At 48.2% G+C, this 144,179-nt stretch overlaps 5 protein-coding genes across 8 annotated transcripts; 2 read left to right on the top strand and 3 right to left on the bottom strand.

Annotated features, from left to right (window-relative positions):
- Positions 1-31,422: 31,422 nt before the first annotated feature.
- LOC140119700 (uncharacterized) lies at positions 31,423-89,986 on the top strand. Its single transcript, XM_072139011.1, has 4 exons — positions 31,423-31,777; positions 32,871-33,134; positions 83,839-83,918; positions 89,087-89,986. The coding sequence occupies exons 1-4, from the start codon at positions 31,528-31,530 to the stop codon at positions 89,153-89,155; spliced, it is 663 nt and encodes a 220-aa protein (XP_071995112.1). The 5' UTR covers positions 31,423-31,527; the 3' UTR covers positions 89,156-89,986.
- On the bottom strand, positions 58,649-61,112 carry LOC140119699 (protein kinase C theta type-like). The gene is made up of 4 exons (XM_072139010.1): positions 60,852-61,112; positions 60,637-60,750; positions 60,463-60,535; positions 58,649-60,271 (listed from the first exon to the last, which is right to left on the bottom strand). The coding sequence occupies exons 1-4, from the start codon at positions 61,093-61,095 to the stop codon at positions 59,215-59,217; spliced, it is 1,488 nt and encodes a 495-aa protein (XP_071995111.1). The 5' UTR covers positions 61,096-61,112; the 3' UTR covers positions 58,649-59,214.
- A 1,664-nt stretch (positions 89,987-91,650) lies between the features above and the next one.
- Positions 91,651-99,846, bottom strand: FBXO40 (F-box protein 40). The gene is made up of 4 exons (XM_072139008.1): positions 99,781-99,846; positions 97,143-97,183; positions 94,338-96,254; positions 91,651-92,012 (listed from the first exon to the last, which is right to left on the bottom strand). Exons 2-4 carry the CDS (start codon positions 97,143-97,145, stop codon positions 91,812-91,814), a joined length of 2,121 nt encoding a protein of 706 aa, XP_071995109.1. The 5' UTR covers positions 97,146-97,183; positions 99,781-99,846; the 3' UTR covers positions 91,651-91,811.
- Positions 99,847-101,434: 1,588 nt separating this feature from the next.
- On the bottom strand, positions 101,435-108,207 carry LOC140119702 (kinetochore protein NDC80 homolog). Its single transcript, XM_072139016.1, has 12 exons — positions 108,182-108,207; positions 105,842-105,920; positions 105,553-105,652; positions 105,347-105,483; positions 105,157-105,259; positions 104,683-104,763; positions 104,519-104,600; positions 103,953-104,029; positions 103,731-103,875; positions 103,529-103,662; positions 101,925-102,014; positions 101,435-101,813 (listed from the first exon to the last, which is right to left on the bottom strand). Exons 2-12 carry the CDS (start codon positions 105,910-105,912, stop codon positions 101,727-101,729), a joined length of 1,107 nt encoding a protein of 368 aa, XP_071995117.1. The 5' UTR covers positions 105,913-105,920; positions 108,182-108,207; the 3' UTR covers positions 101,435-101,726.
- Positions 108,208-108,476: 269 nt separating this feature from the next.
- Positions 108,477-127,649, top strand: POLQ (DNA polymerase theta). Of its 4 annotated transcripts, none has more exons than XM_072139015.1 (31): positions 108,477-108,577; positions 108,832-109,438; positions 109,508-109,690; positions 109,763-109,893; positions 110,303-110,459; positions 111,991-112,099; positions 112,227-112,443; positions 113,266-113,425; positions 114,902-115,048; positions 115,135-115,347; positions 115,484-115,626; positions 115,996-116,191; positions 116,284-116,426; positions 116,498-116,691; positions 118,197-118,321; positions 118,415-118,658; positions 118,734-121,081; positions 121,159-121,302; positions 121,385-121,575; positions 122,185-122,422; positions 122,495-122,688; positions 123,292-123,429; positions 124,181-124,355; positions 125,376-125,490; positions 125,809-125,906; positions 125,982-126,166; positions 126,378-126,489; positions 126,559-126,683; positions 126,813-126,960; positions 127,103-127,206; positions 127,339-127,649. In XM_072139015.1, the coding sequence occupies exons 2-31, from the start codon at positions 108,967-108,969 to the stop codon at positions 127,450-127,452; spliced, it is 7,263 nt and encodes a 2,420-aa protein (XP_071995116.1). In that variant the 5' UTR covers positions 108,477-108,577; positions 108,832-108,966; the 3' UTR covers positions 127,453-127,649. The 4 variants fall into 4 exon arrangements, with proteins under 4 accessions (XP_071995116.1, XP_071995113.1, XP_071995115.1 ...); XM_072139012.1 differs by having other exon boundaries at positions 108,486-108,740; XM_072139014.1 differs by having other exon boundaries at positions 108,486-108,654.
- Positions 127,650-144,179: the final 16,530 nt, after the last annotated feature.

Below are 144,179 nucleotides of genomic sequence, written 5' to 3' on the forward strand. Positions count from 1 at the left end.
GAGATGGATGATATATATAGACAGGAGATGGAGGATATATATAGACAGGAGATGGAGGATATATATAGACAGGAGATGGAGGATATATATAGACAGGAGATGGAGGATATATATAGACAGGAGATGGAGGATATATATAGACAGGAGATGGAGGATATATATAGACAGGAGATGGATGATATATATATAGACAGGAGATGGAGGATATATATAGACAGGAGATGGAGGATATATATAGACAGGAGATGGAGGATATGTATAGACAGGAGATGGAGGATATATATAGACAGGAGATGGAGGATATATATATAGACAGGAGATGGATGATATATATAGACAGGAGATGGATGATATATAGACAGGAGATGGATGATATATATAGACAGGAGATGGATGATATATATAGACAGGAGATGGATGATATATATAGACAGGAGATGGAGGATATATATAGACAGGAGATGGAGGATATATATAGACAGGAGATGGATGATATATATAGACAGGAGATGGATGATATATATCGACAGGAGATGGAGGATATATATAGACAGGAGATGGAGGATATATAGACAGGAGATGGAGGATATATATAGACAGGAGATGGAGGATATATATAGACAGGAGATGGATGATATATATAGACAGGAGATGGATGATATATATAGACAGGAGATGGAGGATATATATAGACAGGAGATGGATGATATATATAGACAGGAGATGGAGGATATATATAGACAGGAGATGGAGGATATATATAGACAGGAGATGGAGGATATATATAGACAGGAGATGGAGGATATGTATAGACAGGAGATGGAGGATATATATAGACAGGAGATGGAGGATATATATATAGACAGGAGATGGATGATATATATAGACAGGAGATGGAGGATATATATAGACAGGAGATGGAGGATATATATAGACAGGAGATGGAGGATATATATAGACAGGAGATGGAGGATATATATAGGCAGGAGATGGAGGATATATATAGACAGGGGGTGGATGATATATAGACAGGAGATGGAGGATATATATAGACAGGAGATGGAGGATATATATAGACAGGAGATGGAGGATATATATAGACAGGAGATGGAGGATATATATAGGCAGGAGATGGAGGATATACATAGACAGGAGATGGATGATATACATAGACAGGAGATGGATGATATATATAGACAGGAGATGGATGATATATATAGACAGGAGATGGATGATATATATAGACAGGAGATGGAGGATATATATAGACAGGAGATGGATGATATATATAGACAGGAGATGGATGATATATATAGACAGGAGATGGAGGATATATATATACAGGAGATGGATGATATATATAGACAGGAGATGGAGGATATATATAGACAGGAGATGGATGATATATATAGACAGGAGATGGAGGATATATATAGACAGGAGATGGAGGATATATATAGACAGGAGATGGAGGATATATATAGACAGGAGATGGATGGATATATATAGACAGGAGATGGAGGATATATATAGACAGGAGATGGAGGATATATATAGACAGGAGATGGAGGATATATATAGACAGGAGATGGAGGATATATATAGACAGGAGATGGAGGATATATATAGACAGGAGATGGATGATATATATAGACAGGAGATGGAGGATATATATAGACAGGAGATGGATGATATATATATAGACAGGAGATGGATGATATATATATAGACAGGAGATGGATGATATATATAGACAGGAGATGGAGGATATATATAGACAGGAGATGGAGGATATATATAGACAGGAGATGGATGATATATATAGACAGGAGATGGATGATATATATAGACAGGAGATGGAGGATATATAGACAGGAGATGGATGATATATATAGACAGGAGATGGATGATATATATAGACAGGAGATGGATGATATATAGACAGGAGATGGAGGATATATATAGACAGGAGATGGAGGATATATATAGACAGGAGATGGAGGATATATATATAGACAGGAGATGGATGATATATATAGACAGGAGATGGAGGATATATATAGACAGGAGATGGAGGATATATATAGACAGGAGATGGAGGATATATATAGACAGGAGATGGATGATATATATAGACAGGAGATGGATGATATATATAGACAGGAGATGGATGATATATATAGACAGGAGATGGATGATATATATAGACAGGAGATGGATGATATATATAGACAGGAGATGGAGGATATATATAGACAGGAGATGGATGATATATATAGACAGGAGATGGATGATATATATAGACAGGAGATGGAGGATATATATAGACAGGATGGAGGATATATATAGACAGGAGATGGATGATATATATAGACAGGAGATGGATGATATATATAGATAGGAGATGGATGATATATATAGACAGGAGATGGAGGATATATATAGACAGGAGATGGATGATATATATAGACAGGAGATGGATGATATATATAGACAGGAGATGGATGATATATATAGATAGGAGATGGATGATATATATATATATAGACAGGAGATGGATGATATATATAGACAGGAGATGGATGATATATATAGACAGGAGATGGATGATATATATAGATAGGAGATGGATGATATATATATAGACAGGAGATGGATGATATATATAGACAGGAGATGGATGATATATATAGACAGGAGATGGATGATATATATAGACAGGAGATGGATGATATATATAGATAGGAGATGGATGATATATATATAGACAGGAGATGGATGATATATATAGACAGGAGATGGATGATATATATAGACAGGAGATGGAGGATATATAGACAGGAGATGGAGGATATATATAGATAGGAGATGGATGATATATATAGACAGGAGATGGATGATATATATAGACAGGAGATGGATGATATATATAGACAGGAGATGGATGATATATATAGATAGGAGATGGATGATATATATATAGACAGGAGATGGATGATATATATAGACAGGAGATGGATGATATATATAGACAGGAGATGGATGATATATATATAGACAGGAGATGGATGATATATATAGACAGGAGATGGATGATATATATAGACAGGAGATGGAGGATATATATAGACAGGAGATGGAGGATATATAGACAAGAGATGGATGATATATATAGACAGGAGATGGAGGATATATATAGACAGGAGATGGAGGATATATATAGACAGGAGATGGAGGATATATATAGACAGGAGATGGAGGATATATATAGACAGGAGATGGATGATATATATAGACAGGAGATGGATGATATATATAGACAGGAGATGGATGATATATAGACAGGAGATGGATGATATATATAGACAGGAGATGGAGGATATATATAGACAGGAGATGGATGATATATATAGACAGGAGATGGAGGATATATATAGACAGGAGATGGAGGATATATATAGACAGGAGATGGAGGATATATATAGACAGGAGATGGAGGATATATATAGACAGGAGATGGATGATATATATAGACAGGAGATGGAGGATATATATAGACAGGAGATGGAGGATATATATAGACAGGAGATGGAGGATATATATAGACAGGAGATGGAGGATATATATAGACAGGAGATGGATGATATATATAGACAGGAGATGGAGGATATATATATACAGGAGATGGAGGATATATAGACAGGAGATGGATGATGTATATAGACAGGAGATGGATGATATATATAGACAGGAGATGGAGGATATATATATAGACAGGAGATGGATGATATATAGACAGGAGATGGATGATATATATAGACAGGAGATGGAGGATATATATAGACAGGAGATGGAGGATATATATATAGACAGGAGATGGATGATATATATATAGACAGGAGATGGATGATATATATAGACAGGAGATGGAGGATATATACAGGGCCGGATTAAGGGTGGTGGGGGCCCCTGGGCGCAAAATCTGGTGGAGGCCCCCACTGAGTGCAGCATGCATACTCGTCCTCCTGCTCACTATCCACTATCCCCGCAGTAACACCGCTACATACAGCCGCCTCATCCCTAGTAACACAGCTACATACAGCCACCTCGCCCCCAGTAACACAGCTACATACAGCCGCCTCATCCCCAGTAACACTGCTACACACAGCCGCCTCGTCCCCAGTAACACAGCTACATACAGCCGCCTCACCCCCAGTAACACAGCTACATACAGCCGCCTCACCCCCAGTAACACCGCTACATACAGCCGCCTCATCCCCTGTAACACAGCTACATACAGCCGACTCGTCCCCAGTAACACAGCTACATACAGCCGCCTCATCCCCTGTAACACAGCTACATACAGCCGCCTCACCCCCAGTAACACCGGTACATACAGCTGCCTCACCCCCAGTAACACAGCTACATACAGCCGCCTCACCCCCCGTAACCCAGCTACATACAGTCACCTCATCCCCAGTAACACAGCTACATACAGCCGCCTCATCCCCGGTAACACAGCTACATACAGCCGCCTCGTCCCCAGTAACACAGCTACATACAGCTGCCTTGCCCCCAGTAACACAGCTACATACAGCCGCCTCATCCCCAGTAACACAGCTACATACATCCGCCTCATCCCCAGTAACACAGCTACATACAGCCGCCTCACCCCAGTAACACAGCTACATACAGCCGCCTCATCCCCAGTAACACAGCTACATACAGACGCCTCACCCCCAGTAACACAGCTACATACAGCCGCCTCGCCCCCAGTAATACCGCTACATACAGCCGCCTCATCCCCTGTAACACAGCTACATACAGCTGCCTCGCCCCCAGTAACACAGCTACATACAGACGCCTCACCCCCAGTAACACAGCTACATACATCCGCCTCATCCCCAGTAACCCAGCTACATACAGCCGCCTCATCCCCAGTAACACAGCTACATACAGCCGCCTCACCCCAGTAACACAGCTACATACAGCCGCCTCATCCCGAGTAACACAGCTACATACAGCCGCCTCACCCCAGTAACACAGCTACATACAGCCGCCTCATCCCCAGTAACACAGCTACATACAGCCGCCTCATCCCCAGTAACACAGCTACATACAGCCGCCTCACCCCCCGTAACACCGCTACATACAGCCGCTTCATCCCCAGTAACACCGCTACATACAGCCGCCTCATCCCCAGTAACACCGCTACATACAGCCGCCTCATCCCCAGTAACACAGCTACACACAGCCGCCTCATCCCATGTAACACAGCTACATACAGCCGCTTCATCCCCTGTAACACAGCTATACACAGCCGCCTCACCCCCAGTAACACAGCTACATACAGCCGCCTCATCCCCTGTAACACAGCTACATACAGTCACCTCGCCCCCAGTAACACCACTACATACAACCGCCTTGGCCCCAGTAACAGAGCTACATACAGCCGCCTCATCCTCAGTAACACAGCCGCCTCACCCCCAGTAACACAGCTACACACAGCCGCCTCGCCCCCAGTAACACAGCTACACACAGCCGCCTCACCCCCAGTAACACAGCTACATACAGCCGCCTCGACCCCAGTAACACAGCTACATACAGCCGCCTCATCCCCAGTAACACAGCTACATACAGCCGCCTCACCCCCAGTAACACAGCTACATACAGCCGCCTCGCCCCCAGTAACACAGCTACATACAGCCGCCTCACCCCCAGTAACACAGCTACACACAGCCGCCTCGACCCCAGTAACACAGCTACATACAGCCGCCTCATCCCCAGTAACACAGCTACATACAGCCGCCTCACCCCCAGTAACACAGCTACATACAGCCGCCTCGCCCCCAGTAACACAGCTACATACAGCCGCCTCACCCCCAGTAACACAGCTATACACAGCCGCCTCACCCCCAGTAACACAGCTACACACAGCCGCCTCGACCCCAGTAACACATCTTTATATAAACCTTCACCCCCAGTAACACAGCTACATACATCCGCCTCATCCCCAGTAACACATCTTTATATAAACCTTCACCCCTACCAGATATGCAGTCCCATTTAACATACACCTCAGCCCGCACCAGACACCCAGTCCTGCAGTTTATACAATTACACACATTTATACACTGATATATACACACCTTTATATACACACATAAAGTTCTACACTCGTATGCTTGCACCCATATATATACAAGTATACACACACATTTATGTATCCATATACATTTATACACTAATACACAGAGTATACACAAACTCATAAAGTATATACACACATACGGTATATATACATCACACACATATACACTGACCATATATACACATGCATGCAGTATAAAAACAGCAAATACACACACATTCAGTATATACAGCATTTTCACACACATTCAGTACACAGAGCGTATACATACATACCACATACACAGCATATAAACATAATCATATATATTTAAATGTGCACATATATATGCTTATACAAATATATGCGTGTATAAATACAGTATATACACATTATATACACAGTAGATGCATGTATACACATATACACAGTATATATACAGTAGATACATGTATACACATATACACAGTATATACACATTATATACACAGTAGATGCATATATACACATGTACACAGTATATACACATTATATATACAGTAGATGCATGTATACACATATACACAGTATATACACATTATATACACAGTAGATGCATATATACACATGTACACAGTATATACACAGTATATATACAGTAGATGCATGTATACACATATACACAGTATATACACATTATACAGCGGAGGACGGCTGCTTCTTCGTGCGGCGAGGGGGATGGAGCGGAGCGCAGCTTCTTGTTCGGGCGTGGGGGGGGGGGAGGACGGCTGCTTGTTCGGGCGGGGGAGGAGGGAGCGCGAACGGGGTTGGAGTGGGTGGGGAGGCCGGGCCATGCAGCAGGATGGGCGGGCGGGGAGGCGGGTACCTGTGCCAGGGGGCGGACGGCTCGGCCATGCAGCTGAAGGGCGGGCGGGGAGGCGGTAACTTGTGCCGGGGTCGGGCGGACGGCTCGGGCAGTTGGCAGCTAAGGAGGAAGGGCCCGGGGGGCGCGATCTGGTGGGGGCCCCCTGGGGGGGCAAGATGGTGGGGGCCCCGGGGCTCGAGCCCCGGGAGCCCCGCCTATAATCCGGCCCTGGATATATATAGACAGGAGATGGATGATATATATAGACAGGAGATGGATGATATATAGAGACAGGAGATGGATGATATATAGACAGGAGATGGATGATGTATATAGACAGGAGATGGATGATATATATAGACAGGAGATGGATGATATATATAGACAGGAGATGGATGATATATATAGACAGGAGATGGATGATGTATATAGACAGGAGATGGATGATATATATAGACAGGAGATGGAGGATATATATATAGACAGGAGATGGATGATATATATATAGACAGGAGATGGAGGATATATAGACAGGAGATGGATGATATATATAGACAGGAGATGGAGGATATATAGACAGGAGATGGATGATATATATAGACAGGAGATGGAGGATATATATAGACAGGAGATGGAAGATATATATAGACAGGAGATGGAGGATATATATAGACAGGAGATGGATGATATATATAGACAGGAGATGGATGATATATAGACAGGAGATGGAGGATATATATAGACAGGAGATGGATGATATATAGACAGGAGATGGAGGATATATATAGACAGGAGATGGATGATATATAGACAGGAGATGGAGGATATATAGACAGGAGATGGATGATATATATAGACAGGAGATGGAGGATATATAGACAGGAGATGGATGATATATATAGACAGGAGATGGAGGATATATATAGACAGGAGATGGAAGATATATATAGACAGGAGATGGAGGATATATATAGACAGGAGATGGATGATATATATAGACAGGAGATGGATGATATATAGACAGGAGATGGAGGATATATATAGACAGGAGATGGATGATATATATAGACAGGAGATGGATGATATATATAGACAGGAGATGGAGGATATATATAGACAGGAGATGGAGGATATATAGACAGGAGATGGATGATGTACATAGACAGGAGATGGATGATATATATAGACAGGAGATGGAGGATATATATAGACAGGAGATGGAGGATATATATAGACAGGAGATGGATGATATATATAGACAGGATATGGAGGATATATATAGACAGGAGATGGAGGATATATATAGACAGGAGATGGATGATATATAGACAGGAGATGGATGATATATATAGACAGGAGATGGATGATATATATAGACAGGAGATGGAGGATATATATAGACAGGAGATGGATGATATATATAGACAGGAGATGGAGGATATATATAGACAGGAGATGGAAGATATATATAGACAGGAGATGGAGGATATATATAGACAGGAGATGGAGGATATATATAGACAGGAGATGGAGGATATATATAGACAGGAGATGGAGGATATATATAGACAGGAGATGGAGGATATATATAGACAGGAGATGGATGATATATAGACAGGAGATGGAGGATATATATAGACAGGAGATGGAGGATATATATAGACAGGAGATGGAGGATATATAGACAGGAGATGGAGGATGTATATAGACAGGAGATGGATGATATATATAGACAGGAGATGGATGATATATATAGACAGGAGATGGAGGATATATATAGACAGGAGATGGATGATATATATAGACAGGAGATGGAGGATATATATAGACAGGAGATGGAGGATATATATAGACAGGAGATGGATGATATATATAGACAGGATATGGAGGATATATATAGACAGGAGATGGAGGATATATATAGACAGGAGATGGATGATATATAGACAGGAGATGGATGATATATATAGACAGGAGATGGATGATATATATAGACAGGAGATGGATGATATATATAGACAGGAGATGGAGGATATATATATAGACAGGAGATGGATGATATATATAGACAGGAGATGGAGGATATATATAGACAGGAGATGGAAGATATATATAGACAGGAGATGGAGGATATATATAGACAGGAGATGGATGATATATATAGACAGGAGATGGATGATATATATAGACAGGAGATGGAGGATATATATAGACAGGAGATGGATGATATATATAGACAGGAGATGGATGATATATATAGACAGGAGATGGATGATATATATAGACAGGAGATGGAGGATATATATATAGACAGGAGATGGAGGATATATATAGACAGGAGATGGATGATATATATAGACAGGAGATGGAGGATATATATATAGACAGGAGATGGAGGATATATATAGACAGGAGATGGAGGATATATATAGACAGGAGATGGATGATATATATAGACAGGAGATGGATGATATATATAGACAGGAGATGGAGGATATATATAGACAGGAGATGGATGATATATATAGACAGGAGATGGAGGATATATATAGACAGGAGATGGAGGATATATAGACAGGAGATGGAGGATATATAGACAGGAGATGGATGATATATATAGACAGGAGATGGAGGATATATATAGACAGGAGATGGAGGATATATAGACAGGAGATGGAGGATATATATAGACAGGAGATGGATGATATATATAGACAGGAGATGGAGGATATATATAGACAGGAGATGGATGATATATATAGACAGGAGATGGATGATATATATAGACAGGAGATGGATGATATATATAGACAGGAGATGGATGATGTATATAGACAGGAGATGGATGATATATATAGACAGGAGATGGATGATATATATAGACAGGAGATGGAGGATATATATAGACAGGAGATGGATGATGTATATAGACAGGAGATGGATGATATATATAGACAGGAGATGGAGGATATATATAGACAGGAGATGGATGATGTATATAGACAGGAGATGGATGATATATATAGACAGGAGATGGATGATATATATAGACAGGAGATGGAGGATATATATAGACAGGAGATGGAGGATATATAGACAGGAGATGGATGATGTACATAGACAGGAGATGGATGATATATATAGACAGGAGATGGAGGATATATATAGACAGGAGATGGAAGATATATATAGACAGGAGATGGAGGATATATATAGACAGGAGATGGATGATATATATAGACAGGAGATGGATGATATATATAGACAGGAGATGGAGGATATATATAGACAGGAGATGGATGATATATATAGACAGGAGATGGATGATATATATAGACAGGAGATGGATGATATATATAGACAGGAGATGGAGGATATATATAGACAGGAGATGGAGGATATATATAGACAGGAGATGGATGATATATATAGACAGGAGATGGAGGATATATATATAGACAGGAGATGGAGGATATATATAGACAGGAGATGGATGATATATATAGACAGGAGATGGATGATATATATAGACAGGAGATGGATGATATATATAGACAGGAGATGGAGGATATATATAGACAGGAGATGGATGATATATATAGACAGGAGATGGATGATGTATATAGACAGGAGATGGATGATATATATAGACAGGAGATGGAGGATATATATATAGACAGGAGATGGAGGATATATATAGACAGGAGATGGATGATATATATAGACAGGAGATGGAGGATATATATAGACAGGAGATGGAGGATATATATAGACAGGAGATGGAGGATATATATATAGACTGGAGATGGATGATATATAGACAGGAGATGGAGGATATATATAGAGAGGAGATGGATGATATATAGACAGGAGATGGATGATATATATAGACAGGAGATGGAGGATATATATAGACAGGGGGTGGAGGATATATAGACAGGAGATGGAGGATATATATAGACAGGAGATGGATGATATATATAGACAGGAGATGGAGGATATATATAGACAGGAGATGGAGGATATATATATAGACAGGAGATGGAGGATATATATAGACAGGAGATGGATGATATATATAGACAGGAGATGGAGGATATATATAGACAGGAGATGGAGGATATATATATAGACAGGAGATGGAGGATATATATAGACAGGAGATGGATGATATATATAGACAGGAGATGGAGGATATATATAGACAGGAGATGGAGGATATATATATAGACAGGAGATGGAGGATATATATAGACAGGAGATGGATGATATATATAGACAGGAGATGGAGGATATATATAGACAGGAGATGGATGATATATATAGACAGGAGATGGAGGATATATATAGACAGGAGATGGATGATATATATAGACAGGAGATGGAGGATATATATAGACAGGAGATGGAGGATATATATAGACAGGAGATGGATGATATATATAGACAGGAGATGGAGGATATATATAGACAGGAGATGGATGATATATATAGACAGGAGATGGAGGATATATATAGACAGGAGATGGAGGATATATATAGACAGGAGATGGATGATATATATAGACAGGAGATGGAGGATATATATAGACAGGAGATGGATGATATATATAGACAGCAGATGGATGATATATATAGACAGGAGATGGAGGATATATATAGACAGGAGATGGATGATATATATAGACAGGAGATGGAGGATATATATATAGACAGGAGATGGAGGATATATATAGACAGGAGATGGATGATATATATAGACAGGAGATGGAGGATATATATAGACAGGAGATGGAGGATATATATAGACAGGAGATGGAGGATATATATAGACTGGAGATGGATGATATATATAGACAGGAGATGGAGGATATATATAGACAGGAGATGGATGATATATAGACAGGAGATGGATGATATATATAGACAGGAGATGGAGGATATATATAGACAGGGGGTGGAGGATATATAGACAGGAGATGGAGGATATATATAGACAGGAGATGGATGATATATATAGACAGGAGATGGATGATATATATAGACAGGAGATGGAGGATATATATAGACAGGAGATGGAGGATATATAGACAGGAGATGGATGATATATAGAGACAGGAGATGGATGATATATATAGACAGGAGATGGAGGATATATATAGACAGGAGATGGAGGATATATATAGACAGGAGATGGATGAGAAATATAGAGAGGAGATGGAGGATATATAGACAGGAGATGGATGATATAGAGACAGGAGATGGAGGATATATATAGACAGGAGATGGAGGATATATATAGACAGGAGATGGATGATATATATAGACAGGAGATGGAGGATATATATAGACAGGAGATGGAGGATATATATAGACTGGAGATGGAGGATATATATAGACAGGAGATGGATGATATATATATAGACAGGAGATGGAGGATATATATAGACAGGAGATGGAGGATATATATAGACAGGAGATGGAGGATATATATAGACAGGAGATGGAGGATATATATAGACAGGAGATGGATGATATATATAGACAGGAGATGGAGGATATATATAGACAGGAGATGGAGGATATATATAGACAGGAGATGGAGGATATATATAGACAGGAGATGGATGTTATATATAGACAGGAGATGGAGGATATATATATAGACAGGAGATGGAGGATATATATAGACAGGAGATGGATGATATATATAGACAGGAGATGGATGATATATATAGACAGGAGATGGAGGATATATATAGACAGGAGATGGAGGATATATATAGACAGGAGATGGAGGATATATATAGACAGGAGATGGATGATATATATAGACAGGAGATGGAGGATATATATAGACAGGAGATGGATGATATATATAGACAGGAGATGGAGGATATATATATAGACAGGAGATGGAGGATATATATAGACAGGAGATGGAGGATATATATAGACAGGAGATGGAGGATATATATAGACAGGAGATGGAGGATATATATAGACAGGAGATGGATGATATATATAGACAGGAGATGGAGGATATATATAGACAGGAGATGGAGGATATATATAGACAGGAGATGGAGGATATATATAGGCAGGAGATGGAGGATATATATAGGCAGGAGATGGAGGATATATATAGACAGGAGATGGAGGATATATATAGACAGGAGATGGATGATATATATAGACAGGAGATGGAGGATATATATAGACAGGAGATGGATGATATATATAGACAGGAGATGGATGATATATATAGACAGGAGATGGATGATATATATAGACAGGAGATGGATGATATATATAGATAGGAGATGGATGATATATATAGACAGGAGATGGATGATATATATAGACAGGAGATGGATGATGTATATAGACAGGAGATGGAGGATATATATAGACAGGAGATGGAGGATATATATAGACAGGAGATGGATGATATATATATAGACAGGAGATGGAGGATATATATAGACAGGAGATGGAGGATATATATAGACAGGAGATGGAGGATATATAGACAGGAGATGGAGGATATATAGACAGGAGATGGGTGATATATATAGACAGGAGATGGAGGATATATATAGACAGGAGATGGAGGATATATAGACAGGAGATGGGTGATATATATAGACAGGAGATGGAGGATATATATAGACAGGAGATGGAGGATATATATAGACAGGAGATGGAGGATATATAGACAGGAGATGGAGGATATATATAGACAGGAGATGGAGGATATATATAGACAGGAGATGGATGATATATATAGACAGGAGATGGAGGAAATATATATACAGGAGATGGATGATAGATATAGACAGGAGATGGATGATATATATAGACAGGAGATGGATGATATATATAGACAGGAGATGGAGGATATATATAGACAGGAGATGGATGATATATATAGACAGGAGATGGAGGATATATATAGACAGGAGATGGAGGATATATATAGACAGGAGATGGAGGATATATATAGACAGGAGATGGAGGAAATATATATACAGGAGATGGATGATATATAGACAGGAGATGGAGGATATATATATACAGGAGATGGAGGATATATATAGACAGGAGATGGATGATATATATAGACAGGAGATGTAGGATATATATAGACAGGAGATGGAGGATATATATAGACAGGAGATGGAGGATATATATAGACAGGAGATGGAGGATATATAGACAGGAGATGGGTGATATATATAGACAGGAGATGGAGGATATATATAGACTGGAGATGGAGGATATATATAGACAGGAGATGGATGATATATATAGACAGGAGATGGATGATATATATATAGACAGGAGATGGAGGATATATATAGACAGGAGATGGAGGATATATATAGACAGGAGATGGAGGATATATATAGACAGGAGAGGGATGATATATATAGACAGGAGATGGATGATATATATAGACAGGAGATGGAGGATATATATAGACAGGAGATGGATGATATATATAGACAGGAGATGGATGATATATATATAGACAGGAGATGGAGGATATATATAGACAGGAGATGGATGATATATATATAGACAGGAGATGGAGGATATATATAGACAGGAGATGGAGGATATATATAGACAGGAGATGGATGATATATATATAGACAGGAGATGGAGGATATATAGACAGGAGATGGATGATATATATAGACAGGAGATGGAGGATATATATAGACAGGAGAGGGATGATATATATAGACAGGAGATGGAGGATATATATAGACAGGAGATGGAGGATATATATAGACAGGAGATGGATGATATATATAGACAGGAGATGGAGGATATATATAGACAGGAGATGGATGATATATATAGACGGGAGATGGAGGATATATATAGACAGGAGATGGATGATATATATATAGACAGGAGATGGAGGATATATAGACAGGAGATGGATGATATATATAGACAGGAGATGGAGGATATATATAGACAGGAGAGGGATGATATATATAGACAGGAGATGGAGGATATATATAGACAGGAGATGGAGGATATATATAGACAGGAGATGGAGGATATATATAGACAGGAGATGGAGGATATATATAGACAGGAGAGGGATGATATATATAGACAGGAGATGGAGGATATATATAGACAGGAGATGGAGGATATATATAGACAGGAGATGGATGATATATATAGACAGGAGATGGATGATATATATATAGACAGGAGATGGAGGATATATATAGACAGGAGATGGATGATATATATATAGACAGGAGATGGAGGATATATATAGACAGGAGATGGAGGATATATATAGACAGGAGATGGAGGATATATATAGACAGGAGATGGAGGATATATATAGACAGGAGATGGATGATATATATATAGACAGGAGATGGAGGATATATATAGACAGGAGATGGAGGATATATATATAGACAGGAGATGGAGGATATATATAGACAGGAGATGGAGGATATATATATAGACAGGAGATGGAGGATATATATAGACAGGAGATGGATGATATATATAGACAGGAGATGGAGGATATATATATAGACAGGAGATGGAGGATATATATAGACAGGAGATGGATGATGTACATAGACAGGAGATGGATGATGTACATAGACAGGAGATGGATGATATATATAGACAGGAGATGGAGGATATATAGACAGGAGATGGATGATATATATAGAGAGGAGATGGAGGATATATATAGACAGGAGATGGATGATATATATAGACAGGAGATGGATGATATATATAGACAGGAGATGGAGGATATATATAGACAGGAGATGGAGGATATATATAGACAGGAGATGGAGGATATATATAGACAGGAGATGGATGATATATATATAGACAGGAGATGGATGATATATAGACAGGAGATGGAGGATATATATAGACAGGAGATGGAGGATATATAGACAGGAGATGGATGATGTACATAGACAGGAGATGGAGGATATATATAGACAGGAGATGGATGATATATATAGACAGGAGATGGATGATATATATAGACAGGAGATGGATGATGTATATAGACAGGAGATGGAGGATATATATAGACAGGAGATGGAGGATATATATAGACAGGAGATGGATGATATATAAACAGGAGATGGATGATGTATATAGACAGGAGATGGATGATATATATAGACAGGAGATGGAGGATATATATAGACAGGAGATGGAGGATATATATAGACAGGAGATGGAGGATATATATAGACAGGAGATGGAGGATATATATAGACAGGAGATGGAGGATATATATAGACAGGAGATGGAGGATATATATAGACAGGAGATGGATGATATATATAGACAGGAGATGGATGATATATAGACAGGAGATGGATGATATATATAGACAGGAGATGGAGGATATCTATAGACAGGAGATGGATGATATATATATAGACAGGAGATGGATGATATATAGACAGGAGATGGATGATATATATAGACAGGAGATGGAGGATATATATAGACAGGAGATGGAGGATATATATAGACAGGAGATGGAGGATATATATAGACAGGAGATGGATGATATATATAGACAGGAGATGGATGATATATATAGACAGGAGATGGATGATATATATAGACAGGAGATGGAGGATATATATAGACAGGAGATGGAGGATATATATAGACAGGAGATGGAGGATATATATAGACAGGAGATGGAGGATATATATAGACAGGAGATGGATGATATATATAGACAGGAGATGGATGATATATATAGACAGGAGATGGAGGATATATATAGACAGGAGATGGATGATATATATAGACAGGAGATGGATGATATATATAGACAGGAGATGGAGGATATATATATAGACAGGAGATGGATGATATATATAGACAGGAGATGGATGATATATATAGACAGGAGATGGATGATATATATAGACAGGAGATGGATGATATATAGACAGGAGATGGAGGATATATATAGACAGGAGATGGATGATATATAGACAGGAGATGGAGGATATATATAGACAGGAGATGGATGATATATATAGACAGGAGATGGAGGATATATATAGACAGGAGATGGATGATGTATATAGACAGGAGATGGATGATATATAGACAGGAGATGGAGGATATATATAGACAGGAGATGGAGGATATATATAGACAGGAGATGGAGGATATATATAGACAGGAGATGGATGATATATATAGACAGGAGATGGATGATATATATAGACAGGAGATGGAGGATATATATAGACAGGAGATGGATGATATATATAGACAGGAGATGGATGATATATATAGACAGGAGATGGATGATATATATAGACAGGAGATGGATGATATATATAGACAGGAGATGGAGGATATATATAGACAGGAGATGGATGATATATATAGACAGGAGATGGATGATATATATAGACAGGAGATGGAGGATATATAGACAGGAGATGGATGATATATATAGACAGGAGATGGATGATATATAGACAGGAGATGGAGGATATATATATATACAGGAGATGGATGATATATATAGACAGGAGATGGAGGATATATATAGACAGGAGATGGATGATATATATAGACAGGAGATGGATGATATATATAGACAGGAGATGGAGGATATATATAGACAGGAGATGGAGGATATATAGACAGGAGATGGATGATATATAGACAGGAGATGGAGGATATATATAGACAGGAGATGGAGGATATATATAGACAGGAGATGGAGGATATATATAGACAGGAGATGGATGATATATATAGACAGGAGATGGATGATATATATAGACAGGAGATGGATGATATATATAGACAGGAGATGGATGATATATATAGACAGGAGATGGATGATATATATAGACAGGAGATGGATGATATATATAGACAGGAGATGGATGATATATATAGACAGGAGATGGATGATATATATAGACAGGAGATGGATGATATATATAGACAGGAGATGGATGATATATATAGACAGGAGATGGATGATATATATAGACAGGAGATGGATGATATATATAGACAGGAGATGGATGATATATATAGACAGGAGATGGATGATATATAGACAGGAGATGGATGATATATATAGACAGGAGATGGATGATATATATAGACAGGAGATGGAGGATATATATAGACAGGAGATGGAGGATATATATAGACAGGAGATGGATGATATATATAGACAGGAGATGGAGGATATATATAGACAGGAGATGGAGGATATATATAGACAGGAGATGGATGATATATATAGACAGGGGGTGGAGGATATATAGACAGGAGATGGGTGATATATATAGACAGGAGATGGAGGATATATATAGACAGGAGATGGAGGATATATATAGACAGGAGATGGATGATATATATAGACAGGAGATGGATGATATATATCGACAGGAGATGGAGGATATATATAGACAGGAGATGGAGGATATATATAGACAGGAGATGGAGGATATATATATAGACAGGAGATGGATGATATATATAGACAGGAGATGGATGATATATATAGACAGGAGATGGATGATATATATAGACAGGAGATGGAGGATATCTATAGACAGGAGATGGATGATATATATAGACAGGAGATGGATGATATATATAGACAGGAGATGGATGATATATATAGACAGGAGATGGATGATATATATAGACAGGAGATGGAGGATATCTATAGACAGGAGATGGATGATATATATAGACAGGAGATGGATGATATATATAGACAGGAGATGGATGATATATATAGACAGGAGATGGAGGATATATATAGACAGGAGATGGATGATATATATAGACAGGAGATGGAGGATATATATAGACAGGAGATGGATGATATATATAGACAGGAGATGGATGATATATATAGACAGGAGATGGAGGATATATATAGACAGGAGATGGATGATATATATAGACAGGAGATGGAGGATATATACAGACAGGAGATGGATGATATATATAGACAGGAGATGGAGGATATATAGACAGGAGATGGAGGATGTATATAGACAGGAGATGGAGGATATATATAGACAGGAGATGGAGGATATATATAGACAGGAGATGGAGGATATATATAGACAGGAGATGGAGGATATATATAGACAGGAGATGGAGGATATATATAGACAGGAGATGGAGGATGTATATAGACAGGAGATGGATGATATATATAGACAGGAGATGGAGGATATATATAGACAGGAGATGGAGGATATATATAGACAGGAGATGGAGGATATATATAGACAGGAGATGGAGGATATATATAGACAGGAGATGGAGGATATATATAGACAGGAGATGGAGGATATATAGACAGGAGATGGAGGATGTATATAGACAGGAGATGGAGGATATATATAGACAGGAGATGGAGGATATATATAGACAGGAGATGGAGGATATATATAGACAGGAGATGGAGGATATATATAGACAGGAGATGGAGGATATATATAGACAGGAGATGGAGGATGTATATAGACAGGAGATGGATGATATATATAGACAGGAGATGGAGGATATATATAGACAGGAGATGGATGATATATATAGACAGGAGATGGAGGATATATATAGACAGGAGATGGAGGATATATATAGACAGGAGATGGATGATATATATAGACAGGAGATGGATGATATATATAGACAGGAGATGGATGATATATATAGACAGGAGATGGATGATGTATATAGACAGGAGATGGATGATATATATAGACAGGAGATGGATGATATATATAGACAGGAGATGGATGATATATAGACAGGAGATGGATGATATATAAAGACAGGAGATGGAGGATATATATAGACAGGAGATGGAGGATATATATAGACAGGAGATGGATGATATATATAGACAGGAGATGGATGATATATATAGACAGGAGATGGATGATATAGAGACAGGAGATGGATGATATATATAGACAGGAGATGGAGGATATATATAGACAGGAGATGGAGGATATATATAGACAGGAGATGGATGATGTATATAGACAGGAGATGGATGATATATATAGACAGGAGATGGATGATATATATAGACAGGAGATGGATGATGTATATAGACAGGAGATGGATGATATATATAGACAGGGGGTGGAGGATATATATAGACAGGATATGGAGGATATATATAGACAGGAGATGGATGATATATATAGACAGGAGATGGATGATATATATAGACAGGAGATGGATGATATAGAGACAGGAGATGGAGGATATATATAGACAGGAGATGGATGATATATATAGACAGGAGATGGATGATATATATAGACAGGAGATGGATGATATATATAGACAGGAGATGGATGATATATATAGACAGGAGATGGAGGATATATATACACAGGAGATGGATGATATATATAGACAGGAGATGGAGGATATATATAGACAGGAGATGGATGATATATATAGACAGGAGATGGATGATATATATAGACAGGAGATGGAGGATATATATAGACAGGAGATGGAGGATATATATAGACAGGAGATGGATGATATATATAGACAGGAGATGGATGATATATATAGACAGGAGATGGAGGATATATATAGACAGGAGATGGATGATATATATAGACAGGAGATGGAGGATATATATAGACAGGAGATGGATGATATATATAGACAGGAGATGGATGATATATATAGACAGGAGATGGAGGATATATATAGACAGGAGATGGAGGATATATATAGACAGGAGATGGATGATATATATAGACAGGAGATGGATGATATATATAGACAGGAGATGGAGGATATATATAGACAGGAGATGGAGGATATATATAGACAGGAGATGGATGATATATATAGACAGGAGATGGATGATATATATAGACAGGAGATGGATGATATATATAGACAGGAGATGGAGGATATATATAGACAGGAGATGGAGGATATATATAGACAGGAGATGGAGGATATATAGACAGGAGATGGAGGATATATATAGACAGGAGATGGAGGATATATATAGACAGGAGATGGAGGATATATATAGACAGGAGATGGATGATATATATAGACAGGAGATGGATGATATATATAGACAGGAGATGGAGGATATATATAGACAGGAGATGGAGCATATATATAGACAGGAGATGGAGGATATATATAGACAGGAGATGGAGGATATATATAGACAGGAGATGGATGATATATATAGACAGGAGATGGATGATATATATAGACAGGAGATGGAGGATATATATAGACAGGAGATGGAGCATATATATAGACAGGAGATGGAGGATATATATAGACAGGAGATGGAGGATATATATAGACAGGAGATGGAGGATATATATAGACAGGAGATGGATGATATATATAGACAGGAGATGGAGGATATATATAGACAGGAGATGGAGGATATATATAGACAAATTGGAGGATATATATAGACAGGAGATGGAGGATATATATAGACAGGAGATGGAGGATATATATAGACAGGAGATGGATGATATATATAGACAGGAGATGGATGATATATATAGACAGGAGATGGAGGATATATATAGACAGGAGATGGAGGATATATATAGACAGGAGATGGAGGATATATATAGACAGGAGATGGATGATATATATAGACAGGAGATGGATGATATATATAGACAGGAGATGGAGGATATATATAGACAGGAGATGGAGGATATATATAGACAGGAGATGGAGGATATATATAGACAGGAGATGGAGGATATATATAGACAGGAGATGGAGGATATATATATACAGGAGATGGATGATATATATAGAGAGGAGATGGAGGATATATATAGACAGGAGATGGATGATATATATAGACAGGAGATGGAGGATATATATAGACAGGAGATGGATGATATATATAGACAGGAGATGGATGATATATATAGACAGGAGATGGAGGATATATATAGACAGGAGATGGAGGATATATATAGACAGGAGATGGAGGATATATATAGACAGGAGATGGAGGATATATATAGACAGGAGATGGAGGATATATATAGACAGGAGATGGAGGATATATATAGACAGGAGATGGATGATATATATAGACAGGAGATGGAGGATATATATAGACAGGAGATGGATGATATATATAGACAGGAGATGGAGGATATATATAGACAGGAGATGGAGGATATATATATACAGGAGATGGAGGATATATATATACAGGAGATGGAGGTTATATAGACCCAAGTCTTATGTCTCTATGATGGTGGAGGAGGGACAGATGGACGGTTAGTAACACTGCGGGAGGCTTGTGGTTTGATCAGTTTTTCCTGTTACTCAGATCTATCTATTATTAGACACGCAGGTAGTTATCACCCACCATCAGTCATAGGAAGTATATGACACACGGATGTGCTGCACGTCTCTCATCCCCATTATTCTATAGAATCACATAAAATACAACAATACAATTGTCACCCCAGTAATAATGGCCTAATCAGGTAGATCCCCCTGAAGGGGTTAATAGAGGACTACAGCACATGAGGCCACGTGTCGCCATTACTTCCTACGAGGAGTCCGTGGAAGCTCTGATAAATGTCGTAGTTACTTTGGACCATTTTCACTGTTCGCCCCTGTCAGACTTGCGTTTTTCACGCCTTTGTTCTGCGCATGTTCTTCTGAGGCGCAGAACTCGTGTTACACTCAGAGCTATTGTATTCAATGGTTTGTCACGCACACAGCTGCAGGGTTTTTATTGTACTTTAAAATGTAAGCGTGGTTTTATTTGAAGTCGCGCACGGCTTTCATGTCCCATTCAAGATATTGGGAACGCATCAATATCGCATTGCACCTGTGAGCATTGCACCCGTGAGCATTGCACCTGTGAGCACTGCACCTGTGAGCACTGCACCTGTGAGCATTGCACCTGTGAGCACTGCACCCGTGAGCATTGCACCTGTGAGCATTGCACCTGTGAGCACTGCACCTGTGAGCACTGCACCTGTGAGCACTGCACCTGTGAGCACTGCACCTGTGAGCATTGCACCTGTGAGCACTGCACCCGTGAGCATTGCACCTGTGAGCATTGCACCTGTGAGCACTGCACCTGTGAGCACTGCACCTGTGAGCACTGCACCCGTGAGCATTGCACCTGTGAGCATTGCACCAGTGAGCATTGCACCTGTGAGCATTGCACCTGTGAGCACTGCACCCGTGAGCATTGCACCTGTGAGCATTGCACCAGTGAGCATTGCACCTGTGAGCATTGCACCTGTGAGCACTGCACCCGTGAGCATTGCACCTGTGAGTATTGCACCTGTGAGCACTGCACCTGTGAGCATTGCACCCGTGAGCATTGCACCTGTGAGTATTGCACCTGTGAGCATTGCACCAGCTCACGTTCTTAGGTTTGCACAGTCATCAGTCTTTTCACACGCGTTGTCTGCATGTGAACAAGGCCAATGGATTAATTTGACTTACAATGCAAGTCTATGGGAGTTTAGGGTTTAAAAAAGGGTCCTATTCAAGGGGTCAGGGGTGGAGCTTTACCTTGCACACACTACACATACATTTTTGTATTTTGGGAACTTTATTTTATTTTGCTTGTGAATTTCTTATTGTCTCTTATTTTATTTCTTTAAATACTTTGTAATATTTTTCCTTTTGGTGCTAATTAGAGATGAGCGAACATGCTCGTCCGAGCTTGATGCTGGTTGGAGCATTAGCGTACTCGAAACTGCTCGTTGCTCGGACGAATACTTCGCCCGCTCGAGAAAATGGCAGCTCCCGCCGTTTTGCTTTTTGGCGGCCAGAAACAGAGCCAATCACAAGCCAGGAGACTCTGCACTCCACCCAGCATGACGTGGTACCCTTACACGTGGATAGCAGTGGTTGGCTGGCCAGATCAGGTGACCCTGGGATAGACTAGCCCCTGCCCGCGCTGCTCGGATCATTCTGTGTCTGGATGCCGCTAGGGAGAGAGCTGCTGCTGGTCAGGGAAAGCGTTAGGGTGTTCTATTAGCTTACTGTTAGGCAGGAGTGATTCTACAAGAACCCAACAGCCCTTCTTAGGGCTACAATAACGTTCTACTTTTTTTTTTTTTATTTGCATCTAGTACCATTTTGTGAGGAATTAGCAGGGGGACTTGCTACCGTTGTGTTTAGCTCTTAGTGACACACATATCCACCTCAAACACCAAAGTGGGAAAATTTAGTAGGGGTTGGATTTCAATTAGGCACAGTCTGCCATTTGTCCTTTTTTATTTTACGTTTATTTTGTTTAATAACTCAGTGTCATCTCATCTGGCATAGTAGTGTGCTTTCATACTTGGCTAGAAAATAGCCATAGGAGAATCCAAACGGCTTACTTACGCCTACAGTAGCGTTATATATATTTGATTTCTGGTTGATCTGCTGGTGGCTGTACTTGCTGCAGTGCATCTACTAGCCAATTGTGAGCAATTTGTAGTGAGACTTGCGACCGCTGTGTTTTGCGCTTAGTGACGCACATATCCATTGCAAAGACCGAAGTGGGAAAATTTTGTAGGGGTTGGATTTCAATTCGGCACAGTCTGCCATTTTTCCTTTTTTATTTTACGTTTATTTTGTTTAATAACTCAGTGTCATCTCATCTGGCATAGTAGTGTGCTTTCATACTTGGCTAGAAAATAGCCATAGCAATAGGATAGCATTGTTTGGTTTTAAAAACCCAAAAACACAAAAAAAAACAAAAAACACAAAAAAAAGTTTAAAAAAAATTAAAGTTATAACTCTCATTTTAAAAATGTTTAACCCGAGGGCTAGGGGTAGAGGACGAGGGCGGGGACGTGGGCGTCCAACTACTGCAGGGGTCAGAGGCCGTGGTCCTGGGCGGGGTGAGACACCACCTGCTTATGAGGGAGCAGGGGAACGCCGCAGAGCTACACTCCCTAGGTTCATGTCTGAAGTTACTGGGACTCGTGGTAGAGCACTGTTGAGGCCAGAACAGTGCGAACAGGTGATGTCGTGGATTGCTGACAATGCTTCGAGCAATTTGTCCACCAGTCAGTCTTCCACGCAGTCCACCCATGTCACCGAAATCGCCACTCCTCCAGCTCCTGCACCTCAGCCTCCTCCCCCCCAGTCTGCCCCCTCCCAGGAAAATTTGGCATTTGAACCGGCATACTCTGAGGAACTGTTTTCTGGACCCTTCCCACAGTCACAAACCACTTGTCCGGTTGCTGCTGAGCAATTTTCCGATGCCCAGGTTTTCCACCAGTCACAGTCTGTGGGTGATGATGACCTTCTTGACGTAGTGGAAGTGTGTAAAGAGGTGTCCGACGATGAGGAGACACGGTTGTCAGACAGTGGGGAAGTTGTTGTCAGGGCAGGAAGTCCGAGGGGGGAGCAGACTGAGGGATCGGAGGATGATGAGGTGACAGACCCAAGCTGGGTTGAGAGGCCGGGTGAACACAGTGCTTCTGAGACGGAGGAGAGTCCTCGACCAGAACAGGTTGGAAGAGGCAGTGGTGGGGCCAGACGGAGAGGCAGGGCCAGAGCTGGTGCATCAGCGCCAAATGTGTCAACTAGTGAAGCTCCCGTGGCGAGGGCTCTTGCGGCGAGGGCTAGATCTTCAGAAGTCTGGAGGTTCTTTAAGGAAACACCGGATGACCGACGGACTGTGGTGTGCAACATTTGCCAAACCAGGATCAGCAGGGGTTCCACCACTACTAGCTTAACTACCACCAGTATGCGCAGGCATATGAATGCTAAACACCCCACTCAGTGGCAACAAGCCCGTTCACCTCTGGCCGTGCACACCACTGCTCCTTCCCCTGTGTCAGCTGATAGTCAGCCCCCTGCCCAGGACCCTGCCACAAAAACCCCATCGTCGCCTCCACGATCCTCCACAGCATCCACCAGCGTTCAGCTCTCCATACCCCAGACGCTGGAGCGGAAACGCAAATATAGTGCAACCCACCCGCACGCCCAAGCCCTTAATGTGCACATCTCCAGATTGCTTAGCCTGGAGATGCTGCCCTATAGGCTAGTAGAGACCGAGGCCTTTCGCAACCTCATGGCGGCGGCCGCCCCTCGGTATTCGGTCCCCAGCCGCCACTACTTTTCCCGATGTGCCGTCCCAGCCCTGCACCAGCACGCGTGTCAGACAACATCATCCGTGCCCTGACCAACGCCGTTTCTGACAAGGTCCACCTGACCACGGACACGTGGACGAGTGCTGCCGGGCAGGGCCACTATATATCGCTGACGGCACATTGGGTTAACTTGGTGGAGGCTGGGAGCGAGTCTGACCCTGCGGCTGGTCATATACTGCCGACGCCGAGGATTGCGGGGCCTACCTCGGTCCAGGTGTTTCAGGCCTACTATGCCTCCTCCTCCTCCCACCCCTCCTCCACCTCCTCCTCCGAACTACCATCCGTGGGCACGGCGCCATCAGTCGGTAGCTCTAGGCACAGCAGCAGTGCCGTCGCTAAGCGACAGCAGGCGGTGCTCAAACTGCTGAGCCTAGGCGATAAAAGGCACACCGCCCAAGAGCTATTACAGGGCATCACGGCGCAGACTGATCTGTGGCTGGCACCGCTGAACCTGAAGCCAGGCATGGTTGTGTGTGACAACGGCCGTAACCTGGTGGCGGCTCTGCAACTCGGCAGACTGACACATGTGCCATGCCTGGCCCATGTGTTAAATCTGATAGTTCAGCGTTTCCTCAAGACATACCCCAATCTGTCTGATTTGCTCACGAAGGTGCGCCGCATCTGTGCGCATTTCAGGAAGTCCAGCACAGATGCTGCCACTCTCAGGGCAGCGCAGCGCCGCCTCCAACTGCCCGCTCACCGACTGTTGTGCGACGTGCCCACGAGGTGGAATTCAACACTGACCATGTTATCCAGAGTTTACCAGCGGCGCCGAGCGATTGTAGACTGCCAGATGTCAACTTCCACCAGAACTGGTAGTCAGGTCAGTCAGCTTCCTCAAGTCTACAATGAGGAGTGGACGTGGATGTCTGATATCTGTCAGGTGCTGAGTAACTTTGAGGAGTCAACACAGATGGTCAGTGGCGATGCCGCCATCATCAGCCTCACCATCCCGCTGCTTGACCTGTTGAAAAACTCTCTGATCAGCATGAAGTCGGAAGCTTTGCGCTCGTCACAAGAGACGGGGGAAGAAGATTCCCTTGTTGATAGCCAAAGCACCCTCAGGTCTGTTTCTCAGCGCATATCGGAGGAGGTGGAGGTGGAGGAGGATGAGGAGGAAGAGGAGGAGAATGTTGGCGAGACACAAGAGGGGACCATTGTTGAGTCCTTCACTGTTCAGCGTGTATGGGCAGAAGAAGAGGAGTTGGAGGAGTTGGAGGAGGAGGAAATGGACAGTCAGGCCAGTGAGGGGAGTGAATTCTTACGCGTTGGTACTCTGGCGCATATGGCAGATTTCATGCTAGGCTGCCTATCCCGTGACCCTCGCGTTCAAAGAATTTATTCCAGCACCGATTACTGGGTATTCACTCTCCTGGACCCACGGTACAAGCAAAATCTTTCCACTCTCATCCCTGCAGAGGAAAGGAGTGTGAGAATGCATGAATACCAGCAGGCCCTGGTGCACAAGCTGAAACAGTATTTCCCTTCTGACAGCGCTAGCGGCAGAGTGCGTAGTTCTGCGGGACAAGTAGCGAGGGAGAGTAGGCGAGCAGGCAGCTTGTCCAGCACTGGCAAGGGTACGCTTTACAAGGCTTTTGCCAGCTTTATGTCACCCCAGCAAGACACTGTCACCTGTCCCCAGTCTCGGCAGAGTAGGGCTGATCTTTACAGAAAGATGGTGAGGGAGTACGTAGCTGACCATACCATCGTCCTAAATGATCACACAGCTCCCTACAACTACTGGGTTTCAAAGCTGGACATGTGGCACGAACTGGCGCTGTACGCCTTGGAGGTTCTTGCCTGCCCTGCCGCTAGCGTCTTGTCCGAGCGGGTTTTCAGTGCAGCTGGTGGCATCATCACCGATAAGCGTACACGCCTGTCGACTGACAGCGCTGACAGGCTGACGCTTATTAAGATGAATAAAGCCTGGATTTCTCATAATTTCCAATCTCCACCAGGTGAAGGAAGCTCAACCTGAATAATTGATCCACTCCTCCTCCTCCTCATTTTCCTCCTTCTCCTCCTCTTTGTACAGTAAAGCAGAGGAAACTGGCTATTTTTTGACAGGGCCCACTGGCTCTTGCTATAGTACTTTATGCATTTAATTTTTCTGGAGGGCCACCTACCCGGTCCTCTGTTTTAAACAATTTTTGGGAGTGCCACATACAGGCACTCAATCTATTCAATTTTTCTGGAGGGCCACCTACCTGCTCCTCTGGTTTGAAAATTTTTTTGGACTGCCACATACAGGCACTCAATCTATTCCATTTTACTGGAGGGCCACCTACCTGCTCCTCTGGTTTGAAAAATTTTTGGGACTGCCACATACAGGCACTATCCAAATTAAATTGTCTCCATAGCAGCCTCCACACGTTGTCTCCATTGCTACCTCCAAAAGTCGTCCATATAGCTGCCTCCATACATCGTCCCTTTATCAAACGAGGTGTGTCAGGCAGAAATTTGGGTTGTTTTCATGGATTCCACATCAAACTTGTTAACTTTGTCGCCACCCTGCTGTGTTATCCACAAAATATACTGGCAAACTTTTATCATTTACCAATATTATTTCAGCGCTTCTTGCGCATCTGTTTACATTCCCCTCACCCGGCATATCCTAAACTTATAAGAACGCTACTACACTTGATCTTATACAAAAGTGCTGTTTGGGGAGTAGCCTAGAGACAGGGGCTTGGATTGGCGAAAGCTCGCCTGGCAGCGGAGCGCCAGCTCCATGCGCATCATGCGCTTCTTGCGCATCTGTTTACATTCCCCTCACCCGCCATATCCCAAACTTATAAGAACACTACTACACTTAACTTGGTGCAGGCTGGGACCGAGTCTGACCCTGGGGCTGGTCATATACTGCCGACGCAGAGAATTGCGGGGCCTACCTCGGTCCAGGTCTCAAAGGCCTACTATGCCTCCTCCCAACCCTCCTCCACCTCCTCCTCCTCCGAATTACCATCCGTGGGCATGGCGCCATCAGTCGGTAGCTCTAGGCACAGCAGCAGTGCCGTCGCTAAGCGACAGCAGGCGGTGCTCAAACTGCTGAGCCTAGGCGATAAAAGGCACACCGCCCAAGAGCTATTACAGGGCATTCCACATCAAACTTGTTAACTTTGTCGCCACCCTGCTGTGTAATCCACAAAATATACTGGCAAACTTTTATCATGTAGCGATATTATTTGAGCGCTTCTTGCTCACCTCCTTTGGTTCCTCTCTGCCACCCATTGGTTTGAAGCCTGAGTCCATTTAGGGTATGTCGCCATGACACTCTCTAGCCTGCTGCCGCTGCCTCTGCATGCCGTCCCCTATAGTGTCAGGGTCAATTATTGGATGTTTTACATGCTATCTAGCTTCATTCTGTCACTCTGTCATGGCCATGCTGTTGCCCATAATTTTGGCATAATGGTGCGATTATGCAGCCTCAGAGGCATCCATGCATGCTGCCCCTGCTGTTTCCTGTCCATTTCCGTGGTGTTTCCATCCTTTTCTGAGGTTTCCAGGTGTTTGGCCAAGCTTCCCTGTGCAGAGCCTTGGTCCCCTTGAAAAATGCTCGAGTCTCCCATTGACTTCAATGGGGCTCGTTATTCGAGACGAGCACTCGAGCATCGGGAAAAGTTCGTCTCGAATAACGAGTACCCGAGCATTTTAGTGTTCGCTCATCTCTAGTGCTAATTAAACCATTTTTATTCAACTAAAACTCTTATATTTTATCTGAGCTCACTCTCTGCATTTCTTATCAAATCAAGAAGTGCTAAGGACATGTAACAGTATTTTAAGCTGGATGTGCTGCTCTGCTCACCTAGACATGTGGGGCACATTTACTTACCTGGTCGTGTCGCGAACCCACGGCGCGTTGTCCGACGAGGCATCGGGTCCGGCGCGATTCACTAATATTGTGCGCACAATATCCAACATGTGTCGCTGCAGCGCCGAGGTCCACCAGAGTTCACCATCTTCTTCCTTGCATCACAATAAGTTTTTTAAATTCCGCGGTTTCTCCGCATCCATTGGGTTGTCTGACGGCCACGCCCTCCAATTTCGCATGGAAGCCGGCGCCGAAGCGCCACAAGCCGGTCATGTGCGCCAAATACCCGGGGCAATTCGCCGCATACATCTGCAATGTGTTCTTCACACATATTTGGGGCAGATTTACTTACCCGGTCCATTCGCGATCCAGCGGCGCATTCTCTGCGGTGGATTCGGGTCTTTCGGCGATTCACTAAGGCAGTTCCTCCGACGTCCACCAGGTGCTGCTGCGCTGAAGTCCGCCGAAGTCCGCTAGAGTTCACGATCCATTGCCAGGTGAAGGTAAGCGCGTGTCCAGCGACACTTTTTTTTTTTTTTAAATGTGGCGTTTTCTCCTAATCCGGTTTTCGTTCAGCCACGCCCCCGATTTCCGCCACATGCACGCCGGCGTCACAATCCGATCACATGCGCCAAAAACCCGGGTCAATTCAGGTAAAATCGACGCAAATCAGAAATATTCGGGTAACACGTCAGGAAACCGCAAATCGGACCCTTAGTAAATGACCCCCATTGTTCTTCACATACTGTTGTGAAGAACACCGTTCAGCACGCCTGTCGTCAGATAAGTTAGCAGATGTACCGAACATCTGCAATGCGTGATTCTCCCATTGACTTCAATGGGGTTCGTTATTCCATACGAGCACTCGAGCATTTTAGTGCTCGCTCATCTCTAGTGACGACCCCAGCGGCACCTGACTTTGAAGCTACCAGTCCATACCCTTGGCCTGAAGCTTGTCTCACTTGGCCTGTCTCTGGCTTAGTCCTCTGCCTGATCCCCTGGTGCTTCGTGAATACTGGACTTTTACAGCTCTGGGACGGCCGTATTCCTGGACGACTCCAAGTGATGAAGGCCTAGTGGTCCCTTCACAGTTCCCTGTCTCATAGTAATAGGATAAATCCCAATAGGGACAATTATATTTACTTTGGGGAAGCCAAAAGTCAAAGCATTTAGGTGGCACAGCATCTCGTACAGCCAGCGTCTCGTACAGCCAGCGTCTCGTACAGCCAGCGTTTCGTACAGCCAGCGTCTCGTACAGCCAGCGTCTCGTACAGCCAGCGTCTCGTACAGCCAGCGTCTCGCACAGCCAGCGCCTCGCACAGCCAGCGTCTCGTACAGCCAGCGTCTCGTACAGCCAGCGTCTCGTAAACAAACATCATAACTTCATGTTCCCATAGTACTGCTAGAAGATTTGTTACTGAGACAGGTACTGTTCTCCTCCGTTGTCTACACAGCTATCCTCATTATCTTGACTGAACTACCACTCTCATCAGGAAGAGTCTATGTGCAGAGAGGTTCAGACATCTCTGACTGCAGCATGAAATGTCCTCAAGCAGATGGCATCCTGACGCTCTCCAAAGAGTGTGAACATCAAGAGGTGGATCTGATATCTCTATGGTGTCATCGTCTCCATATCCAGAATAAATATGAGCCCAGACTCCACCTGGACACAAGCAGCGGGTGCTGGACCCTAACAGATGCCAGGAAGGACGACTCCTGTGTGTATAACGTCACATTTCACAGGAAGCAAGAGACTTCCCTACACTCCATAGACATCATTGTACTAGGTAAGAGATTTCCCTACACTCCATATACATCACTGTACTAGGTTAGAGACTTCCCTGCCCTCCATAGACATCACTGTACTAGGTAAGAAACTTCCCTACACTCCATAGACATCACTGTACTAGGTAAGAGACTTCCCTACACTCCATAGACATCACTGTACTAGGTAAGAAACTTCCCTACACTCCATAGACATCACTGTACTAGGTAAGAAACTTCCCTACACTCCATAGACATCACTGTACTAGGTAAGAAACTTCCCTACACTCCATAGACAGCACTGTACTAGGTAAGAAACTTCCCTACACTCCATAGACATCACTGTACTAGGTAATAAACTTCCCTACACTCCATAAACATCACTGTACTAGGTAATAAACTTCCCTACACTCCATAGACATCACTGTACTAGGTAAGAAACTTCCCTACACTCCATAGACAGCACTGTACTAGGTAAGAAACTTCCCTACACTCCATAGACATCACTGTACTAGGTAAGAGACTTCCCTACACTCCATAGACATCATTGTACTAGGTAAGAAACTTCCCTACACTCCATATACATCACTGTACTAGGTAAGAGACTTCCCTACACTCCATAGACATCACTGTACTAGGTAAGAAACTTCCCTACACTCCATAGACATCACTGTACTAGGTAAGAAACTTCCCTACACTCCATAGACAGCACTGTACTAGGTAAGAAACTTCCCTACACTCCATAGACATCACTGTACTAGGTAATAAACTTACCTACACTCCATAAACATCACTGTACTAGGTAATAAACTTCCCTACACTCCATAGACGTCACTGTACTAGGTAAGAAACTTCCCTACACTCCATAGACATCACTATACTAGGTAAGAGACTTCCCTACACTCCATAGACATCACTGTACTAGGTAAGAAACTTCCCTACACTCCATAGACAGCACTGTACTAGGTAAGAAACTTCCCTACACTCCATAGACAGCACTGTACTAGGTAAGAGACTGACCCGGACTGCAGAGCTAGCGCTCTATACCCGTGACCTAGACTAGACAAGGTGATGTCACATGACTGATAGCGACCAAACTTCTTCTTATACTTCCAGATCCGATTCTATTCTACAACATAACCAGAACCCCAATCCTTCTGGGTCAGGACATTGCTGTGAGTGTCCAGTTCTCTGGAGAGGAGGCGGCTGTGACTTGGGATGTGGTCGGGGGTCGTCTCCCGGACCGGTACCGGCTGATAGATGACAATAGGACAATGATTATCCCGAGCGCCGAGAGAGACGATGCCGGGAGGAGACTCCGTGTCCGGATCACAAACCCAATCAGTGAGGAGACCCGGGAATACCGGCTGGAGATTACAGGTAAGAGGGGTATTACTGGGTATTATACCCCATGTACTGGAGATTACAGGTAAGAGGGGTATTACTGGGTATTATACCCCATGTAGTGGATATTACAGGTAAGAGGGGTATTACTGGGTGTTATACCCCATGTACTGGATATTACAGGTAAGAGGGGTATTACTGGGTGTTATACCCCATGTAGTGGAGATTAAAGATAAGAGGGGTATTACTGGGTGTTATACCCCATGTAGTGGAGATTACAGGTAAGAGGGGTATTACTGGGTATTATACCCCATGTAGTGGAGATTACAGGTAAGAGGGGTATTACTGGGTGTTATACCCCATGTAGTGGAGATTACAGTTAAGAGGGGTATTACTGGGTATTATACCCCATGTACTGGATATTACAGGTAAAAGGGTATTACTGGGTATTATACCCCATGTAGTGGAGATTACAGGTAGGAGGGGTATTACTGGGTGTTATACCCCATGTAGTGAAGAATACAGGTAAGAGGGGGATTACTGGGTATTATACCCCATGTACTGGAGATTACAGGTAAGAGGGGTATTACTGGGTGTTATACCCCATGTAGTGGAGATTACAGGTAAGAGGGGGATTACTGGGTATTATACCCCATGTAATGGAGATTACAGGTAAGAGGGATATTACTGGGTATTATACCCCATATAGTGGAGATTACAGGTAAGAGGGGTATTACTGGGTATTATACCCCATGTAGTGGAGATTACAGGTAAGAGGGGTATTACTGGGTATTATACCCCGTGTAGTGGAGATTACAGGTAAGAGGGGTATTACTGGGTGTTATACCCCATGTAGTGGAGATTACAGGTAAGAGGGGTATTACTGGGTGATATACCCCATGTAGTGGAGATTACAGGTAAGAGGGGTATTACTGGGTGATATACCCCATGTAGTGGAGATTACAGGTAAGAGGGGTATTACTGGGTGATATACCCCATGTACTGGAGATTACAGGTAAGAGGGGTATTACTGGGTGTTATATCCCATGTAGTGGAGATTACAGGTAAGAGGGGTATTACTGGGTATTATACCCCATGTACTGGAGATTACAGGTAAGAGGGGTATTACTGGGTGTTATACCCCATGTAGTGGAGATTACAGGTAGGAGGGGTATTACTGGGTATTATACCCCATGTAGTGGAGATTACAGGTAAGAGGGGTATTACTGGGTATTATACCCCATGTAGTGGAGATTACAGGTAAGAGGGGTATTACTGGGTGTTATACCCCATGTAGTGGAGATTACAGGTAAGAGGGGTATTACTGGGTGTTATACCCCATGTAGTGAAGATTACAGGTAAGAGGGGTATTACTGGGTATTATACCCCATGTAGTGGAGATTACAGGTAAGAGGGGTATTTCTGGGTGTTATACCCCATGTAGTGGAGATTACTGGTAAGAGGGGTATTACTGGGTATTATACCCCATGTAGTGGAGATTACAGGTAAGAGGGGTATTACTGGGTATTATACCCCATGTACTGGAGATTACAGGTAAGAGGGGTATTACTGGGTATTATACCCCATGTAGTGGATATTACAGGTAAGAGGGGTATTACTGGGTGTTATACCCCATGTACTGGATATTACAGGTAAGAGGGGTATTACTGGGTGTTATACCCCATGTAGTGGAGATTAAAGATAAGAGGGGTATTACTGGGTGTTATACCCCATGTAGTGGAGATTACAGGTAAGAGGGGTATTACTGGGTATTATACCCCATGTAGTGGAGATTACAGGTAAGAGGGGTATTACTGGGTGTTATACCCCATGTAGTGGAGATTACAGTTAAGAGGGGTATTACTGGGTATTATACCCCATGTACTGGATATTACAGGTAAGAGGGGTATTACTGGGTATTATACCCCATGTAGTGGAGATTACAGGTAGGAGGGGTATTACTGGGTGTTATACCCCATGTAGTGAAGAATACAGGTAAGAGGGGGATTACTGGGTATTATACCCCATGTACTGGAGATTACAGGTAAGAGGGGTATTACTGGGTGTTATACCCCATGTAGTGGAGATTACAGGTAAGAGGGGGATTACTGGGTATTATACCCCATGTACTGGAGATTACAGGTAAGAGGGATATTACTGGGTATTATACCCCATATAGTGGAGATTACAGGTAAGAGGGGTATTACCTGGTATTATACCCCATGTAGTGGAGATTACAGGTAAGAGGGGTATTACTGGGTATTATACCCCGTGTAGTGGAGATTACAGGTAAGAGGGGTATTACTGGGTGTTATACCCCATGTAGTGGAGATTACAGGTAAGAGGGGTATTACTGGGTGATATACCCCATGTAGTGGAGATTACAGGTAAGAGGGGTATTACTGGGTGATATACCCCATGTAGTGGAGATTACAGGTAAGAGGGGTATTACTGGGTGATATACCCCATGTACTGGAGATTACAGGTAAGAGGGGTATTACTGGGTGTTATATCCCATGTAGTGGAGATTACAGGTAAGAGGGGTATTACTGGGTATTATACCCCATGTACTGGAGATTACAGGTAAGAGGGGTATTACTGGGTGTTATACCCCATGTAGTGGAGATTACAGGTAGGAGGGGTATTACTGGGTATTATACCCCATGTAGTGGAGATTACAGGTAAGAGGGGTATTACTGGGTATTATACCCCATGTAGTGGAGATTACAGGTAAGAGGGGTATTACTGGGTGTTATACCCCATGTAGTGGAGATTACAGGTAAGAGGGGTATTACTGGGTGTTATACCCCATGTAGTGAAGATTACAGGTAAGAGGGGTATTACTGGGTATTATACCCCATGTAGTGGAGATTACAGGTAAGAGGGGTATTTCTGGGTGTTATACCCCATGTAGTGGAGATTACTGGTAAGAGGGGTATTACTGGGTATTATACCCCATGTAGTGGAGATTACAGGTAAGAGGGGTATTACTGGGTATTATACCCCATCTACTGGAGATTACAGGTAAGAGTGGTATTACTGGGTATTATACCCCATGTAGTGGATATTACAGGTAAGAGGGGTATTACTGGGTATTATACCCCATGTACTGGAGATTACAGGTAAGAGGGGTATTACTGGGTATTATACCCCATGTACTGGAGATTACAGGTAAGAAGGGTATTACTGGGTGTTATACCCCATGTAGTGGAGATTACAGGTAAGAGGGGTATTCCTGGGTGTTATACCCCACGTACTGGAGATTACAGGTAAGAGGGGTATTACTGGGTATTATACCCCATGTACTGGAGATTACAGGTAAGAGGGGAATTACTGGGTGTTATACACCATGTACTGGAGATTACAGGTAAGAGGGGTATTACTGGGTATTATACCCCATGTAGTGGAGATTACAGGTAAGAGGGGTATTACTGGCTGTTATACAACATGTACTAAAGATTACAAGTAAGAGGGGTATTACTGTGTATTATACCCCATGTACTGTAGATTACAGGTAAGAGGGGTAATACTGGGTATTATACCCCATGTAGTGGTATTACAGGTAAGAGGGGTATTACTGGGTATTATACCCCGTGTAGTGGAGATTACAGGTAAGAGGGGTATTACTGGGTGTTATACCCCATGTAGTGGAGATTACAGGTAAGAGGGGTATTACTGGGTATTATACCCAATGTAGTGGAGATTACAGGTAAGAGGGGTATTACTGGTATTATACCCCATGTAGTGGAGATTACAGGTAAGAGGGGTATTACTGGGTGTTATACCCCATGTAGTGGAGATTACAGGTAAGAGGGGTATTACTGGGTGATATACCCCATGTAGTGGATATTACAGGTAAGAGGGGTATTACTGGGTATTATACCCCGTGTAGTGGAGATTACAGGTAAGAGGGGTATTACTGGGTGTTATACCCCATGTAGTGGAGATTACAGGTAAGAGGGGTATTACTGGGTATTATACCCCATGTAGTGGAGATTACAGGTAAGAGGGGTATTACTGGTATTATAGCCCATGTAGTGGAGATTACAGGAAAGAGGGGTATTACTGGGTGTTATACCCCATGTAGTGGAGATTACAGGTAAGAGGGGTATTACTGGGTGATATACTCCATGTAGTGGAGATTACAGGTAAGAGGGGTATTACTGGGTGTTATACACCATGTAGTGGAGATTACAGGTAAGAGGGGTATTACTGGGTATTATACCCCATGTAGTGGAGATAACAGGTAAGAGGGGTATTACTGGGTATTATACCCCATGTAGTGGTATTACAGGTAAGAGGGGTATTACTGGGTATTATACCCCGTGTAGTGGAGATTACAGGTAAGAGGGGTATTACTGGGTGTTATACCCCATGTAGTGGAGATTACAGGTAAGAGGGGTATTACTGGGTATTATACCCCATGTAGTGGAGATTACAGGTAAGAGGGGTATTACTGGTATTATACCCCATGCAGTGGAGATTACAGGTAAGAGGGGTATTACTGGGTGTTATACCCCATGTAGTGGAGATTACAGGTAAGAGGGGTATTACTGGGTGATATACCCCATGTAGTGGAGATTACAGGTAAGAGGGGTATTACTGGGTATTATACCCCGTGTAGTGGAGATTACAGGTAAGAGGGGTATTACTGGGTGTTATACCCCATGTAGTGGAGATTACAGGTAAGAGGGGTATTACTGGGTATTATACCCCATGTAGTGGAGATTACAGGTAAGAGGGGTATTACTGGTATTATACCCCATGTAGTGGAGATTACAGGAAAGAGGGGTATTACTGGGTGTTATACCCCATGTAATGGAGATTACAGGTAAGAGGGGTATTACTGGGTGATATACTCCATGTAGTGGAGATTACAGGTAAGAGGGGTATTACTGGGTATTATACCCCATGTAGTGGAGATTACAGGTAAGAGGGGTATTACTGGGTATTATACCCCATGGAGTGGAGATAACAGGTAAGAGGGGTATTACTGGGTATTATACCCCATGTAGTGGAGATTACAGGTAAGAGGGGTATTGCTGGGTGTTATAACCCATGTACTGGAGATTACAGGTAAGAGGGGTATTACTGGGTATTATACCCCATGTACTGGAGATTACAGGTAAGAGGGGTATTACTGGGGATTATACCCCATGTACTGGAGATTACAGGTAAGAGGGGTATTACTGGGTGTTATACCCCATGTAGTGGAGATTACAGGTAAGAGGGGTATTACTGGGTGTTATACACCATGTAGTGGAGATTACAGGTAAGAGGGGTATTACTGGGTATTATACCCCATGTAGTGGAGATTACAAGTAAGAGGGTTATTACTGGGTATTATACTGCATGTAGTGGAGATTACAGGTAAGAGGGTATTACTGGGTGTTATACTCCATGTAGTGGAGATTACAGGCAAGAGGGGTATTACTGGGTATTATACCCCATGCAGTGGAGATTACAGGTAAGAGGGGTATTACTGTGTGTTATACCCCATGTACCGGAGATTACAGGTAAGAGGGGTATTAAAGGGTATTATACCCCATGTAGTGGAGATTACAGGTAAGACGGGTATTACTGGGTGTTATACCCCATGTAGTGGAGATTACTGGTAAGAGGGGTATTACTGGGTATTATACCCCATGTACTGGAGATTACAGGTAAGAGGGGTATTACTGGGTATTATACCCTATGTAGTGGAGAATACAGGTAAGAGGGGTATTACTGGGTGTTATACCCCATGTAGTGGAGATTACAGGTAAGAGGGGTATTACTGGGTGTTATACCCCATGTAGTGGAGATTACAGGTTAGAGGGGTATTACTGGGTATTATACCCCATGTAGTGGAGATTACAGGTAAGAGGGGTATTTCTGGGTGTTATACCCCATGTAGTGGAGATTACTGGTAAGAGGGGTATTACTGGGTATTATACCCCATGTACTGGAGATTACAGGTAAGAGGGGTATTACTGGGTATTATACCCCATGTACTGGAGATTACAGGTAAGAGGGGTATTACTGGGTATTATACCCCATGTAGTGGAGATTACAGGTAAGAGGGGTATTACTGGGTATTATACCCCATGTAGTGGAGATTACAGGTAAGATTGGTATTACTGGGTATTATACCCCATGTAGTGGAGATTACAGGTAAGAGTGGTATTACTGGGTATTATACCCCATGTACTGGAGATTACAGGTAAGAGGGGTATTACTGGGTGTTATACCCCATGTAGTGGAGATTACAGGTAAGAGGGGTATTACTGGGTATTATACACCATGTACTGGAGATTACAGGTAAGAGGGGTATTACTGGGTATTATACCCCATGTATTGGAGATTACAGGTAAGAGGGGTATTACTGGGTGTTATACACCATGTACTGGAGATTACAGGTAAGAGGGGTATTACTGGGTATTATACCCCATGTACTGTAGATTACAGGTAAGAGGGGTATTACTGGGTATTATACCCCATGTAGTGGTATTACAGGTAAGAGGGGTATTACTGGGTATTATACCCCGTGTAGTGGAGATTACAGGTAAGAGGGGTATTACTGGGTGTTATACCCCATGTAGTGGAGATTACAGGTAAGAGGGGTATTACTGGGTATTATACCCCATGTAGTGGAGATTACAGGTAAGAGGGGTATTACTGGGTGTTATATTCCATGTAGTGGAGATTACAGGTAAGAGGGGTATTACTGGGTATTATACCCCATGTAGTGGAGATTACAGGTAAGAGGGGTATTACTGGGTATTATACCCCATGTACTGTAGATTACAGGTAAGAGGGGTATTACTGGGTATTATACCCCATGTAGTGGTATTACAGGTAAGAGGGGTATTACTGGGTATTATACCCCGTGTAGTGGAGATTACAGGTAAGAGGGGTATTACTGGTATTATACCCCATGTAGTGGAGATTACAGGTAAGAGGGGTATTACTGGGTGTTATACCCCATGTAGTGGAGATTACAGGTAAGAGGGGTATTACTGGGTGATATACCCCATGTAGTGGAGATTACAGGTAAGAGGGGTATTACTGGGGATTATATCCCATGTAGTGGAGATAACAGGTAAGAGGGGTATTACTGGGTATTATACCCCATGTACTGGAGATTACAGGTAAGAGGGGTATTACTGGGTATTATACCCCATGTACTGTAGATTACAGGTAAGAGGGGTATTACTGGGTATTATACCCCATGTAGTGGTATTACAGGTAAGAGGGGTATTACTGGGTATTATACCCCGTGTAGTGGAGATTACAGGTAAGAGGGGTATTACTGGGTATTATACCCCATGTACTGTAGATTACAGGTAAGAGGGGTATTACTGGGTATTATACCCCATGTAGTGGAGATTACAGGTAAGAGGGGTATTACTGGGTATTATACCCCATGTAGTGGAGATTACAGGTAAGAGGGGTATTACTGGTATTATACCCCATGTAGTGGAGATTACAGGTAAAAGGGGTATTACTGGGTGATATACCCCATGTAGTGGAGATTACAGGTAAGAGGGGTATTACTGGGGATTATATCCCATGTAGTGGAGATAACAGGTTAGAGGGGTATTACTGGGTATTATACCCCATGTACTGGAGATTACAGGTAAGAGGGGTATTACTGGGTATTATACCCCATGTACTGTAGATTACAGGTAAGAGGGGTATTACTGGGTATTATACCCCATGTAGTGGTATTACAGGTAAGAGGGGTATTACTGGGTATTATACCCCGTGTAGTGGAGATTACAGGTAAGAGGGGTATTACTGGGTGTTATACCCCATGTAGTGGAGATTACAGGTAAGAGGGGTATTACTGGGTATTATACCCCATGTAGTGGAGATTACAGGTAAGAGGGGTATTACTGGGTGTTATATTCCATGTAGTGGAGATTACAGGTAAGAGGGGTATTACTGGGTATTATACCCCATGTACTGGAGATTACAGGTAAGAGGGGTATTACTGGGTATTATACCCCATGTACTGTAGATTACAGGTAAGAGGGGTATTACTGGGTATTATACCCCATGTAGTGGTATTACAGGTAAGAGGGGTATTACTGGGTATTATACCCGTGTAGTGGAGATTACAGGTAAGAGGGGTATTACTGGGTATTATACCCCATGTACTGTAGATTACAGGTAAGAGGGGTATTATTGGGTATTATACCCCATGTAGTGGTATTACAGGTAAGAGGGGTATTACTGGGTGTTATACCCCATGTACTGGAGATTACAGGTAAGAGGGGTATTACTGGTATTATACCCCATGTAGTGGAGATTACAGGTAAGAGGGGTATTACTGGGTGTTATACCCCATGTAGTGGAGATTACAGGTAAGAGGGGTATTACTGGGTGATATACCCCATGTAGTGGAGATTACAGGTAAGAGGGGTATTACTGGGGATTATATCCCATGTAGTGGAGATAACAGGTAAGAGGGGTATTACTGGGTATTATACCCCATGTACTGGAGATTACAGGTAAGAGGGGTATTACTGGGTATTATACCCCATGTACTGTAGATTACAGGTAAGAGGGGTATTACTGGGTATTATACCCCATGTAGTGGTATTACAGGTAAGAGGGGTATTACTGGGTATTATACCCCGTGTAGTGGAGATTACAGGTAAGAGGGGTATTACTGGGTATTATACCCCATGTACTGTAGATTACAGGTAAGAGGGGTATTACTGGGTATTATACCCCATGTAGTGGTATTACAGGTAAGAGGGGTATTACTGGGGATTATACCCCATGTACTGGAGATTACAGGTAAGAGGGGTATTACTGGTATTATACCCCATGTAGTGGAGATTACAGGTAAGAGGGGTATTACTGGGTGATATACCCCATGTAGTGGAGATTACAGGTAAGAGGGGTATTACTGGGGATTATATCCCATGTAGTGGAGATAACAGGTTAGAGGGGTATTACTGGGTATTATACCCCATGTACTGGAGATTACAGGTAAGAGGGGTATTACTGGGGATTATACCCCATGTACTGGAGATTACAGGTAAGAGGGGTATTACTGGGGATTATACCCCATGTACTGGAGATTACAGGTAAGAGGGGTATTACTGGGTGTTATACCCCATGTAGTGGAGATTACAGGTAAGAGGGGTATTACTGGGTATTATACCCCATGTACTGGAGATTACAGGTAAGAGGGGTATTACTGGGTATTATACCCCATCTACTGGAGATTACAGGTAAGAGTGGTATTACTGGGTATTATACCCCATGTAGTGGATATTACAGGTAAGAGGGGTATTACTGGGTATTATACCCCATGTACTGGAGATTACAGGTAAGAGGGGTATTACTGGGTATTATACCCCATGTACTGGAGATTACAGGTAAGAAGGGTATTACTGGGTGTTATACCCCATGTAGTGGAGATTACAGGTAAGAGGGGTATTCCTGGGTGTTATACCCCACGTACTGGAGATTACAGGTAAGAGGGGTATTACTGGGTATTATACCCCATGTACTGAAGATTACAGGTAAGAGGGGAATTACTGGGTGTTATACACCATGTACTGGAGATTACAGGTAAGAGGGGTATTACTGGGTATTATACCCCATGTAGTGGAGATTACAGGTAAGAGGGGTATTACTGGCTGTTATACAACATGTACTAAAGATTACAAGTAAGAGGGGTATTACTGTGTATTATACCCCATGTACTGTAGATTACAGGTAAGAGGGGTAATACTGGGTATTATACCCCATGTAGTGGTATTACAGGTAAGAGGGGTATTACTGGGTATTATACCCCGTGTAGTGGAGATTACAGGTAAGAGGGGTATTACTGGGTGTTATACCCCATGTAGTGGAGATTACAGGTAAGAGGGGTATTACTGGGTATTATACCCCATGTAGTGGAGATTACAGGTAAGAGGGGTATTACTGGTATTATACCCCATGTAGTGGAGATTACAGGTAAGAGGGGTATTACTGGGTGTTATACCCCATGTAGTGGAGATTACAGGTAAGAGGGGTATTACTGGGTGATATACCCCATGTAGTGGATATTACAGGTAAGAGGGGTATTACTGGGTATTATACCCCGTGTAGTGGAGATTACAGGTAAGAGGGGTATTACTGGGTGTTATACCCCATGTAGTGGAGATTACAGGTAAGAGGGGTATTACTGGGTATTATACCCCATGTAGTGGAGATTACAGGTAAGAGGGGTATTACTGGTATTATAGCCCATGTAGTGGAGATTACAGGAAAGAGGGGTATTACTGGGTGTTATACCCCATGTAGTGGAGATTACAGGTAAGAGGGGTATTACTGGGTGATATACTCCATGTAGTGGAGATTACAGGTAAGAGGGGTATTACTGGGTGTTATACACCATGTAGTGGAGATTACAGGTAAGAGGGGTATTACTGGGTATTATACCCCATGTAGTGGAGATAACAGGTAAGAGGGGTATTACTGGGTATTATACCCCATGTAGTGGTATTACAGGTAAGAGGGGTATTACTGGGTATTATACCCCGTGTAGTGGAGATTACAGGTAAGAGGGGTATTACTGGGTGTTATACCCCATGTAGTGGAGATTACAGGTAAGAGGGGTATTACTGGGTATTATACCCCATGTAGTGGAGATTACAGGTAAGAGGGGTATTACTGGTATTATACCCCATGCAGTGGAGATTACAGGTAAGAGGGGTATTACTGGGTGTTATACCCCATGTAGTGGAGATTACAGGTAAGAGGGGTATTACTGGGTGATATACCCCATGTAGTGGAGATTACAGGTAAGAGGGGTATTACTGGGTATTATACCCCGTGTAGTGGAGATTACAGGTAAGAGGGGTATTACTGGGTGTTATACCCCATGTAGTGGAGATTACAGGTAAGAGGGGTATTACTGGGTATTATACCCCATGTAGTGGAGATTACAGGTAAGAGGGGTATTACTGGTATTATACCCCATGTAGTGGAGATTACAGGAAAGAGGGGTATTACTGGGTGTTATACCCCATGTAATGGAGATTACAGGTAAGAGGGGTATTACTGGGTGATATACTCCATGTAGTGGAGATTACAGGTAAGAGGGGTATTACTGGGTATTATACCCCATGTAGTGGAGATTACAGGTAAGAGGGGTATTACTGGGTATTATACCCCATGGAGTGGAGATAACAGGTAAGAGGGGTATTACTGGGTATTATACCCCATGTAGTGGAGATTACAGGTAAGAGGGGTATTGCTGGGTGTTATACCCCATGTACTGGAGATTACAGGTAAGAGGGGTATTACTGGGTATTATACCCCATGTACTGGAGATTACAGGTAAGAGGGGTATTACTGGGGATTATACCCCATGTACTGGAGATTACAGGTAAGAGGGGTATTACTGGGTGTTATACCCCATGTAGTGGAGATTACAGGTAAGAGGGGTATTACTGGGTGTTATACACCATGTAGTGGAGATTACAGGTAAGAGGGGTATTACTGGGTATTATACCCCATGTAGTGGAGATTACAAGTAAGAGGGGTATTACTGGGTATTATACTGCATGTAGTGGAGATTACAGGTAAGAGGGTATTACTGGGTGTTATACTCCATGTAGTGGAGATTACAGGCAAGAGGGGTATTACTGGGTATTATACCCCATGCAGTGGAGATTACAGGTAAGAGGGGTATTACTGGGTGTTATACCCCATGTACCGGAGATTACAGGTAAGAGGGGTATTAAAGGGTATTATACCCCATGTAGTGGAGATTACAGGTAAGACGGGTATTACTGGGTGTTATACCCCATGTAGTGGAGATTACTGGTAAGAGGGGTATTACTGGGTATTATACCCCATGTACTGGAGATTACAGGTAAGAGGGGTATTACTGGGTATTATACCCTATGTAGTGGAGAATACAGGTAAGAGGGGTATTACTGGGTGTTATACCCCATGTAGTGGAGATTACAGGTAAGAGGGGTATTACTGGGTGTTATACCCCATGTAGTGGAGATTACAGGTTAGAGGGGTATTACTGGGTATTATACCCCATGTAGTGGAGATTACAGGTAAGAGGGGTATTTCTGGGTGTTATACCCCATGTAGTGGAGATTACTGGTAAGAGGGGTATTACTGGGTATTATACCCCATGTACTGGAGATTACAGGTAAGAGGGGTATTACTGGGTATTATACCCCATGTACTGGAGATTACAGGTAAGAGGGGTATTACTGGGTATTATACCCCATGTAGTGGAGATTACAGGTAAGAGGGGTATTACTGGGTATTATACCCCATGTAGTGGAGATTACAGGTAAGATTGGTATTACTGGGTATTATACCCCATGTAGTGGAGATTACAGGTAAGAGTGGTATTACTGGGTATTATACCCCATGTACTGGAGATTACAGGTAAGAGGGGTATTACTGGGTGTTATACCCCATGTAGTGGAGATTACAGGTAAGAGGGGTATTACTGGGTATTATACACCATGTACTGGAGATTACAGGTAAGAGGGGTATTACTGGGTATTATACCCCATGTAGTGGAGATTACAGGTAAGAGGGGTATTACTGGGTGTTATACACCATGTACTGGAGATTACAGGTAAGAGGGGTATTACTGGGTATTATACCCCATGTACTGTAGATTACAGGTAAGAGGGGTATTACTGGGTATTATACCCCATGTAGTGGTATTACAGGTAAGAGGGGTATTACTGGGTATTATACCCCGTGTAGTGGAGATTACAGGTAAGAGGGGTATTACTGGGTGTTATACCCCATGTAGTGGAGATTACAGGTAAGAGGGGTATTACTGGGTATTATACCCCATGTAGTGGAGATTACAGGTAAGAGGGGTATTACTGGGTGTTATATTCCATGTAGTGGAGATTACAGGTAAGAGGGGTATTACTGGGTATTATACCCCATGTACTGGAGATTACAGGTAAGAGGGGTATTACTGGGTATTATACCCCATGTACTGTAGATTACAGGTAAGAGGGGTATTACTGGGTATTATACCCCATGTAGTGGTATTACAGGTAAGAGGGGTATTACTGGGTATTATACCCCGTGTAGTGGAGATTACAGGTAAGAGGGGTATTACTGGTATTATACCCCATGTAGTGGAGATTACAGGTAAGAGGGGTATTACTGGGTGTTATACCCCATGTAGTGGAGATTACAGGTAAGAGGGGTATTACTGGGTGATATACCCCATGTAGTGGAGATTACAGGTAAGAGGGGTATTACTGGGGATTATATCCCATGTAGTGGAGATAACAGGTAAGAGGGGTATTACTGGGTATTATACCCCATGTACTGGAGATTACAGGTAAGAGGGGTATTACTGGGTATTATACCCCATGTACTGTAGATTACAGGTAAGAGGGGTATTACTGGGTATTATACCCCATGTAGTGGTATTACAGGTAAGAGGGGTATTACTGGGTATTATACCCCGTGTAGTGGAGATTACAGGTAAGAGGGGTATTACTGGGTATTATACCCCATGTACTGTAGATTACAGGTAAGAGGGGTATTACTGGGTATTATACCCCATGTAGTGGTATTACAGGTAAGAGGGGTATTACTGGGTATTATACCCCATGTAGTGGAGATTACAGGTAAGAGGGGTATTACTGGTATTATACCCCATGTAGTGGAGATTACAGGTAAAAGGGGTATTACTGGGTGATATACCCCATGTAGTGGAGATTACAGGTAAGAGGGGTATTACTGGGGATTATATCCCATGTAGTGGAGATAACAGGTTAGAGGGGTATTACTGGGTATTATACCCCATGTACTGGAGATTACAGGTAAGAGGGGTATTACTGGGTATTATACCCCATGTACTGTAGATTACAGGTAAGAGGGGTATTACTGGGTATTATACCCCATGTAGTGGTATTACAGGTAAGAGGGGTATTACTGGGTATTATACCCCGTGTAGTGGAGATTACAGGTAAGAGGGGTATTACTGGGTGTTATACCCCATGTAGTGGAGATTACAGGTAAGAGGGGTATTACTGGGTATTATACCCCATGTAGTGGAGATTACAGGTAAGAGGGGTATTACTGGGTGTTATATTCCATGTAGTGGAGATTACAGGTAAGAGGGGTATTACTGGGTATTATACCCCATGTACTGGAGATTACAGGTAAGAGGGGTATTACTGGGTATTATACCCCATGTACTGTAGATTACAGGTAAGAGGGGTATTACTGGGTATTATACCCCATGTAGTGGTATTACAGGTAAGAGGGGTATTACTGGGTATTATACCCGTGTAGTGGAGATTACAGGTAAGAGGGGTATTACTGGGTATTATACCCCATGTACTGTAGATTACAGGTAAGAGGGGTATTATTGGGTATTATACCCCATGTAGTGGTATTACAGGTAAGAGGGGTATTACTGGGTGTTATACCCCATGTACTGGAGATTACAGGTAAGAGGGGTATTACTGGTATTATACCCCATGTAGTGGAGATTACAGGTAAGAGGGGTATTACTGGGTGTTATACCCCATGTAGTGGAGATTACAGGTAAGAGGGGTATTACTGGGTGATATACCCCATGTAGTGGAGATTACAGGTAAGAGGGGTATTACTGGGGATTATATCCCATGTAGTGGAGATAACAGGTAAGAGGGGTATTACTGGGTATTATACCCCATGTACTGGAGATTACAGGTAAGAGGGGTATTACTGGGTATTATACCCCATGTACTGTAGATTACAGGTAAGAGGGGTATTACTGGGTATTATACCCCATGTAGTGGTATTACAGGTAAGAGGGGTATTACTGGGTATTATACCCCGTGTAGTGGAGATTACAGGTAAGAGGGGTATTACTGGGTATTATACCCCATGTACTGTAGATTACAGGTAAGAGGGGTATTACTGGGTATTATACCCCATGTAGTGGTATTACAGGTAAGAGGGGTATTACTGGGGATTATACCCCATGTACTGGAGATTACAGGTAAGAGGGGTATTACTGGTATTATACCCCATGTAGTGGAGATTACAGGTAAGAGGGGTATTACTGGGTGATATACCCCATGTAGTGGAGATTACAGGTAAGAGGGGTATTACTGGGGATTATATCCCATGTAGTGGAGATAACAGGTTAGAGGGGTATTACTGGGTATTATACCCCATGTACTGGAGATTACAGGTAAGAGGGGTATTACTGGGGATTATACCCCATGTACTGGAGATTACAGGTAAGAGGGGTATTACTGGGGATTATACCCCATGTACTGGAGATTACAGGTAAGAGGGGTATTACTGGGTGTTATACCCCATGTAGTGGAGATTACAGGTAAGAGGGGTATTACTGGGTATTATACCCCATGTACTGGAGATTACAGGTAAGAGGGGTATTACTGGGTATTATACCCCATCTACTGGAGATTACAGGTAAGAGTGGTATTACTGGGTATTATACCCCATGTAGTGGATATTACAGGTAAGAGGGGTATTACTGGGTATTATACCCCATGTACTGGAGATTACAGGTAAGAGGGGTATTACTGGGTATTATACCCCATGTACTGGAGATTACAGGTAAGAAGGGTATTACTGGGTGTTATACCCCATGTAGTGGAGATTACAGGTAAGAGGGGTATTCCTGGGTGTTATACCCCACGTACTGGAGATTACAGGTAAGAGGGGTATTACTGGGTATTATACCCCATGTACTGAAGATTACAGGTAAGAGGGGAATTACTGGGTGTTATACACCATGTACTGGAGATTACAGGTAAGAGGGGTATTACTGGGTATTATACCCCATGTAGTGGAGATTACAGGTAAGAGGGGTATTACTGGCTGTTATACAACATGTACTAAAGATTACAAGTAAGAGGGGTATTACTGTGTATTATACCCCATGTACTGTAGATTACAGGTAAGAGGGGTAATACTGGGTATTATACCCCATGTAGTGGTATTACAGGTAAGAGGGGTATTACTGGGTATTATACCCCGTGTAGTGGAGATTACAGGTAAGAGGGGTATTACTGGGTGTTATACCCCATGTAGTGGAGATTACAGGTAAGAGGGGTATTACTGGGTATTATACCCCATGTAGTGGAGATTACAGGTAAGAGGGGTATTACTGGTATTATACCCCATGTAGTGGAGATTACAGGTAAGAGGGGTATTACTGGGTGTTATACCCCATGTAGTGGAGATTACAGGTAAGAGGGGTATTACTGGGTGATATACCCCATGTAGTGGATATTACAGGTAAGAGGGGTATTACTGGGTATTATACCCCGTGTAGTGGAGATTACAGGTAAGAGGGGTATTACTGGGTGTTATACCCCATGTAGTGGAGATTACAGGTAAGAGGGGTATTACTGGGTATTATACCCCATGTAGTGGAGATTACAGGTAAGAGGGGTATTACTGGTATTATAGCCCATGTAGTGGAGATTACAGGAAAGAGGGGTATTACTGGGTGTTATACCCCATGTAGTGGAGATTACAGGTAAGAGGGGTATTACTGGGTGATATACTCCATGTAGTGGAGATTACAGGTAAGAGGGGTATTACTGGGTGTTATACACCATGTAGTGGAGATTACAGGTAAGAGGGGTATTACTGGGTATTATACCCCATGTAGTGGAGATAACAGGTAAGAGGGGTATTACTGGGTATTATACCCCATGTAGTGGTATTACAGGTAAGAGGGGTATTACTGGGTATTATACCCCGTGTAGTGGAGATTACAGGTAAGAGGGGTATTACTGGGTGTTATACCCCATGTAGTGGAGATTACAGGTAAGAGGGGTATTACTGGGTATTATACCCCATGTAGTGGAGATTACAGGTAAGAGGGGTATTACTGGTATTATACCCCATGCAGTGGAGATTACAGGTAAGAGGGGTATTACTGGGTGTTATACCCCATGTAGTGGAGATTACAGGTAAGAGGGGTATTACTGGGTGATATACCCCATGTAGTGGAGATTACAGGTAAGAGGGGTATTACTGGGTATTATACCCCGTGTAGTGGAGATTACAGGTAAGAGGGGTATTACTGGGTGTTATACCCCATGTAGTGGAGATTACAGGTAAGAGGGGTATTACTGGGTATTATACCCCATGTAGTGGAGATTACAGGTAAGAGGGGTATTACTGGTATTATACCCCATGTAGTGGAGATTACAGGAAAGAGGGGTATTACTGGGTGTTATACCCCATGTAATGGAGATTACAGGTAAGAGGGGTATTACTGGGTGATATACTCCATGTAGTGGAGATTACAGGTAAGAGGGGTATTACTGGGTATTATACCCCATGTAGTGGAGATTACAGGTAAGAGGGGTATTGCTGGGTGTTATACCCCATGTACTGGAGATTACAGGTAAGAGGGGTATTACTGGGTATTATACCCCATGTACTGGAGATTACAGGTAAGAGGGGTATTACTGGGGATTATACCCCATGTACTGGAGATTACAGGTAAGAGGGGTATTACTGGGTATTATACCCCATGTACTGGAGATTACAGGTAAGAGGGGTATTACTGGGGATTATACCCCATGTAGTGGAGATTACAAGTAAGAGGGGTATTACTGGGTATTATACTGCATGTAGTGGAGATTACAGGTAAGAGGGTATTACTGGGTGTTATACTCCATGTAGTGGAGATTACAGGCAAGAGGGGTATTACTGGGTATTATACCCCATGCAGTGGAGATTACAGGTAAGAGGGGTATTACTGGGTGTTATACCCCATGTACCGGAGATTACAGGTAAGAGGGGTATTAAAGGGTATTATACCCCATGTAGTGGAGATTACAGGTAAGACGGGTATTACTGGGTGTTATACCCCATGTAGTGGAGATTACTGGTAAGAGGGGTATTACTGGGTATTATACCCCATGTACTGGAGATTACAGGTAAGAGGGGTATTACTGGGTATTATACCCTATGTAGTGGAGAATACAGGTAAGAGGGGTATTACTGGGTGTTATACCCCATGTAGTGGAGATTACAGGTAAGAGGGGTATTACTGGGTGTTATACCCCATATAGTGGAGATTACAGGTAAGAGGGGTATTACTGGGTATTATACCCCATGTAGTGGAGATTACAGGTAAGAGGGGTATTTCTGGGTGTTATACCCCATGTAGTGGAGATTACTGGTAAGAGGGGTATTACTGGGTATTATACCCCATGTACTGGAGATTACAGGTAAGAGGGGTATTACTGGGTATTATACCCCATGTACTGGAGATTACAGGTAAGAGGGGTATTACTGGGTATTATACCCCATGTAGTGGAGATTACAGGTAAGAGGGGTATTACTGGGTATTATACCCCATGTAGTGGAGATTACAGGTAAGATTGGTATTACTGGGTATTATACCCCATGTAGTGGAGATTACAGGTAAGAGTGGTATTACTGGGTATTATACCCCATGTACTGGAGATTACAGGTAAGAGGGGTATTACTGGGTGTTATACCCCATGTAGTGGAGATTACAGGTAAGAGGGGTATTACTGGGTATTATACACCATGTACTGGAGATTACAGGTAAGAGGGGTATTACTGGGTATTATACCCCATGTAGTGGAGATTACAGGTAAGAGGGGTATTACTGGGTGTTATACACCATGTACTGGAGATTACAGGTAAGAGGGGTATTACTGGGTATTATACCCCATGTACTGTAGATTACAGGTAAGAGGGGTATTACTGGGTATTATACCCCATGTAGTGGTATTACAGGTAAGAGGGGTATTACTGGGTATTATACCCCGTGTAGTGGAGATTACAGGTAAGAGGGGTATTACTGGGTGTTATACCCCATGTAGTGGAGATTACAGGTAAGAGGGGTATTACTGGGTATTATACCCCATGTAGTGGAGATTACAGGTAAGAGGGGTATTACTGGGTGTTATATTCCATGTAGTGGAGATTACAGGTAAGAGGGGTATTAATGGGTATTATACCCCATGTACTGGAGATTACAGGTAAGAGGGGTATTACTGGGTATTATACCCCATGTACTGTAGATTACAGGTAAGAGGGGTATTACTGGGTATTATACCCCATGTAGTGGTATTACAGGTAAGAGGGGTATTACTGGGTATTATACCCCGTGTAGTGGAGATTACAGGTAAGAGGGGTATTACTGGGTATTATACCCCATGTACTGTAGATTACAGGTAAGAGGGGTATTATTGGGTATTATACCCCATGTCGTGGTATTACAGGTAAGAGGGGTATTACTGGGTGTTATACCCCATGTACTGGAGATTACAGGTAAGAGGGGTATTACTGGTATTATACCCCATGTAGTGGAGATTACAGGTAAGAGGGGTATTACTGGGTGTTATACCCCATGTAGTGGAGATTACAGGTAAGAGGGGTATTACTGGGTGATATACCCCATGTAGTGGAGATTACAGGTAAGAGGGGTATTACTGGGGATTATATCCCATGTAGTGGAGATAACAGGTAAGAGGGGTATTACTGGGTATTATACCCCATGTACTGGAGATTACAGGTAAGAGGGGTATTATTGGGTGTTACACCCCATGTAGTGGTATTACAGGTAAGAGGGGTATTACTGGGTGTTATACCCCATGTAGTGGAGATTACAGGTAAGAGGGGTATTACTGGGTATTATACCCCATGTACTGGAGATTACAGGTAAGAGGGGTATTACTGGGTGTTATACCCCATGTAGTGGAGATTACAGGTAAGAGGGGTATTACTGGGTATTATACCCCGTGTAGTGGAGATTACAGGTAAGAGGGGTATTACTGGGTGTTATACCCCATGTAGTGGAGATTACACGTTAGAGGGGTATTACTGGGTGTTATACACCATGTACTGGAGATTACAGGTAAGAGGGGTATTACTGGGTATTATACCCCATGTACTGGAGATTACAGGTAAGAGGGGTATTACTGGGTATTATACCCCATGTAGTGGAGATTACAGGTAAGAGGGTTATTACTGGGTATTATACCCCATGTAGTGGAGATTACAGGTAAGAGGGGTATTACTGGGTATTATACCCCATGTAGTGGAGATTACAGGTAAGAGGGGTATTACTGGGTGTTATACCCCATGTAGTGGAGATTACAGGTAAAAGGGGTATTACTGGGTGTTATACCCCATGTAGTGGAGATTACAGGTAAGAGGGGTATTACTGGGTATTATACCCCATGTAGTGGAGATTACAGGTAAGAGGGGTATTACTGGGTATTATACCCCATGTACTGGAGATTACAGGTAAGAGGGGTATTACTGGGTATTATACCCCATGTAGTGGAGATTACATGTAAGAGGGGTATTACTGGGTATTATACCCCATGTACTGGAGATTACAGGTAAGAGGGGTATTACTGGGTATTATACCCCATGTACTGGAGATTACAGGTAAGAGGGGTATTACTGGGTATTATACCCCATGTACTGGAGATTACAGGTAAGAGGGGTATTACTGGGTGTTATACCCCATGTAGTGGAGATTACAGGTAAGAGGGGTATTACTGGGTGTTATACCCCATGTAGTGGAGATTACAGGTAAGAGGGGTATTACTGGGTGTTATACCCCATGTAGTGGAGATTACACGTTAGAGGGGTATTACTGGGTGTTATACACCATGTACTGGAGATTACAGGTAAGAGGGGTATTACTGGGTATTATACCCCATGTACTGGAGATTACAGGTAAGAGGGGTATTACTGGGTATTATACCCCATGTAGTGGAGATTACAGGTAAGAGGGTTATTACTGGGTATTATACCCCATGTAGTGGAGATTACAGGTAAGAGGGGTATTACTGGGTATTATACCCCATGTAGTGGAGATTACAGGTAAGAGGGGTATTACTGGGTGTTATACCCCATGTAGTGGAGATTACAGGTAAGAGGGGTATTACTGGGTGTTATACCCCATGTAGTGGAGATTACAGGTAAGAGGGGTATTACTGGGTATTATACCCCATGTAGTGGAGATTACAGGTAAGAGGGGTATTACTGGGTATTATACCCCATGTACTGGAGATTACAGGTAAGAGGGGTATTACTGGGTATTATACCCCATGTAGTGGAGATTACATGTAAGAGGGGTATTACTGGGTATTATACCCCATGTACTGGAGATTACAGGTAAGAGGGGTATTACTGGGTATTATACCCCATGTACTGGAGATTACAGGTAAGAGGGGTATTACTGGGTATTATACCCCATGTACTGGAGATTACAGGTAAGAGGGGTATTACTGGGTATTATACCCCATGTAGTGGAGATTACAGGTAAGAGGGGTATTAATGGGTATTATACCCCATGTACTGGAGATTACAGGTAAGAGGGGTATTACTGGGTGTTATACCCCATGTACTGGAGATTACAGGTAAGAGGGGTATTACTGGGTGTTATACCCCATGTACAGGAGATTATATGTAAGAGGGCTATTACTGGGTATTATACCCCATGTAGTGGAGATTACAGGTAAGAGGGGTATTACTGGGTATTATACCCCATGTACTGGAGATTACAGGTAAGAGGGGTATTACTGGGTGTTATACCCCATGTATTGGAGATTACAGGTAAGAGGGGTATTACTGGGCATTATACCCCATGTACAGGAGATTATAGGTAAGAGGGGTATTACTGGGTATTATACCCCATGTACTGGAGATACAGTAGATGGTATATAAAGCCACTACCCCGCAGTATATGGTATATACAGCCACTACCCCACAGTAGATGGTATATACAGCCACTACCCCACAGTAGATGGTATATACAGCCACTACCCCACAGTAGATGGTATATACAGCCACTACCCCGCAGTAGATGGTATATACAGCCACCACCCTGCAGTTGATGGTATATACAGCCACTACCCCGCTGTAGATGGTATATACAGCCACTACCCCGCAGTAGATGGTATATACAGTCACTTCCCCGAAGTAGATGGTATATACAGATACTACCCCGCAGTTGATGGTATATACAGCCACTACCCCGCAGTAGATACTATATACAGTTACTACCCCACAGTAGATCCTATGTATAGCTACTACCCCGAAGTAGATGGTATACACAGCCACTTCCCAGCAGTAGATGGTATATACAGCCACTACTCTGCAGTAGATGTTATATACAGCCACTACCCTGCCTTACATGGTATATACAGGCACTACCCCGCCTTACATGGTATATACAGCCACTACCCCGCCTTACATGGTATATACAGTCACTACCCCGCCTTACATGGTATATACAGCCACTACCCTGCCTTACATGGTATATACAGCCACTACCCCGCCTTACATGGTATATACAGTCACTACCCCGCCTTACATGGTATATACAGCCACTACCCTGCCTTACATGGTACATACAGCCACTACCCCACCATAGATGGTATATACAGCCACTACCCCACCATAAATGGTATATACAGCCACTACCCCGCCGTAGATGGTATATACAGTCACTACTCTGCAGTAGATGGTATATACAGCCACTACCCCGCAGTAGATGGTATATACAGCCACTGCCCCGCAGTATATGGTATATACAGCCTCTACCCTGCATTAGATACTATATACAGCCACTACCCCGCAGTAGATACTATATACAGCCACTACCCCGCAGTAGATGGAATATTCAGCCACTACCCCGCAGAAGATGGTATATACAGCCACTACCCCACAGTAGATGGTATATAATGCCACCACCCCGCAGTAGATGGTATATACAGCCACTACCCCGCTGTAGATGATATATACAGCGACTACCCCACAGTAGACGGTATATACAGCCACTACCCCACAGTAGATGGTATATACAGCCACTACACGCCATAGATGGTATATACAACCACTACCCCGCCTTACATGGTATATACAGCCACTACCCCGCAGTAGATGGTATATACAGCCACTACTCTGCAGTAGATGGTATATACAGCCACTACCCTGCCTTACATGGTATATACAGGCACTACCCCGCCTTACATGGTATATACAGCCACTACCCCGCCTTACATGGTATATACAGTCACTACCCCGCCTTACATGGTATATACAGCCACTACCCTGCCTTACATGGTATATACAGCCACTACCCCGCCTTACATGGTATATACAGTCACTACCCCGCCTTACATGGTATATACAGCCACTACCCTGCCTTACATGGTATATACAGCCACTACCCTGCCTTACATGGTATATACAGCCACTACCCCACCATAGATGGTATATACAGCCACTACCCCACCATAGATGGTATATACAGCCACTACCCCACCATAAATGGTATATACAGCCACTACCCCGCCGTAGATGGTATATACAGTCACTACTCTGCAGTAGATGGTATATACAGCCACTACCCCGCAGTAGATGGTATATATAGCCACTAAGCCACCGTAGATGGTATATACAGCCACTACCCCGCCTTACATGGTATATACAGCCACTACCCCGCCTTACATGGTATATACAGCCACTACCCCACCATAGATGGTATATACAGCCACTACCCCACCATAAATGGTATATACAGCCACTACCCTGCCTTAGATGGTATATACAGCCACTACCCCACAGTAGATAATATATACAGCCACTACCCCGCAGTACATACTATATATAGCCACTACCCCACAGTAGATAATATATACAGCCACTACCCCGCAGTACATACTATATATAGCCACTACCCTACAGTAGATGGTATATACAGCCACTACTCCGCAGTAGATGCTGTATACAGCCACTACCCCGCAGTACATACTATATATAGCCACACTACCCTACAGTAGATGGTATATACAGCCACTACTCCGCAGTAGATACTATATACAGCCAGACACCCAGGCTTGTGGATAACGTCATTAGAAGAGAAGCTTCCGGCACAGGCTGCGGCAAGTGACTTGGTTTAATCCGTGGTTAAAATCCCAAAAATCTTTATTAGAATATCAAAAAGTTAAAATATCTAAATCATAGGATTGTAATTCATCATGAGGAAATACAAGCAATCTCATGAATTTGAAATTTTAACTTTTTGATATCCTAATAAATTCTAATCACGTTATCCCTAGTAGATAATATATATATATACACTTTATATACTGCCAGGCCAACCTAACAATGTAGAAGCAAGTAAGCAGTGAAGTCCCAGCGTTGTAAGGGTTAACAAAAGCAGAGGGGCTATGTCTGCCCCACTGAAGGGGCCTGCTTTGTTAACCTTTAGAGTACCAGGGCTTCATTGCTCACTTTTTGGTGTACTGTGTCTGATACTTGCCTGAGGGCCTGGGGACCTGAGACAAGTATATTGGGGTGCAGATAGGTGGACTGGAAGGACGTACCTGATCCCACTGATGACTCGCTCTGCTCCTCTCCTGTCCTCTCTGCTCGGCTCCTCTCTGCACAGGTCGTCTCCGCACGGCTCTTCTTTGCTCCTCTCTACACCACTCCTCTCTGGTCTGCTCCTCTCTTTTTGCCGCTCCCTTAGGGCTCCGACATCTGCTGCCTGAGGCAAGATTCCCCTCTCGCCTCATGGAAGATGTGACTCTGTTAACCAGAGCACTTAACCGCAATCCCATTGCCTGGATCTATGAGTATCTTCTAATATTTGATATCCTTGATACCAAAATCAACCTTTATAATTATGCTAATGAGCCTGAGGTACTGGGGTTGTTCCCAGAATCCCTCTGTGTCCCCCTTCCCTCTGCTGTGGTCTCAGGTGACTGTAACTCTTATAAGGGGTTTGTCCAGGATAAGGAGATATGTACACTTTACTCTAGAAACAGCGCCCCCCCCCTGCCCATGGGTTGTGTGTGGTATTACAGACCAGCCTTGTCTCCTGGTATTACCTTCCTATGTGGTGTAGGGTAATCCAGGAACCTCTGCAAAACAATGTTCCCCAAATGTGCAGCTCTGCCCAGGACTCACCCCCATTACCTGATATTATATGGGGAACTGACGCCCCCTTTACCTTAGATGTGTGTTACCTGATATTATATGGGGAACTGACGCCCCCTTTACCTTAGATGTGCGTTACCTGATATTATATGGGGAACTGACGCCCCCTTTACCTTAGATGTGCGTTACCTGATATTATATGGGGAACTGACGCCCCCTTTACCTTAGATGTGCGTTACCTGATATTATATGGGGAACTGACGCCCCCTTTACCTTAGATGTGTGAGACCTGATATTATATGGGGAACTGACGCCCCCTTTACCTTAGATGTGTGTTACCTGATATTATATGGGGAACTGACGCCCCCTTTACCTTAGATGTGTGTTACCTGATATTATATGGGGAACTGACGCCCCCTTTACCTTAGATGTGTGTTACCTGATATTATATGGGGAACTGACGCCCCCTTTACCTTAGATGTGTGTTACCTGATATTATATGGGGAACTGACGCCCCCTTTACCTTAGATGTGTGAGACCTTTACCCCTTCCCACCAATTATATCCACTTACATAATAACAAAACACATAAAGACTTTCATCAGTTTTAAATTAGTTTTTTTTTTTATTGAATTTTTTTTGTCATGTCCGGTAAAAAGTCTATGACTGCGGTGTGTAGGCAACAGCCAGCAAGTCATTTTCGGAAGGGTGAAGGTGCGGGCGCAGCCTTCATGTCATATTCGGAAGGTTGAAGGTGCGGGCGCAGCCTTCATGTCATATTCGGAAGGTTGAAGGTGCGGGCGCAGCCTTCATGTCATATTCGGAAAGTTGAAGGTGCGGGCGCAGCCTTCATGTCATATTCGGAAGGTTGAAGGTGCGGGCGCAGCCTTCATGTCATATTCGGGAAGTTGAAGGTGCGGGCGCAGCCTTCATGTCATATTCGGGAAGTTGAAGGTGCGGGCGCAGCCTTCATGTCATATTCGGAAGGGTGAAGGTGCGGGTGCAGCCTTCTAAAATCAACGCTAATCACAGAAGGCGCCAGACGCACCTGTCTGTGACCATGACTTCTGCCTAAAGGCGCAAGTCGCTACTCTTTAGGTGAGCCATACGCGATGATTAACTCTTTGGCCATTTACTGAAGCCGCAAGACGCAAGTCTACAGTTTAGCCAACGGTGGAGGGTGAAGAGGCCTCTTACTTGTGGGGGGACCATCTGCTGACGGTCCTGCTCACCCAGTTTTTTCTCTTGCAGACGTTGTTGGACCTGTGGAGTTCTACATAATAATCATGGGACCAAGCTGGTGAGACAAAGCTGATGTTAGTAAACATATCCTGCTGAGCATACTTAATGTGCAGAGATGGGTTCTCGGTATATTCCAGTGTCTCCCTCACTTCCATGTGTACCGCAGTGCTGGTCAGGACGGCCGGTGGGGTGACTTTCCTTGCCTCAATGGCTCTCCAGTTCAGCTGATAGAAGAACGGGTGCATCCTTACAGTGTTTCTTACAAGGCGCCTCAATGGATTTTTGTGGAGAAGTCCTTGGAGGAGGCAGACGGTCTCTGTAGTGAGGTAGTCTGGGTACACAGGAGTGAGATAAAGGACGGAATTATCAAATTCTACTGGATTTCTTCCAGGAAATGGCCTTTTGTGTAGCAGGAGATTATATAGAATTACTCCGATAGCAAAGTAATCTACAGCACGGCCATGGGGCATACCCAAAATCATCTCTGGTGGAGCGTAACCGGATGTTCCTCTGCAAGGATCTTTGGTGAAATCTGAAACGCCACCTACTGCAAGCCCAAAATCAGATATTTTTATATGTCCATCACCTGTGAGGAGAATGTTCTCAGGTTTTAAATCCCTATGGAGAATGCCATGGAGATGTAGAAAGTCGGTTCCTAAGAAGATCTCTGCGGTAAGGAACTTAATTGCTGCAATATCCAAAGGAAGGTCCTGCACCATGAGGTCAAAAAGATCCCCCCGGGTTGCCAGCTCCAGGACATAATAGATGTTATTAAGGCTGTGAAAGGCAGCCAGGCCCTGGATCAAAAAAGGGCTCTGGTGTGAGATTCTCAGCACATTGTTTTCAATGAAGCTCAGTCCGTGATCTGTGTGGTCTCTTTTATCTACCACTTTGACAGCCACTCGTTCCTTCCGCTTGTAGTCAGTAGCCAAGTATACTTTAGCGAAACTTCCGGCACCCAGGAGTTGGTGGAAGTCGAAGGAGTCCAGACTAAGCAGCTCTGTAGAGGTGGAGGCTCCTGGAGCAGGGGGTCCTGGCATCGGCTCTGCAGCATCGCCTATGGAGAAGCCAATACATATAATGTCAGTGACCGGACATGGCATATTATAGCGCTAAATAACACAATTTGGCACCTCACAATGGTGAAGGTTCTCTTACCGCTGGGTGCTGGGGTCTCAGTGTCCTCAGGGTCTGTAGAGGAGGAGGCTCCTGGAGCAGGGGGTCCTGGCATCGGGCTGGTGCTTGGCAGTGGGCACTGCTCTGCAGCATCGCCTATGGAGAAGCCAATACATATAATGTCAGTGACCGGACATGGCATATTATAGCGCTAAATAACACAATTTGGCACCTCACAATGGTGAAGGTTCTCTTACCGCTGGGTGCTGGGGTCTCAGTGTCCTCTGGGTCTGTAGAGGAGGAGGCTCCTGGAGCAGGGGGTCCTGGCATCGGACTGGTGCTTGGCAGTGGGCACTGCTCTGCAGCATCGCCTATGGAGAAGCAAATACATATAATGTCAGTGACCGGACATGGCATATTATAGCGCTAAATAACACAATTTGGCACCTCACAATGGTGAAGGTTCTCTTACCGCTGGGTGCTGGGGTCTCAGTGTCCTCAGGGTCCTCGTTGAGGTAGTAGGTCCCTCTGTGGTGGATACTAGATATCCATTTAAATGGCTTGCGCAGCCGCGCAAACAATAATCGAAGTCTTCGCATAGGGGTCTTCCCTCTGGAGTGTCCATGGCTGTCCGGGGGCAGCAGGGGAGCTGAGCTGTCAACAGTCTCCCACGGATCTTCATCCAGGTCAGGGATGGCCATAGCAGCACACGTCATACTACTCGCTATCTCCATACTGACGCATGTGCCGCACGGGCACCGGGTGCCCACATTCATAGCCAAGCGGATGGGTGTGGTCGCCTCTATCTGGCTTCTGATTGGCCGGCTGCACACTGTGATGTCATGTCATCCATCATAGTGGAGGGCGTATTAGTGGAGGCTCTATTAGTCATCAGCCCCTGTGACATCATAAAACAGAACTGTTCTAGAACCCCACGGCAGCCAATCAGAGCTCAGCTTTCATTTTCCCACAGCTGTAAAAGTTAAAGCTGAGCTCTGATTGGTTGCCGTGGGATTCTAGAACAGTTCTGTTCAGAGTATCTGTCATGTTTTATGATGTCACAGGGACTGATGACTAATGGAACCTCCACTAATACGCCCTCCACTATGATGGATGACATGACATCACAGTGTGCAGCCGGCCAGACGTATAATGTATCATAAATTATATGTACAGTTATAATATTCCACAATCTGCTGCTTAATAATCTGTGATAACAGTCAGAACATTACATACATGTCCAAAATGTGCAACACCCCGGCCAATGCACAGGCACGGTGAATAGCGCCCCCTCCATGTCAGGAGCTGCTAGGGAGACTGATCCCCTCTCTAGGAAGTCTCAAAGTCTTGGGGCGCGTTCACACGTTATGTTTTGCTTGCGTTTTTATTGCGTTTGAAACAGCTGAGGAGAGCTTGTTTACGCTTGTTAACGCAATGTTAACATGCACGTTAACAAAACGCATGCGTTAAAGCATTGTTTAAACATTGCGTTTACAATGCGTTTTGTAAACGGAAATGTTAACTGTAAAGTAATTAGGCAAATCACTTCTCCTCAGCTGTTGTAATGCGTATCCAACTCAACGAAAACGCAGGCCCGCCCCGGTGGGTGTGGTTTGGTCTGCGTTTGCAAACGCAAATAAAGCCAAAATGCCCCGTGTAACCGCGACCTGACTCTTGCCCTTACCAGGCAGTGGCTACAGCTGCAGTGACTAAGTTCTCTAAGGGCGCATTCATATGATGCGTTGCGTCACGTTTTTTGTTGCGTTTTTGACGCATTACATAGGCTTCAGACCTGATCACATGATAAGGTTACATTACGTTTCCACAGCATCAGCTAAAACGTAATGTAACCTCAGCGCGTGATCCAGGCTGAAGCGAAATGCAAATAAAAAAAACGTGACGCAACCCATCATAGGAATGCGCCATTAGAGACCTTAGTACATGGGGTATAACACCCAGTAATACCCCTCTTACCTGTAATCTCCACTACATGGGGTATAATACCCAGTAATACCCCTCTTACCTGTAATCTCCAGTACATGGGGTATATAATACCCAGTAATACCCCTCTTACCTGTAATCTCCAGTACATGGGGTATAACACCCAGTAATACCCCTCTTACCTGTAATCTCCACTACATGGGGTATAATACCCAGTAATACCCCTCTTACCTGTAATCTCCAGTACATGGGGTATATAATACCCAGTAATACCCCTCTTACCTGTAATCTCCAGTACATGGGGTATAACACCCAGTAATACCCCTCTTACCTGTAATCTCCAGTACATGGGGTATAATACCCAGTAATACCCCTCTTACCTGTAATCTCCACTACATGGGGTATAACACCCAGTAATACCCCTCTTACCTGTAATCTCCACTACATGGGGTATAATACCCAGTAATACCCCTCTTACCTGTAATCTCCAGTACATGGGGTATAACACCTAGTAATACCCCTCTTACCTGTAATCTCCACTACATGGGGTATAATACCCAGTAATACCCCTCTTACCTGTAATCTCCACTACATGGGGTGTAATACCCAGTAATACCCCTCTTACCTGTAATCTCCACTACATGGGGTATAATACCCAGTAATACCCCTCTTACCTGTAATACCACTACATGGGGTATAATACCCAGTAATACCCCTCTTACCTGTAATCTCCACTACATGGGGTATAATACCCAGTAATACCCCTCTTACCTGTAATACCACTACATGGGGTATAATACCCAGTAATACCCCTCTTACCTGTAATCTCCACTACATGGGGTATAACACCTAGTAATACCCCTCTTACCTGTAATCTCCACTACATGGGGTATAATACCCAGTAATACCCCTCTTACCTGTAATCTCCACTACATGGGGTGTAATACCCAGTAATACCCCTCTTACCTGTAATCTCCACTACATGGGGTATAATACCCAGTAATACCCCTCTTACCTGTAATACCACTACATGGGGTATAATACCCAGTAATACCCCTCTTACCTGTAATCTCCACTACATGGGGTATAATACCCAGTAATACCCCTCTTACCTGTAATCTCCACTACATGGGGTATAATACCCAGTAATACCCCTCTTACCTGTAATACCACTACATGGGGTATAATACCCAGTAATACCCCTCTTACCTGTAATCTCCACTACATGGGGTATAATACCCAGTAATACCCCTCTTACCTGTAATACCACTACATGGGGTATAATACCCAGTAATACCCCTCTTACCTGTAATCTCCACTACATGGGGTATAACACCCAGTAATACCCCTCTTACCTGTAATCTCCACTACATGGGGTATAATACCCAGTAATACCCCTCTTACCTGTAATCTCCACTACATGGGGTGTAATACCCAGTAATACCCCTCTTACCTGTAATCTCCACTACATGGGGTATAATACCCAGTAATACCCCTCTTACCTGTAATCTCCACTACATGGGGTATAATACCCAGTAATACCAATCTTACCTGTAATCTCCACTACATGGGGTATAATACCCAGTAATACCCCTCTTACATGTAATCTCCACTACATGGGGTATAACACCTACTATTACCCCTCTTACATGTAATCTCCACTACATGGGGTATAATACCCAGTAATACCCCTCTTACCTGTAATCTCCACTACATGGGGTATAATACCCAGTAATACCCCTCTTACCTGTAATCTCCACTACATGGGGTATAACACTCAGTAATACCCCTCTTACCTGTAATCTCCAGTACATGGGGTATAACACCCAGTAATACCCCTCTTACCTGTAATCACCACTACATGGGGTATAATAACCCGTAATACCCCTCTTACCTGTAATCACCACTACATGGGGTATAATACCCAGTAATACCCCTCTTACCTGTTATCTCCAGTACATGGGGTATAATACCCAGTAATACCCCTCTTACCTGTAATCTCCAGTACATGGGGTATAATACCCAGTAATACCCTCTTACCTGTAATTTCCACTACATGGGGTATAATACCCAGTAATACCCCTCTTATCTGTTATCTCCAGTACATGGGGTATAATACCCAGTAATACCCCTCTTACCTGTAATCTCCTCTACATGGTGTATAATACCCAGTAATACCCCTCTTACCTGTAATCCCCAGTACATGGGGTATAATACCAAGTAATACCCCTCTTACATGTAATCTCCAGTACGTGGGGTATAATACCCAGTAATACCCCTCTTACCTGTTATCTCCACTACATGGGGTATAATACCCAGTAATACCCCTCTTACCTGTAATCTCCAGTACATGGGGTATAATACCCAGTAATACCCCTCTTACCTGTAATCTCCACTACATGGGGTATAATACCCAGTAATACCCCTCTTACCTGTAATCTCCAGTACATGGGGTATAACACCCAGTAATACCCCTCTTACCTGTAATCTCCAGTATATGGGGTATAATGCCCAGTAATACCCCTCTTACCTGTAATCTCCAGTACATGGGGTATAACACCCAGTAATACCCCTCTTACCTGTAATCTCCAGTACATGTAGTATAATACCCAGTAATACCCCCCTTACCTGTAATCTCCACTACATGGTGTATAATACCCAGTAATACCCCTCTTACCTGTAATCTCCACTACATGGTGTATAATACCCAGTAATACCCCTCTTACCTGTAATCTCCAGTACATGGGGTATAATACCCAGTAATACCCCTCTTACCTGTAATCTCCAGTACATGGGGTTTAATACCCAGTAATACCCTTCTTTCCTGTAATCTCCACTACATGGGGTATAATACCCAGTAATACCCCTCTTACCTGTAATATTCACTACATGGGGTATAATACCCAGTAATACCCCTCTTACCTGTAATATTCACTACATGGAGTATAATACCCAGGAATACCCCTCTTACCTGTAATCTCCAATACATGGGGTATAATACCCAGTAATACCCCTCTTACCTGTATACCACTACAGGGGTATAATACCCAGTAATAGCCCTCTTACCTGTAATCTTCACTATAAGGGGTATAACAGCCAGTAATACCCCTCTTACCTGTAACCTCCAGTTGATTGATATAATACCCAGTAATACCCCTCTTACCTGTAATATCCGCTACATGGGGTATAATACCCAGTAATAGCCCTCTTACCTGTAATCTTCACTATAAGGGGTATAACAGCCAGTAATACCCCTCTTACCTGTAACCTCCAGTTGATTGATATAATACCCAGTAATACCCCTCTTACCTGTAATCTCCACTACATGGGGTATAATACCTAGTAATACCCCTCTTACCTGTAATCTCCACTACATGGGGTATAATACCCAGTAATACCCCTCTTACCTGTAACCTCCAGTACATGGGGTATAATACCCAGTAATACCCCTCTTACCTGTAATCTCCAGTACATGGGGTATAATACCCAGTAATACCCCTCTTACCTGTAATCTCCAGTACATGGGGTATAATACCAAGTAATACCCCTCTTACATGTAATCTCCAGTACGTGGGGTATAATACCCAGTAATACCCCTCTTACCTGTTATCTCCACTACATGGGGTATAATACCCAGTAATACCCCTCTTACCTGTAATACCACTACATGGGGTATAATACCCCAGTAATACCCCTCTTACCTGTAATCTCCAGTACATGGGGTATAATACCCAGTAATACCCCTCTTACCTGTAATCTCCACTACATGGTGTATAATACCCAGTAATACCCCTCTTACCTGTAATCTCCAGTACATGGGGTATAATACCCAGTAATACCCCTCTTACCTGTAATCTCCAGTACATGGGGTTTAATACCCAGTAATACCCTTATTTCCTGTAATCTCCACTACATGGGGTATAATACCCAGTAATACCCCTATTACCTGTAATCTCCACTACATGGGGTATAATACCCAGTAATACCCCTCTTACCTGTAATATTCACTACATGGAGTATAATACCCAGGAATACCCCTCTTACCTGTAATCTCCAATACATGGGGTATAATACCCAGTAATACCCCTCTTACCTGTATACCACTAGAGGGGTATAATACCCAGTAATAGCCCTCTTACCTGTAATCTTCACTATAAGGGGTATAACACCCAGTAATACCCCTCTTACCTGTAACCTCCAGTTGATTGATATAATACCCAGTAATACCCCTCTTACCTGTAATATCCGCTACATGGGGTATAATACACAGTAATACCCCTCTTACCTGTAATCTCCACTACATGGGGTATAATACCTAGTAATACCCCTCTTACCTGTAATCTCCACTACATGGGGTATAATACCCAGTAATACCCCTCTTACCTGTAATCTCCAGTACATGGGGTATAATACCCAGTAATACCCCTCTTACCTGTAATCTCCACTACATGGGGTATAATACCCAGTAATACCCCTCTTACCTGTAATCTCCAGTACATGGGGTATAATACCCAGTAATACCCCTCTTACCTGTAATCTCCACTACATGGGGTATAATATCCAGTAATACCCCTCTTACCTGTAATCTCCAGTACATGGGGTATACTACCCAGTAATACCCCTCTTATCTGTTATCTCCAGTACATGGGGTATAACACCCAGTAATACCCCTCTTACCTGTAATCTCCATTACATGGGGTATAACACCCAGTAATACCCCTCTTACCTGTAATCTCCACTACATGGGGTATAACACCCAGTAATACCCCTCTTACCTGTAATCTCCACTACATGGGGTATAATACCCAGTAATACCCCTCTTACCTGTAATCTCCAGTGCATGGGGTATAACACCCAGTAATACCCCTCTTACCTGTAATCACCAGTACATGGGGTATATAATACCCAGTAATACCCCTCTTACCTGTAATCTCCTCTACATGGGGTATAATACCCAGTAATACCCCTCTTACCTGTAATCCCCAGTACATGTGGTATAATACCCAGTAATACCCCTCTTACCTGTAATCTCCAGTACATGTGGTAGAATACCCAGTAATACCCCTCTTACCTGTAATCTCCAATACATGGGGTATAATACCCAGTAATACCCCTCTTACCTGTAATCTCCACTACATGGGGTATAACACCCAGTAATACCCCTCTTACCTGTAATCTCCACTACATGGGGTATAATGCCCAGAAATACCCCTCTTACCTGTAATCTCCAGTACATGGGGTATAATACCCAGTAATACCCCTCTTACCTGTAATCTCCAATACATGGGGTATAATACCCAGTAATACCCCTCTTACCTGTAATCTCCATTACATGGGGTATAATACCCAGTAATACCCCTCTTACCTGTAATCTCCACTACATGGGGTATGATACCCAGTAATACCCCTCTTACCTGTAATCTCCAATACATGGGGTATAATACCCAGTAATACCCCTCTTACCTGTAATCTCCACTACATGGGGTACATCATATCCAGTAACACCCCTCTTACCTGTAATCTCCACTACATGGGGTATAATACCCAGTAATAACCCTCTTACCTGTAATCTCCACTACATGGGGTATAATACCCAGTAATACCCCTCTTACCTGTAATCTCCAGTACATGGGGTATAATACCCAGTAATACCCCTCTTACCTGTAATCTCCACTACATGGGGTATAATACCCAGTAATACCCCTCTTACCTGTAATCTCCACTACATGGGGTATAATGCCCAGTAATACCCCTCTTACCTGTAATCTCCAGTACATGGGGTATAATACCCAGTAATACCCTCTTACCTGTAATCTCCACTACATGGGGTATAATACCCAGTAATACCCCTCTTATCTGTTATCTCCAGTACATGGGGTATAATACCCAGTAATACCCCTCTTACCTGTAATCTCCTCTACATGGTGTATAATACCCAGTAATACCCCTCTTACCTGTAATCCCCAGTACATGGGGTATAATACCAAGTAATACCCCTCTTACATGTAATCTCCAGTACGTGGGGTATAATACCCAGTAATACCCCTCTTACCTGTTATCTCCACTACATGGGGTATAATACCCAGTAGTACCCCTCTTACCTGTAATCTCCAGTACATGGGGTATAACACCCAGTAATACCCCTCTTTCCTGTAATCTCCAGTATATGGGGTATAATGCCCAGTAATACCCCTCTTACCTGTAATCTCCAGTACATGGGGTATAACACCCAGTAATACCCCTCTTACCTGTAATCTCCAGTACATGTAGTATAATACCCAGTAATACCCCCCTTACCTGTAATCTCCACTACATGGTGTATAATACCCAGTAATACCCCTCTTACCTGTAATCTCCAGTACATGGGGTATAATACCCAGTAATACCCCTCTTACCTGTAATCTCCAGTACATGGGGTTTAATACCCAGTAATACCCTTCTTTCCTGTAATCTCCACTACATGGGGTATAATACCCAGTAATACCCCTATTACCTGTAATCTCCACTACATGGGGTATAATACCCAGTAATACCCCTCTTACCTGTAATATTCACTACATGGAGTATAATACCCAGGAATACCCCTCTTACCTGTAATCTCCAATACATGGGGTATAATACCCAGTAATACCCCTCTTACCTGTATACCACTACAGGGGTATAATACCCAGTAATAGCCCTCTTACCTGTAATCTTCACTATAAGGGGTATAACACCCAGTAATACCCCTCTTACCTGTAACCTCCAGTTGATTGATATAATACCCAGTAATACCCCTCTTACCTGTAATATCCGCTACATGGGGTATAATACACAGTAATACCCCTCTTACCTGTAATCTCCACTACATGGGGTATAATACCTAGTAATACCCCTCTTACCTGTAATCTCCAGTACATGGGGTATAATACTCAGTAATACCCCTCTTACCTGTAATCTCCACTACATGGGGTATAATACCCAGTAATACCCCTCTTACCTGTAATCTCCACTACATGGGGTATAATACCCAGTAATACCCCTCTTACCTGTAATCTCCAGTACATGGGGTATAATACCCAGTAATACCCCTCTTACCTGTAATCTCCACTACATGGGGTATAATACCCAGTAATAGCCCTCTTACCTGTAATCTCCACTACATGGGGTATAATACCCAGTAATACCCCTCTTACCTGTAATCTCCAGTACATGGGGTATAATACCCAGTAATACCCCTCTTACCTGAAATCTCCACTACATGGGGTATAATACCCAGTAATACCCCTCTTACCTGTAATCTCCATTACATGGGGTATAACACCCAGTAATACCCCTCTTACCTGTAATCTCCACTACATGGGGTATAACACCCAGTAATACCCCTCTTACCTGTAATCTCCACTACATGGGGTATAATACCCAGTAATACCCCTCTTACCTGTAATCTCCAGTGCATGGGGTATAACACCCAGTAATACCCCTCTTACCTGTAATCTCCAGTACATGGGGTATAATACCCAGTAATACCCCTCTTACCTGTAATCTCCACTCCATGGGGTATAATACCCAGTAATACCCCTCTTACCTGTAATCTCCAGTACATGGGGTATAATACCCAGTAATACCCCTCTTACCTGTAATCTCCACTACATGGGGTATGATACCCAGTAATACCCCTCTTACCTGTAATCTCCAGTACATGGGGTATAATACCCAGTAATACCCCTCTTACCTGTAATCTCCACTACATGGGGTATAATACCCAGTAATACCCCTCTTACCTGTAATCTCCAGTACATGGGGTATAATACCAAGTAATACCTCTCTTACCTGTAGTCTCCTGTACATGGGGTATAACACCCAGTAATTCCCCTCTTACCTGTAATCTCCAGTACATGGGGTATAATACCCAGTAATACCCCTCTTACCTGTAATCTCCACTACATGGGGTATAACACCCAGTAATACCCCTCTTACCTGTAATCTCCAGTACATGGGGTATAACACCCAGTAATAACCCTCTTACCTGTAATCTCCATTACATGGGGTATAATACCCAGTAATACCCCTCTTACCTGTAATCTCCAGTACATGGAGTATATCACCCAGTAATACCCCTCTTACCTGTAATCTCCAGTACACGGGGTATAATACCCAGTAATACCCCTCTTACCTTTAATCTCCACTACATGGGGTATAACACCCAGTAATACCCCTTTTACCTGTAATCTCCAGTACATGGGGTATAATACCCAGTAATACCCCTCTTACCTGTAATCTCCACTACATGGGGTATAATACCCAGTAATACCCCTCTTACCTGTAATCTCCAATAAATGGGGTATAATACCCAGTAATACCCCTCTCACCTGTAATCTCCACTACATGGGGTATAATGCCCAGTAATACCCCTCTTTCCTGTAATCTCCACTACATGGGGTATAATACCCAGTAATACCCCTCTTACCTGTAATCTCCACTACATGGGGTATAATACCCAGTAATACCCCTCTTGCCTGTAATCTCCAGTACATGGGGTATAATACCCAGTAATACCCCTCTTACCTGTAATCTCCAGTACATGGGGTATAACACCCAGTAATACCCCTTTTTTCTGTAACTACCACTACATGGGGTATAATACCCAGTAGTACCCCACTTACCTGAAATCTCCAGTACATGGGGTATAATACCCAGTAGTACCCCACTTACCTGAAATCTCCAGTACATGGGGTATAATACCCAGTAATACCCCTCTTACCTGTAATATCCAGTACATGAGGTATAATACCCAGTAATCCCCCTCTTACCTGTTATCTCCACTACATGGGGTATAATACCCAGTAATCCCCCTCTTACCTGAAATCTCCAGTACATGGGGTATAATACCCAGTAATACCCCTCTTACCTGTAATCTCTAGTACATGGGGTATAATACCCAGTAATACCCTCTTACCTGTAATCTCCACTACATGGGGTATAATACCCAGTAATACCCCTCTTACCTGTAATCTCCACCAAATGGTGTATAATACCCATTAATACCCCTCTTACCTGTAATCTCCACTACATGGGGTATAACACCCATTAATACCCCTCTTACCTGTAATCTCCCCTACATGGGGTATAACACCCATTAATACCCCTCTTACCTGTAATCTCCAGTACATGGGGTATAACACCCAGTAATACCCCTCTTACCTGTAATCTCCAGTACATGGGGTATAATACCCAGTAATACCCCTCTTACCTGTAATCTCCCCTACATGGGGTATAACACCCAGTAATACCCCTCTTACCTGTAATCTCCAGTACATGGGATATAACACCCAGTAATACCCCTCTTACCTGCAACTACCACTACATGGGGTATAATACCCAATAATACCCCTCTTACCTGTAAGCTCCACTACATGGGGTATAATACCCGGTAATACCCCTCTTACCTGAAATCTCCAGTACATGGGGTATAATACCCAGTAATACCCCTCTTAACTGAAATCTCCAGTACATGGGGTATAATATCCAGTAATACCCTCTTACCTGTAATCTCCACTACATGGGGTATAACACCCAGTAATACCCCTCTTACCTGTAATCTCCAGTACATGGGATATAACACCCAGTAATACCCCTCTTACCTGTAATCTCCAGTACATGGCGTATAACACCCAATAATACCCCTCTTACCTGTAATCTCCACTACATGGGGTATAATACACAGTAATACCCCTCTTACCTGTAATCTCCAGTACATGGAGTATAATACCCAGTAATACCACTCTTACCTGTAATCTCCAGTACATGGGGTATAACACCCAGTAATACCCCTCTTACCTGTAATCTCCAGTACATGGGGTATAACACCCAGTAATCCCCCTCTTTCCTGTAATCTCCAGTACATGGGTTATAATACCCAGTAATACCCCTCTTACCTGTAATCTCCACTACATGGGGTATAATACCCAGTAATACCCCTCTTACCTGTAATACCACTACATAGGGTATAATACCCAGTAATCCCCCTCTTACCTGTAATCTCCACTACATGGGGTATAACACCCAGTAATACCCCTCTTACCTGTAATCTCCAGTACATGGGGTATAATACCCAGTAATACCCCTCTTACCTGTAATACCACTACATGGGGTATAATACCCAGTAATACCCCTCTTACCTGTAATCTCCACTACATGGGGTATAACACCCAGTAATACCCCTCTTACCTGTAATCTCCAGTACATGGGGTATAATACCGAGTAATACCCCTCTTACCTGTAATCTCCAGTACATGGGGTATAACACCCAGTAATACCCCTCTTACCTATAACTACCACTACATGGGGTATAATACCCAGTAATACCCCTCTTACCTGTAATCTCCACTACATGGGGTATAATACCCAGTAATACCCCTCTTACCTGAAATCTCCAGTACATGGGGTATAACACCCAGTAATACCCCTCTTACCTGAAATCTCCAGTACATGGGGTATAATACCCAGTAATACCCCTCTTACCTGAAATCTCCAGTACATGGGGTATAATACCCAGTAATACCCTCTTACCTGTAATCTCCAGTACATGGAGTATAATACCCAATAATACCACTCTTACCTGTAATCTCCAGTACATGGGGTATAACACCCAGTAATACCCCTCTTACCTGTAATCTCCACTACATGGGGTATAACACCCAGTAATACCCCTCTTACCTGTAATCTCCACTACATGGGGTATAATACCCAGTAATACCCCTCTTACCTGAAATCTCCAGTACATGGGGTATAACACCCAGTAATCCCCCTCTTACCTGTAATCTCCACTACATGGGGTATAATACCCAGTAATACCCCTCTTACCTGTAATCTCCACTACATAGGGTATAATACCCAGTAATACCCCTCTTACCTGTAATCTCCATTACATGGGGTATAATACCCAGTAATACCCCTCTTACCTGTAATCTCCACCAAATGGTGTATAATACCCAGTAATACCCCTCTTACCTGTAATCTCCACTACATAGGGTATAATACCCAGTAATACCCCTCTTGCCTGTAATCTCCAGTACATGGGGTATAATACCCAGTAATACCCCTCTTACCTGTAATCTCCAGTACATGGGGTATAATACCCAGTAATACCCCTCTTACCTGTAATCTCCACCAAATGAGGTATAATACCCAGTAATACCCCTCTTACCTGTAATCTCCACTACATGGGGTATAATACCCAGTAATACCCCTCTTACCTGTAATAGCACTACATGGGGTATAATACCCAGTAATACCCCTCTTACCTATAATCTCCACTACATGGGGTATAACACCCAGTAATACCCCTCTTACCTGTAATCTCCACTACATGGGGTATAATACCCAGTAATACCCCTCTTACCTGTAATCTCCACTACATGGGGTATAATACCCAGTAATACCCCTCTTACCTGTAATCTCCACTACATTATGTATAACAACCAGTAATACCCCTCTTACCTGTATTCTCCAGTACATGGGGTATATTACCCAGTAATTCTCCTCTTACCTGTAATCTCTATTTCATGGGGTATAAAACCCAGTAATACCCCTCTTACCTGGTATCTCCAGTACATGGGGTATAATACCCAGTAATACCCCTATTACCTGTAATCTCCACTACATGGGGTATATTGCCCAGTAATACCCCTCTTACCTGTAATCTCCACTACATGGGGTATAACACCCAGTAATACCCCAATTACAAGTAAGAGGGGTATTACTGGGTGTTGTACCCCATGTAATGGAGATTACAGGTAAGAGGGGTATTACTGGGTGTTATTACCCAATTTAGTGGAGATTACAGGTAAGAGGGGTATTACTGGTTATTATACCCCATGTAGTGGAGATTACAGGTAAGAGTGGTATTACTGTGTACTATACCCCATATAGTGAAGATTACAGGTAAAAGGGGTATTACTGGGTATTATACCCCATGTATTGGAGATTACAGGTAAGAGGGGTATTACTGGGTATTATACCCCATGTACTGGAGATTACAGGTAAGAGGGGTATTACTGGGTGTTATACCCCAGGTAGTGGAGATTACAGGTAATAGGGGTATTACTGGGTATTATACCCCATGTACTGGAGATTACAGGTAAGAGGGGTATTACTGGGTGTTATACCCCATGTAGTGGAGATTACAGGTAAGAGGGGTATTACTGGGTATTATACCACATGTACTGAAGATTACAGGTAAGAGGGTTATTACTGGGTATTATATACCCCATGTAGTGGAGATTACAGGTAAAAGGGGTATTACTGGGTATTATACCCTATGTACTGGAGATAACAGGAAAGAGGGGTATTACTGAGTATTATACTCCATGTAGTGGTAGTTACAGGTAAGAGGGGTATTACTGAGTATTATACTCCATGTAGTGGAGATTACAGGTAAGAGGGGTATTACTGGGTGTTTTATCCCATGTAGTGGAGATTACAGGTAAGAGGGGTATTACTGGGTGTTTTATCCCATGTAGTGGAGATTACAGGTAAGAGGGGTATTACTGGGTATTATACCCTATGTACTGGAGATAACAGGAAAGAGGGGTATTACTGGGTGTTATACCCCATGTAGTGGAGATTACAGGTAAGAGGGGTATTACTGGGTATTATACCCCATGTAGTGGAGATTACAGGTAAGAGGGGTATTACTGGGTATTATACCCTATGTACTGGAGATAACAGGAAAGAGGGGTATTACTGGGTATTATACCCCGTGTACTGGAGATTACAGGTAAGAGGGGTATTACTGGGTGTTATACCCCATGTAGTGGAGATTACAGGTAATAGGGGTATTACTGGGTATTATACCACCTGTACTGAAGATTACAGATAAGAGGGGTATTACTGGGTATTATACCCCATGTACTGGAGATTACAGGTAAGAGGGGTATTACTGGGTGTTATACCCCATGTACTGGAGATTACAGGTAAGAGGGGTATTACTGGGTATTATACCACATGTACTGGAGATTACAGGAAAGAGGGGTATTACTGGGTGTTATACCCCATGTACTGGAGATTACAGGAAAGAGGGGTATTACTGGGTGTTATACCCCATGTACTGGAGATTACAGGTAAGAGGGGTATTACTGGGTGTTATACCCCATGTAGTGGAGATTACAGGTAAGAGGGGTATTACTGGGTATTATACCCCATGTAGTGGAGATTACAGGTAAGAGGGGTATTACTGGGTATTATACCACATGTACTGGAGATTACAGGAAAGAGGGGTATTACTGGGTGTTATACCCCATGTACTGGAGATTACAGGTAAGAGGGGTATTACTGGGTGTTATACCCCATGTACTGGAGATTACAGGAAAGAGGGGTATTACTGGGTGTTATACCCCATGTACTGGAGATTACAGGTAAGAGGGGTATTACTGGGTGTTATACCCCATGTAGTGGAGATTACAGGTAAGAGGGCTATTACTGGGTATTATACCCCATGTACTGGAGATTACAGGTAAGAGGGGTATTACTGGGTGTTATACCCCATGTACTGGAGATTACAGGTAAGAGGGGTATTAATGAGTATTATACCCCATGTAGTGGTATTACAGGGAAGAGGGGTATTACTGGGTATTATACCCCCTGTACTGGAGATTACAGGTAAGAGGGGAATTACTGGGTGTTATACTCCATGTACTGTAGATTACACGTAAGAGGGGTATTACTGGGTATTATACCCCATGTACTGGAGATTACAGGTAAGAGGGGTATTACTGGGTATTATACACCATGTAGTGGTGATTACAGTTAAGAGGGGTATTACTGGGTATTATACCCCCTGTACTGGAGATTACACGTAAGAGGGGTATTACTGGGTATTATACCCCATGTAATGGAGATTACAGGTAAGAGGGGTATTACTGGGTATTATACCCCATGTACTGGAGATTACAGGTAAGAGGGGTATTACTGGGTATTATACCCCATGTAGTGGAGATTACAGGTAAGAGGGGTATTACTGGGTATTATACCCCATGTAGTGGAGATTTCAGGTAAGAGGGGTATTACTGGGTATTATACTCCATGTTCTGGTGATTACAGGTAATAGGGGTATTACTGGGTATTATACCCCATGTAGTGGAGATTACAGGTAAGAGGGGTATTACTGGGTATTATACCCCATGTAGTGGAGATTTCAGGTAAGAGGGGTATTACTGGGTATTATACTCCATGTTCTGGTGATTACAGGTAAGAGGGGTATTACTGGGTATTATACCCCGTGTAGTGGAGATTACAGGTAAGAGGGGTATTACTGGGTATTATACCCCATGTACTGTAGATTACAGGTAAGAGGGGTATTACTGGGTATTATACCCCATGTAGTGGAGATTACAGGTAAGAGGGGTATTACTGGGTATTATACCCCATGTAGTGGAGATTACAGGTAAGAGGGGTATTACTGGGTATTATACCCCATGTAGTGGAGATTATAGGTAAGAGGGGTTTAACTGGGTGTTATACCCCATGTACTGGAGATTACAGGTAAGAGGGGTATTACTGGGTATTATACCCCATGTACTGGAGATTACAGGTAAGAGGGGTATTACTGGGTGTTATACCCCATGTACTGGAGATTACAGGTAAGAGGGGTATTAATGAGTATTATACCCCATGTAGTGGTATTACAGGGAAGAGGGGTATTACTGGGTATTATACCCCCTGTACTGGAGATTACAGGTAAGAGGGGAATTACTGGGTGTTATACTCCATGTACTGTAGATTACACGTAAGAGGGGTATTACTGGGTATTATACCCCATGTAGTGGAGATTACAGGTAAGAGGAGTATTACTGGGTATTATACCCCATGTACTGGAGATTACAGGTAAGAGGGGTATTACTGGGTATTATACCCCATGTAGTGGCGATTACAGTTAAGAGGGGTATTACTGGGTATTATACCCCCTGTACTGGAGATTACACGTAAGAGGGGTATTACTGGGTATTATACCCCATGTAATGGAGATTACAGGTAAGAGGGGTATTACTGGGTATTATACCCCATGTACTGGAGATTACAGGTAAGAGGGGTATTACTGGGTGCTATACCCCATGTAGTGGAGATTACAGGTAAGAGGGGTATTACTGGGTATTATACCCTATGTACTGGAGATTACAGGTAAGAGGGGTATTACTGGGTATTATACCCCATGTAGTGGAGATTACAGGTAAGAGGGGTATTACTGGGTATTACACCCCATGTAGTGGAGATTTCAGGTAAGAGGGGTATTACTGGGTATTATACTCCATGTTCTGGTGATTACAGGTAATAGGGGTATTAATGGGTATTATACCCCATGTAGTGGAGATTACAGGTAAGAGGGGTATTACTGGGTATTAAACCCCATGTAGTGGAGATTACAGGTAAGAGGGGTATTACTGGGTGTTATTCCCCATGTTGTGGAGATTACAGGTAACAGGGGTATTACTGGGTATTATACCCCATGTAGTGGTGATTACAGATAAGAGGGGTATTACTGGGTATTATACTCCATGTAGTGGTGATTACAGGTAAGAGGGGTATTACGGGGTATTATACCCCATGTAGTGGTGATTACAGGTAAGAGGGGTATTACTGGGTGTTATACCCCATGTACTGGAGATTACAGGTAAGAGGGGTATTACTGGGTGTTATACCCCATGTAGTGGAGATTACAGGTAAGAGGGGTATTACTGGGTATTATACCCCATGTACTGGAGATTACAGGTAAAAGGGGTATTACTGGGTGTTATACCCCATGTAGTGGAGATTAAAGGTAAGAGGGGTATTACTGGGTATTATACCCCGTGTCCTGGAGATTACAGGTAAGAGGGGTTTTACTGGGTATTATACCCCATGTAATGGAGATTACAGGTAAGAGGGTTATTACTGGGTGTTATACCCCATGTACTGGAGATTACAGGTAAGAGGGGTATTACTGGGTGTTATACCCCATGTAGTGGAGATTACAGGTAAGAGGGGTATTACTGGGTATTATACCCCATGTACTGGAGATTACAGGTAAGAGGGGAATTACTGGGTGTTATACCCCATGTACAGGAGACTACAGGTAAGAGAGGTATTACTTGGTATTATACCCCATGTACTGGAGATTACAGGTAAGAGGGGTATTACTGAGTATTATACCCCATGTAGTGGAGATTACAGGTAAGAGGGGTATTACTGGGTATTATACCCCATGTACTGGAGATTACAGGTAAGAGGGGTATTACTGGGTATTATACCCCATGTACTGGAGATTACAGGTAAGAGGGGTATTACTGGGTATTATACCCCATGTAGTGGAGATTACAGGTAAGAGGGGTATTACTGGGTATTATACCCCATGTACTGGAGATTTCAGGTAAGAGGGGTATTACTGGGTATTATACCCCATGTACTGGAGTATACAGGTAAGAGGGGTATTACTGGGTGTTATACCCCATGTAGTGGTATTACAGGTAAGAGGGGTATTACTGGGTATTATACCCCATGTAGTGGTAGTTACAGGTAAGAGGGGTATTACTGGGTATTACACCCCATGAACTGGAGATTACAGGTAAGAGGGGTATTACTGGGTGTTATACCCCATGTAGTGGAGATTACAGGTAAGAGGGGTATTACTGGGTATTATACCCCATGTACTGGAGATTACAGGTAAGAGGGGTATTACTGGGTATTATACCCCATGTAGTGGAGATTACAGGTAGGAGGGGTATTACTGGGTGTTATACCCCATGTACTGGAGATTACAGGTAAGAGGGGTATTACTGGGTATTATACCCCATGTAGTGGAGATTACAGGTAAGAGGGGTATTACTGGGTGTTATACCCCATGTTGTAGAGATTACAGGTAATAGGGGTATTACGGGGTATTATACCCTATGTACTGGAGATTACAGGTAAGAGGGGTTTTACTGGGTGTTATACCCCATGTACTGGAGATTACAGGAAAGAGGGGCATTACTGGGTGTTATACCCCATGTAGGGGAGATTACAGGTAAGAGGGGTATTACTGGGTATTATACCACATGTACTGGAGATTACAGGAAAGAGGGGTATTACTGGGTGTTATACCCCATGTAGTGGAGATTACAGGTAAGAGGGGTATTACTGGGTATTATACCCCATGTAGTGGAGATTACAGGTAAGAGGGGTATTACTGGGTATTATACCCCATGTAGTGGAGATTACAGGTAAGAGGGGTATTACTGGGTATTATACCCCATGTAGTGGAGATTATAGGTAAGAGGGGTATTACTGGGTGTTATACCCCATGTACTGGAGATTACAGCTAAGAGGGGTATTACTGGGTATTATACCCCATGTACTGGAGATTACAGGTAAGAGGGGTATTACTGGGTGTTATACCCCATGTACTGGAGATTACAGGTAAGAGGGGTATTAATGGGTATTATACCCCATGTAGTGGTATTACAGGGAAGAGGGGTATTACTGGGTATTATACCCCCTGTACTGGAGATTACAGGTAAGAGGGGTATTACTGGGTGTTATACTCCATGTACTGTAGATTACACGTAAGAGGGGTGTTACTGGGTATTATACCCCATGTAGTGGAGATTACAGGTAAGAGGAGTATTACTGGGTATTATACCCCATGTACTGGAGATTACAGGTAAGAGGGGTATTACTGGGTATTATACACCATGTAGTGGCGATTACAGGTAAGAGGGGTATTACTGGGTATTATACCCCCTGTACTGGAGATTACACGTAAGAGGGGTATTACTGGGTATTATACCCCATGTAATGGAGATTACAGGTAAGAGGGGTATTACTGGGTATTATACCCCATGTAGTGGAGATTACAGGTAAGAGGGGTATTACTGGGTATTATACCCCCTGTACTGGAGATTACACATAAGAGGGGTATTACTGGGTATTATACCCCATGTAATGGAGATTACAGGTAAGAGGGGTATTTCTGGGTATTATACCCCATGTACTGGAGATTACAGGTAAGAGGGGTATTACTGGGTATTATACCCCATATAGTGGAGATTACAGGTAAGAGGGGTATTACTGGGTATTATACCCCATGTAGTGGAGATTACAGGTAAGAGGGGTATTACTGGGTGTTATACCCAATGTAGTGGAGATTACAGGTAAGAGGGGTATTACTGGGTATTATACTCCATGTACTGGAGATTACAGGTAATAGGGGTATTACAGGGTATTATCCAACATTTGGTGGAGATTACAGGTAAGAGGGGTATTACTGGGTATTATACCCCATGTACTGGAGATTACAGGTAAGAGGGGTATTACTGGGTATTATACCCCATGTAGTGGAGATTACAGGTAAGAGGGGTATTACTGGGTGTTATACCCCATGTAGTGGAGATTACAGGTAAGAGGGGTATTACTGGGTATTATACTCCATGTTCTGGTGATTACAGGTAATAGGGGGTATTACTGGGTATTATCCAACATTTGGTGGAAATTACAGGTAAGAGGGGTATTACTGGGTATTATACCCCATGTAGTGGAGATTACAGGTAAGAGGGGTATTACTGGGTATTATACCCCATGTAGTGGAGATTACAGGTAAGAGGGGTATTACTGGGTGTTATACCCCATGTAGTGGAGATTACAGGTAAGAGGGGTATTACTGGGTATTATACCCCATGTAGTGGAGATTACAGGTAAGAGGGGTATTACTGGGTATTATACCCCATGTAGTGGAGATTTCAGGTAAGAGGGGTATTACTGGGTGTTATACCCCATGTAGTGGAGATTACAGGTAAGAGGGGTATTACTGGGTATTATACTCCATGTACTGGAGATTAAAGGTAATAGGGGTATTACTGGGTATTATCCAACATTTGGTGGAGATTACAGGTAAGAGGGGTATTACTGGGTATTATACCCCATGTAGTGGAGATTACAGGTAAGAGGGGTATTACTGGGTATTATACCCCATGTTGTGGAGATTACAGGTAACAGGGGTATTACTGGGTATTATACCCCATGTACTGGAGATTACAGGTAAGAGGGGTATTACTGGGTATTATACTGCATGTAGTGGTGATTACAGGTAATAGGGGTATTACTGGATATTATACCCCATGTAGTGGAGATTAAAGGTAAGAGGGGTATTACTGGGTGTTATATCCCATGTACTGGAGATTACAGGTAAAAGGGGTATTACTGGGTGTTATACCCCATGTACTGGAGATTACAGGTAAGAGGGGTATTACTGGGTGTTATACCCCATGTAGTGGAGATTACAGGTAAGAGGGATATTACTGGGTATTATCCCCCAAGTAGTGGTGATTACAGGTAAGAGGGGTATTACTGGGTATTATACCCCATGTACTGGAGATTACAGGTAAGAGGGGTATTACTGGGTATTATACACCATGTAGTGGAGATTACAGGTAAGAGGGGTATTACTGGGTGTTATACCCCATGTACTGGAGATTACAGGTATGAGGGGTATTACTGGGTATTATACCCCATGTACTGGAGATTACAGGTAAGAGGGGTATTACTGGGTGTTATACCCCATGTACTGGAGATTACAGGTAAGAGGGGTATTACTGGGTGTTATACCCCATGTAGTGGAGATTACAGGTAAGAGGGGTATTACTGGGTATTACACCCCATGTACTGGAGATTACAGGTAAGAGGGGTATTACTGGGTATTTTACCCCATGTACTGGAGATTACAGGTAAGAGGGGTATTACTGGGTGATTTACCCCATGTACTGGAGATTACAGGTAAGAGGGGTATTACTGGGTATTACACCCCATGTACTGGAGATTACAGGTAAGAGGGGTATTACTGGGTATTATACCCCATGTAGTGGAGATTACAGGTAAGAGGGGTATTACTGGGTATTATACCCCATGTAGTGGAGATTACAGGTAAGAGGGGTATTACTGGGTGTTATACCCCATGTAGTGGAGATTACAGGTAAGAGGGGTATTACTGGGTGTTATACCCCATGTACTGGAGATTACAGGTAAGAGGGGTATTACTGGGTGATATACCCCATGTACTGGAGATTACAGGTAAGAGGGGTATTACTGGGTATTATACCCCATGTACTGGAGATTACAGGTAAGAGGGGTATTACTGGGTATTATACTCCATGTACTGGAGATTACAGGTAAGAGGGGTATTACTGGGTGTTATACCCCATGTAGTGGAGATTACAGGTAAGAGGGGTATTACTGGGTGTTATACCCCATGTACTGGAGATTACAGGTAAGAGGGGTATTACTGGGTGTTATACCCCATGTACTGGAGATTACAGGTAAGAGGGGTATTACTGGGTATTATACCCCATGTAGTGGTGATTACAGGTAAGGGGGGTATTACTGGGTATTATACCCCATGTAGTGGAGATTACAGGTAAGAGGGGTATTACTGGGTGTTATACCCCATGTAGTGGAGATTACAGGTAAGAGGGGTATTACTGGGTGTTATACCCCATGTACTGGTGATTACAGGTAAGAGGGGTATAACTGGGTATTATACCCCATGTAGTGGTGATTACAGGTAGGGGGGGTATTACTGGGTATTATACTCCATGTTCTGGTGATTACAGGTAAGAGGGGTATTACTGGGTGTTATACCCCATGTACTGGAGATTACAGGTAAGAGGGGTATTACTGGGTGTTATACCCCATGTACTGGAGATTACAGGTAAGAGGGGTATTACTGGGTATTATACCCCATGTACTGGAGATTACAGGTAAGAGGGGTATTACTGGGTGTTATACCCCATGTACTGGAGATTACAGGAAAGAGGGGTATTACTGGGTGTTATACCCCATGTACTGGAGATTACAGGTAAGAGGGGTATTACTGTGTATTATACCCCATGTAGTGGAGATTACAGGTAAGAGGGGTATTACTGGGTGTTATACCCCATGTACTGGAGATTACAAGTAAGAGGGGTATTACTGGGTGTTATACCCCATGTACTGGAGATTACAGGTAAGAGAGGTATTACTGGGTGTTATACCCCATGTACTGGAGATTACAGGTAAGAGGGGTATTACTGTGTATTATACCCCATGTAGTGGAGATTACAGGTAAGAGGGGTATTACTGGGTGTTATACCCCATGTACTGGAGATTACAGGTAAGAGGGGTATTACTGGGTGTTATACCCCATGTACTGGAGATTACAGGTAAGAGGGGTATTACTGGGTGTTATACCCCATGTACTGGAGATTACAGGTAAGAGGGGTATTACTGGGTATTATACCCCATGTAGTGGAGATTACAGGTAAGAGGGGTATTACTGGGTGTTATACCCCATGTACTGGAGATTACAGGTAAGAGGGGTATTACTGGGTGTTATACCCCATGTAGTGGTGATTACAGGTAAGAGGGGTATTACTGGGTATTATACCCCATGTACTGGAGATTACAGGTAAGAGGGGTATTACTGGGGTATATATATATATATATATATATATATATATATTGTACATCTCCTCGTTGTCTTTGTCTTCTTGCAGCCTCCGGATCTTCTCTCCAGTTCTTGGTTTATGTTGCTCTTCCTGTTCTTGCAGTGAAGGTTATTTTCCTCTTGTTCCTGGTGAGTAATATTCTTCCTCCTTTGGGTTCCCTCGGATCCTCTCTCGGTTGAGCTTCCTCCTGCTGTCAGGTTCTCCCATCACTGGAGAAGATCCCGGCTATGGCTGCTGAGTGTCCTTCCCTCTCCTGGTGCCTGGATCTAGTCCCATCTTCTAGGATGTTCTCCAGAACTTCCTACTGAACAGATAGAAGAGGAAAGGAGAAGCCTCCACAGACCGTCATCCTGAGGCTCCTCACAATAACAACTCTGTCCTGTGCTAGAAACATGGGGTCAGGGGGCAAATGTGGCATCTTAGGGTTCCCCTGGTTATCATCCTGAGCCTTCCATCCAGAGGTACAGACATCGCTGTAGGGCGACCCCAGGTCATGGCCCCTAGAATTGCTCCATCCACATGGATTCACCCTGTATATTGGTGTTAGAGCGCCCCCCATCACAGGTTCATACAATTACATTTCCTACATTCACCCTCGAGGAGAAGGGGCCTGCACCGGGCTCTGCAGTAGGCCCCCTGATATCAGAGTGCTCCAGGGGCCATCATCTGGAGGTTGGTGAAGCTCTCGCCTTGGTTTTACCATTTGTCACTGTCCCCTGGTGCTCAGGTCCGGATCTTGGAGATACTATGGGTGTTATGTGCACCGCAGTCTGGACATGTCTGTCATACCCCAGACATTATCTCCTTCCCCCATGGTCTGCAGGGTCTTCACACAATCTGTATATTTCCTGTCTCCAGCAATGGTGGCAACGCCAGATCAGGAAGAGCGGGTACAGACAACGTGAAGAGCGAGGGGCCTAATGGAGGACACTGCTGGAGGTAGGAGACCACCACTGATGTAGGAGGCCACCACTGATGTAGGAGGCCACCACTGATATAGGAGGCCACCACTGATGTAGGAGGCCACCACTGATGCAGGAGGCCACCACTGATGTAGGAGGCCACCACTGATGTAGGAGGCCACCACTGATGCAGGAGGCCACCACTGATGTAGGAGGCCACCACTGATGCAGGAGGCCACCACTGATGCAGGAGGCCACCACTGATGCAGGAGGCCACCACTGATATAGGAGGCCACCACTGATGTAGGAGGCCACCACTGATGCAGGAGGCCACCACTGATGCAGGAGGCCACCACTGATGTAGGAGGCCACCACTGATGTAGGAGGCCACCACTGATGCAGGAGGCCACCACTGATGTAGGAGGCCACCACTGATGTAGGAGGCCACCACTGATGCAGGAGGCCACCACTGATGTAGGAGGCCACCACTGATATAGGAGGCCACCACTGATGTAGGAGGCCACCACTGATGCAGGAGGCCACCACTGATATAGGAGGCCACCACTGATGTAGGAGGCCACCACTGATATAGGAGGCCACCACTGATGCAGGAGGCCACCACTGATGCAGGAGGCCACCACTGATGTAGGAGGCCACCACTGATGTAGGAGGCCACCACTGATGCAGGAGGCCACCACTGATGTAGGAGGCCACCACTGATGTAGGAGGCCACCACTGATGCAGGAGGCCACCACTGATGTAGGAGGCCACCACTGATGCAGGAGGCCACCACTGATGCGGGAGGCCACCACTGATGCAGGAGGCCACCACTGATGTAGGAGGCCACCACTGATGTAGGAGGCCACCACTGATGTAGGAGGCCACCTCTCTGCTCTGTGTATTCTGCATGTTCTCTCACTGTCCTCACATGTTTCTATCCGTTGTCTGGGGCTGCCCCATGCACTGACCTGGAGGAGGGAATGTGGTGGAGGTAAGTCCCTGATGCTGAGGAGAAGAAGAGCCTCGTCGGTGCCTTGTTGTGGTGGAGGAGAGGACAGTCACCCGTGTGCTCGTGCCTTGGTGATGGGAAACGTCTCTGTATGTGGTTGGTGGCATTACACCAAGGTGCAGACACAAGGTAGAGGTGACAATCAGACCAGGGACACAGTGGTGGTGGGGGGCTGTGGTGGTGACATGCAGGGCCGTATTATGGGTGGTGGAGGACCCTGGGCGCAAAATGGTGGTGGCCCTCCCCACTATTGTTGCTAGTAATAAAAATATCCAGTCCCCCTATAATATATACAGCCACCCTATAATAACTATATACAACCCCCCCATAATAACTATATACAGCCTCCTTAGTAACTATATACAGCCTCATATTATAACTATATACAGCCCTAGGCAAATTAATCAAATTGAACTCACCTTCCTCTGTTCTCCTGATGCGCGTGACTTCCTCCTTTTGGCACTGGCAGCGCAGCGGCAGGGCACCACTGTCTTGGTACAGGTCCGATGGTCTATGGCAGAGCAGGGAAATTATTGTTCCACTTCATAGATTAAAGTCTATGGGGTACCGGCCGGGGAGCCGGACCCATATATAATGTGGGCGATTCCGGCGGCCATGCAATCACCTGAATCGCCCACATTTGGTGGGGGCTTCTTTAAGTACCAAGTGGTGGGGGCTCCGGGGCACGCACCCAGGGTGCCCCCCCCTTATAATCCGGCCCTGGTGATACGTGAAGCACAAACAGAAAACTGACCCTCAGTAGAGACCAACATCCAGAAATTAAAAATGACTCCTAAAAAAAACTACTCATTGTAATATAAGCCCAGCTCTTTATCACCTGCAGAGTCCAGTGTAAGCCGTGAGAATGGGCACAGCGGCCCGGGTATACTGGCACTAGACTGGGCATAGGGCACAGATCACGGGATCTGCATGTTATAAGTTCTATTTTGTGTACATGTATGTGATCTGAAGCTAACCCTGTGCATTATGTGTGCTAGAACCCTGCCCATACATAATCTACATGCTCTAGAACCCTGCCCATACATCATCTACATGCTCTAGAACCCTGCCCATACATCATCTACATGCTCTAGAACCCTGCCCATACATCATCTACATGCTCTAGAACCCTGCCCATACATCATCTGCATGCTCTAGAACCCTGGCCATACATCATCTACATGCTCTAGAACCCTGCCCATACATCCTCTACATGCTCTAGAACCCTGGTCATACATCCTCTGCATGCTCTAGAACCCTGGCCATACATCCTCTGCATGCTCTAGAACCCTGGCCATACATCCTCTACAAGCTCTAGAACCCTGCTCATACATCCTCTACAAGCTCTAGAACCCTGGCCATACATCATCTACATGCTCTAGAACCCTGCCCATACATCATCTACAAGCTCTAGAACCCTGGCCATACATCCTCTACATGCTCTAGAACCCTGGCCATGCATCATCTACATGCTCTAGAACCCTGCCCATACATCCTCTACAAGCTCTAGAACCCTGGCCATACATCCTCTACATGCTCTAGAACCCTGGCCATACATCATCTACATGCTCTAGAACCCTGCCCATACATCATCTACATGCTCTAGAACCCTGCCCATACATCATCTACATGCTCTAGAATCCTGGCCATACATCCTCTGCATGCTCTAGAACCCTGGCCATACATCATCTACATGCTCTAGAACCCTGCCCATACATCCTCTGCATGCTCTAGAACCCTGGGAATACATCCTCTGCATGCTCTAGAACCCTGGCCATACATCCTCTACTTGCTCTAGAACCCTGGTCTTACATCCTCTGCATGCTCTAGAACCCTGGCCATACATCCTCTGCTTGCTCTAGAACCCTGCCCGTACATCCTCTTCATGCTCTAGAACCCTGCCCATACACCATCTTCATGCTCTAGAACCCTGCCCATACATCATCTACATGTTCTAGAACCCTGCCTATACATCATCTTCATGCTCTAGAACCCTGGCCATACATCATCTACATGCTCTAGAACCCTGCCTATACATCATCTTCATGCTCTAGAACCCTGCCCATGCATCATGTACATGCTCTAGATCCCTCCTGTCTCATAAATGTGCTCTGAGTCTATCTCTGTGCTTAATGTGTGATCCGGATTTCCTGGCGTTTTTTTTTTTTTTTTGCAGTGAGAGATTTTGTAGATTCTTGATATTTTGGAGGAGATCTCCCAGGATTGATAGGGGGCTGTAGGCAGTCCCCGGGTTACATGCAAAATAGGGACCGGAGGCTTGTACTTAAGTTGAATTTTTTTAGTTTTGTATGGCATAGGATAAGATGTATTTAGAAGAGCCCACGGATCGCTGGTAACTAAGGAAGTATTAGCTGGTGCGATCTCACGCTTCCTTAGTTACCTTGGTTGTTCGTATCTCGGAACGCTGTAAGTCAGGGACTGCCTGTATTCCCCCTATAGATACTATGACTCCAGGTGCACAGCTCCCATAGGCCTCTATGGTTCAAGTGTATGTGGGATTGTCAGGATCACAGAATTAGGTTCAGGACGGGAGATATCGGGTTACACTGGACCTTCCTCTGACTGCTCTCCGCCCTCCAGAACCTGAGTGATTTTACCTTCCACCACTCGCCATGTATAAGGGCGTCGGGACACTTTGCATAGATTCGGCCCAAATACAATATTACACTCACTAGTTCAGCAATCACTTCAGGTAACGGAGTTATGGAGTCATTAGAATGTATAAGTTTAATAATTTAATATCAAAAAGGGCAGCGCTTCCAACCAGAATGAGTTATCAAACAAAAGGGTAAGATGAAAGAAGGATATGAGGTAATAATTACCAATATACATCTATTAATATTTCGCTTTCCTGATATGTAAAGTGACTTCTCCTGTCTTTTACCTCTTTTAGCCAGAGATTCCTGACCATAAAATGGAGGGTCATGTGATCTCTATCTGTCCATCAGCAATCGCCCTGCCCGGACCTGTCCATCAGCAATCGCCCTGCCCGCGATTGCTCATGGACAGATAGAGATCACATGACCCTCCATCTGCGGCCATTTTATGGTCAGGAATCTCCGGCTGATGAGGTGAAAGACCGGAGGCTTCACTTTACATATCAGGAAAGCGAATCAGGACTAGTAATAGATGGATATAGGTAAATCACCTCATATCCTGCTCCCTCCCCCCCAACACTTACACAGACATTACAAGAAACATGAGGTGAAGTGACCCGCCCCTTTAAGATATGTGGGCGACGTGTTGCTACTGCGGAGGTAATGATCATGCGATTTGTACAATATCTGAATGAATCCGGTTTTACTGCAGAATATAATGAAAATATTGAACGTTATTTACACTCCCCAATAATCTCATCCTACAGATAACACGAGGAAAGACTCAACTCATTCACCGCAAACAGTCAGAGGCTTCACAACAAGTCCATTTATAGGAGCGAAGAACAGGATATAATATAATATACAGAGAGAAACAATTATAGGAAATGTGCACAAAAAGTTACAAAGAAGAAGAAATAAGAGAAGAGGGAGAAGAGAAACATAGAAAAGAGAATAAAGACGGCCGGAGATTCATATCCACATGTGATAGAAAAGATAACTGGATAAAAAGACAATAAAAAATATGTGACATCTTTTTAACCCCTTCGCCTCAAACCAATTTATTGTTTTTGCGTTTCCATTTTTCACTCCTCACTAGAGATGGGCGAATCGGTTTCACTAGGTCATCCAATTCCTCAAATATAACATCTGACAACCTCAGCCAAGAGTCCGTGGGTTCCTCAGATACAACAATTAGTTGGCATGGCCCACGGGCAGGTCAGTGGCCCTCACCTGTCCTCAACCAGGCTCTGTCCTGTTCCTTTCCTGCAACCAGAGAGCTACTAGGTGGTCTGGGCTCAGCGCCACTACTCAGTTAGGACGAAGTGATTGAGGACAGTGAGCAGCTGCTTGGCAGTGAAGAGGTGGGGCAGAAATCCGCTGCTTCCTGCAGTAGGCAGACTGTGCATACTGACACCGGTGAGGAGAGTAGCAGTGACCGGGAAACGCAAATTGACGATGATGTAGCCGATAGCACTTGGGAGCCGGGTGTAACAGGGGATCCATCATATCAGGCGAAGAGAGTGTCAGCTTGCGCGTCGCAAGTCGCTACTGTGGCCGTGAGTCAGCAGGGTGGCAGCAGTGCGAGGACGAGAGCCAAACGTCTGCCGGGTACAAATCCTGATTTGCATGTCCAAGTAAGCAGTGGCACAGGGGCTCAGCGAGGCAGCGGCGGTAGTAGTCTTTCAGTGCAGAGCGTTGGCGGTAAAATTAGTTTTTTAGCAGTTTTTTGTTAAGACACCAGAGGAGCCGAGCGTGGGTATATGTCGTATCTGCGGGCAGAAAGTGAAGCGTGGCCAGGGAACTAACGTTGGCACCACAGCCCTACGTCAACACGTGCAGCGTCACCATCCTATGGCCTGGAAGAAACGTGGAACAGATGTGGAGGTCCATCTTGCCACCGCAGCAGAACCTAGTGGCACATATGCCATTTCAGCTCGTCAAGGCTCCAGCACCTACGCATGGTGCCAGCAGTCGTTGAAAGAGGCGATTACAAAGAGACAACTCTATGCGTCCAGCCATCCTAAGGTGCAGAAGCTGATCGTGCTCTTGTCAATGTTGTTGGTACTGCAGTCTCTCCCTTTCCAAGTCGTGGACTCTGCACCCTGCAGAGAACTAATGGCTTGTGCCTAACTGAGGTGGAGAGCTCCAAGCCACCATTTTTTTTTTCCCAAAAAGGCAGTGCCAGCCCTTCACCAATATGTAGAACTGAAGGTGGGCCAGTCCTTGAGCTTATCAGTTTCTTCCAAGGTGCACAGCAGCGCGGACGTGTGGAGCTGTAATTATGGTCAGGGCCAGTACGTGTCCTTTACAGCCCACTGGGTGAATGTGCTTCCCGACCAGCCACACCAACAACTTCCACAGGAGACGGCGCTGTCTCCTCCATGTTGTCAAACTGCTGCTCCTGCGCCAGTGTCTGCCTCCTTCTCCACCACCACCTCAGCCTCCACAAGTGCTGCCCCATCATACCACATGTGCAGGGCACAGCGGTGTCACGCAGTTCTACACCTGGTTTGCCTGGGCGAACAAAGTCACACAGGAGAGGAACTGCTCCGCGCCATGCAAGAAGAAATCAATGTGTGGCTTTCTCTGAGACAACTGAAAATCGGAACCATGGTGACAGACAATGTTGTCAACAAGTTCCTGAAGTCTTCCACCCATCTGCAAGACATTCTAAAAATGGCCAGGACACTGTGCATGCACTTCAGCCATTCTTACAAAGCCAAGCACACCCTCCTCGAGTTGCAGCGTCAGTGCGGCGGGGGACATCGTTACCCAAGGAGAACCCGCTTGTCCACCCGTAATGTGGAGAGACTGACCTTTGTCCAGATGAATCAGGCTTGGATCGACCAGGATTTCAACTCATCAATGCCTAATGCATCAGATTAGATCAGCCATGACGCCTCCTCCAAACATTGAGAAATGAGTCTGGATTCTAACTACCTGCCTCCGGCAATATTCTGATGCTGCCACCCGCCTGATGCCACACATCTGCTGCCAGTTGCTCCATCTGTCTCCTACCATCTTTACCAGGGACTGAAATTGTCCACAAACCTACACACTATATCATTGTGCCACTCTGTGGGCTCCTGCTGCTGCGTGATTCGCTATTCGTCATGATTCGATTCTGAAGGAATCTAATTTTTCCGAAAGATTTGGCGATTTGGGACAAACCGAATTTTAACAAATTCGCCCATCTCTAATTGTTTAGAGTGGATACACGGTAAAAATCCATCAGCTGTGAGATATATTAATATTTGGGTGTAAACAAGAATGTTCTCATTCCAGGAAGACATTTTGTATTTAATAAAAACACATATTATAGCAGAAATTTGTCAAATTTGAATGCATTTTTATTAGACTTTTGTATGAATTTTCTTTGTAGTAAATTCTTCTGGCGGGTAAGGGGTGGGGCTCTGGGATTCCTCAGTCGTGGACTTTCTGAAGCCCCGCCCCTTGCGGTGTGGGTGTGGCCTGTCTCTGCCTTTGTGGTCACAGCCTCTTCCTCAGGTTTAGTAGACTCTCCTTCTTCTTCTGCCCCTTCTCATGGTCGTACACGCTGGGGAGTTGGAACGGATCCATCTTCAGCTCTGGGATGTTAAAGGGACAAACCTTGAGGTGCTGAGACATGGAGGAGATGTCATGGAGCGTCCACTGCCGCACCGGAGAGAAGAGGCTGCTGAAATTCCAGACCTGGAAGACAACAAGGGGTGAAATGTCATGGTGGCTTCTATATCCAGAGAGGCTAATTATAACGTGACGGGTCAATAAGATCATTAGACCCCATTGACGTCACATGTGGCACATCAGGCGGGATATTAGACCCTGTCCACAGATTACAGGACCCCCTAAATGTCCGATATATGTAGGTGTATAATGGAGGGTGTAATATCCTACAGCCAATGGCCTCTGTCCTGTGGAGACATTGGGAATCTCCAGATACGTAATGTCCACATCTGGAGAATCACTGGAGCATCCATGACTCCCGGGGGTCACTACTGGTCACCTATAAAATGGCCTCCGGCAGGTCACTGGCCGCAGGATAGTCCCTGGTCATCCAGAACCTGCCCCCGGGTGTTTGTTTATTGGCCTCTGTATAGATAAGGGAATAACATTTAGAACATATGGACCCCCTTTACTGGATTGTTTCAAATTTTGGAGGGAAATTTTCCATTCACAATATAGGTGGTTTCAGGGGGAAGTTCTCTGGGGTTAGCAACAGCCACTGATTGGTGGAGCTGTGTGACCAATAGGAAGCTGTAGTGGGAGAGAAAGTGGTTACTTCACCCAGTGACAGGAAGGTCATTGGACTGGTAAAATCAGGTGATTGACCAGATATTTCTAGAGATCCTGAAGAAGAGGCCACCAAGTCCACCGAGCTCCTGGATTGAGGCAATGCTTTGTCTCTTCTGTCATGTCCTCTGTATTACCGTAGTTATGAGGGGTAAGTCGTTGACTCTGGTCAGGTGATAATTATATTAAGGTCACAGTTTATGACCCCATATTCCCATGACAAATCCACTTTCAGTTTCCCTGAACCTTTCAGGTAGTGGAGCCCGGAGAAGATCTACTTGGCCGTCATGGGTTTGGATCTATTTATACTGTTTTATTGTTATATTGTGTAATAGTATAGAAGGAGGAAGGTCCGAGGCTGATATTAGGGTGGCCCCGGCCTCGGCCTGGTTAGTTAGTCCCAATCTCTCACAGCAGCTCAGTCAGAGTCGGAGAATAGAGCAGGAGAAGGGACACAGAACATCACATGCAACTCCGTGACATTGGGTCATGAGCTCACAGATGTAAAAGGACTGGACAGAAACCTACCTAGGGAAAAGTAACATACGGTCTCGTCACCTTACAGGAGAGTCATGTTCTTCTGCTCCCATAGAAAGTAAGCTCCTAATAGCAGAGAGAAATGCCAAGCCAGAGAAAGGCTACATGGGTGTGAAAGTACGAGGCTAGAGGGGCCACACTACAGAGTGGAGAGGGTCTACGAGTCCAGCAACAAACCCTTATTGAATGTCAACCATGACCTGTGGATTTGAGGAGCATTTTGCCAGCTAGACGTTGTGACAAAGGACCAGCTAAAGCCAAACCGAATGGAGACAGTCCTGAGGAACCAAAGAGAAGGCTGTGAAATGGAAGATGAGATGTTGCAGGAGCTAAAAAGACTTTTGACTGAGCGGCTTCTAGAGTTCCAGTTGGGAACATAGTGTTCAGGGTCTTATCTGCATTAAGTGGTGAGGTGCACTATAGGGTGATGCCATACATGGCATTTTGAACCCGTTTTTGGTCCGTTTTTAAGAAGTCCGTCCAAAAACGCATGTGTTTTTGACAGGTTTTACCAATTATCTTAATTAAAACTGGTCAAAAATGGATGCGTTTGCAAAACGGAACAAAAACGAGTCATTCTAACGTAAATCTGGCAGTGATCTAAAGACACTACACTACGGACACTAATACCCACAAGCCAATAGAATCTGCACTGCCCCTTCTCAAGATAAACTGGACGAGATGGAGTCCCCCACCTTTATTCTTATCGGGGGCAGACTTCATATGATCAGCTGATGGGTGAAGGTGCTGACAACAGTGGATTGACCATCTTGTGGTAGGAACCTGATGATCCTTGGCTGGTTACAAAGTCATGAAAAGAACAAAGCCACCAACAGAAACACTAATGCTCAGATAATAGGACCAGAACCTGAGATGGCACAACGTGCCCCTGGGTGGAATCACCAACTGCGCTGGGACCCAATTGATAGACTGCTGTACAACCACTTGCAAAGTTGCTTTACTGTTCTCGAGTGGCCATTTATATGAGAGGTAGGTCCTTATAACCGCAATAGTTTAGTCACTGGTAGGGTCTTCACCTGAGACTAGTAAGGGACAAAGTGATAGGGACTTAGAAGGTCCACTGGGAGACATAATAATGGAGTAATAGTAACTTGAGATACATAGACCTGAACATGGGAATGCAGAATCATAGTCTTCTTCTATGAACTCTCTGGTAAGTGCACCTACCTTTTTCCGACATCTCCATGACGTTCCACCATGAGAATACGTCTTCTTCTCCCAGTACAGATGGACCATCCCCCTCTCCTGTAACAACAAGGCACAGATATCTCTCATGAGTGAAGACACCTGTGAGAGTTGACACAGACTGAAGCTGTCCAGGAACCCAGCAATATGTTGAAGGACCTCCAACGGCAGGCTGCTCAGAGAGTCCTTGCTCTTCCCCCGATGACTTCTTGACAGATTGGGTCTTACACCTTCATATAAAGTATCATCCACCAGTGGTTTTATGGCAAATGTCTTCATGTGTTTGCAGTAGATGACCTGAGACCTTTGTCCCGCAGTCCCAAATCTGTTTTGTAATAAGGTGCAACCCAAGTAAGAAAGAGGGCAACGCTGCTGGAACCAGCCCCCCAGGCAGGTCTGCATGTCAGAGTGGACATTCTTAAAGTGTGAAGCAAATTCATCCCGGCGGAAGAAGAGATTACAGGAGAACGAGAAGGAGGAGTTGGATTTGTTGTGTCTTGAGCTCACACACTGACTCTCGACGTCCAAGTACAGACCTAATCTTCTCATGTTCTTCTCCGGCAGAAGGTCCAATAAAACTGACTTTTTAGTAAAAGGATCTGCTCCAAAATCATAGGTCTGAGTCCCAAAGTCAATGAGTAAGCCATCAAGGGCCTTCATCTGAGAGACAGCGTGGCCCTTCAGTTCCCTCTCGAGGGCCACCAGCAAAGTAGTATTAATGGTGTCAGTCAATGGCAACTTGTCCACTGGGACCCCAAGGTCAGAGGTGTCCACCAGTTTCTGAGCTTTTTCTTTCTTGATGTTATCGTCTGCAAGTTTGGCTCTTCTGCCGCAGTAGCTTGTTGGTACTTTGAAGGTGCAGACAGTCTTTACAGTCTGGGCCTCCAGATTGCCGTAGACAAAGTCTTTATCTCTAGGGGTACAGGCAGCCATTTGTCCGAATCGTATCAGCATGCTGCCGTGATGTACTAGATACATGTTGTAACTCCCACAATCCACCTCAGCTTTCAGTCTTTCGAGGACACCCTCTTGCCATGGAGCGAATCCGGTCTTCTCCAGATTGACCATCTCCAGCTTTCTAGCTTCTTCTGACTCTTTGGCATCATCTGGTTCTTGACTTTCCACAGCTTCTTCTTTGGGTTTGTTGCCAGCCTGTTTGCTTGTGTCAGGTGGCTTACTGCTGCTGCTGCTGGCCTGCCCAGTATTGGACTGCAGCGTCTTGGACGCCTTCATCTCTTTGCTAAATATAGTGTCCCACATTTTAAATTTGTCCAAATCCAAATCATCCTGTCCCCGAGCCAGGGCCTCTCTTTCGTACTGAGTCAGTCCAACAATCTCCCCATTGCTTATGTCTACGTTCTTCACGTTCTCCGGATCTCTCCCTCCTATTGCACCAACCTCCTGCTCCAATTCAGAAAGACCTGAAGTGATTGTGTCTTTTGGATCCTCAGAGAGCTCAGGATACAGTTCAGCCATTTTGAGGGAACTGAACAGGACCTTCTGGTCTCTCAGGGTTAGAGCCACGTCCAGACTTTCCTCTCCACCGTCTTCCTGTAGGAGATTCTTAAAGAGTGTCTGGTCCTTGTCGATAGTTGGAAACCGGTTCCACTCCATGGAGCAGCAGACCACGCTGGCCGGACAGTGCTTCAGGTGCCTTGCCTGCTTGCATCGGGACATTGAGAAAGGGCATCCAAAGACAGAGTTCAGACAGGGCACCCACTCGTTGGGGCACAGCAGTCGGTGCTCTTCTTCCTTACACAGGTGGAAAGTAGCGCCACAGTGCAGTCTGCAGTTGATCACGACACAGGAGATGCCAGTGTTGACAGGGGCACTGCAGCGCTTGTTGAAGCAGTTCTGGCAGTGCCTGTGCTGTCCTACCGGGGGCCGCTGGGTCCTCCCCTGAAAGAAAAATAACCAAAGTTTAAAAACTATATAATAAACATTACTTCATCACCATATTATGTGCTCATCACTGTATCACCATATTATGTGCTCATCACTGTATAACCAAATTATGTGCTCATCACTGTATCACCATATTATGTGCTCATCACTGTATCACCATATTATGTGCTCATCACTGTATCACCATATTATGTGCTCATCACTGTATCACCATATTATGTGCTCATCACTGTATCACCATATTATGTGCTCATCACTGTATCACCATATTATGCGCTCATCACTTCATCCCCATGTTATGCACTCATCACTTCATCCCTATGTTATGCGCTCATCACTTCATCACCATATTATGTGCTCATCACTTCATCACCATATTATGTGCTCATCACTACATCACCATATTATGCGCTCATCACTTCATCACCATATTATGCTCTCATCCCTTCTTCACCATATTATGTGCTCATCACTTCATCGCCATATTATGTGCTCATCCCTTCATCACCAAATTATGCGCTCATCACTTCATCACCATGTTATGCGCTCATCACTTCATCACCATATTATGTGCTCATCCCTTCTTCACCATATTGTGCTCATCCCTTCTTCACCATATTATGTGCTCATCCCTTCTTCACCATATTATGTGCTCATCCCTTCTTCACCATATTATGTGCTCATCACTTCATCACCATATTATGTGCTCATCCCTTCATCACCAAATTATGTGCTCATCCCTTCGTCACCAAATTATGTGTGTTACTCTATGTGTCTGGTTCTGTATGGGATAAGTGCAAATTTGTGTAGGAACAATTTTCTATGAAGATTTAGCCTGTAAGAAGCTGTGTCTCTCATGGCGGGTGACGGCCGTGTACTCACCATGGTCAGTCTCCCCGTGATATTATTCAGATGTCATCCAGCTGTGAACAGAGAAAGGTATTTAACAAATCCGTGCTCTAAATAAGACCCAAGGTCACAGGGGAAGGGGAATAAGGTACAGTAGAGACACTATGAGGGGGCACAGGGGTCATAGCACAGACACTATGAGGGGGCGCAGGGGTCATAGCACAGACACTATGAGGGGGCGCAGGGGTCATAGCACAGACACTATGAGGGGGCGCAGGGGTCATAGCACAGACACTATGAGGGGGTGCAGGGGTCATAGCACAGACACTATGAGGGGGCGCAGGGGTCATAGCACAGACACTATGAGGGGGCGCAGGGGTCATAGCACAGACACTATGAGGGGGCGCAGGGGTCATAGCACAGACACTGAGGGGGGTACAGGGGTCATAGCACAGACACTATGAGGGGGCGCAGGGGTCATAGCACAGACACTATGAGGGGGCGCAGGGGTCATAGCACAGACACTATGAGGGGGCGCAGGGGTCATAGCACAGACACTATGAGGGGGCGCAGGGGTCATAGCACAGACACTATGAGGGGGCGCAGGGGTCATAGCACAGACACTATGAGGGGGCGCAGGGGTCATAGCACAGACACTATGAGGGGGCGCAGGGGTCATAGCACAGACACTATGAGGGGGTGCAGGGGTCATAGCACAGACACTATGAGGGGGCGCAGGGGTCATAGCACAGACACTATGAGGGGGCGCAGGGGTCATAGCACAGACACTATGAGGGGGCGCAGGGGTCATAGCACAGACACTATGAGGGGGCGCAGGGGTCATAGCACAGACACTATGAGGGGGCGCAGGGGTCATAGCACAGACACTATGAGGGGGCGCAGGGGTCATAGCACAGACACTGAGGGGGGCGCAGGGGTCATAGCACAGACACTATGAGGGGGCGCAGGGGTCATAGCACAGACACTATGAGGGGGCGCAGGGGTCATAGCACAGACACGATGAGGGGGTGCAGGGGTCATAGCACAGACACTATGAGGGGGCGCAGGGGTCATAGCACAGACACTATGAGGGGGCGCAGGGGTCATAGCACAGACACTATGAGGGGGCGCAGGGGTCATAGCACAGACACTATGAGGGGGCGCAGGGGTCATAGCACAGACACTATGAGGGGGCGCAGGGGTCATAGCACAGACACTATGAGGGGGCGCAGGGGTCATAGCACAGACACTGAGGGGGGCGCAGGGGTCATAGCACAGACACTATGAGGGGGCGCAGGGGTCATAGCACAGACACTATGAGGGGGCGCAGGGGTCATAGCACAGACACGATGAGGGGGCGCAGGGGTCATAGCACAGACACTATGAGGGGGCGCAGGGGTCATAGCACAGACACTATGAGGGGGCGCAGGGGTCATAGCACAGACACTATGAGGGGGCGCAGGGGTCATAGCACAGACACTATGAGGGGGCGCAGGGGTCATAGCACAGACACTATGAGGGGGCGCAGGGGTCATAGCACAGACACTATGAGGGGGCGCAGGGGTCATAGCACAGACACTATGAGGGGGTGCAGGGGTCATAGCACAGACACTATGAGGGGGCGCAGGGGTCATAGCACAGACACTATGAGGGGGCGCAGGGGTCATAGCACAGACACTATGAGGGGGCGCAGGGGTCATAGCACAGACACTGAGGGGGGTACAGGGGTCATAGCACAGACACTATGAGGGGGCGCAGGGGTCATAGCACAGACACTATGAGGGGGCGCAGGGGTCATAGCACAGACACTATGAGGGGGCGCAGGGGTCATAGCACAGACACTATGAGGGGGTGCAGGGGTCATAGCACAGACACTATGAGGGGGCGCAGGGGTCATAGCACAGACACTATGAGGGGGCGCAGGGGTCATAGCACAGACACTATGAGGGGGCGCAGGGGTCATAGCACAGACACTGAGGGGGGTACAGGGGTCATAGCACAGACACTATGAGGGGGCGCAGGGGTCATAGCACAGACACTATGAGGGGGCGCAGGGGTCATAGCACAGACACTATGAGGGGGCGCAGGGGTCATAGCACAGACACTATGAGGGGGCGCAGGGGTCATAGCACAGACACTGAGGGGGGCGCAGGGGTCATAGCACAGACACTATGAGGGGGCGCAGGAGTCATAGCACAGACACTATGAGGGGGCGCAGGGGTCATAGCACAGACACGATGAGGGGGCGCAGGGGTCATAGCACAGACACTATGAGGGGGCGCAGGGGTCATAGCACAGACACTATGAGGGGGCGCAGGGGTCATAGCACAGACACTATGAGGGGGCGTAGGGGTCATAGCACAGACACTATGAGGGGGCGCAGGGGTCATAGCACAGACACTATGAGGGGGCGCAGGGGTCATAGCACAGACACTATGAAGGGTTACAGGGGTCATACTGTATACACCCTCCCCATGCTGTGCCCCTCATAGTGTACACCCACCCCCATGCTGTGCCCCTCATAGTGTACCCCCCATGTGCCCGTGTTGCCCCTCGTCCATCGATAGCTCTTGCCCTTTAGTATCTCACATTCAGAGTTTATTCTGTGACCCCTGAGCCCCCTCCTCTGCCCCTAGCCCCTCTCCCTTGGGGTCTCTGGGGGTCTCCTCACCTGCAGTCCTGAGTGGGGTCTCTAGTTTGCACGCATTGTCCTGTGCAGGCAGCGCGGGGGTCATGTGGACATTTATAAATAGCCATGGGCAGCGTGCGGCGATCTCCACTTACACCCCCTGCCCACATTAACCCCCTGCCTCCCAGCCGCACCGTTACAATGTATCCGTTACAGCAGCTTATTACATCATTACCCGTTTAACTATAATACCATGTAGCCTGTATAGAGCAGCAGGGACCGGAACCGGCACCAGTACAGAGCAGCAGGGACCGGGACCGGAACCGGCACCAGTACAGAGCAGCAGGGACCGGAACCGGCACCAGTACAGAGCAGCAGGGACCGGAACCGGCACCAGTACAGAGCAGCAGGGACCGGAACCGGCACCAGTACAGAGCAGCAGGGACCGGAACCGGCACCAGTACAGAGCAGCAGGGACCGGAACCGGCACCAGTACAGAGCAGCAGGGACCGGAACCGGCACCAGTACAGAGCAGCAGGGACCGGAACCGGCACCAGTACAGAGCAGCAGGGACCGGAACCAGTACAGAGCAGCAGGGACCGGAACCAGTACAGAGCAGCAGGGACCAGCACCACTACTAGTATAGAGCATCAGGGACTAGCATCAGAACCAGCATGGAATAGGAGTCCACACCATACTTTCCTTACACTATACCATAGGTTTGTATAGACATAGGAGCAGATTTACTTACCCGGTCCATTTGCGATCCAGCGGCGCGTTCTCTGCGCTGGATTCGGGTCCGGCCGGGATTTAATAAGGTAGTTCCTCCACCGTCCAGTAGGTGGCGCTGCTGCGCTGAAAAGCATTTTAACGCGCTGGAATTCACTGAGGCCGGCTGAGTGCAGGTAAGCGCCTCCCGAGCGACACATTTTCGGTTCTTAAATGCGGCGGTTCTTCCGAATACGTCGGGTTTTCGTTCGGCCACGCCCCCCGATTTCTGTCGCGTGCATGCCGGCACCGATGCGCCACAATTCGATCGCGTGCGCCAAAATTCCGGGGCAATTCAGGTACAATCGGCGCAAATCGGAAATATTCGGGTAACACGTCGGGAAAACGCGAATCGGGCCCTTAGTAAATGACCCACACTATGGGGGTCATTTACTAAGGGCCCGAATCTCTTTTTCGTTGGGATTCCTGAATATTATGGATTTGCGCCGTTTTTCCCTGAATTGCCCTGGGTTTTTGGCGCACGCCATCGGATTGTGGCCAATCGGCGCCGGCATGCATGTGATGGAAATTGGGGGGGGGGGGGCGCTTCCGTGGCCATCGGAAAACCGACGGATCCAGAAGAACCGCGGTATTAAAAAAAAAAAAAGTGCCGCTTGACACACGCTTACCTGCACCCAGGATAGGATGGTGAACTCCAGCAAACCTCGGCGCAGCAGCGACACCTGGTGGACATTGGGCGCACGACTTTAGTGAATTGCCGGAAGACCCGAATCCTCGATGGAGTACGCGCCGCTGGATCGCGACAGGACCGGGTAAGTAAATCTGCCCCAATGTCATTAAAGGGGTTGTCTTTTTTCCTTGTGAATGTGCAGAGCACTTTGTGATTGGCTGCAGCTCTGGCAGTCGTGGGCCGCGTCTCACCATTTCTAGTAGCACTTGGGTTGTGCACCAGAAGATCATAACATCCATGGGGCCGGGGTAGGGACCTCCCCAGGATTTCTCTTTAAGAATCATGTAAACTTCAGGAACTAAAATTTTACTCATTTCAAAATTCAGATTTCTATGCGTCACCACTAGATGGCACCGGGTGATACAGCTCCCATCGATATGGGAGGAATCCCCTCCACATTGTATAGGAACATAAACATCTCCTGCAGTTTATAAATAAGTTTATTAAATGCATTTATTAAATTAGAGATTTCGGGAACACACTGAGCAGACAATGGAAGCTCCGCCTCTTCTGGAGCTCCGCCTCCTCGTTATCTTGTATTATGCCGCAGCTTCATGGTGTTCTGTATGTCGCTCTCCATCAGGTTAATCTGCCGCGTTATCTGGTGTATGAGGACCTGGAGGGAGAGGAAACACATGAGAGATCAGGGAGTGACCTCAGAGGCCTGGGCACAGGAGGACTACAAGTCACAGCAGCATAAAGGTCCTTGCCCTGGACTGACACTCACATCTACATGGAGCGCAGAGAGTCCGCTCTGCAGATCATCGCGCCGATACCTACTGCCCCCTGCTGGACACTCGCTGCTCCTAGAGAATTCCTGCAGGAATGAGAAAACGAGAATATGAGGACGTACAGGGGGGCGCGCGCTCCTCGCAGGGCGGAGGACGTACAGGGGGGCGCGCGCTCCTCGCAGGGCGGAGGACGTACAGGGGGGCGCGCGCTCCTCGCAGGGCGGAGGACGTACAGGGGGGCGCGCGCTCCTCGCAGGGCGGAGGACGTACAGGGGGGCGCGCGCTCCTCGCAGGGCGGAGGACGTACAGGGGGGCGCGCGCTCCTCGCAGGGCGGAGGACGTACAGGGGGGCGCGCGCTCCTCGCAGGGCGGAGGACGTACAGGGGGGCGCGCGCTCCTCGCAGGGCGGAGGACGTACAGGGGGGCGCGCGCTCCTCGCAGGGCGGAGGACGTACAGGGGGGCGCGCGCTCCTCGCAGGGCGGAGGACGTACAGGGGGGCGCGCGCTCCTCGCAGGGCGGAGGACGTACAGGGGGGCGCGCGCTCCTCGCAGGGCGGAGGACGTACAGGGGGGCGCGCGCTCCTCGCAGGGCGGAGGACGTACAGGGGGGCGCGCGCTCCTCGCAGGGCGGAGGACGTACAGGGGGGCGCGCGCTCCTCGCAGGGCGGAGGACGTACAGGGGGGCGCGCGCTCCTCGCAGGGCGGAGGACGTACAGGGGGGCGCGCGCTCCTCGCAGGGCGGAGGACGTACAGGGGGGCGCGCGCTCCTCGCAGGGCGGAGGACGTACAGGGGGGCGCGCGCTCCTCGCAGGGCGGAGGACGTACAGGGGGGCGCGCGCTCCTCGCAGGGCGGAGGACGCACAGGGGGGCGCGCGCTCCTCGCAGGGCGGAGGACGTACAGGGGGGCGCGCGCTCCTCGCAGGGCGGAGGACGTACAGGGGGGCGCGCGCTCCTCGCAGGGCGGAGGACGTACAGGGGGGCGCGCGCTCCTCGCAGGGCGGAGGACGTACAGGGGGGCGCGCGCTCCTCGCAGGGCGGAGGACGTACAGGGGGGCGCGCGCTCCTCGCAGGGCGGAGGACGTACAGGGGGGCGCGCGCTCCTCGCAGGGCGGAGGACGTACAGGGGGGCGCGCGCTCCTCGCAGGGCGGAGGACGTACAGGGGGGCGCGCGCTCCCGCAGGGCGGAGGACGTACAGGGGGGCGCGCGCTCCTCGCAGGGCGGAGGACGTACAGGGGGGCGCGCGCTCCTCGCAGGGCGGAGGACGTACAGGGGGGCGCGCGCTCCTCGCAGGGCGGAGGACGTACAGGGGGGCGCGCGCTCCTCGCAGGGCGGAGGACGTACAGGGGGGCGCGCGCTCCTCGCAGGGCGGAGGACGTACAGGGGGGCGCGCGCTCCTCGCAGGGCGGAGGACGTACAGGGGGGCGCGCGCTCCCGCAGGGCGGAGGACGTACAGGGGGGCGCGCGCTCCTCGCAGGGCGGAGGACGTACAGGGGGGCGCGCGCTCCTCGCAGGGCGGAGGACGCACAGGGGGGCGCGCGCTCCTCGCAGGGCGGAGGACGTACAGGGGGGCGCGCGCTCCTCGCAGGGCGGAGGACGTACAGGGGGGCGCCTGGTCCTCCATGCCTTGTCCTTCCATAGGTCCTCCAAGTCTTCTGTACCCAGAGAGGAGATCTGCTCGTGCACCAGGGTCTTCAGGGTGACATTTCCTTGTTTGATGGCCTCCAGCTCCAGATCTGGGTTACAGCAAGTCAGACATTACAGAGGGGAGGATGATGGGGGGAGTAGTGCACTCCGCACTTACTGGCCCTCTCCAGGTGTTCGGTGACGTCCTGCGTCCGGCGCTCCAGGCCGCTCAGTCGGGTCTCTATCGCCCGGAGGTAAAGCTGATGAGTCTCCAAATCCTTCTTCAGAGAGTTCTTCAGCTGCTGGATGGAGGGCAGGAGACCCTGGGGGTGCGGGAAGAGGGGACAGAGCTACGGAGACCACCCAGACTACAGCAGGGGGTAGAGGGGCCGTCACTCACCGGGTCCAGTCTCTGATCATATCGCTGCTGACCGACTACTGATAGGTCAGCAGTCGGCTCCGGATCACACAGACATCCTGGAGGAGACACTTATCAGATCAATGTTATTGGATCTGCACGAAGCCCCATCAGGTCCGAGCCCCTGAACCAGCAAGGCTGATCCTCAACATATCCCACTTTGTTCTAATACAGAAAGATACTCTCTAGTATGGCTCCACCCCCTGAGAGAGTGGCTGCTGCCACTGACCTTATCTGCATAATCACTAGGACCCTCCCTCAGCATACACTCAGCAGAGGCTGGGGATGGAGGCCATACAGTGGTGTCCGACCCCCCATAGCCTTTGATGGCCTCTGCTGAGCACATCCCAGCTTTCTGCAGGAATCGCAGTCTGCTGCGATTTTCCATCCATTGTGTCCTGCTCGATGCAATGTAATAAATCTGGATGCCCCCAGCTGCCGGTACACGGCTATGGACACGTTCATGGCGTCTAGAAGGAACATATCCAAAAAACCCAAGATGTGAAAGTAGTGTAATAGATGGACCCCAGACCTGCCCCAGCACTCACCATATCCGTCCATAGCGCGCTCCGCTGACCTCCAGCTCTCAGGATGATAATTGCTGCATTTGTGCCTTCGAGACGTACAAACCTGATGAGGAACCAGAACTCAGTACGTGGGATATTACAGCAAAGCAGAAGCAGAACCAAAGGATAAGACGTGGTGTCCTCACCTCAGGGACCACAGCACGGCGCTCCCTGCAGGACAGGCACATCCCCCGCGGCGGCTTAGGAATCAGCACTGTACAGCACATCTGCAAGGGAAACCGTCAGTAGGGCGATGGTGGATGATTAGGGCGATGGTGGATGATTAGGGCGATGGTGGATGATTAGGGCGATGGTGGATGACCACACATTAGTGTCTCCAGGTCCAATCACCTGGGAAGCCGTTACATAAACCCATTAGACTCCATCAAGAAGTGACCAGAAGCTTCACCGTATCGTCCTGCAGATCCTGCGGAGCCTCACCAGGAGGACACGCACCGACCTACACAGATCAGCCGAGAGGCCGCTCTACCCAATCTCAGAAGGGTGAGGACCAGGACACTGCACGGCCCACCAGGACCTTGTCAGGATAGTAAGGGGGGGGGGGGTAATGCTTCCCCCTTTATCCCAGGGGTCCTCCATCTCCTCCCCCCAGGACTTACCTCCAGGAGATCCTGAAGCAAAGGCGCCGCCATCACCATCTTGTTCCATCGTCGTATCGCATCCAAATGCAGGAACAACCCGCGTAACAGCTGGTATGGAGACCTGTGTGTAGAAGGATGGAGGGGGGGACATTGGGGTACACGACATCACTGGACCCCCATACTACGCCCCGTGGGGTCACACACTCACTTCAGGGCCACGCGATGTCTGTGCTCCTTGTTGTGGAGTCTGGAGAAGACCAGAGCAAGGGAATCCAGAAGACACGGAGATTCCCGACATCTACAGGATCCAGGACAATCCCCAGCGCGGCCGCCATCTGCAAGAAGCTGAGATAGGGGGCGCCGTCAGGGTCATCCCGTGCTCTCCCCTCCCCCGGGGTAAGAAGGGGCAGTTACCTCTTCCAGCAGCTTCATACAGTCATGGACGGACGCTCTGTCCGGGGGATAGTCCAGGCCCTGCGTCCGCCTGATCCGCCGCAGGTCACCGCAGCCATGTCTGAGGGAGACACAAGGACCCATCATCCTCAGGACCCTTCATACTCACCCCCAGGGGCAATAAGTCAGTCCTGGTCATGTGATTAATGCAGAACAATGATCACATGACCGGGGGGGGGGGGGAGGGGGGGATGTATAACAATGGAGGAAAAGAAAGCAGCAAAAACTGCAGGAATATTCCCGTACTTACCTGTGAGAGTTCTTCTCCATCTTGTCTTTGGCTGGAAACCGGGAATATTTGTTGTGGAATTTCTTCTCCATTATTGATGCTAAAAATACAATATTACAACTTCATTCGCTTGCAAATCCCCGTATCCAATACATGACCTCAATAACACAAAATCCTTTACCCCCGAAATCCAGAGCAAAGACATCACAGAATATACAACTCATATACTATACCCCAGAGCTGCACTCACTATTCTGCTGCTGGTGCAGTCACTGTGTACATACATGACATTACTTATCCTGTACTGATCCTGAGTTACATCCTGTATTATACCCCAGAGCTGCACTCACTATTCTGCTGCTGGTGCAGTCACTGTGTACATACATGACATTACTTATCCTGTACTGATCCTGAGTTACATCCTGTATTATACCCCAGAGCTGCACTCACTATTCTGCTGCTGGTGCAGTCACTGTGTACATACATGACATTACTTATCCTGTACTGATCCTGAGTTACATCCTGTATTATACCCCAGAGCTGCACTCACTATTCTGCTGCTGGTGCAGTCACTGTGTACATACATGACATTACTTATCCTGTACTGATCCTGAGTTACATCCTGTATTATACCCCAGAGCTGCACTCACTATTCTGCTGCTGGTGCAGTCACTGTGCATACATGACATTACTTATCCTGTACTGATCCTGAGTTACATCCTGTATTATACTCCAGAGCTGCACTCACTATTCTGCTGCTGGTGCAGTCACTGTGTACATACATGACATTACTTATCCTGTACTGATCCTGAGTTACATCCTGTATTATACCCCAGAGCTGCACTCACTATTCTGCTGCTGGGGCAGTCACTGTGTACATACATGACATTACTTATCCTGTACTGATCCTGAGTTACATCCTGTATTATACCCCAGAGCTGCTCTCACTATTCTGCTGCTAGTGCAGTCACTGTGTACATACATGACATTACTTACCCTGTACTGATCCTGAGTTACATCCTGTATTATACCCCAGAGCTGCACTCACTATTCTGCTGCTGGTGCAGTCACTGTGTACATACATGACATTACTTATCCTGTACTGATCCTGAGTTACATCCTGTATTATACCCCAGAGCTGCACTCACTATTCTGCTGCTGGTGCAGTCACTGTGTACATACATGACATTACTTATCCTGTACTGATCCTGAGTTACATCCTGTATTATACCCCAGAGCTGCACTCACTATTCTGCTGCTGGGGCAGTCACTGTGTACATACATGACATTACTTATCCTGTACTGATCCTGAGTTACATCCTGTATTATACCCCAGAGCTGCTCTCACTATTCTGCTGCTGGTGCAGTCACTGTGTACATACATGACATTACTTACCCTGTACTGATCCTGAGTTACATCCTGTATTATACCCCAGAGCTGCACTCACTATTCTGCTGCTGGTGCAGTCACTGTGTGCATACATGACATTACTTATCCTGTACTGATCCTGAGTTACATCCTGTATTATACCCCAGAGCTGCACTCACTATTCTGCTGCTGGTGCAGTCACTGTGTACATACATGACATTACTTATCCTGTACTGATCCTGAGTTACATCCTGTATTATACCCCAGAGCTGCACTCACTATTCTGCTGCTGGTGCAGTCACTGTGTACATACATGACATTACTTATCCTGTACTGATCCTGAGTTACATCCTGTATTATACCCCAGAGCTGCACTCACTATTCTGCTGCTGGTGCAGTCACTGTGTACATACATGACATTACTTATCCTGTACTGATCCTGAGTTACATCCTGTATTATACCCCAGAGCTGCACTCACTATTCTGCTGCTGGTGCAGTCACTGTGTACATACATGACATTACTTATCCTGTACTGATCCTGAGTTACATCCTGTATTATACCCCAGAGCTGCACTCACTATTCTGCTGCTGGTGCAGTCACTGTGTACATACATGACATTACTTATCCTGTACTGATCCTGAGTTACATCCTGTATTATACTCCAGAGCTGCACTCACTATTCTGCTGCTGGTGCAGTCACTGTGTACATACATGACATTACTTATCCTGTACTGATCCTGAGTTACATCCTGTATTATACTCCAGAGCTGCACTCACTATTCTGCTGCTGGTGCAGTCACTGTGTACATACATGACATTACTTATCCTGTACTGATCCTGAGTTACATCCTGTATTATACCCCAGAGCTGCACTCACTATCTACACAGTGACTGCACCAGCAGAAGGATAGTGAGTAACCCTATAGTAATCCTGGGTGTGATATCCGTGTATGAGGATTTGGGCTCCTGGAGCAGCCATAGATTACACACTTGCAACCACCCCTCTCCTCACCTGCGCCCTGGACCCCGGTCTGACCTCTCACTCCCTACTTATAAGATAGGGATCAGGTGACCTCATTACAGGTTAACCCTTTGCAGGCTGTCATGCTCCTCCTCCTCTTTCTTGTTTTCCTCATATTATGGATCTTCATAGACTGATACAATTAACCCTGTCGCTTCTGGTAGACCCCGCATCCTCCTCCTGTAGCCACTAAACTAAACTCTGTGCTGCAGGGCAGCTGCCCGCAACAAAGATGGCGGCCGCGGGGTCAGCCGGGCGCAGCGGTGATGACGTCAGGCGGCGGGGGGCGGTCACGCGCGGAGTTTGAACCTGTCCAGCGGCAGCAGCTGTGCTGTGAGGAGATCCGTGCACCGGACGGAGGAGATGTGAGGCGCCGGTCACCGGGGTGTAAGGAGTCACCACTGTAGCATCAGAGGAGGGGGATCCCCCGGCAAGGGTGGTGGTACGGTCCTCTGATGACGTCACCTATGCAGGCAGTCAGGGCATGCTGGGAGTTGTAGTTCTGCAGCAGTTGGAGAGTTTCATGGAGTAATAACTTATTTATAGCCTTTTCCCCAGTGATTGGGGCCGGCAATGGCCTCCGCTGTGTAACTTTCACTTATTCTCGTCTTCTCCTCAGGTCCGGCTCCAGGTCCCCACATCCAGTCACAATGTCCTCGGCAGGGACAATGTCTGACGTTGCGCCTTATAACTGCAGATTCTGGGCACGGATGTGACCTGGAGCCGCCCGCATTGCGCTCACGTAACCGCCGCGATGCAGAAACCGCAGAAGGCGCCGGTTACCAAGGCCACCCTGGCCGCCATCTTGTTTGGAGGATTGGCAACTAAAGAAAATGATCCCAAGATCCCGGCACCGAGCTCCAAGGGGGCCCTGGGGCCCCACAACAGCCGCAAACGCATCCGTCCACGCTCCCTGTCCAGCCCCGGGTCCGAGGACTCCGCAAGCCCCTCTAGTTCTAAGAAAGCTGCTCTCCAAACACACCGCAAGCCCCGACCGGCCAACTGCAGGACCTCCCCACGACTGCGAGGCGCTGTAACCGGGGGCAACAGACAGGCGGCAGAGACCAGCACCCAGCAAGACTACATCCTGTTCAGCCCGGCGCAGCAGGCCTCCATCCTGGAGAAACGGAGCAGACACCCGCACAGCGCCAACCTCTCCCTGTCCGTGCTGGCGCCCCCTCCTGGCCTGGACCAGTCCCTGCTGGACGGGAGTCTGTCCGCCACCGGTGAGTATAGAGACACCGACCCGGGGTGAGCTCAGTTCTTACCTCCTCACGTGTCTGATGTTCCCACAGGACACGGCCACCACATGGCGGCGCCGGCAGAGCTGGCGGACAAGCTGCTGCTGCAGAGCTGGGGGCTCCCCCGAGCCGTCCTGGACCGATACGCCGGCCTGGGGGTGCGGCACATGTTTGAGTGGCAGGCGGAGTGTCTGATGCAGGGGCAGGTGCTGGGGGGCAGGAACCTGGTGTATTCTGGTAAGTGTAGTCCGCCAGCAGAGAGCTGTGTGACCCCCGGCACAGGCCTAATGTCCCCACCTCCCCCACCAGCCCCTACAAGCGCCGGCAAGACCCTGGTGGCCGAACTGCTCATCCTCAAGAGAGTCCTGGAGACGCGCAAGAAAGCCGTATTCATCCTGCCCTTCGTCTCCGTCGCCAAGGAAAAGACTTTTTACCTGCAGGTAACGTTACCCCAAAATACAAAGCTGCCACATCCCCCCCAGAAGGTCCAAGCAGCAGGGGCAGGGGGACGCCGGGGAGCAGGAGGTGTGGGGCCCCTAGAGGGCAGGAGGCTGTGGCGGGGACCCTGGGGAGCAGGAGGTTTGGGGCCCATAGAGGGCAGGAGGCTGTGGCGGGGACCCTGGGGAGCAGGAGGTTTGGGGCCCATAGAGGGCAGGAGGCAGCAGGTCCCCTATAGGACAGGCAGTGCGGCAGCAGGGGGGAAGGGGCCACGTAGGGGAGCAAGGGGGTTCGGTTGGGGAGCAAAAGGCGTGGGGGGCTCACGTCAGGGAACAGGAGGCGGGGGATGGGGGGATGCTGGCCCCTTGGATAGACCGGGCATGTAAGGATCCGCATTGTCTTGTCTTGCAGAACCTCTTTCAGGATGTCGGGGTCCGGGTCGGGGGATACATGGGCAGCTCCGCTCCGGCCGGGGGCTTCACCTCTCTGGACGTCGCTGTCTGCACCATTGAGAAAGCCAATGGACTGGTGAACCGACTGATCGAGGAGAACAGGATGGATCTGCTGGGTGAGTCCTGGTGGGCTGAGGGTCTTCTCACACATGAGCAGTGGAGAATCTGTTACTGTTATCCATACGAGGAGTCTCCCTGGAACTGATCTCTGGTATTGATCATAATGACGATGTTATTGGGGTCTTGCTTGTCTGACATTGATGGGCGCAGCCATGACGATGGCTGCCGGGCGATGATGGGTGCCGCACTAGGGTGGGCGATGATGATGGGTGCCGCGCCGTGTTAGAAGATGATGATGATGATGGGTGCCGCTCTGTGCTTGGCGATGATGATGATGGGTGCCGCTCTGTGCTGGGCGATGATGATGATGATGATGGGTGCCGCTCTGTGCTGGGCGATGATGATGATGGGTGCCGCTCTGTGCTGGGCGATGATGATGATGGGTGCCGCTCTGTGCTGGGCGATGATGATGATGATGGGTGCCGCTCTGTGCTGGGCGATGATGATGATGGGTGCCGCTCTGTGCTGGGCGATGATGATGATGATGGGTGCCGCTCTGTGCCGGGCGATGATGATGATGATGGGTGCCGCTCTGTGCTGGGCGATGATGATGATGATGGGTGCCGCTCTGTGCTGGGCGATGATGATGATGATGGGTGCCGCTCTGTGCTGGGCGATGATGATGATGATGGGTGCCGCTCTGTGCTGGGCGATGATGATGATGGGTGCCGCTCTGTGCTGGGCGATGATGATGATGGGTGCCGCTCTGTGCTGGGCGATGATGATGATGGGTGCCGCTCTGTGCTGGGCGATGATGATGATGGGTGCCGCTCTGTGCTGGGCGATGATGATGATGGGTGCCGCTCTGTGCTGGGCGATGATGATGATGGGTGCCGCTCTGTGCTGGGCGATGATGATGATGGGAGCCGCTCTGTGCTGGGCGATGATGATGATGGGTGCCGCTCTGTGCTGGGCGATGATGATGATGGGTGCCGCTCTGTGCTGGGCGATGATGATGATGGGTGCCGCTCTGTGCTGGGCGATGATGATGATGGGTGCCGCTCTGTGCTGGGCGATGATGATGATGGGTGCCGCTCTGTGCTGGGCGATGATGATGATGGGTGCCGCTCTGTGCTGGGCGATGATGATGATGGGTGCCGCTCTGTGCTGGGCGATGATGATGATGATGGGTGCCGCTCTGTGCTGGGCGATGATGATGATGGGTGCCGCTCTGTGCTGGGCGATGATGATGATGATGGGTGCCGCTCTGTGCTGGGCGATGATGATGATGATGATGGGTGCCGCTCTGTGCTGGGCGATGATGATGATGATGATGGGAGCCGCTCTGTGCTGGGCGATGATGATGATGGGTGCCGCTCTGTGCTGGGCGATGATGATGATGGGTGCCGCGCTATGTCTGATGATGATGATGGGTGCCGCGCTATGTCTGATGATGATGATGGGTGCCGCGCTATGTCTGATGATGATGATGGGTGCCGCGCTATGTCTGATGATGATGATGATGATGGGTGCCGCGCTATGTCTGATGATGATGATGATGATGGGTGCCGCTCTCTCCTCCTGCAGGGATGATGGTGGTGGATGAGCTGCACATGTTGGGGGATTCGCACCGCGGGTATCTGCTGGAGCTTCTTCTCACTAAGATTCGATATGTGACTCAGAAAACATCTGCCAGGTGAGTGCAGCCCCCGGATGATGACCCCCGGGGCCCCCACCATGACCCCCTGTGCTCTGCCGTCTCCATGGTGCGTCTGGTGTCGCTTCTGTACATTCTTGGTATTTTGTTTTTTCTCGCTTTGCAGGAAGAAAGTCCCCAGAGCCCCCAGGAATGAGGTGCAGATAGTGGGTATGAGCGCCACCCTGCCCAACCTCAGCCTCCTGGCATCCTGGCTCCAGGCCGAGCTCTACCACACCGACTACAGGCCCGTGCCCCTCCGGGAGCAGCTCAAGATCAGCAAAACCCTCTACGACTCCTCCATGACCCCAGTGCGGGAGGTCGAGCCGCTGCTACATGTGAAGGTAAGAAATGGGTTATAATGATGGCAGAGGGTGTGATATGGGGTGACTATTGGGGGTGTGTGATATGGGGGTGACTATTGGGGGGGGGTGATATGGGGGGGTGTGATATGGGGGGGGTGATATGGGGGTGACTATTGGGGGGGGTGATATGGGGTGACTATTGGGGGTGGTGGTGATATGGGGGTGACTATTGGGGGTGGTGGTGATATGGGGGTGACTATTGGGGGTGGTGGTGATATGGGGGTGACTATTGGGGGTGGTGGTGATATGGGGGTGACTCTATTGGGGGTGGTGGTGATATGGGGGTGACTCTATTGGGGGTGGTGGTGATATGGGGGTGACTCTATTGGGGGTGGTGGTGATATGGGGGTGACTCTATTGGGGGTGGTGGTGATATGGGGGTGACTCTATTGGGGGTGGTGGTGATATGGGGGTGACTCTATTGGGGGTGGTGGTGATATGGGGGTGACTCTATTGGGGGTGGTGATATGGGGGTGACTCTATTGGGGGTGGTGGTGATATGGGGGTGACTCTATTGGGGGTGGTGGTGATATGGGGGTGACTCTATTGGGGGTGGTGGTGATATGGGGGTGACTCTATTGGGGGTGGTGGTGATATGGGGGTGACTATTGGGGGGGGGGGGTCATATGGGGGTGACTATTGGGGGGGGGGTCATATGGGGGTGACTATTGGGGGGGGGGTCATATGGGGGTGACTATTGGGGGGGGTCATATGGGGGTGACTATTGGGGGGGGGGGGGTCATATAATTGAAGCTATGGTGGTTGTGGACTTGATCTCCCCCCCATGATGTTCCTCCTCAGGGGGACGACGACCACATTGTCAGCCTGTGCTATGAGACGGTGCGGGGCGGCCATGCCATCCTCATCTTCTGTCCATCCAAGAACTGGTGTGAGAAGTTGGCGGACACCATCGCCCGCGAGTTCTATGCCCTGTATCACCGGGCGCTGCAGGAGGCGGCAGGTAAGATCAGGACTGGGTCCATGGGACTAGTCCAGGAGGAGTCGGCATTGTGGGGTCCCTCTGTTACCCCCAATGTCCTCCTCTGGGTCAGTAATAATTCCCTGCCTGTAGGACCGCACTGCACAATGCTCTGTGACCCTGGCGCCAAAATATATAATACTAAAGAAAAAGACAGCGCAGCAGCAGGAGAGGGGGGCGCTACCCCAGGACACGAGACACGGGGCGACTTTGACCAGTAATATGTGAAGGTTTTCGGTTAAGCAAAAGAACCTCTCTAAAAAACAAAAGATAAAAATGTCATAAATTCCCAAAATTGCCAGCAATGCCCCCCCCCCCCAGTCTGCCCCAATATAATTTCATTGGAAAAATAAAATAATTCCACCTCCCAGAATAAAGTGACTTCTTTCTGTTATCTGTAATCTCCCCGATCCGACTTGTATTTCTATTCTGTGATTGGGACCTGTGTGAGATTAAAGGGTTAAAAATCTATACATTGCGAAAGAAAGAAAACTCTTTACTAAAGCCCCAAAAATCCCGTATCTGTCACTTCTGTGTTGTGTCCACTAGATGGCAGCAGAGTATAAGCGGCGCCTCCTGGTGCGTTACACTGTGTCAGCGCAGGAAGGAGGAGAAATGGGACTAATGTGAATGTGCAAAATAAAACTTTACTTTTATGGAAACATGTAAAAGCAAAAACTATTTAAAAATGTTGTGTGAGGTCGCGTGTCCCTGTCCCGGGGAGGGGAGGGGCGAGTTTCCCGGATTCCTGTCCCTCCAGTCCCGGATGCAGCGCTGTGCTGGTTCCTCTCTGACCCCGGATAATGTGATAATGCACGCCGGCAGGAGGGAGTCGGCACTACAGGGTGCAGCCTGCGGATGTGAATGTTGCGGGCACGCTGGGGGTGAGTGAGCTGTTGCGTTGCTATTCCCAGCATTCCCTCTTGTCCCCTGTACTGCGCCCGGGAAGGGGAAAATCTTGGCTGTACTCACAATCCTGCCTGATACAAGGAGGATAAGAGCCCGTGGCGTCGCTAACCCTCCCTGTACTGGAGAGGAGACAAACGCCCGACTTACATTTCACCCAGAGACTCGGCTTCCTCTGGGGGGGCGGCCATATTAAAGGTGTTCTCCAGCCGTAGTATAGGGTCTAACCTGCTGATTGGTGGGGTCCCACGCATCTCGGGATGGTGCTCCAGCACAACAGAGCTGCAATGCACATGATCGGAGCAGCCGGGGGTCACCTTTACCCATCAGGAGACCCCCATGATGAGCAGGTTAGGGCCTCTCCTGTGGATGTGGCTGGAGGACCCCTTTAAGACGCTTTTAATAAGTTCACTTTGATTCATTCAAAAATTAGCTCTAAAATGTTCCAATAAAAGTAAAGTTTTATTTTCAGACTCTGTTTGCCCCGTGTCTCCCGTGTCCTGGGTGCGCTACACCCGGGTGCTCATGCTCCTTACTCGTCTGTTTCCTTAGAGGGCAGGTCGGAGCCGAGCGTCTCTCCGGTGGTCCTGGACAAGGACGGGATTCAGGATGTGATGGGGCAGCTGAAGCGATGTCCGGCCGGTCTGGACTCCATCCTGGGACGCACCGTTCCCTGGGGCGTGGCCTTCCATCATGCGGGTACTTACCTTTCCTATGTGGTGACCCCCATCCCATGCCCCTCCCGGTCACAGCCGTCACCCCACAACCTGTATGTGCCCCCCCAGGTCTGACCTTCGATGAGCGGGATGTGATAGAAGGCGCCTTCCGGCAGGGGATCGTCCGCGTCCTCGCTGCGACCTCCACCTTATCCTCCGGGGTCAACCTCCCGGCCCGGCGGGTCATCATCAGGACCCCGTTATTTAATGGGCGTCTCCTGGACATCCTGACCTATAAACAGATGGCGGGAAGAGCCGGACGCAAAGGGGTGGACACTGAAGGTGAGTGTTCAGGCTTCACTGACAGCAAGCAGAGATCTCACCAATGCAAAGCTGCAGTACGTCTCGCTACACAGAGATTGAGCCTCGTTCACACAGGAGACTGCAGGGTCTGACGTGCGATTTGTGTCCTCCGTAGGGGAGAGTATCCTGGTCTGTAAGCCGGTGGAGAGGTCAAAGGGGATCAGTCTCCTCCAGGGCTCCCTGAAGCCCGTCCAGAGTTGCCTCCTGAGGAAAGAGGGGACCGGGGTGACAGGCAGCATGATCCGCGCCATCCTAGAGGTGGGTGAGAATGTCCCCACATCATCATCTTCCTCTCTCCCCCCACAATAATGTATAATGCAGACTCCCCCTTATCATCCTGAGCCTCCTGGTTCATGGTTTTCTTGTCTGGGAAACAATATTATATCAGGGAACCCTTTTTTTTACATCAAGTGAAATGTATTGTCCCCGGAGGGATGTGTAATCAGAGGATTGTGTATGTTGTTAGTAGCAGCAGGACTGTGGATCTATATTTCAGGATTGTCTTCTCACTGCTTTGCTCTGTGCTCCATACATTGAGCTGTTCCACCTCTGGACTAAATGACTGAGGAAGCTCCATGCAGAGAGACAGAGCACAGCAGTGTGAGGACTCTTTGTATTGTACCCCAGATCATAGTTGGCGGGGTGGCAGACACGCCGGATGATGTCCGGGTTTACGCCTCTTGCACCCTGTTGGCCGCGAGCCTCGGAGCGGAGGACGGGGATCCGGAGCGGAAGGATGGGGGCGCTATAGAGGCGTGCGTGGACTGGCTGCTGCGGAACGAGTTCATACAAGTGGTGGAGGAGGAGCGGGACGGAACAAGAGGTAATCGCTGTCCGGTCACCCCCTGCGGGGTCATGTGACCTCCATGTGAGCGCGGGCACCCAGTTCTCTGACATCTCCCCTTCTCCTGGCAGCGGAGGTTTATCGCCCCTCTAAGCTGGGCTCCGCCACCCTCTCCTCCTCGCTGTCGCCCTCCGAGGCCCTGGGGATTTTTGCGGATCTTCAGAGGGCGATGAAGGGCTTTGTCCTGGAGAACGACCTGCACATCCTGTACCTGGTGAGTGGTCACATGACCCCGGCTATCCTCCCGGCCGCACCACGTGTCACTGAGCCGCCGTGTCCCTCCAGGTCACCCCCGTGTACGAGGAGTGGTCCACCATCGACTGGTACCAGTTCTTCTGTCTGTGGGAGAAGCTCTCTGTGTCCATGAAGCGCGTGGCAGAGCTGGTGGGGATAGAGGAAGGATTCCTGGCCCGATCCGTGAAGGGGAAGATCATCGCCAGGAATGACCGGCAGCAGCGCCAGATCGCCATCCACAAGAGGTGACTGCATGTGTGCTGCACGGACACCCCCTCCCCCCCTGACCCCGAGTGTATGGGGCGCTCCTCCCCCCCTGACCCCGAGTGTATGGGGGGGCTCCTCCCCCCCTGATCCCGAGTGTATGGGGGGGCTCCTCCCCCCCTGATCCCGAGTGTATGGGGGCGCTCCTCCCCCCCTGACCCCGAGTGTATGGGGGCGCTCCTCCCCCCCTGACCCCGAGTGTATGGGGGCGCTCCTCCCCCCCTGACCCCGAGTGTATGGGGGGGCTCCTCCCCCCTGACCCCGAGTGTATGGGGGGGCTCCTCCCCCCTGACCCCGAGTGTATGGGGGCGCTCCTCCCCCCCTGACCCCGAGTGTATGGGGCGCTCCTCCCCCCCTGACCCCGAGTGTATGGGGCGCTCCTCCCCCCTGACCCCGAGTGTATGGGGGGCTCCTCCCCCCTGACCCCGAGTGTATGGGGGGCTCCTCCCCCCCTGATCCCGAGTGTATGGGGGGCTCCTCCCCCCTGATCCCGAGTGTATGGGGGGGCTCCTCCCCCCCTGATCCCGAGTGTATGGGGGGGCTCCTCCCCCCCTGATCCCGAGTGTATGGGGGGGCTCCTCCCCCCCTGATCCCGAGTGTATGGGGGGGCTCCTCCCCCCCTGATCCCGAGTGTATGGGGGGCTCCTCCCCCCTGATCCCGAGTTTATGGGGGGGGGGGGCTCCTCTTCCCCTGACCCCGAGTGTATGGGGGGGCTCCTCTTCCCCTGACCCCGAGTGTATGGGGGGGGGGCTCCTCTTCCCCTGACCCCGAGTGTATGGGGGGGGGGCTCCTCCTCCCCTGACCCCGAGTGTATGGGGGGGGGGGCTCCTCCTCCCCTGACCCCGAGTGTATGGGGGGGGGGGCTCCTCTTCCCCTGACCCCGAGTGTATGGGGGGGGGGGCTCCTCTTCCCCTGACCCCGAGTGTATGGGGGGGGGGGGCTCCTCTTCCCCTGACCCCGAGTGTATGGGGGGGGGGCTCCTCTTCCCCTGACCCCGAGTGTATGGGGGGGGGGGGCTCCTCCTCCCCTGACCCCGAGTGTATGGGGGGGGGGGGGCTCCTCCTCCCCTGACCCCGAGTGTATGGGGGGGGGGGCTCCTCCTCCCCTGACCCCGAGTCTATGGGGGGGGGGGGCTCCTCCTCCCCTGACCCCGAGTGTATGGGGGGGGGGGGCTCCTCCTCCCCTGACCCCGAGTGTATGGGGGGGGGGGGCTCCTCCTCCCCTGACCCCGAGTGTATGGGGGGGGGGGCGCCTCCTCCCCTGACCCCGAGTGTATGGGGGGGGGGGGCGCCTCCTCCCCTGACCCCGAGTGTATGGGGGGGGGGGGGGCGCCTCCTCCCCTGACCCCGAGTGTATGGGGGGGGGGGGCTCCTCCTCCCCTGACCCCGAGTGTATGGGGGGGGGGCTCCTCCTCCTCTTTTCCAGGGGTGATTCTTCATGGGTGATTATTTGTTTGTTTTTTATTATTTATTTTTTATCGTCCAGGTTCTACACTAGTTTGGTGCTGCTGGATCTGATCAGTGAGGTCCCCATGTCAGAATTAACCAAAAAGTATGGCTGCAGCCGGGGTCAGCTCCAGTCCCTGCAGCAGTCGGCTGCTACCTATGCAGGTGAGATACTGTGAGGGATGAGGCTTGATAAGCAGATGTTACACAGCTGTGTGCAGTGTGTTCTGTTACAGTGTGTCGTCCTGCGTCTTTCAGGTATGGTGACGGTTTTCAGCAATCGCCTGGGCTGGCACAACATGGAGCTTCTCCTGTCCCAGTTCCAGAGCCGCCTGACATTCGGTGTCCAGCGAGAACTGTGTGACCTGGTTCGCCTGGAGCTGCTGAACGCACAGCGGGCGCGAGCGCTGTACAACGCCGGATTCATCACCGTCAGCGAACTGGCGAGAGGAAACGTCAGTGACGTGGAGACGGCTCTGAAGAACGTGGTGCCCTTTAAGAGGTTGGAAGACCAGGATTTCTCAGTTTTTAGGTTTTTTTAGGTTTCCTTCCTCATCCTGTTTCTTTGTCTCCTCAGCACTCGGAGAGCTGTAGATGAAGACGAGGAGGCCGCCCAGGAGAGAAGATCTGCACGATGTATCTGGATCTCTGGGAAGAAGGGACTTACCGAGCGGGAGGCGGCGGAGCTGATAGTGGAGGAGGCGCGGAGGCTGCTGAAGGAGGACCTGGCCCTGATGGGCATCCGCTGGAATCCTGATACCAGCCTAGAACCCGCCACATCTCTGGACACCAGCTCCGAATCCACCTCTACACCCACCAGAACCTCAGGGATTAACCCTTTCCCTAATGTGGAGAGTGCAGACCCTGGGAATCCTCCCAAGGCTGCTGAAGGTCCATGTTCCTCTCATCCTAAGCCAAGAACCGAAAGCATTAGACCGAGGGGTGGAGAAAAAATCCTAGAAAATTCCTTAGAAAAAGTTCTTGAGACTAAGGACGTTCATAACCAAGAGACCAGTTGTAAGAGAAGTGGGGGTCCATCTGTAAACCCCGGATCACTGAGCAGTGATGGTGGACGTCCTCCTGGCCCCATCGTGCTGCCGGCTGAATGTAACGACCAAGAGACGGGGCTGGTTCCAGGTGACCCGCTACTTGTCGTGGTGGATCCACCATCGAGAGTGGAGAACACTGGAGCATCGGCCCCTGTGATGAGTGAGGGGTCCGGGGGAGTAGTGGGGGGAAGCTCGGGTGCACAGATGGTCAGTGATCAGACGGCTCTTCCACCTCCCGCCGCCCCGGTGCTTGAAACAGCAGCACAACCGATCAATGAGGAAATAGTGCGGAGCCCCGATCCTGAGGTTGTTCATAATCCTAAAGGTGAAGGAGAGAACAAGCAGCTCTTTGCGGGCCCCTCTCCCGGGGGGATCCACTCTCCAGACTTGTATGTCGGCTCGAGGACCTTCGAAGAAAGCTTCCAATTTGACACACAAACTGAGAGGTTAATTCTGCAGCAGGAGACGCCGGGACAGCAGAATGGGGCAGAAGTCACCCTGGCAGGTGGAGCGAGTCCCATCAGGACTGGACTAAAACCTGCAGACGGTGGGGATCTCCACATGACTCCTCCACCACAGCAGGTGGACAACTCTGTAAAGTTACCGGAGTCACCCATCAAGAAGCCAGAAGCTCAAGTCACTGAAGGAGGTTCATGGCCCAAAGGGAGTGACCTATCTCTGACAGATACACAACTTCAGGTGTTGTTCCAGTCCTACCACACGCAGGGGAAGATTGACGAGGCGAGTTCAGACCCTATGACTAATCTATCCTCTCCACCAAAGCAAGACCATGACCCGGGATGTAATGAGAAGCGAGACACCAGCCTGAACATGAGCGACAGCTTCCTATTTGATAGCTTCAACGATGACCTTGGTTTCTGCTCTAAACTAGAAGAGCCCAATATTGGTTCTCCAAAAAAAACTGAGCCTCCTCCGGAGAAGCCACCAGATTCCAATCATATAACCCCAGAACATAAGAGCCAACCCTTGAGAGACAATGAAGGCTCCATCATGTTCTCACAGCTGGATTCCTTCCAGATGGTTGAAGTTCTAGATCATGTAGAACATCCTCCCAGCTTAGAGATAGGAGGACACACAAGTCCTGAATTCCCATGCGCAGCAGTGGAGAATGTAGACCATAAGGGTATGGTAGGAAATATTGGGATGGAGAAGGTTGGGACAGATTTGGGTGACCTCTCATTTAGCTTGACTCAAGGGATGCAAGATATTTTAGATCAGTGGCCAGATGTGACGATGAACGTTGACCCTGGAGCTCCAGACCAGCACCGAGAGATGAAGAGGTCTTATTGCCCAGCCCCGGAGGATCTTCTGCACACTCCCGCTGCTGCCAGACGTTCTTTAGATGCTACCAACCGCAACTCCACTCCGAACCCTGCACCTGATGGACAACCCAACTCCAGGCCAGAGAGCAGAGAGCTCATTCCCCCTACACCTTCTAGTGCTTCTACCTCACGGGTGGTCAGCATGTCCTCCATGAAATCTTCCATCAAGAAACCAAGACTAGAATCCCTGAGCAGCCTGAGCTTCCTGTCCCAAGACGGAGAAGACTTGTTTGAGTCGCAGAGTGAGGTTCTAGACAACAAGGCGGAGGTGGTGGATGTTGTGGAAGATATTCCAGACGCCTCGGTTATAGCCAAGGACTTCTCCTTGCAGTTGTCTCAGGACTCGTCCTCGCCTCTTCCTCCATCCAGCTCACAGGAATTCAGTATCATCGATGTGGCCAGCGACCTGACCTTATTCCACACATTTCTGAAGGAATGGAAGAACCAGAAGAAGTTTTCCTTGTCCTTGGCCTGTGAGAGGAGGACCCGTGGATCCTCCTCCAGGTCCTGCATTGGGGGGAGGTTTAAACAAGGTATTATAATCGTCTAATGACGTGTAGGACCACAGGGGGATGTGTTCACTAGTGATGTCACCTCCTTCTCTCCGTAGTGCGATCACCACAAGGTCAGGTCAAGGACGATGACGGCCTCATTATCCCGGGGTGGGACGACGTGCTGCTGGTGGGCCTGGCCGTGTGCTGGGGAGGGAAGGACGCCTATTACCTTTCCCTACAGCGAGAGCAGGACCAGTCGGGTAAGAGATCGGCCGTAGCGTCTCAATCACCCGGACATTACAGACGATGTAGTCTCCACCACATCCGTGTCCTGTCTTGTAGATATAAGCTCCAGCCTGGCACCTCCCCCACTGGACCAGAACCTGACGGTGAAAGAGCGGCTGTGGTATCTGCAGTCCGCATTGCAGAAGATGCGCCCCCCGGAGGTCATCATGTATAACTTCATTGAGCAGTACAAGGCTCTGGTCCTCGGCTGTGCAGCCTCAATAACAGGACACTTCCAGGACCCAAAGGTAACATCTGCAATGCAAGATGGCTGGTGCGTCGTGTACGCAGCGGGGAGGGGCTGGTGCGTCGTGTACGCAGAAGGGAGGGGCTGGTGCGTCGTGTACGCAGCGGGGAGGGGCTGGTGCGTCGTGTACGCAGCGGGGAGGGGCTGGTGCGTCGTGTACGCAGCGGGGAGGGGCTGGTGCGTCGTGTACGCAGAAGGGAGGGGCTGGTGCGTCGTGTACGCAGAAGGGAGGGGCTGGTGCGTCGTGTACGCAGCGGGGACGAGGGGCTGGTGCGTCGTGTACGCAGTGGGGACGAGGGGCTGGTGCGTCGTGTACGCAGCGGGGACGAAGGGCTGCTGCTGCGTTGTGGACAGAATGGGGGGGGGGTCTTCTATTTTGTGTTATCATTAATGTTGATGATCGCTGCGTCTCTGGCTTAATTTCTGGATTACGTCTGAGCTGCTTATCTGTGATTTGATTATCGGTAATCCCGATGCCCGCGCTGGGGATATAATTGGCTGCATCCATGTCTGAGGCGATGGATCTGAGGGCTCGGAGCGATCGCCCGCCATAATCTGAATGCAGCTTGGGCTGTGATTGGAGCAGTGACGTCTGGGACTTGTCTTGTAGGTCGCCTGCTGGTTACTGGATCCCAGCTCCAAGGAGCGGACGCTGCACAATATGGTCACCAACTTCCTCCCACAAGAGCTCCCCCTGCTGGATGGGATTGGTAGCGGGCAGGGGGTGCAGAGTCTGGGCCTCAGCGCCGGTGACCAGTCTGGCCGGTACCGCGCCGCCATAGAGTCCGTGCTGGTCCTGGGTGTCATGACCTCATTACATGGAATCCTGGAGAAGGAGAAGCTGCGAGGTGAGAGGTCAGAGCCCCCCAGGGCGGCAGGTGGGGGATGGGCACCATCATCATGTTCTTCATGTCCTGCAGGGGTCTTCAGCCGGGTGGAGATGCCCACACACTACTGCCTGGCACTACTGGAGCTCAATGGCATCGGCTTCAGCACAGAGGAGTGCGAGACCCAGAAACACATCATGCAGGCCAAGCTGAGCCAGATCGAGGCCCAGGCCTACCAGCTGGCCGGACACCGCTTCTCCCTCACCAGCCCCGACGACGTCGCCCAGGTATAGTACCCTGTCCTCCAATCACCTCCAGAGCTGCCTCCCCCTGGTGCCGTCCTCCAGTCACCTCCAGAGCTCCCCCCCCCTGGTGCTGTCCTCCAGTCACCTCCAGAGCTGCCCCCCCGGTGCCATCCTCCAGTCACCTCCAAAGCTGCTCCCCCCCCCCCCCCGTTGCCATCCTCCAGTCACCTCCAGAGCTGCCTCCCCCTGGTGCCGTCCTCCAGTCACCTCCAGAGCTGCCTCCCCCTGGTGCCGTCCTCCAGTCACCTCCAGAGCTGCCTCCCCCTGGTGCCGTCCTCCAGTCACCTCCAGAGCTGCCTCCTCCTGGTGCCGTCCTCCAGTCACCTCCAGAGCTGCCTCCTCCTGGTGCCGTCCTCCAGAGCCGCCTCCCCCTGGTGCTGTCCTCCAGAGCCGCCTCCCCCTGGTGCCGTCCTCCAGTCACCTCCAGAGCTGCCTCCCCCTGGTGCCTTCCTCTAGTCACCTCCAGAGCTGCATTCATAGTTGTCCTATTTAAGCTCATACTGAGATATTATGATGCAGCTCTGGATGTGACTGCAGTAGAAGAGCTGAGGTGTCGTTACAGTTTCTCCCGGTCTCGGTTCTCAGGTTTTGTTCCTTGAGCTTAAGCTGCCGCCTAATGGAGACCTAAAGGGTTCTGCAAACAAGAAGACGCTGGGCTACACCCGGAGGCCGGCGCTGAACGGGAACAGGGTCCGACTGAGCAAACAGTTCAGCACCACCAAGGTACCAGCACTCCCATCATCTCCTAGGGCCAGGGGCCACATACTGTGCTCTGTCTGGGAGCCGCCTTGTGGCTGTCTCTCTGGCTGTCTCTCTGGTTGTCACCTTGTGGCTGTCACCTTGTGGCTGTCACCTTGTGGCTGTCACCCTGTGGCTGTCGCCCTGTGGCTGTCTCTGTAGCTGTCGCCCTGTGGCTGTCTCTGTAGCTGTCGCCCTGTGGCTGTCTCTGTGGCTGTCGCCCTGTGGCTGTCGCCCTGTGGCTGTCGCCCTGTGGCTGTCGCCCTGTGGCTGTCGCCCTGTGGCTGTCTCTGTGGCTGTCTCTGTAGCTGTCGCCCTGTGGCTGTCTCTGTAGCTGTCGCCCTGTGGCTGTCGCCCTGTGACTGTCTCTGTGGCTGTCGCCCTGTGGCTGTCGCCCTGTGGCTGTCTCCCTGTGGCTGTCTCCCTGTGGCTGTCTCCCTGTGGCTGTCTCCCTGTGGCTGTCTCCCTGTGGCTGTCTCCCTGTGGCTGTCTCCCTGTGGCTGTCTCCCTGTGGCTGTCTCCCTGTGGCTGTCTCCCTGTGGCTGTCTCCCTGTGGCTGTCTCCCTGTGGCTGTCTCCCTGTGGCTGTCTCCCTGTGGCTGTCTCCCTGTGGCTGTCTCCCTGTGGCTGTCTCCCTGTGGCTGTCGCCCTGTGGCTGTCGCCCTGTGGCTGTCGCCCTGTGGCTGTCGCCCTGTGGCTGTCTCTGTAGCTGTCGCCCTGTGACTGTCTCTTCTCAGGATGTGTTGGAGAAGCTGAAGCCGCTTCATCCTCTCCCGGGACTGATCCTGGAATGGAAGAGAATCTCTAACGCTGTGACTAAGGTCGTGTTCCCGCTGCAGCGGGAGAAAAGCTACTGCCGGTCCCTGGAGATGGAGCGGATCTACCCGGTGTCCCAGACGCACACGGCCACAGGTACCGAGGGGGAACCCGACAGCAGCAGCGCCGAGCGCTGGGGAGTCTCCAGGCTGAAGGTTTGGGAGGAGTCAGTTTGCTCCCTGTAGTAAGTGGATGGATGGATCACTTAATAACCACACCCCTAACCGGCTCACCCCACCCCCTGAATCGGGTTATAAGTAGTGGAGCAGGGGGCTGGCTGTAATATGGAGCCGTTCAGGAGCCGGACTTCCCATCACTACCGGACATGGTGGAATACAGATGTCTGGAGTGGAGAAGGAGGTTTGCATCTGGGGGTCAGAGGTGGAGGCGGCAGGTACATCTAGGGGGGTCGGAGGTGCAGGCGGCAGGTACATCTAGGGGGGTCGGAGGTGCAGGCGGCAGGTACATCTAGGGGGGTCGGAGGTGCAGGCGGCAGGTACATCTAGGGGGGTCGGAGGTGGAGGCGGCAGGTACATCTAGGGGGGGTCGGAGTTGGGATGCGGCAGGGACATCTGGGGGGGTCGGAAGAGGAGGCGGCAGGGACGTCTGGGGGGGGTCAGAGGTGGAGGCGGCAGGGGCATCTGGGGGCGTCGGAGGCGGCAGGGGCATCTGGGGGGGTCGGAGGCGGCAGTGGCATCTGGGGAGGTGGAGGCGGCAGTGGCATCTGGGGAGGTGGAGGCGGCAGGGGCATCTGGGGGAGGTCGGAGGTGGAGGCGGCAGGGGCATCTGGGGGAGGTCGGAGGTGGAGGCGGCAGGGGCATCTGGGGGGGGTCGGAGGCGGCAGGGGCATCTGGGGGGGTCGGAGGCGGCAGGGGCATCTGGGGGGGGTCAGAGGTGGAGGCGGCAGGGCCATCTTGGGGGGTCGGAGGCGGCAGGGGCATCTGGGGGGGGAACTCCCCAAGGAGACGGTGGGGAAGGTTGGAGGTGGTGGAGATGCTTGGACGAGGGGGATGGTGGTCAGTATTCTGGGCAGTCGGCGATGGTGATGTCTTTGAGGGGACAGAGGGGCAGGTCGGGGAGATCTCTACATCTTATTGGAGACGCCTTGTCCTCCAGGTCGTGTGAGCTTCACCGAGCCAAATATCCAGAATGTTCCCAAAGACTTTGAGATTGAGATGCCGCGTCTGGTGGGAGAGAGTCCCCCGTCCCAGGCCACAAACCTAAAGCACAGGTAAGTGACCCTCATCACCTACAGACAAGGGACAGTGACGCTTCTCCCTCCACCTTGTCCTGCTCACACAGCTGAAGGATTGTTATTACCAACATAGAGGCTTCTATTCACTGACAACCAGCAGAGATCTGGTAACGGAGACTGTTGATAGCGAGTGGAAGGACCCCCCCCCCCCTCCTCGTCTGCTTCACCACTGGAGAGCGGATGATGGGTGTGATGATGCGGGGGGGGGGGGGGTGATGATGTGGGTGATGCTTTGCTGTGTATTGGGGTCAGGGGTCACAGTGTTGTTTGACCCCACTGGACTTTGCTATACAGGGGTCAGAAGCCGCCGCTGGTTCCGGTGGATCAGATCCCGCAGGGGAAGGGGATGTCGTTCTCGGTCAGCATGCGCCACGCCTTCATCCCGTTTGCAGGTTTGGTTATTGGTCACGGGGGGAGGAATGGGGGTCTCTGGGGGTCCCGGGCTCTGACTTGTCTCTGTCCTGCAGGGGGGATGATCCTGGCGGCAGATTATTCCCAGCTGGAGCTGCGGATCCTCGCCCACTTATCCGGGGATCGCCGCCTCATCCAGGTGCTGAACAGCGGCTCCGACGTCTTCCGGAGCATCGCCGCCGAGTGGAAGATGATAGAGCCGGACGCTGTGACGGATGAGATGAGGCAGCAGGCGAAGCAGGTGACCCCCAAATACTCGGGGAGGTGCAGGGTCATGGACGTGATCCACCGGCTGTTACATTGTAACAAAACTTCAGCTCTAGGCCCGGGATGTGCATAAAGTCGTAGGGACGTGTAGAGCGGCAGGGGGCGCTAGTCACAGTAACCACAGAACCGCGCAGCCATGGCGGGGGCCGTCGCACTGTCACATTGTTCTCTCTCCTCGTCTTTAGATTTGTTACGGAATAATTTATGGAATGGGAGCGAAATCCCTGGGGGAGCAGATGGGGATCGAGGAGGAGGACGCCGCTCGCTACATAGAATCCTTCAAGGCTCGTTACAGCGGTGAGAGACGTGGCTCTGGGGTCATGAGGTCAGTGGGTGGAGAGGTCATTGTATGTTTCCTCCTTCCAGGTATTCAGCGCTTCCTGCGGGACACGGTGAAGAGCTGCACCGCCAGGGGCTTCGTGCAGACGCTGCTGGGCCGCCGCCGCTATCTGCCCGCCATCAAGGACGCCAACCCCCACGCCAGAGCGCACGTGAGTGCGGAGGATTAACCTGCTACAATGTGTCAGTCAGGGCTGGCGGCTTCTACCTGCACGGATACATTGTAGCAAACCCTCAGAAATGTCAGATCTGAATTCCAGTAACTTTGTTCTTGTGTCCAGGCCGAGCGTCAGGCGGTGAACACGACGGTGCAGGGATCCGCTGCCGACATCGTCAAGACCGCCACCGTGAGGATCCAGGAGCGGCTAGAGGAGGCCTTCCCCTCCGCACCCAAGTCACACGGACACCGATTGCTGCAGCGGGACGCAGGTGGGTGCTCACAGGTCATGTGACTAAAGCCTGGATAATACACCCCCCCCCCCCCCCCCCCCTGCAGTGCATCACCTTCTCCCCGTGGTTGGGGGATGTATCGGGGGGGTTGGTGTAACCCTTTGCTGTCCTTGACATTTAGAACAACCAATAAGAAGAGAGAATCCTCCCAGGGGCGGCGGCTTCTTTATTCTGCAGCTGCACGACGAGCTCCTGTACGAGGCGGCAGAGGACGACGTCATCCAGGTGATGGGAGGGGCTGGGGGTCACGTGACTAAACCTGCTGGGGGATTGAGGGGGTCACGTGACTAAACCGATTGGGGGTCTATTTTGCGCAGGTCACGTGACTATACTGCCGTTTCTCCGTCCTTCCTGCAGGTGGCGCAGATTATAAAACGTGAGATGGAGAACGCGGTTCCGCTCTCGGTGACGCTGAAGGTAAAAGTGAAGTTTGGGCCCAGCTGGGGCAACCTCCAGGACTTTGACCTGTAAAGGAGACCTCTGACCCCTGCACCCGGCCGAATCCTGGAAGGAAATTACTTGAAGTCATAACAGGATTAATTATATGAATTTTTGTGACTTTTGCACATGTGGGAGGAGCCAGGGAACCTTAATGAAATAAGAGGCGGGGCTAATCCTGATGCTCCTCCCTTTTTATCTTCCTACATAGTAATAATAATAATATAATGTGCAGAGATGATGTCATCAGTCTCTTTCCTCCAGCAGCTGCTTAGAGGGGAGAACCAGCAGCACAGAGGATTTCAGCCTCAGCTGGTCATGTATCCCGTCCTCTCCACCTCCGCCCTGCAGTGACTCCCCGGCCACCCCATATTTCTCTGCGCTGCCCCTCCCCATTATTTGAGGTAATGACGGCGCCAGAACCGTGATATTAATATAAATAGTCTGCGGGTGCAGGGGGTGCGATGCTCTGCGTCTTCTCCCTGTCACTAGCGGAGGCTGAGGGTTATTATCCTGAAATAATGAGATTCCTACAGACGGGAAATCATTGATTGTCTAATCAACCAACCAGCAACAATCCTGTAGAAGCCCCTCCTACTCTCCAGACTTTGCCTGTAGCCCCTCCTACTCTGCACTCATTACCTATAGCTCCTCCCGCTCTGCGCTCATTAGCTGGAAGATCAACCCCCGTTCACACACTCATCAATCACACTCCATCCTCTCCTCCATGGGCAAGACCACATATCAGGACACCACGGACACGAGGCTGGGATGGGCTACAGGACAGTAGGCCACAGCTTGGTGAGAAGAAACAACTGGGAATTGTTGTTGCACAAGATCTTCATCTTTCTGGGCCTTCATGTAAGATCTCGCCTCGTGGGGTCATGATGAATCTGAGAGGTCTGGATTCAGCCCAGAACTACCCAACTGACCCAAAGAGATCTTCTAGATTAACGCTAGTAACACAAGTTCTCCCTGCTCACACCTGAACTTGTCCTGACCCTATGACTATCTGGATGATTCGGAGGAGAAGGTCATGGGGTTAGATGAGACGCAAAAAGAACTTGATGGGATCAATGCCACTCGCCGTGTTTGGAGGAAGAAGGATGAGGATGACCCCCCATGAACACCATCCCAACCATGCAAACGTACTATGGGGGAAGACTTTTCCCCTTTAGTAAATGCATTGAAGATGGGTTGTGACTGGGTTTTGGGTCGTGGCTGGGTCTTCCACAATGTAGAGGGGATCGTGGCTGGGTCTTCCCCCATGAAGAGGGGATCGTCGCTGGGTCTTCCCCCATGAAGATGGGTTGTGACTGGGTTTTGGATCGTGGCTACGTCTTTCCCCATGAAGAGAGGAATGTGGCTGGGTCTTCCACCATGAAAAGGGGTGGTGGCTGGCTCTTCCATGATGAAGATGGGTCGTAGGTGGATCTTCTGGCATGAAGATGAGTTGTGGCTGGGTCTTCCCCCATGAAGAGGGGATCGTGGCTGGGTCTTCCCCCATGAAGAGGGGATCGTGGCTGGGTCTTCCCCCATGAAGAGGGGTTCGTGGCTGGGTCTTCCTACATGAAGAGGGGATCGTGGCGGGGTCTTCCTACATGAAGAGGGGATCGTGGCGGGGTCTTCCCCCATGAAGAGGGGATCGTGGCGGGGTCTTCCCCCATGAAGAGGGGATCGTGGCGGGGTCTTCCCCCATGAAGAGGGGATCGTGGCGGGGTCTTCCCCCATGAAGAGGGGATCGTGGCGGGGTCTTCCCCCATGAAGAGGGGATCGTGGCGGGGTCTTCCACCATGAAGAGGGGATCGTGGCGGGGTCTTCCACCATGAAGAGGGGATCGTGGATGGCTCTTCCCCCATCAAGATTGGTCATAGGTGGATCTTCCGACATGAATATGAGTTGTGACTGGGTCTTCCCCCATGAAGATGGGTCGTGACTGGGTTTTGCATTGTGGCTGGGTCTTCTACCATGAAAATGGTTGGTAGCTGGGTCTTCCCCCATGAAGAGGGGATCGTGGCTGGGTCTTCCTACATGAAGAGGGGATCGTGGCTGGGTCTTCCTACATGAAGAGGGGATCGTGGCTGGGTCTTCCTACATGAAGAGGGGATTGTGGCTGGGTCTTCTTCCATGAAGATAGGTCATAGGTGGATCTTCCGACATGAATATGAGTTGTGACTGGGTCTTCCCCCATGCAGATGGGTCGTGACTGGGTTTTGCATCGTGGCGGGGTCTTCCCCCATGAAGAGGGGATCGTGGCGGGGTCTTCCCCCATGAAGAGGGGATCGTGGCGGGGTCTTCCACCATGAAGAGGGGATTGGAGCTGGGTCTTCCTCCATGAAGAGGGGATCGTGGATGGCTCTTCCCCCATCAAGATTGGTCATAGGTGGATCTTCCGACATGAATATGAGTTGTGACTGGGTCTTCCCCCATGAAGATGGGTCGTGACTGGGTTTTGCATTGTGGCTGGGTCTTCTACCATGAAAATGGTTGGTAGCTGGGTCTTCCCCCATGAAGAGGGGATCGTGGCGGGGTCTTCCCCCATGAAGAGGGGATCGTGGCGGGGTCTTCCCCCATGAAGAGGGGATCGTGGCGGGGTCTTCCCCCATGAAGAGGGGATCGTGGCGGGTTCTTCCCCCAGGAAGAGGGAATCGTGGCTGGGTCTTCCCCCATGAAGAGGGAATCGTGGCTGGGTCTTCCCCATGAAGAGGGAATCGTGGCTGGGTCTTCCCCCATGAAGATGGGTTGTGACTGGGTTTTGGATCGTGGCTACGTCTTTCTTCATGAAGAGAGGAATGTGGCTGGGTCTACCACCATGAAAAGGGGTGGTGGCTGGCTCTTCCATGATGAAGATGGGTCATAGGTGGATCTTCCGGCATGAAGATGAGTTGTGGCTGGGTCTTACCCCATGAAGATGTGTCGTGACTGGGTTTTGGGTCGTGGCTGGGTCTTCCCCCATGAAGAGGGGATTGTGGCTGGGTCTTCTTCCATGAAGATAGGTCATAGGTGGATCTTCCGACATGAATATGAGTTGTGACTGGGTCTTCCCCCATGAAGATGGGTCGTGACTGGGTTTTGCATCGTGGCTGGGTCTTCCCCCATGAAGAGGGAATCGTGGCTGGGTCTTCCCCCATGAAGATGAGTTGTGGCTGGGTCTTCCCCCATGAAGATGGGTTGTGACTGGGTTTTGGATCGTGGCTACGTCTTTCCCCATGAAGAGAGGAATGTGGCTGGGTCTACCACCATGAAAAGGGGTGGTGGCTGGCTCTTCCATGATGAAGATGGGTCATAGGTGGATCTTCCGGCATGAAGATGAGTTGTGGCTGGGTCTTACCCCATGAAGATGTGTCGTGACTGGGTTTTGGGTCGTGGCTGGGTCTTCCCCCATGAAGAGGGGATCGTGGCTGGGTCTTCCCCCATGAAGAGGGGATCGTGGCTGGGTCTTCCCCCATGAAGAGGGGATCGTGGCTGGGTCTTCCTACATGAAGAGGGGATTGTGGCTGGGTCTTCCTCCATGAAGACAGGTCATAGGTGGATCTTCCGACATGAATATGAGTTGTGACTGGGTTTTGCATTGTGGCTGGGTCTTCTACCATGAAAATGGTTGGTAGCTGGGTCTTCCCCCATGAAGAGGGGATCGTGGCGGGGTCTTCCCCCATGAAGAGGGGATCGTGGCGGGGTCTTCCCCCATGAAGAAGGGATGGTGGCTGGCTCTTCCCCCATGTAGATGGGTCGTTACTAGGTTTTGGGTCATGGCTGGGTCTTCCACCGTGAAGAGGGGATCGTGGCTGGGTCTTCCACCGTGAAGAGGGGATCGTGGCTGGCTCTTCCCCCATGAAGAGGGGATCGTGGCTGGCTCTTCCCCCGTGAAGAGGGGATCGTGGCTGGCTCTTCCCCCGTGAAGAGGGGATCGTGGCTGGCTCTTCCCCCGTGAAGAGGGGATCGTGGCTGGCTCTTCCCCCGTGAAGAGGGGATCGTGGCTGGCTCTTCCCCCGTGAAGAGGGGATCGTGGCTGGCTCTTCCCCCGTGAAGAGGGGATCGTGGCTGGCTCTTCCCCCGTGAAGAGGGGATCGTGGCTGGCTCTTCCCCCGTGAAGAGGGGATCGTGGCTGGCTCTTCCCCCGTGAAGAGGGGATCGTGGCTGGCTCTTCCCCCGTGAAGAGGGGATCGTGGCTGGCTCTTCCCCCGTGAAGAGGGGATCGTGGCTGGCTCTTCCCCCGTGAAGATGAGTTTTGACTGGGTTTTGCGTTGTAGCTGGGTCTTCCACCATGAAGAGGGGATCGTGGCTGGGTCTTCCCCCATGTAGATGGGTCGTGACTGGGTTTTGGGTCGTGGCTGGGTCTTCCTTCAAGAAGAGGGGAGCATGGCTGGTTCTTCCCCCATGAAGAAGGGAACGTGGCTGGGTCTTTCCCCATGAAGATGGGTGGTGGCTGGCTCTTCCACCATGAAGATGGGTCGTAGTTGGATCTTCCAGCATGAAGATGAGTTGTGGTTGGGTCTTCCCCCATGAAGAGGGGATCGTGACTGGGTCTTCCACCATGAAAAGGGGATCGTGACTGGGTCTTCCACCATGAAGAGGGGATCGTGACTGGGTCTTCCACCATGAAGAGGGGATCGTGACTGGGTCTTCCACCATGAAGAGGGGATCGTGACTGGGTCTTCCACCATGAAGAGGGGATCGTGACTGGGTCTTCCACCATGAAGAGAGGATCGTGACTGGGTCTTCCACCATGAAGAGAGGATCGTGACTGGGTCTTCCCCCATGAAGAGGGGATCGTGGCGGGGTCTTCCACCATGAAGATGGGTCGTGACTGGGTTTTGCATTGTGACTGGGTCTTCCACCATGAAGAGGGGATCGTGACTGGGTCTTCCACCATGAAGAGGGGATCGTGACTGGGTCTTCCACCATGAAGAGAGGATCGTGACTGGGTCTTCCACCATGAAGAGAGGATCGTGACTGGGTCTTCCCCCATGAAGAGGGGATCGTGGCGGGGTCTTCCACCATGAAGATGGGTCGTGACTGGGTTTTGCATTGTGACTGGGTCTTCCACCATGAAGAGGGGATCGTGACTGGGTCTTCCACCATGAAGAGGGGATCGTGACTGGGTCTTCCACCATGAAGAGGGGATCGTGACTGGGTCTTCCACCATGAAGAGAGGATCGTGACTGGGTCTTCCACCATGAAGAGGGGATCGTGACTGGGTCTTCCACCATGAAGAGGGGATCGTGACTGGGTCTTCCACCATGAAGAGGGGATCGTGACTGGGTCTTCCACCATGAAGAGAGGATCGTGACTGGGTCTTCCACCATGAAGAGGGGATCGTGACTGGGTCTTCCACCATGAAGAGGGAATCGTGGCGGGGTCTTCCCCCATGAAGAGGGGATCGTGGCGGGGTCTTCCACCATGAAGATGGGTCGTGACTGGGTTTTGGATCGTGGCTACGTCTTTCCCCATGAAGAGAGGAATGTGGCTGGGTCTTCCACCATGAAGATGGGTGGTGGCTCGCTCTTCCATAATGAAGATGGGTCGTAGGTGGATCTTCTGACATGAAGATGAGTTGTGGCTGGGTCTTCCCCCATGAAGATGGTTGGTGGCTGGGTCTTCCCCCATGAAGAGGGGATCGTGACTGGGTCTTCCCCCATGAAGAGGGAATCGTGGCTGGGTCTTCCCCCATGAAGAGGGAATCGTGGCGGGGTCTTCCCCCATGAAGAGGGGATCGTGGCGGGGTCTTCCCCCATGAAGAGGGGATCGTGGCGGGGTCTTCCACCATGAAGATGGGTCGTGACTGGGTTTTGCATTGTGGCTGGGTCTTCTACCATGAAAATGGTTGGTGGCGGGGTCTTCCCCCATGAAGAGGGGGTCGTGGCGGGGTCTTCCCCCATGAAGAGGGGATCGTAGCGGGGTCTTCCCCCATGAAGAGGGAATCGTGGCTGGGTCTTCCCCCATGAAGAGGGAATCGTGGCTGGGTCTTCCCCCATGAAGATGAGTTGTGGCTGGGTCTTTCCCCATGAAGATGAGTTGTGACTGGGTTTTGGATCGTGGCTACGTCTTTCCCCATGAAGAGAGGAATGTGGCTGGGTCTTCCACCATGAAAAGGGGTGGTGGCTGGCTCTTCCATGATGAAGATGGGTCGTAGGTGGATCTTCTGGCATGAAGATGAGTAGTGGCAGGGTCTTCCCCCATGAAGATGTGTCGTGACTGGGTTTTGGGTCGTGGCTGGGTCTTCCTACATGAAGAGGGGATTGTGGCTGGGTCTTCCTACATGAAGAGGGGATTGTGGCTGGGTCTTCCTCCATGAAGACAGGTCATAGGTGGATCTTCCGACATGAATATGAGTTGTGACTGGGTCTTCCCCCATGAAGATGGGTCCTGACTGGGTTTTGCATTGTGGCTGGGTCTTCTACCATGAAAATGGTTGGTAGCTGGGTCTTCCCCCATGAAGAGGGGATCGTGGCGGGGTCTTCCCCCATGAAGAGGGGATCGTGGCGGGGTCTTCCCCCATGAAGAGGGGATCGTGGCGGGGTCTTCCCCCATGAAGAGGGGATCGTGGCGGGGTCTTCCCCCATGAAGAGGGGATCGTGGCGGGGTCTTCCCCCATGAAGAGGGGATCGTGGCGGGTTCTTCCCCCAGGAAGAGAGAATCGTGGCTGGGTCTTCCCCCATGAAGAGGGAATCGTGGCTGGGTCTTCCCCCATGAAGAGGGAATCGTGGCTGGGTCTTCCCCCATGAAGATGGGTTGTGACTGGGTTTTGGATCGTGGCTACGTCTTTCCCCATGAAGAGAGGAATGTGGCTGGGTCTACCACCATGAAAAGGGGTGGTGGCTGGCTCTTCCATGATGAAGATGGGTCATAGGTGGATCTTCCGGCATGAAGATGAGTTGTGGCTGGGTCTTACCCCATGAAGATGTGTCGTGACTGGGTTTGGCTGGGTCTTCCCCCATGAAGAGGGGATTGTGGCTGGGTCTTCTTCCATGAAGATAGGTCATAGGTGGATCTTCCGACATGAATATGAGTTGTGACTGGGTCTTCCCCCATGAAGATGGGTCGTGACTGGGTTTTGCATCGTGGCGGGGTCTTCCCCCATGAAGAGGGGATCGTGGCGGGGTCTTCCCCCATGAAGAGGGGATCGTGGCGGGGTCTTCCCCCATGAAGAGGGGATCTTGGCAGGGTCTTCCACCATGAAGAGGGAATCATGGCTGGGTCTTCCACCATGAAGAGGGGATTGGAGCTGGGTCTTCCTCCATGAAGAGGGGATCGTGGATGGCTCTTCCCCCATCAAGATTGGTCATAGGTGGATCTTCCGACATGAATATGAGTTGAGACTGGGTCTTCCCCCATGAAGAGGGAATCGTGGCTGGGTCTTCCCCCATGAAGATGGGTTGTGACTGGGTTTTGGATCGTGGCTACATCTTTCCCCATGAAGAGAGGAATGTGGCTGGGTCTACCACCATGAAAAGGGGTGGTGGCTGGCTCTTCCATGATGAAGATGGGTCATAGGTGGATCTTCCGGCATGAAGATGAGTTGTGGCTGGGTCTTACCCCATGAAGATGTGTCGTGACTGGGTTTTGGGTCGTGGCTGGGTCTTCCCCCATGAAGAGGGGATTGTGGCTGGGTCTTCTTCCATCAAGATAGGTCATAGGTGGATCTTCCGACATGAATATGAGTTGTGACTGGGTCTTCCCCCATGAAGATGGGTCGTGACTGGGTTTTGCATCGTGGCGGGGTCTTCCCCCATGAAGAGGGGATCGTGGCGGGGTCTTCCCCCATGAAGAGGGGATCGTGGCGGGGTCTTCCCCCATGAAGAGGGGATCGTGGCAGGGTCTTCCACCATGAAGAGGGAATCATGGCTGGGTCTTCCACCATGAAGAGGGGATTGGAGCTGGGTCTTCCTCCATGAAGAGGGGATCGTGGATGGCTCTTCCCCCATCAAGATTGGTCATAGGTGGATCTTCCGACATGAATATGAGTTGAGACTGGGTCTTCCCCCATGAAGAGGGAATCGTGGCTGGGTCTTCCCCCATGAAGATGAGTTGTGGCTGGGTCTTCCCCCATGAAGAGGGGATCGTGGCGGGGTCTTCCCCCATGAAGAGGGGATCGTGGCGGGTTCTTCCCCATGAAGAGGGAATCGTGGCTGGGTCTTCCCCCATGAAGAGGGAATCGTGGCTGGGTCTTCCCCCATGAAGAGGGAATCGTGGCTGGGTCTACCCCCATGAAGAGGGAATCGTGGCTGGGTCTTCCCCCATGAAGATGAGTTGTGGCTGGGTCTTCCCCCATGAAGATGGGTTGTGACTGGGTTTTGGATCGTGGCTACGTCTTTCCCCATGAAGAGAGGAATGTGGCTGGGTCTACCACCATGAAAAGGGGTGGTGGCTGGCTCTTCCATGATGAAGATGGGTCATAGGTGGATCTTCCGGCATGAAGATGAGTTGTGGCTGGGTCTTACCCCATGAAGATGTGTCGTGACTGGGTTTTGGGTCGTGGCTGGGTCTTCCCCCATGAAGAGGGGATCGTGGCTGGGTCTTCCCCCATGAAGAGGGGATCGTGGCTGGGTCTTCCCCCATGAAGAGGGGATCGTGGCTGGGTCTTCGTACATGAAGAGGGGATTGTGGCTGGGTCTTCCTCCATGAAGACAGGTCATAGGTGGATCTTCCGACATGAATATGAGTTGTGACTGGGTTTTGCATTGTGGCTGGGTCTTCTACCATGAAAATGGTTGGTAGCTGGGTCTTCCCCCATGAAGAGGGGATCGTGGCGGGGTCTTCCCCCATGAAGAGGGGATCGTGGCGGGGTCTTCCCCCATGAAGAGGGGATCGTGGCGGGGTCTTCCCCCATGAAGAGGGGATCGTGGTGGGGTCTTCCCCCATGAAGAGGGAATCGTGGCTGGGTCTTCCCCCATGAAGATGGGTCGTGACTGGGTTTTGGATCGTGGCTACGTCTTTCCCCATGAAGAGAGGAATGTGGCTGGGTCTACCACCATGAAAAGGGGTGGTGGCTGGCTCTTCCATGATGAAGATGGGTCATAGGTGGATCTTCCGGCATGAAGATGAGTTGTGGCTGGGTCTTACCCCATGAAGATGTGTCGTGACTGGGTTTGGCTGGGTCTTCCCCTATGAAGAGGGGATTGTGGCTGGGTCTTCTTCCATGAAGATAGGTCATAGGTGGATCTTCCGACATGAATATGAGTTGTGACTGGGTCTTCCCCCATGAAGATGGGTCGTGACTGGGTTTTGCATCGTGGCGGGGTCTTCCCCCATGAAGAGGGGATCGTGGCGGGGTCTTCCCCCATGAAGAGGGGATCGTGGCGGGGTCTTCCCCAATGAAGAGGGGATCGTGGCAGGGTCTTCCACCATGAAGAGGGAATCATGGCTGGGTCTTCCACCATGAAGAGGGGATTGGAGCTGGGTCTTCCTCCATGAAGAGGGGATCGTGGATGGCTCTTCCCCCATCAAGATTGGTCATAGGTGGATCTTCCGACATGAATATGAGTTGAGACTGGGTCTTCCCCCATGAAGAGGGAATCGTGGCTGGGTCTTCCCCCATGAAGATGAGTTGTGGCTGGGTCTTCCCCCATGAAGAGGGGATCGTGGCGGGGTCTTCCCCCATGAAGAGGGGATCGTGGCGGGTTCTTCCCCCAGGAAGAGGGAATCGTGGCTGGGTCTTCCCCATGAAGAGGGAATCGTGGCTGGGTCTTCCCCCATGAAGAGGGAATCGTGGCTGGGTCTTCCCCCATGAAGAGGGAATCGTGGCTGGGTCTACCCCCATGAAGAGGGAATCGTGGCTGGGTCTTCCCCCATGAAGATGAGTTGTGGCTGGGTCTTCCCCCATGAAGATGGGTTGTGACTGGGTTCTGGATCGTGGCTACGTCTTTCCCCATGAAGAGAGGAATGTGGCTGGGTCTACCACCATGAAAAGGGGTGGTGGCTGGCTCTTCCATGATGAAGATGGGTCATAGGTGGATCTTCCGGCATGAAGATGAGTTGTGGCTGGGTCTTACCCCATGAAGATGTGTCGTGACTGGGTTTTGGGTCGTGGCTGGGTCTTCCCCCATGAAGAGGGGATCGTGGCTGGGTCTTCCCCCATGAGGAGGGGATCGTGGCTGGGTCTTCCCCCATGAAGAGGGGATCGTGGCTGGGTCTTCGTACATGAAGAGGGGATTGTGGCTGGGTCTTCCTCCATGAAGACAGGTCATAGGTGGATCTTCCGACATGAATATGAGTTGTGACTGGGTTTTGCATTGTGGCTGGGTCTTCTACCATGAAAATGGTTGGTAGCTGGGTCTTCCCCCATGAAGAGGGGATCGTGGCGGGGTCTTCCCCCATGAAGAGGGGATCGTGGCGGGGTCTTCCCCCATGAAGAGGGGATCGTGGCGGGGTCTTCCCCCATGAAGAGGGGATCGTGGTGGGGTCTTCCCCCATGAAGAAGGGATGGTGGCTGGCTCTTCCACCATGAAGATGGGTGGTGGCTGGCTCTTCCACCATGTAGATGGGTCGTTACTAGGTTTTGGGTCATGGCTGGGTCTTCCACCATGAAGAGGGGATCGTGGCTGGCTCTTCCCCCATGAAGAGGGGATCGTGGCTGGCTCTTCCCCCATGAAGAGGGGATCGTGGCTGGCACTTCCCCCATGAAGAGGGGATCGTGGCTGGCTCTTCCCCCATGAAGAGGGGATCGTGGCTGACTCTTCCCCCGTGAAGATGAGTTTTGACTGGGTTTTGCGTTGTAGCTGGGTCTTCCACCATGAAGAGGGGATCGTGGCTGGGTCTTCCCCCATGTAGATGGGTCATGACTGGGTTTTGGGTCGTGGCTGGGTCTTCCTTCAAGAAGAGGGGAGCATGGCTGGTTCTTCCCCCATGAAGAAGGGAACGTGGCTGGGTCTTTCCCCATGAAGATGGGTGGTGGCTGGCTCTTCCACCATGAAGATGGGTCGTAGTTGGATCTTCCGGCATGAAGATGAGTTGTGGTTGGGTCTTCCCCCATGAAGATGTGTCGTGACTGGGTTTTGGGTCGTGGCTGGGTCTTCCACCATGAAGAGGGGATCGTGACTGGGTCTTCCACCATGAAGAGGGGATCGTGACTGGGTCTTCCACCATGAAGAGGGGATCATGACTGGGTCTTCCACCATGAAGAGAGGATCGTGACTGGGTCTTCCACCATGAAGAGGGGATCGTGGCGGGGTCTTCCCCCATTAAGAGGGGATCGTGGCGGGGTCTTCCACCATGAAGATGGGTCGTGACTGGGTTTTGCATTGTGGCTGGGTCTTCTACCATGAAGAGGGGATCGTGACTGGGTCTTCCACCATGAAGAGGGGATCGTGACTGGGTCTTCCACCATGAAGAGGGGATCGTGACTGGGTCTTCCACCATGAAGAGGGGATCGTGACTGGGTCTTCCACCATGAAGAGAGGATCGTGACTGGGTCTTCCACCATGAAGAGGGGATCGTGGCTGGGTCTTCCCCCATGAAGATGGGTGGTGGCTCGCTCTTCCATAATGAAGATGGGTCGTAGGTGGATCTTCTGACATAAAGATGAGTTGTGGCTGGGTCTACCCCCATGAAGATGGTTGGTGGCTGGGTCTTCCCCCATGAAGAGGGGATCGTGGCGGGGTCTTCCCCCATGAAGAGGGAATCGTGGCGGGGTCTTCCCCCATGAAGAGGGGATCGTGGCGGGGTCTTCCCCCATGAAGAGGGGATCGTGGCGGGGTTTTCCACCATGAAGATGGGTCGTGACTGGGTTTTGGATCGTGGCTACGTCTTTCCCCATGAAGAGAGGAATGTGGCTGGGTCTCCCACCATGAAGATGGGTGGTGGCTCGCTCTTCCATAATGAAGATGGGTCGTAGGTGGATCTTCTGACATGAAGATGAGTTGTGGCTGGGTCTTCCCCCATGAAGATGGTTGGTGGCTGGGTCTTCCCCCATGAAGAGGGGATCGTGGCTGGGTCTTCCCCCATGAAGAGGGAATCGTGGCGCGGTCTTCCCCCATGAAGAGGGGATCGTGGCGGGGTCTTCCCCCATGAAGAGGGGATCGTGGCGGGGTCTTCCCCCATGAAGAGGGGATCGTGGCGGGGTCTTCCACCATGAAGATGGGTCGTGACTGGGTTTTGCATTGTGGCTGGGTCTTCTACCATGAAAATGGTTGGTGGCGGGGTCTTCCCCCATGAAGAGGGGGTCGTGGCGGGGTCTTCCCCCATGAAGAGGGGATCGTAGCGGGGTCTTCCCCCATGAAGAGGGAATCGTGGCTGGGTCTTCCCCCATGAAGAGGGAATCGTGGCTGGGTCTTCCCCCATGAAGATGAGTTGTGGCTGGGTCTTTCCCCATGAAGATGAGTTGTGACTGGGTTTTGGATCGTGGCTACGTCTTTCCCCATGAAGAGAGGAATGTGGCTGGGTCTTCCACCATGAAAAGGGGTGGTGGCTGGCTGTTCCATGATGAAGATGGGTCGTAGGTGGATCTTCTGGCATGAAGATGAGTAGTGGCAGGGTCTTCCCCCATGAAGATGTGTCGTGACTGGGTTTTGGGTCGTGGCTGGGTCTTCCTACATGAAGAGGGGATTGTGGCTGGGTCTTCCTACATGAAGAGGGGATTGTGGCTGGGTCTTCCTCCATGAAGACAGGTCATAGGTGGATCTTCCGACATGAATATGAGTTGTGACTGGGTCTTCCCCCATGAAGATGGGTCGTGACTGGGTTTTGCATTGTGGCTGGGTCTTCTACCATGAAAATGGTTGGTAGCTGAGTCTTCCCCCATGAAGAGGGGATCGTGGTGGGGTCTTCCCCCATGAAGAGGGGATCGTGGCGGGGTCTTCCCCCATGAAGAGGGGATCATGGTGGGGTCTTCCTCCATGAAGAAGGGATCGTGGCTGGCTCTTCCACCATGCAGATGGGTGGTGGCTGGCTCTTCCACCATGTAGATGGGTCGTTACTAGGTTTTGGGTCATGGCTGGGTCTTCCCCCATGAAGAGGGGATCGTGGCTGGCTCTTCCCCCATGAAGGGATCATGGCTGGCTCTTCCTCCATGAAGGAGGGGATCGTGGTTGGGTCTTCCCCCATGAAGGAGGGGATCGTGGTTGGGTCTTCCCCCATGAAGAGGGGATCGTGGCTGGCTCTTCCCCCATGAAGAGGGGATCGTGGCTGGCTCTTCCCCCATGAAGAGGGGATCGTGGCTGGCTCTTCCCCCATGAAGAGGGGATCGTGGCTGGCTCATCCCCCATGAAGAGGGGATCGTGGCTGGCTCTTCCCCCATGAAGATGGGTCGTGACTGGGTTTTGGGTCATGGCTGCGTCTTTCTCCATGAAGAGGGGAACGTGGCTGGCTCTTTCACCATGAAGATGGGTGGTGGCTGGCTTTTTCACCATGAAGATGGGTGGTGGCTGGCTCTTCCATAATGAAGATGGGTTTTAGGTGGATCTTCCGGCATGAAGATAAGTTGTGGCTGGGGCTTCCCCCATGAAGATGGGTCAGGACTGGGTTTTGGGTCGTGGCTGGGTCTTCCACCAAGAAGAGGGGAGCATGGCTGGTTCTTCCCCCATGAAGAAGGGAACGTGGCTGGGTCTTACCCCATGAAGATGGGTGGTGGCTGGCTCTTCCACCATGAAGATGGGTCGTAGTTGGATCTTCCGGCATGAAGGTGAGTTGTGGTTGGGTCTTCACCCATGAAGATGTGTCGTGACTGGGTTTTGGGTCGTGACTGAGTCTTCCACCATGAAGAGGGGATCGTGACTGGGTCTTCCACCATGAAGAGGGGATCGTGACTGGGTCTTCCACCATGAAGAGGGGATCGTGACTAGGTCTTCCACCATGAAGAAAGGATCGTGACTGGGTCTTCCACCATGAAGAAAGGATCGTGACTGGGTCTTCCACCATGAAGAGGGGATCGTGGCTGGGTCTTCCCCCATGAAGATGGGTGGTGGCTGGCTCTTCCATAATGAAGATGGGTCGTAGGTGGATCTTCTGACATGAAGATGAGTTGTGGCTGGGTCTTCCCCCATGAAGATGGGTCGTGACTGGGTTTTGGGTTGTGGCTGGGTCTTCTACCATGAAGATGGTTGGTGGCGGGGTCTTCCCCCATGAAGAGGGGATCGTGGCTGGGTCTTCCCCCATGAAGAGGGGATCGTGGCTGGGTCTTCCCCCATGAAGAGGGGAACGTGGCTGGGTCTTCCCCCATGAAGAGGGGATCGTGGATGGCTCTTCCCCCATGAAGATGGGTCGTGACTGGGTTTTGCATTGTGGCTGGGTCTTCTACCATGAAAATAGTTGGTGGCTGGGTCTTCCCCCATGAAGAGGGGATCGTGGCGGGGTCTTCCCCCATGAAGATGAGTTGTGGCTGGGTCTTTCCCCATGAAGATGAGTTGTGACTGGGTTTTGGATCGTGGCTACGTCTTTCCCCATGAAGAGAGGAATGTGGCTGGGTCTTCCACCATGAAAAGGGGTGGTGGCTGGCTGTTCCATGATGAAGATGGGTCGTAGGTGGATCTTATGGCATGAAGATGAGTAGTGGCAGGGTCTTCCCCCATGAAGATGTGTCGTGACTGGGTTTTGGGTCGTGGCTGGGTCTTCCTACATGAAGAGGGGATTGTGGCTGGGTCTTCCTACATGAAGAGGGGATTGTGGCTGGGTCTTCCTCCATGAAGACAGGTCATAGGTGGATCTTCCGACATGAATATGAGTTGTGACTGGGTCTTCCCCCATGAAGATGGGTCGTGACTGGGTTTTGCATTGTGGCTGGGTCTTCTACCATGAAAATGGTTGGTAGCTGAGTCTTCCCCCATGAAGAGGGGATCGTGGTGGGGTCTTCCCCCATGAAGAGGGGATCGTGGCGGGGTCTTCCCCCATGAAGAGGGGATCATGGTGGGGTCTTCCTCCATGAAGAAGGGATCGTGGCTGGCTCTTCCACCATGCAGATGGGTGGTGGCTGGCTCTTCCACCATGTAGATGGGTCGTTACTAGGTTTTGGGTCATGGCTGGGTCTTCCCCCATGAAGAGGGGATCGTGGCTGGCTCTTCCCCCATGAAGGGATCATGGCTGGCTCTTCCTCCATGAAGGAGGGGATCGTGGTTGGGTCTTCCCCCATGAAGGAGGGGATCGTGGTTGGGTCTTCCCCCATGAAGAGGGGATCGTGGCTGGCTCTTCCCCCATGAAGAGGGGATCGTGGCTGGCTCTTCCCCCATGAAGAGGGGATCGTGGCTGGCTCTTCCCCCATGAAGAGGGGATCGTGGCTGGCTCATCCCCCATGAAGAGGGGATCGTGGCTGGCTCTTCCCCCATGAAGATGGGTCGTGACTGGGTTTTGGGTCATGGCTGCGTCTTTCTCCATGAAGAGGGGAACGTGGCTGGCTCTTTCACCATGAAGATGGGTGGTGGCTGGCTTTTTCACCATGAAGATGGGTGGTGGCTGGCTCTTCCATAATGAAGATGGGTTTTAGGTGGATCTTCCGGCATGAAGATAAGTTGTGGCTGGGGCTTCCCCCATGAAGATGGGTCAGGACTGGGTTTTGGGTCGTGGCTGGGTCTTCCACCAAGAAGAGGGGAGCATGGCTGGTTCTTCCCCCATGAAGAAGGGAACGTGGCTGGGTCTTACCCCATGAAGATGGGTGGTGGCTGGCTCTTCCACCATGAAGATGGGTCGTAGTTGGATCTTCCGGCATGAAGGTGAGTTGTGGTTGGGTCTTCACCCATGAAGATGTGTCGTGACTGGGTTTTGGGTCGTGACTGAGTCTTCCACCATGAAGAGGGGATCGTGACTGGGTCTTCCACCATGAAGAGGGGATCGTGACTGGGTCTTCCACCATGAAGAGGGGATCGTGACTAGGTCTTCCACCATGAAGAAAGGATCGTGACTGGGTCTTCCACCATGAAGAAAGGATCGTGACTGGGTCTTCCACCATGAAGAGGGGATCGTGGCTGGGTCTTCCCCCATGAAGATGGGTGGTGGCTGGCTCTTCCATAATGAAGATGGGTCGTAGGTGGATCTTCTGACATGAAGATGAGTTGTGGCTGGGTCTTCCCCCATGAAGATGGGTCGTGACTGGGTTTTGGGTTGTGGCTGGGTCTTCTACCATGAAGATGGTTGGTGGCGGGGTCTTCCCCCATGAAGAGGGGATCGTGGCTGGGTCTTCCCCCATGAAGAGGGGATCGTGGCTGGGTCTTCCCCCATGAAGAGGGGAACGTGGCTGGGTCTTCCCCCATGAAGAGGGGATCGTGGATGGCTCTTCCCCCATGAAGATGGGTCGTGACTGGGTTTTGCATTGTGGCTGGGTCTTCTACCATGAAAATAGTTGGTGGCTGGGTCTTCCCCCATGAAGAGGGGATCGTGGCGGGGTCTTCCCCCACGAAGAGGGGATCGTGGCGGGGTCTTCCCCCATGAAGGAGGGGATCGTGGCGGGGTCTTCCCCCATGAAGGAGGGGATCGTGGCGGGGTCTTCCCCCATGAAGGAGGGCATCGTGGCGGGGTCTTCCCCCATGAAGGAGGGGATCGTGGCTGGCTCTTCCACCAGGAAGGAGGGGATCGTGGCTGGCTCTTCCACCATGAAGGAGGGGATCGTGGCTGGCTCTTCCACCATGAAGGAGGGGATCGTGGCTGGCTCTTCCACCATGAAGGAGGGGATCGTGGCTGGCTCTTCCACCATGAAGGAGGGGATCGTGGCTGGCTCTTCCACCATGAAGAGGGGATCGTGACTGGGTCTTCCACCATGAAGAGGGGATCGTGACTAGGTCTTCCACCATGAAGAAAGGATCGTGACTGGGTCTTCCACCATGAAGAAAGGATCGTGA

The sequence above is a fragment of the Engystomops pustulosus genome, chromosome 2 (assembly GCF_040894005.1).
Source record: "Engystomops pustulosus chromosome 2, aEngPut4.maternal, whole genome shotgun sequence".
NCBI classification, from domain to species: Eukaryota; Metazoa; Chordata; class Amphibia; order Anura; family Leptodactylidae; genus Engystomops; species Engystomops pustulosus.

Coding starts and splice junctions, on each gene's coding strand:
- LOC140119700 (XM_072139011.1), top strand. CDS start 31,528: ATGAAATGTCCTCAAGCAGATGGCATCCTGACGCTCTCCAAAGAGTGT. Junction 31,778..32,870: donor CATAGACATCATTGTACTAG/GTAAGAGATTTC, acceptor TTATACTTCCAG/ATCCGATTCTATTCTACAAC. Junction 33,135..83,838: donor ATACCGGCTGGAGATTACAG/GTAAGAGGGGTA, acceptor GTCTTCTTGCAG/CCTCCGGATCTTCTCTCCAG.
- LOC140119699 (XM_072139010.1), bottom strand. CDS start 61,095: ATGACGTGTGCTGCTATGGCCATCCCTGACCTGGATGAAGATCCGTGG. Junction 60,536..60,636: donor TGAGACCCCAGCACCCAGCG/GTAAGAGAACCT, acceptor GCTTCTCCATAG/GCGATGCTGCAGAGCAGTGC. Junction 60,272..60,462: donor CCTGCTCCAGGAGCCTCCTC/CTCTACAGACCC, acceptor AGGAGCCTCCAC/CTCTACAGAGCTGCTTAGTC.
- FBXO40 (XM_072139008.1), bottom strand. Junction 92,013..94,337: donor CATGGAGATGTCGGAAAAAG/GTAGGTGCACTT, acceptor GTTGTCTTCCAG/GTCTGGAATTTCAGCAGCCT.
- LOC140119702 (XM_072139016.1), bottom strand. CDS start 105,912: ATGGAGAAGAAATTCCACAACAAATATTCCCGGTTTCCAGCCAAAGAC. Junction 104,030..104,518: donor GCGCGCTATGGACGGATATG/GTGAGTGCTGGG, acceptor TGTCTCCTCCAG/GATGTCTGTGTGATCCGGAG. Junction 102,015..103,528: donor GGAGGACCAGGCGCCCCCCT/GTACGTCCTCCG, acceptor TCATTCCTGCAG/GAATTCTCTAGGAGCAGCGA.
- POLQ (XM_072139015.1), top strand. CDS start 108,967: ATGCAGAAACCGCAGAAGGCGCCGGTTACCAAGGCCACCCTGGCCGCC. Junction 112,100..112,226: donor ACTCAGAAAACATCTGCCAG/GTGAGTGCAGCC, acceptor CTCGCTTTGCAG/GAAGAAAGTCCCCAGAGCCC. Junction 122,423..122,494: donor GGAGAAGGAGAAGCTGCGAG/GTGAGAGGTCAG, acceptor CATGTCCTGCAG/GGGTCTTCAGCCGGGTGGAG.